Source organism: Schistocerca serialis, chromosome 4 (genome assembly GCF_023864345.2).
Source record: "Schistocerca serialis cubense isolate TAMUIC-IGC-003099 chromosome 4, iqSchSeri2.2, whole genome shotgun sequence".
In the NCBI taxonomy this organism is placed as follows: Eukaryota; Metazoa; Arthropoda; class Insecta; order Orthoptera; family Acrididae; genus Schistocerca; species Schistocerca serialis.
Window position 1 is genome coordinate 259,923,494 of NC_064641.1, and position 113,915 is coordinate 260,037,408.

The 113,915-nt window shown below is 40.7% G+C and overlaps 1 protein-coding gene across 4 annotated transcripts; it reads right to left on the reverse strand.

The window, feature by feature from the left end:
* Positions 1-6,374: 6,374 nt before the first annotated feature.
* Positions 6,375-75,159, reverse strand: LOC126473906 (tRNA wybutosine-synthesizing protein 4-like). Of its 4 annotated transcripts, none has more exons than XM_050101253.1 (9): positions 75,041-75,159; positions 72,440-72,649; positions 59,281-59,452; positions 56,534-56,702; positions 56,252-56,441; positions 47,147-47,857; positions 19,648-19,707; positions 12,155-12,325; positions 6,375-6,666 (listed from the first exon to the last, which is right to left on the reverse strand). In XM_050101253.1, exons 1-9 carry the CDS (start codon positions 75,050-75,052, stop codon positions 6,505-6,507), a joined length of 1,857 nt encoding a protein of 618 aa, XP_049957210.1. In that variant the 5' UTR covers positions 75,053-75,159; the 3' UTR covers positions 6,375-6,504. The 4 variants fall into 4 exon arrangements, with proteins under 4 accessions (XP_049957210.1, XP_049957207.1, XP_049957206.1 ...); XM_050101250.1 differs by lacking the exon at positions 75,041-75,159 and adding an exon at positions 73,818-74,980 and having other exon boundaries at positions 6,379-6,666; positions 19,498-19,707; XM_050101249.1 differs by having other exon boundaries at positions 6,380-6,666; positions 19,498-19,707.
* Positions 75,160-113,915: the final 38,756 nt, after the last annotated feature.

A 113,915-nucleotide genomic window follows, 5' to 3' on the forward strand; every position in this document is an offset into this window, starting at 1 on the left:
AGATACAGCAAACCTCATTCAGGAGAGTAGGCTTTGTTGAGTTTCTCCAACAGCCTGATCCACACTGGACATCAGGTATTGTCCGGGTTGCTGTTGAGCTCAGGTGAGGCTCACATTGTTTCTGTGCCAGGTGCTGGTATTGAGAGATGGGGATAAGTAAGACATGGCCTACATCTCCACAGGCGGGAGAAAGATACCTGAAATTTTAATGGGAGGCAGTACTGGCACTAACAGTAAAATTTCTGTGAGAAGAGATGTGAAACATAAGCTAATTTCTGACTGAATACCTCATTCAGATAGATTGCTTTAAAAAGGGTTCCCGATGAAGTTTCACAGGCAGAATAAACTTAGTCAGTGAGCACCATGCACACACAGAAGACCATATCAGCCTATTTCTGTAGGGAAAACATGGAGAAAGGAGGAGCTATTATGTAATGTTAAAAATAATGTCACGTACAGATCTGCTGAAACCAACAGTTTCTGCTTAGAACTACAACTGCAAGCCTGTTCTTGTGAATTACTTCTGCGCACGGAGGCTTTCAGACAGTCGTTCTTCCCGCGAACCATACGCGACTGGAACAGGAAAGGGAGGTAATGACAGTGGCATGTAAAGTGCCCTCCGCCACACACCGTTGTGTGGCTTGCGGAGTATCAATGTAGATGTAGATGTAGATGCTGGAAAATTCATTATTGTTACAGTATATAGATCACCACTAGATTTATTATGCCATCTTACAGACAAAAGGAAACTAATGCTAATCATCTGTGGAGACTTTAATATTAACTACATGAAGGATTATGATAAAAGTAACAACAAGGAAATTTACTGAGTTCTGTTGATAATTTTCCCACCAGAATTACACAGGAAAGCAGTCTACTAACAACAACTTAACAGTAGGCGAACATGTAATTAATGGTATAAATGTAAATCTAGCACTGAACAGGCTGTGTGATCATCTACATATACATCTATACTCTGCAAACCATTCTGAGGTGCATGGCAGAGGATGCGTCCCACTGTACCAGTTATTAGGGCTTTTTCCTGTTCCTTTCATACATGGAGCATGGGAAAAATGATTGATTGAATGCCTCTGTGCATGTAGCAATTATTCTAATCTTAGTCCTATGTGAGCAATACATAGGTGACTGTAGCATATTCCTAGAGTCACCATTTAAAGCTGGTTCTTGAAACTTTGTTAATAGACTTTCTTGGGATATTTTACATTCCTCTTCAAGAGTCTTCCAGTTCAGTTCCTTCAGTATCTCTGTGACACTCTTCTCCTATGGATTAAACAAAGCTGTGACCATTCGTGCTGTTCTTCTCTGTATATGTTCAATATCCCCAGTTACTCCTATCTGGTACGGGTCCCACACACTTGAGCGTTGTCCTAGGATGGGTCGCACAAGTGATTTGTAAGTAATCTCCTTTGTAGACTGACTGCACTTCCCCCGTATTCTACCAATAAACTGAAGTCTACCACCTGCTTTACCCACAACTGGGTCTATGTGATCATTCCACTTCATATCAGTACATAGTGTTACACACAGGTACTTGTCCGTAGCTTGTGGTCTAGGGTTCCGGGTTCGATTCCCAGCTGGGTTGGGGATTTTCTCTGCTTGGGGAATGGGTGTTTGTGTTGTCCTCATCATTCATGAAAAGTGGCAAGGTCGGACTCGGTAAATATTGGGAATTTGTACGGACACTGATAACCGCGCAGTTGAGTGCCCCACAAACCAAACGTCGTCATCATTGTCAACCCAGGTATTTGTATGAGTTTGCCGATTCCAGCAGTAACTCATTGATATTATAATTATAGGATGTTACATTTTTTCATTTTGTGAAGTAAAAAATTTTACGTTTCTGAACATTTAGACCAAGCTGCCAATCGCTGCGCCACGTTGAAATCTTATCAAGATATTTATGCAGATTTTTCAGATAGTACTTCATTATCAATAAGAGCAGCATCTGCAAAAGGCCTGATGTTACTATGAATATTGTCGGCAAGGCTATTAATATACAACACGAACAGCAACGGTCCCAACACACTTCCCTGGTGTACAACCGAAGTTACTTCTACATCTGATGATGACTCTCCATTCAAAATAAGGAACACATGATGCATAAAGTGTCATACTTGGTAACTTACCTCATTATGCATAGCTGGTCCAATCAAACACATAGTAACTAATGAACTGAAAACAAAGGGTTTAAGACAACAGCCATACAGAAAATTGATTAGAAATATGTGTATAATGCGAAAGGCATCAGTTCCAAATTAATGAGTATTGTCTGTTGGAGAAAATAGTTGTCAGATAAATACATTGAAGTATGGCACTAATATAACATCAAAAAATTGTTTGATTGCAAAAGGAATCAGTGTATGGGCAGGAGAAGGAAATAGTAAAAAATAAGGGCCAATACAAAAGTAACTAATTCAATACTACAAGAAATACTGTGCTTTCTTAAGGAAAGTGATTAAAAATCATACAGCCTCCAACTAATGTCTGAAATTCAGATAATAAAATAGGTTCTATATGGGCAAATCCACCTTTCAGCTATCTCTTCTTTGCTTAGTACTGGCTTGCCATCCGAGTTATTTATACACAGCTGCTTCTCTTTTCTCCAGAGGTCTCTCTATTTTTCCTCTACGTGGCATCAATCTTTCCCCAAGTTATGCATGCATCTGTCAGTTTCGTTATGTATGCATCTGTATTTCCTTTGGTCTTTTTCATTTTTATATTTTTATCAATTAGATTCAACATCTCAAGTGTTATCCATGATTTTCTACCAGGATTTGTCTTTTTGCCTATTCAGTCCTCTGCTGCCTTCACTATTTCACCTCTCCAGGCTACATTAGTTTCGTATCAAGTTCTTTTTCACTGTTTCAATAGATCATTGCCTAACCCTCTCTCTGAAAACCTCAAAAACTTTTGGTACTTTCAGTCTTTCAAGGTTCCATGTCCAACATTTTCCCTATTTCCAACATTTTAATCTGTAATTCACAACCAGTAACATATGATCAGAGACCACAACTGCCTCTGGAAATATTTTGCTGTTTAAAATCCGGTTTCAAAATCTGTCTTATCATTAAGTTATCTATTTGAAACCTTCCTGTGTTTCCAGATCTCATCCACTTATATGACCTCCTGTCATTATTTTTAAACTAAGAATCAGCAAAGAATAAATTATGCTTTGTGCAAAATTCTATTAGACAACTACTTCTTTCATTCCTTTTTCATCAAGCCATGGTCTCCTACTATTTTTCTCTCTCTTTCTTTTCCTTCTATTAAATTCCAGTCCCTGACACAAATTTTCATCTCCGTTAACTATTTGAATAATATCTTTTATATAATCATAAATTCTTTCTGTCTCTTCATGTGCTGACCTAGTTGGCATATAAACTTGCACTATACGGTGGCTGTTGACTTTGTGTCTGCCTTAACTACAATGATGTGTTCACTATGCTGTTCATAGTGGCTTACCTGCATTCCTACTTTCTTATTGATTATTAGCCCCTATCCTGCATTAAACCACATTTTGATTTTTGATTTTCAACTCTGTACTAACCAGACAAGGAGTCCTGTTCTTCCTGCCACCTCACTTAATAATTCCCTCTATATCAAACTTCAACCTATCCATTTCCCTTTTTAAATTCTCTAATCTATGTACCCGATTAAGGCATCTAATGCTCCATGCTCCAACCTGTAGAAAGCCAGTTTTGTTTTTCCTGATCACGACATCCTCCTAAGTAGCCCCAGTCCACAGATCTGAATGTGGGACTATTTTACCTCTGGAATATAACAGCTGTATTTTCCCTTACTTTCAGCAGTTCGCAATACCAGCATTGCAAGCCCTCATACCATTCGTTGGAGTATGGAGCTTGGTTTTCAGCCAACAGCAACATACTGTCTTCCCTGAAACAGCTCCAGAAATTAAAAAGGACTAAACAGACAAACAATTTGCTGCTTGCTGCCAAACTTAAGCATGTAAGAAAAAATAAGCTAAGAATAATGCACAAAGCTCAACTTCCTGCTGCTGCATGTGTTGCAGCCAACTAGTGCTAATGCTTTGAGATTTAAAACACATCATAGATGAAACCAGTGCTCAGTCCATACATGCAAATGTTACTATAGTGGAATATAAATCTTAAGGTATTTTAATGGACTTGGTAGTTTACATACTGAAGATGGAAATCATGTCAAAGGTAAAGTAGTCACTGGTAAGTATAGAGTCAATTAAGGTAAGCAGGAAGTATATCTTATGAAGTAAAGTACAATGGTGTCTAAAATTAAAGCAACAAACAGAAATTTTGCAAGGTTGCATTTATTTTGCCACAAAACAGCATAAACAGGTGACAGTAAAGTAGAAACAACTAAAGAATACAGAACGTAAACAACTGCAATGTGTATAATGATAGATAAAAGTGTTCTTCGTATTTCCCATCTTAATGGATTTGCACACAAATTCCAATACCTGGTTAAAGTGCTCAGTATGGGGTGCCACCACTTCTGGCACCAATTTCATGTTGAGGCAATAATGCCCATTCTTCCTGCAGAGCTGCTTGCAAGTCTAGAAGAGTGGTTGGTGGATGCTAACATGATGGAGCCTGTCTCCCTAGTGCATCCCAGACATGCTCTATGAAATTCAAATTGGGAGAGTGAGCAGGCCATGCCATGTGTACAATATTTTCTGTTTCCAAGAAAACATCAACAACCTGTTCTCTATGAGGTCAAGCATTATCGTCCTCAATAGGAAGACTGGTCCCACAGCACCTTGCAACAACTGTACACGAGTTCCCAAGATCTTGTCATGATACCTGACAGCAGTTAAACCTTGCCAATTCATCTGCAAAATTTCATGAATCGGTGTTTGAGTGGTCAACAAAATTCCTGCCCACACCTTTAGGGATCCTCCTTGGTATTGGTTCCTTTCCACAGTGTCTGAGTCCCGAAATCGTGTTCCACATTCCCTCAAGATACAAATCCATCAAGAATCACTCTACAGATCAAATCAGGACTTATCTGGGCAAAGAACATTCACCCATTGTTCAACCGTCCAGGTAGCATGTTGACGACTCCACTCTAGATGTTCCATGATCCTACTTCAACAAGGCTATTACTTTTTAAAACCATGCCCTAAAATGAGGTCCACTCTGTCCGATATTTTGCCCACCACAATTAGAACAGTCTTCTTATACACAGGAGTCACTTAGGACTTCATGTTGGGCATGAGATTCATCATAAATGCAAGCAAGGTAAGAGGCCAATGTCAAGCAGTACTCCCTGTAAAATCGAATTGGGATTCCAGCCAGACATGGTGATTTATTTGCTTTCAAATATTTCAGTTGTTTCTCTATGCCAGGGATGCTTATTACTATGCCATCCATATGGGAGTCTGTCCAATGGTCAAATGACACTGGGTTTGTATATTCTCCTATGTAAAGTATTTCTTGAACATGAAATTTAAAACTTCGGCTTTCATTTTGCTATCTTCAATTGCCACACCAGACTGGTCAGCAAGGGACTGAATGGAAGCCTTAGATCCACTTGGCGATGTTACATATGACCAGAATTTTCTAGGGTTCTCAGACAGATCTTTTGGTAAGGTGCGGCACTGACAGCTGTTGTATGTTTAGCACTCAGATCTTTTCAAAGACACATGGATTACTAATAACTTTCGCTTGTCGTCATTTGTGTATTCTCTTTTGAACAAACCAGAAAACATTCTCCACTCTCATGTCCTCACATCCTGCACTCCTTGAGGTAATCCATCTACCTATTGTGTGCTACCTGTAAGACAGACCAATAGAGGGCCTTTGATACTGATTTTGCCATTTAGTGGATCGGTGTTGCGAAATGGCGATAAATTTACTTATTCTTAGTAATTTGTATGGTTTACAACATTGTAGCTATAGCACGCGTGCGCGCACCACACACACACACACACACACACACACACACACACACACACACACACACACACTTATGTGTGTATTTTTCCATCATTCCTTAGTTGCTTCAAAATTCATGGAGTTAAGTTCTGTCTTTGCAACGAAAGGCAGTTTGTTTTTCGCCATGTACATTTCACTTCTTTTATTTATGAAGCATCATCAGTGTTGATTTCCAACAATGCTTGTCCATGTGTGTGGTCATGGGGACATGCTTACTCGGTACAATTACTCGAGATGACAAATTTTTGGTGTTTTTCACCCACATTTATTACAACATTCCACTTGCACTGTGCGTTGAATGTGTGTGTGTGTGTGTGTGGTGGGGGGGAGGGGGGGGGCGGAGAGGGGGGGGGGTGCAGTGCCCCATTACATATTCGTTATTTCTAAATAACATTACTTCTGGAGGGCATTGCACAGGCAAGCATACATAATTGTGAAGGTATACTTCTCATTAAAATAATATAAAAATATAAAGTATGTAAAAATATAAATCACACTGTTGTTAGTTCATTTGGCCATTTTAATTCCTGTCTGTATTTTATGTAAAATTATCTCAATGGAGCAAATGACATATCTCCATGTTAATGATACCAGGGTTAAAGCTTGTGCCAAATGAGAAACAATTATCGCCACCACCAAACACTAGAAATCTTGAATCCTCTATCAATTCTGATGTATGGTTGTGTAACATTATTGGCCTGTCTGGATCCTGGTTCTGTGGAGAAAATAAACAAAAATGAAATAAAATAATCACAGTAAACTTTCAGCTTTACTTATTAATCTACAACAGACATCAGCTTTACTTATTAATCTACAACAGACATCATAACATTCCAAAAGAATGCAAAAATAGAAAAAGAGTGATGAATGCACCATCTCTCCTGTACCAAAAGTGTAACTTATTCTGTTCAGGAGTATGAGAATTAAACACACAATCAGTGAGACTATAGCAAAGATATTTCTTCATTATTTATGCCTAATAGAACAATTATTGTAGAGAGAATTGTAGAAAGGAAGGTCAGAGTTAATGCCCTATCAATATGAGGTCATTACACAGGACAAGGTTGGATACGACCAAGAATGGGGAAGAAACAAAACAGTTCACTATAGGACTAGATTTCATAAGCTCTGTCCACAAAGACGTTTGTTACTTTGCAAAAACAATTTCCCATAAATGTCTAGTGGAACTGAAAACTGTTTTGAGATTGAGAACTACTTCATGTGAAATCTCATTAATTGGAGGGATTACATATATTTATAGCCACATTTCACAAGCCATTAAGCAAATAAGCTACATGCCACGAATGTAGAGACCCACGACTTCAAGAATTCCACTTGAGAGCTTCCAGAGAACTTAAATATTCCCAAGTACACTGTTGGTGATGTTATCATGTGTTGAAATTTGAAAATAGACTGCTATATGGTGAGTACCAATCTTTTTTATAATACTGCCGTTATTTCCTCCTGGATTTTCCATTTAAAAATTAGCTACTGATCCCTTTGAACTCTGAAGCTTGTTAAGCAATCCAGACATCAGACACAGCTGTTACCTATTACAGAGGACTTTCATCTGCAATCAAGTCATTGATAAAGCAATCTATCAAGATCAACAGGCCTCAGTTTTCAAAACCATGGTCCCTCAGGAGCCTCTAATCATAAATGTCTTTCTGATAGTATTTAGACTGCTACAGATAATATTGTCCTGGGTCTGAGCAGTGTTGTAACAAGGTTTTATGGGTGACCAGCCATGATACACAATGCAGGCAGAACTCAGCTGGACATGTGTGGACCTGACAGATGTGTGAAAAACAAGGAAGGAAGAAAGGATGATTAGGGTTTAAGATCATATTGTTGATAATGTCATATCCTGACAAATAGGATTTACTTGTATGGCAGTCGAAAGTCATTGGTGGAATATAAATAACTCAACAAGCAAAGGTAACAGCTCACATATAGTTGAGGCACCAAGACGTCAACAGGTACATAAATAAGACTGAGAACATCACTACCTTCTGGAAAAATCCTTATTGATGCCAAAAAAGTATGTGCGTCCACCCCCCCCCCCCACCCCCCTCCACACACACACACACACACACACACACACACACACACACACACACACATCTGTATGGCTACATTGCCCTATTATCTTGAGAATGTAGCCATACAGACGTATGCCTGTGGTTGTAAGTATGAGTGAGGACTTACTTGCGTGTACTTTGGTAATGCTGAAAGTCAGTCAGAATGAACAGACAGTACGTGCAGGTCTCACACAGAGTGTAAATGATTTGTATTGGCACAATAATGCTCCTGGACATTAAGCAAGGACTACTACAATGTGGTCTAATGAAAATTAGGTAGATTTGCTGCTATTGCCAGCTCAAACACCTGAATGAATCCCATAAAACATCCTTGAGATGATTTGAGCCTGTCTGTGTGCCACATCAATTCGCTTCAAAAATTAGACACCACCACACTGAAAAAAAAAACCATCTTCTTTGTATCAGTACTGAAGAGTAAAGCCCAACAGCAGTAGAAGGAGGCATACATGCTACTAGTTCCATGACTGGTACACACAGAATCGATGTCAGTTGTTGTCCATAAGCTTTTGGCCCCACAGTGCACGTACATACTGTATTAACATGTCCTCCACAATATATTGCTCAAAACAAAAATACTTTGGCAAATACTGTATCTAATTTAGTAGTCTTTTCTCTGTAATATAGTCCCCAAAACAAAAATACTAAAGATTTCCTGTAAAAAAAATAAAAAAAAAAAATATGTGGTAAATCCCTTATCTTCATCACATGAACTAGCCTTCTGTCACTTCATATGGTAGGGGTAAGTCTGTAGCAGAATATAAATAATTGAAGGAGTGAAGCTAACAATGCACTGTATAGTTGAGACACTGAGTGGTCAATTGGCAAATATATATAAGGAAAATTTTGCTAAGCTTTTGGACCAGTCCTTCCTCAGAGCTAACAAAATACTTATACAATATAATAGAGGGAAACATTCCACGTGGGAAAAATTATATATATAAAAAAAGATGAGGTGACTTACCGAACGAAAGCGCTGGCAGGTCGATAGACACACAAACAAACACAAACATACACACAAAATTCAAGCTTTCGCAACAAACTGTTGCCTCATCAGGAAAGAGGGAAGGAGAGGGGAAGACGAAAGGAAGTGGGTTTTAAGGGAGAGGGTAAGGAGTCATTCCAATCCCGGGAGCGGAAAGACTTACCTTAGGGGGGAAAAAAGGGCAGGTATACACTCGCACACACGCACATATCCATCCACACATCATTTTTCTTCGTGGCAAAGTGATACTTCCAGCAGAGAGTACGAGTGTAGGACAGTAAATCTTTGACGAGGGCTGTTTGGTTGAATCTGGGAGTGGGGCTGAAGGTGAGGCCTTTGGATACGACAGAGGTTTCGGATTGGGAGAGAGGTTTGGAGGAAAGGTTAACTACTGAATTAGGGTTTTGTGGTTCCAGATTGTGTTGATCGGAATTTTGAGGTTTTGGAGGGAGTGGAGCTGGAAGTGGGAGATTGAGTAGATGGGAGAGACTGGGTTTGTGTGCAATGAGAGGAGGTCGAGGTTTGCTGGAAAGGTTGTGAAGGGTGAGTGAGTTGCCTTTCCGGAGGTGGGAAACCAGGAGATTGGATAGTTTTTTGAGGTGGAGGGTGGCATGCTGTTCTAATTTACGGTTGGCCTGTAGGAGGATGGTCTGAACAGACGGTGTGGATGTGGGAGAGGAAAGATTAAGGACTTTTATTAAGGATAGGAGTTGACGGGTGTGTTCATTGGCTGAGTTGATGTGTAGGTGAAGGATTAGGTGGGTGAGGGCAATGGATTGTTCAGTTTGGAACTGGTATAAGGACTGATGGAAGGAAGGGTTGCAGCCAGAGATGGGAACTTTAAGTGTGAGGCCTTTGGGGGTGATGCCAAATGTCAGACAAGCCTGAGAAAATAGAATATGGGAGCGTAATCTGGCTAGGGCGAAGGCATGTTTGCGGAGGGAATGTATATAAAACTTAAAGGGGTCGTTGTGGGGCTGTTGTGAGGGAGACATGGTATTAGAAGGTGGAAAGTGTAACATGAGGTGAAATGAAAATGAAAATAAAAATATATGGGGAGAGATAAAGGTGAACCGGAAAGTAACTGGAGATCTGGAATGAAAAAAGGCGAAAAGGTGTTGGTTACAGCTGGGCTATGTTGGACTTGGGTTGGTAGACAACGATGTGCACAAAGGTTAGGTGGTTGTGTTGCCGCCAAATCACGTTAAAGGACGGAGAAATTCGGGAAAATTTCGAAAAAACTGCGTGTAGTATATTAAAAGGAGTGGTATTGTGGTGGCAGATTATGAAAATGAGGCTAACAATTGTCTGACGAAGAAATAATGACGTTAAAACCTGTGGGAAGCGGCTAAAAATTATAAGTGATGTGGGAAAAACGGAAATGGAAATAAAGCAAAAGTTATTAGAACTGGCCGAAATGGTTGCTTAAAAGGTGAAAGGAGCTGTTTGTGAACTAGAAACGGTGGATATTATAGCGGCGGTAGTGCTGAAAGCGGCAAAAAAATTTTTTTGGTTATGGTTTGGAAGTGGGTTACGTATTATTTAGTATATATAGGCGGGATAAAATAGTATAGCAGATTACGGTAAAAAGGAGAAGGTGAATACAAAGTGAAACTACTGGCAAAAACAGAAAGAGGAAAATAAGACGACAGAAAAGATTTCGAAATGCAACAGTGACAATAACAAACGTAATTGTTGGATTCAAATTAATGATATCAATATAATAGAGGGAAACATTCCACGTGGGAAAAATTATATATATAAAAAAAGATGAGGTGACTTACCGAACGAAAGCGCTGGCAGGTCGATAGACACACAAACAAACACAAACATACACACAAAATTCAAGCTTTCGCAACAAACTGTTGCCTCATCAGGAAAGAGGGAAGGAGAGGGGAAGACGAAAGGAAGTGGGTTTTAAGGGAGAGGGTAAGGAGTCATTCTAATCCCGGGAGCGGAAAGACTTACCTTAGGGGGAAAAAAGGACAGGTATACACTCGCACACACGCACATATCCATCCACACATCAATTGTGTGGATGGATATGTGCGTGTGTGCGAGTGTATACCTGTCCTTTTTTCCCCCTAAGGTAAGTCTTTCCGCTCCCGGGATTGGAATGACTCCTTACCCTCTCCCTTAAAACCCACTTCCTTTCGTCTTCCCCTCTCCTTCCCTCTTTCCTGATGAGGCAACAGTTTGTTGCGAAAGCTTGAATTTTGTGTGTATGTTTGTGTGTCTATCGACCTGCCAGCGCTTTCGTTCGGTAAGTCACCTCATCTTTTTTTATATATATAAAATACTTATACACATATTCATACACATACACAGCTATACTGTGCCAACTGGCTACAATATGCCAGCATTGGAGCCAGTGCCAGTACAAGTACCTGGATGGGAAAAACTCAGCAACATTCTCAAATTTCAATAAAATCACAGAAACATCAAAGTTGCACAGAAGTTTGTTTTTATTTAAATGGGGATTAGTTTTGGAATTTTGTCCATCATCTAGCCATCCATGTAAGTCCTATCGTAACACCATAATGTGCATATGCTGGCCATCTCATTTGTATGAGTGGCTAATTTCATGATACTATATGCATATGACAACCCAGTGCTGCATGCAGCAAAATAAAACATTCTCAAACCTGTTTATGTGCCTATTTCCAACTCAATACCTCAATTATATAGTGAGTTGGTATCTTTATTTACTTTTTCCCAACAAGATTTTTCCACTATCGTACTGGTGAAATACTGTAAATTCTGTGCTTTTAGTATGTTTGTAGCAATACAGACCATAGCATATTTTCCAGTAATGTTAAGGCAATGAGCTAAACATCTGAAACCTAGGTTTCAAAAATAAATAATTTGCAAAGAAAATGGTGAAAAGATGTTTTTTCTATTTATTTTTTCATTCTGTAATTTTACAAATAGTCTATTTAAGATGACTTGCAAACATTAGATATTTGACTACAACAATGGTACACCAAAGAGGTATACAGAGTAATATTCGCACCAAACATTAATCTTTCTTTTTCTCTTCCTCTTTCTCTCCTTATGAACTTTTGTATCAATAAATGCATCAATAATGAGCATAAAAACTCAGTAATAAATTTACTCACTGGTAAGGCATATTCGTAGCATTTTCTTTCCAGTAAATTGATAACACACACTCCAGGTTGATGGGTCGTATGTGTGTTAACCCCTCCAAGCAATATAAGAAACTTGTTATCACTAGTTACTGCTGATGTGTGACTGTATCGTGGTAACATTTGTGGTCCTTTTACATGTACCTATGAAAAGAAGAGTTTCCACTACATTAATGAGCACAGTTTTCTATATAATAACAATCCTGAACAACTGTCTGCTAAATTCCATGCAATGTAAAATTATTTTGAACACCATTTTTCTAAAATAAAAAAAGGAAATATATCTACTGATGCTTACATTTTATTCATTTCTATGTAGCAGAATTTTTTACACTTGTGATCACTGTCAACAAGTTACTAAAATATTATTTGGCAGTGGAATTAATTGTGATGAATATGGAGATGGACTCATGTTCTTCAAGTGTACAAAGGATAACAAATGAAAAATGATGCACAATGTTAACATGTAGAAATAAGGTTCATCAGAAGATTGGTATCTGCCACTTTATGTCTCTGTTTTATACTTCCAAATATTTACACAATTCTGCAATACCTTAGCATTGCCCAGTAGCCTTTTGAATGATTAAGTATATAGGAGTGTTAGCTACAGACTTAAACACTATGTTGGTTTCTATAAAAATGAAAGAGCTTCTGTTGGACATCAATGCCCATGAAAACAAGATATTCAGTTTGACTTTCTGGTCCAGATCTCAGAAGAGCTCACGGTGTCAATCTGTTGTAAAGGCCATTCCAGCAAAGTAGTTCTTTCCTACATTTAGGAAGTAATGTCAAGCTGAATGTAAACCATTTGCTGTCTTATTCTCTCCATAATTTCAAGCTATGGAAAAAGATACTGTCACTAGCAGTTTGACACCAGGCATCTTAGTTGTCTCATTTGCAACAGCACAGCGTATGAATATAAGAGATCTGAGTTCAAGCCCTAGTTCAATGCACAGTTTTTACTAGTCATTATCATTTATTTCATTGGGAACACTATAAAAGCTTCAGGTGATATTTCTCTTCCATGGAGTTAAGGGGACAGCAAAATAAAAAGAAATACCTCCAAATCAGAAAAAAAACAGATGGTCAAGTCACTCTAAATTCTTGGGTCATTCAACTGCAAATATAATTAGTTAATTAGTTAAGGAAGAGCAACTACAATGAAAGAGCACAATAGCTAAATTTACAATCCTCTAAATTTAACAAAATGTCAAAGAAGGGAATAAGAACTTCATATAATGTGACGAATAACAGAGACATCAGTTGAAAGTAACAGGCAAATGCAACAGTTAGAATGATATCAAAATTGTGTATAAAATTTACAAGGAAGCATGAAAACAGATAGTAATCAAAGCAACAGTAAGGAAGATAGAAGAGGAGGAGGAAGAGGAGGAGGAGAAGATGAGTGTTTAATGTCCCATCAACAACAAGTTTATTAGAGACAATGAGACCATTAGAGAAGGAGCAGAAATTCAGATTAGGAAAGGGTTGAGAAGGAAGGAGGCCATGTCCTTTCAAAGTTACCATCCTGGCACTTGCCTTTTGAGATTCATGAAAGTCAAGGAAAAGCTAAATCGGGATAGCCGGACGCGGATTTGAACCATGGTGCTGCCGGATGAGAGTCCAGTGTGCTAACTAATCACTGCACTACCCGGCTCAGTAAAGAGAGAACAAGAACAAGTAGAGGGAAAGCAAAACACAGACACTGAATACAGTACTAACAGAACAGTTGGAAACATAAGGAAGGATAGTGCAACAGTGGAAGTTGATGTACGATAAGAGGAAGAATGAAAACCAAATTTCATGACAGGCCATATGTTACCTTTTGTTATCATCATGTCACTTTTCTCTTCTTCAGTCATGTTTTGTTCAAATAATTTCCTGTGATAATAAACCTTTCTGCTGTTTGAAACATAAATAAACAAGCATTTATTCTTTTCTGATACATTTCCTACACTTAAGGCACATACCATGATTACATCAAATCTAAATTCTTATTCATGTTACATTTTGCTTAACTTCATTAATCAATGCATACTTTCCAGATCACTGGTGATAACAGAATAATTAGTTTCTGAGACAACATTTTACTTAAGAAATATTTACAGTTTATGAGTTGTGTAAATCATGCGTACAACAAAATTCAACCCCATTAATAATTGTCTGTTTTTTGGATTTACACACTTCATTTGAAAGCTTTCAGTCCCCTCTTTCATACAAATACTTTCCTTTTTCAAAAAATTTAGTATTTCAAAATTTATTTTCATTCAAATTATCATATTCCAGAATGTTTCAGTCTGAAAATGTAACCCTTTCAAAATTTCAGTGTTATTCTCTTACAGTACTGGTTTTTCTGATTTAAAAAAATGCGTTCCCAGAATCACATGTTAGTTTGTGAAATATTTCAACTATAATTCTTGGCTGGCTTTGGAAACCCTAGTGTACATAAAAACGTCCACCTCGTAAGATAGCACCTACATTTTTTCCCATTTTTAGATTTTACAGCTTACAGTTAAGCGATATTATTTCACTGTATAATGTGTGTACTTATGACCTATTTTTCCTGTCTATTTTATTAGTGAAATAATTACTGACTTTGCTACAATTTTGCAAAAACACTCCTATGCATATCCTTAAATATATGTCATGTATCAAGCCACAATAAGTTAGCAGTTAAAATTCATAGAGCAATGTTACTATGTTAGTATCTGTTACTCATTAAGCCACTTGTCATTTACGTAGCCTACCAATCCGTGTTGCTAAATCTATATAACACATTACAAACCAATCACTATGTGTTTAAGAACAATAAATGTGTGTGAAATGAAATGTAAACTTGACAATGTTATTTAAAGCACCTGATAATTATCAGGAAGATAGCTATTACAGAAGGCCTACAAGCATTATGGGGCATCTACACAATCTAAACAAAGGTTGGTATGCCATCATGATATACGTTTAAATTCTATTTAAGAACATGCAAGAGTTTCCTCTCATTTCTCTTCACACAATATTCTATTTCAATAATAACAGATTTTGGCCTATAATCAACCAAAATGAGGATAAATTTGTATAGCAAAAAGCAAGATCAGAACAGAACAGCAATAATTTAGGACCAAGAAAATCACAGGGGTCCTATGTAACATTTTTCAACCATAGGGAATGTTGGTGTAGGATAATAATGAATCAAACATGGGAGTGGTAACATTGCATCACAGGAAATAAGAACTCAAATCAGAAAAGGAAACATCAGTTATAATGACAGTTAATTAAAAAATATAGAACAGATATGTAGAATATGTACAAAAAAAAAAAAAAAGAAACACACTGTCTTGGAGATTATGTGATTGATTTATGTTCTTTCATTTTTTACATTTTTTCTTGATAAAAGCACATGAGTGTTTCACAATGCTGTAACCAGTTTCAACTGGCCATCAGTGATCTTCAGACTACAAGCACATACTAAACAACAGTACTGTCAACACTGTAGTGGAAACTACTTGTAGCTAGTCTGAATATGACCAATGGCTGGTTGAAAAAGGTTATGTCATTGTGAAATGGTCACATCAAAAAATATATAAACAATAAAAGATGTGTAGAATCACACCGAATAAGTTGTGCTCCACAGCCTTTTTAAATGACAGAACTATCTATAACTACCATAAAGAAGCTAGAATTGTTATTATGCTGCAGCTAGTTTCAGCAGTCTCTCATCATCTGACAGACTTAAGAATTGTAAAGTGGCGTGCACCACATGGCCACAATTTTAAAATATGCCACATATCCCAGCACTAAACACTGTAATAGAAAGAACTAGTACAATGTAAATAAATTAGAAGTAAGGTAACAACTCACTAAACAGCAGAGGTATTGTCTGAATTCAGCATGTAATCCAACTCGAAAAATATGAAGCAAAGTTTCTAGTCTTTTTTATGTTGTTACCCTTATCTTAAATTATCAATACTGAATACACCGAAGTGCCACAGAAACTGGTATAGGCATGCATATTCAAATACAGAGAAATGTAAACAGGCAGAATATGGCGTTGCTGTCGGCAACACCCATTTATGACAACAAGTGCCAGGTGCGATTGTTATATTGGTTACTGCTGCTACAATTGCAGTTTATCAAGATTTAATGAGTCTGAACATGGTGTTATACTCAGCGCACAAGCAATGGGGCTCAGCATCTCAGAGGTAGCAATGAAGTGGGGATTTTCCTGTATGACCATTCCACGGGAGTACTGTGAATATCAAGAATTTGGTAAAACATCAAATTCTGACATCACTGCAGCTGGAAAAAGATCCTGCAAGAATTGGACTGACAATGACTGAAGACATTGTTCAACTTAACAGAAGTGCAACCCTTCTGCAAATTGCTGCAGATTTCAATGCTGACCCATCAACATGTGTCAGCATATGAACCATTCAACGAAACATCATTGATATGGGTGGCTCCATAAGTGTGTGGGGTGTGTGCAGTTGGAGTGATATGGGACCCCTGATATGTCTAGATATGACTCTGACAGGTGACACTCACCTAAGTGTCCTGTTTGATCACCTGTATCCATTCATGTCCACTGTGCATTCCAACAGACTTGGGCAATTCCAGCAGGACAGTGCGACACCCCACACATCCAGAATTGCTATAAAGTGGCTCGAGGAACACTCTTCTGAGTTAAACATTTCTGCTGGCCACTCCCCAGACATGAACATTACTGAGCATATCTGGGATGCCTTGCAACATGCTGTTCAAAAAAGATCTCCACCCCCTCTCACTCTTACGGGTTTATAGACAGCCCTGAATGATTCATGGTATTAATTTCCTCCAGCACTACTCCAGACATTAGTCGAATCCATGCCACATCATGTTGCAGCACTTCTGTGTGCTCGCGGGGGCCCTACACGATATTAAGCATGTGTGCCAGTTTCTTTGGCTCTTCAGTGTATATACATACAAGGTGTACAACTTTGCTTCTGCTGATTTTCCCCTAACATTTGAGGCTTTAAAGAAACAAATTGGTTACACATGTATCATTCAAAGCATTTTCCATCACTGGCCACTACTTTCTCCTATCTTTTGGGCAGTGTATGAATCCCGCATCGAAAAAATTGTTCATCTTTTGAAGCAATTCATGAATCGATCCAATTTGCGACTTCTTCATCATGAGATCGGAAGTGTTGGTCAGCCAGGCCATGCGATATTGATCTAAACAGGTGATAGTCAGAGGGAGCAATGTCTGGAGAATACGGCGGGTGGGGTAGGACTTCCCATTTTAACATTTCCAAGTACGTTTTGACCTCTTTTTGCAATATGGGGTTGAGTGCTGTCATGCTTCAAAATCACTTTATCGTGCCTCTCGCTGTGTTGCGGCCATTTGTCTTTTAATGGTCTGCTCAAACACATTAATTACATTTGATAATGAGCACCTGTGATTGTTTCACTTGGTTTTAACACCTCATAGTACACAACGCCGAGCTGGTTCCACTTAATGCAGAGCGTGATCTTGGAGCCGTGAATATTCGGTTTGGCCATTGGCGTGGAAGCATGGCCAGGATATCCCAATGATTTTTGCATTTAGGGTTATCGCAATGAACCCATTTTTCGTCCCCGGTCACAATGTGATGCAGAAACCCCTTCCATTTTTGCCTCTAAACCAGCTGTTCACAAACAAACAAACGCCATTCAATGTCTCTTGGTTTCAGCTCACATGGGACCCAAGTTCCCTCTTTCTGCATCATGCCCATGGCCTTGAGATGTTTTGAAATGGCTTGCTGTGTCACACCCACTAATCGTGCCAATTCTTCTTGAGTTTGACGCGAGTCTTCACTCAGCAATGTCTCCAATTCTGCATCTTCGAAAACATTCTCTCTTCCACCACTATGGCCAGCCGTTCTACAACATTAAAATCACTGTTCTTAAAGTGTTGAAACCACTCACGACATGTTCTTTCACTAATAGCATCCTTACCATATGTACTTGAGAGCATTTGATGAGACTCAACCGCTGTTTTCTTCATACTGAAACAAAACAGTAACACCTTCCGCAAATGACAAGAATTAGGCTCGTAAACTGACATTTTCAATCAGGAACAGCTTTGTGATGCAGATGCAAATCGACTAATGTTTGAATGAGGATATGTTGACCGAGGTCCAACCTAACTGCCTGACGTCTGCGATCTGTTTCTTTCGACTGCTACTTACCGCTGTCGCCACCTAACGGCAAACGGTGAAAGGAAAGTTGTACACCTTATAATATAATTCAAAATTATGGATCTGTGATATACACCATTCTTGAGTCTGCCAGATGATGACACTGACATACTGCTGAACCTAGTTGCAGAACAACAAAGTTTTTAGCTACTTTATCGTGGTAATGCACGACACTCTCATGAGTAAGAATCACTGATTGACCGGTTCCACTTAACATCTCACTACAGAAAGATTGTGACAGCAAAGTTGCAAATGTGGAGATGCATGTGTTTCCTGTTAACATTTCCCATGGAATAGTTTTCCCTCATACAAACTCAGGGAGTTAGTACAATAAAAAGCTGCCACTAAGACTGAAACGAAAGAAATGAAATTTTAGTCAAAGAGAGGCAGCTTGTAAGTGATTAGAGAGACAGAAGACCAAAAAATGATAAATGTAAACTTATTAAGATGCTAGTGCACTGGAGCACAGACATGGTGGCACTTATTATTATGCAAATTTAAAGAAAAATTTTCAGAAGGTGAAAAAGAAGGGTGTGCTGAAATTGTTAACTGACAAAACATTAAGGTGAAGAATGACTTTATCAAAGCATCTGACCAAACATTAAGATCGCTGAGTTCTGTTACTTATATTGGTTGTCATGCCATATCACAAGATGATGATAAGACTTCTCAAAGTGTGCTAGGGGCTGATATCTAACACAGAATTCCCTCTTCATATGTAGGCATGTCACAATGAATTACATATTTATATTTATTGCACACATGAAAAGAAAACTGCACATAAAAATTGAAACAAAAAACATTAGTTTCTGCTAAGTATTAATACAATCACTGGCCTATAAGATTAAAATTAAGAACCAATACTGGTGGTTACTTTTGTAATCAAATAGCAACCAGATGCTAGAGGGAAGCAACTGAGGAAGTTCCACAGACTTCTTACATAGATATTAATACATAAATAAATAAAAATAAAAAATAACATTAATAAATAAAAATAAAAAGACTGGGTGCGGTGGTGGAATGACAGCTGTGTAGTGCTGGTAATATTGTTACATTCCATCCTGGATTTTCCACTGTTTGAAATAATAATAAAAATAAACAAACCTCTTTCCAGGAGCCCTCTTCAGTATCATATATCCACATGTCCCTTAGTGGCTGCAAGATCTCATTCAGACCCCCAGTGATTATCAATGAACATCTCATTAGAGCTACTGCACTATGAGAAAACCGGGCAAATGGCCAGTTTTTACTCACGTTGCTAATCTGGCTGAATATCCTTTGCTGAATACTTAGTTGCCACAAATCATTCAGGACCTACAAGAAATTGATAAATCAGCCTATTTTATTAGTGAACACCCTGAAAATAGTTCTAAAACAATGTATCCATTCATTGTCATAGTCTCTTACACACAAAAATAGCTTGAGGATTTGAATTAAACATTCAGATCTCTAAATACAAAATTCAGCTACTAAGCTAAAGCCTTAGTAACCTTGTAATGAAAAAGAGAATGGTTGTTGTACAAGGATACTAATCACTATCTTTAAATATGAAGAATTGTAAAGTTATTTTTATAAGCTGGAATACATAATATCGCTAATGCAAAGGATCAGACAGGTAATTTGTTCTTAATGAATAAATAACACATACACTCAAGACCAAACAACATGGAGTAAAATACTGAAGACTGAAATATAAATCACTTAAATTCTGGATGAACAAAAAAATAATTTCAGAAATGAAAACCACCCACTGCATTGAAGAAGTCTTGAGCAGGACATTAGCATGGAAACAAGATGATGATAATGAGGAAGAGGAGGAGGAGGAGGAGTGAATTGTGTTTTATTTATCTCATGATGTACATTTGCAATTCATTTGGTTTGCATACAGGAGACATGTCAAAAATTTATAATATAGTTACAATCATTTTTCACTAATAAATAACAGCACTACAATAAATAATAACACTGTAATGATATTTCTTGGAATATGTAACACATTGTATAAAGCTCAAATTTCCATTTTGTCCCCCATGAATTCATCCACTGGGTAATAACATTTCAGTGTCAGTATTTCATATAGTTTTCTTTTAAGTGGATCTAAAGTCATCTGCATCAACTTGTTCCATTTTAATTTATTACAAATTTTCATTCCATGTATTGAGGTCCTGGGGCATAAAGTCTGAGGCAGTGGGTGGGGAGCATAAAATTTTCTTTCTTTCTAGTATCATGCTAGTGGACAAAATGGTTTCCCTCAAATAATTCATGTCTGGTGTACAAAAAGATAATAATCTCCTATATGTATAGGGATGGCAGAGTTAATATTTTAAGTTTTCTAAATAATGGAGTTCATGAATAGTAGTTCACATACTGAACTTGCATTCGTCAGAACAGAAAACATGCACATGATCACTCATTCATTCTCTCCCCCTTTCTTCCTATACTGTCATGTAACTAAGTTCAAGTAGTCTCAGATACAGTATGTGAGTAAATGTAAAAATGGTAAATGGTAATGAGAAGTAAGCGCTAGGAATGGAAGGGGATAGGGAGTGAAAAGGTGAGAAGAGGGAAGGGTCAGAGACAGGTTAGGGTTCAGAGGCCAAAGGATATGTTGGAAGAACAGTTCTCAACTAAACAGTTCAGAAAAGATAGTGTTTCTAGAAAAAGCTCTAGATGGCAAGGGTTTTGAAGCAGAGGAAAAGGAAGACCAAAGTAATGTCTCATCAATGATGAGATCATGAAAGATAGAGCACAAGATCAGTTTGAGGAAGGAAATTGGCTCTATCCTTTTCAAAGGAACCATTCTGCCATTTGTGGTAAGCAGTTTAGGAAAACTACGGAAAACCTAAAACTATCAATAACTGGTTGGTCCACATCTGACGTTTATGCAACCTGTTATTCAACTTGGCATTGATTGACAGAGATGTTGGATGTCCTCCTGAGGGATATTGTGCCAAATTCTGTCCAATTGGTGCATCAGACCATCAGAAATGTGAGCTGGTTGGAGGGCCTTGCCCATAATGCTCCAAAATTTTCAGTTGGGGAGAGATCTGGCAACCTTGATGGCAAAGGTAGGGTTTGGAAAGCATGAAGACAAGCAGTAGAAACTCTCACCATGTGTGGGCAGGAATTATCTTGCTGAATTGTAAGCTCAGGATGACTTGCCATGAAGGGCAACAAAACAGGGTGTTCAAATGGCTCTGAGCACTATGGGACTTAACATCTGAGGTCATCAGTCCCCTAGAACTTAGAACTACTTAAACCTAACTGACCTAAGGACATCACACACATCCATGCCCAAGGCAGGATTCAAACCTGCGACCATAGCAGTCGCGCAGTTCCGGACTGAAGCGCCTAGAACTGCTCGGCCACCGTGGCCAGCTAAAACAGGGTGTAGAATATCATCAACATACCACTGCATTATAAGAATGCTGCAGATGACAACTGAATGAGTCTTGCTATGAAACAAAATAACATCCCAGACCATCACTCCTGGTTGTCAGGCCGTATGGCAAGCGACCGTCAGGTTTGTATCCCGTCACTGTCCGGGGCATCTCCAGACATGTCTTCGCTAGTCCTCGGGGCTCAGTTCAAGGCAGGACTCACCACTGAAGACAATTCCAGTCAATGAGATTCCTGGCCTAATGTGCCCAACACCACTGCAAACTGGCTTGGTGTTGTTCAGAGGTCAATAGTAGTCAGAGTAAGAGGTGCCATGAGCCCAGAGCCCTGTCTGTTAGCTATTACTAATAGTTTTTGGGTCATTGAAACACTAGTTGCACATTGGAGTGATGGTAAGGATGTATCTGGGGCACTGAGTGTCTCTCTTGATGACTGCTCAGTCCTCATGTTCTGTTGTCTCTCTAGGTCGACCACTTCCTTCTCGGTGCATGTTCAGCCATGGTTCAACCATTCCTGCCAACATCATTAAATAGTGGCAGTGCTGCTATTCAAATGTCAAGTTATTCACTGATTACTCCAACTGGCTTTTTTGATTTCAACTACATGTCCTTTCTCAAATGCTGACATCAGCATATATTTTTCACATGCCTGTCTGTGAGGCATAGTTACTGTCCAACTCAGTACACAGAATGAAATCCACAAAGACTTTATGTTCTGGCATTGACAAGTCCGCTGTTTACTATCCTTGCCAGCTGCACAGTGAAACTGTGCTGTGATGTCACACATTCATCCATCAGTCGTCAAAGATTACCATCTTGCATGTTCTGTTGACATCTGTATGTAACGTCAATTTGTGACCAATTTGTATAATTCCTTCATAGTACAGCCTTCTTTTAAGAGTGTATTTTGTTGCAAATTACACAACTGTAGAAAGCATTAACTTACTATCCAAGTTATTCTGAATTGCTTTCTGAAGACATACTTGAAGCAGATGTTTAGGATATCAGTTCATAGTGACATTGAATTCCTGCGTGGATCTCTGTTTGTGCACTGTTAAGAGTGAGTGAAGTGGTCTGGAGATTGCTTGGAAAACTTCCTGGACATGATGTAATATGCTTCACAATGAAATTATGGAACTGAACAATGTGAGATTTAAGATGTAGCTACTCAAACACTTTTGTTTGTTGCCTTTCTAAAAGTATTCAAAATTTTCGACATTGTGTGTAATTTCACAAATTCATGAATAATTTCAGACACTAAAAGTAACATGAACCGCATGTCTTCATCTTTCTTATGATTCAATGTTAGATGGCCTGTAAAATTTTGCTTTAAGAGTTTTAATAAGGTCATCTGTTTCTATAGGTTCCTTCATACATTTCTTATTTTTATTATGCTTAGGACCCACACACTCTTTGATCCCTTTGACTTGTGATGTGCTATGCTGAGGATCATCCTCAATCTCCAGTCCAATGCTGTCAACTGTACCTTTGAAGTATCAAGACATCATGAATTCTCTAACAAAACATTGTTCCCCCCCCCCCCCCCCAGAAGCTTCCAAACCAAACTGGTCTCTCTCTCTTTATCTCTTTTCTTTTTGCAATTCTTTGGTGTAAGAATCCCTTAATCTTTTCCACTTTCTTTGAAAAAAAAATTAAAAATATCTAGTAAATGTAAACTCTGTACAACAACAGACTTGGAAAAGCAACAGAAATGATTCTTGTGTGTCACTCATATTTCTTGTTTTCAGGTATTTTGGGGCTGCAAATACAATGATGGAACTTCAGCTACAATATCAAGCTGCCCTATCAATTCTTCAACAAAGTTAGCAAGTTTACTTTCTTTTGCTTGGATGTATCAACAAAATTCAATGATCTTGCTTTTCAGTGAGCTATCTCGTTTAATCCAAATGTATTTACGTTCTATAACAACTTACCTACATCATCATCATCATCATCATCATGAACTGGTTTACTCACTGCCAAGCGTCATGACCTCATTTCTTCACTCAGTTCTTAAGTAAATGAATCGACAACTAGATGTCTCCATCCACAGTGATCTTCAGTTCTTCTTAATATAATGTGAAGAGATAGGCCGATAATCTTTTTTGCTTGATCCAAGAATCTATTTACTGCTCTTCCTCACAGCCTTCTGTATTCAGTTTTGCCTTTTTTCTAAGTTGTATATTCTTCTCTTTTCAAAATGTGCCCAAAGAACGGGAAGTATCTTTGGCTGACATGGCATCATACACTTCTTGTGATGCTAGTTCTTCTATAACGGAAGCATCGGTTCTTCTTTCCGTCCACGGAATGCATAAAATCTTCCATTGAAACCACATCTTGAAGGCATCAATTCAGCTGTTGTCATTAGCTGTCATGGCCCAGGTCTCACTTTCATACAAGAATACAGGGAACACCCAATGATTCCACCTCATGCATCTTTGTCATTTTGAATATTGTCCAGTTCTGCTAGATTTTAGTGAGTTTAACCATTGCAACTTAGGCAGGGGCAATGTGTCATTTTGTTTCTTTATCACACATTCCTTTGTCTTTAGCAGAGATCCTAGATATTCATAATCAGTCAATACCTCCAGATCCTTCAAGAAACCTGTAATTAATTCTAGTATAGCTTGACAAGTGTGTCAGGCAATATGAAATTACTTTTGACCTGTCTGCTTCTCCATTCTGACAATAAACTGACTTCCGGAATCTGGCACATTTCTAAAACTGGTTGGCAGCTGTAGATGGTAAACATACGAATGTCATCAAGTCAGCTGGAGTTGGGCACATCTACATCTACATCTACATCTACATCTACATCTATGTAGATACTCTGCAAGCCACCATATGGCGCATAGCAGAGGGTACCCTGAACCACTACTTGTCATTTCCCGTTCTGTTCCACTCGCAAATACAGCAAGGGAAAAACAACTGTCTGTACACCTACTTATGAGCTTTAATTTCTTGTATCTTACCTTCTTTGTCCTTATGCACGGTGTACGTTGGTGGCTATAGAATTGTTCAGCAGTCAGTTTCAAATGCCAGTTCTCTAAATTTTTTCAATAGAGTTTCTTGAAAGGGATGTCACCTTCCCTCTGGGGATTCCCATTTGAGTTCCTGAGGCATCTCTGTAACACGTGCTGTTTGAACATACCGATAACAAACCAAGCAGCCCGCCTCTGAACTGATTTGATGTCTTCCTTTCTATGCAACTTGGTACGGATCCCAAACACTCAAGTAGTACTCAAGAACAGGTCGCACCAGCATCCTATATGTGGTCTTCTTTACAGGTGAAGCACTTTTTCCTAAAATTGTCCCAATAAATCAAAGACGACCATTTGCCTTCCCTAACACAGCTTTCAAATGCTCATTCCACCTCATATCGCTTTGCAACGTTACGCCAAAATATTTAAATGACTTGACTGTGACAAGCAGGACACTAGTAATACTGTATCCAAACATCACGTATCTGTGAACTCATTCCATATGCTCGTACCTTTGTTAACAGCCTGCAATGGGGCACCATGTCAAATGCTTTCTGGAAATCTAGAAATATACGATCTGCCTGTTGCCCTTCATCCATAGTTATCAGTAATCATGCGAGAAAGGGACAAGCTGAGTTTTTCATAAGCAATGTGTTCTAAAACCAAGCTAATTCGTGGACATAAGCTTCTTAGTCTCAAGAAAGTTTATTATATTCAAACTGAGAATATTTTCAAGGATTCTGCAGCAAATAGAATTTAAGGATATTGGTCGGAAATTTTGCTGGTTCATTCTTTTACCCTTCTTATATGCTGGAGTCACCTGCGCTTTTTTCCAGTCGCTTGGGAATTTGTGCTGGGCAAGAGATACATGATAAATGCAAGCTAGGTAAAGTGCCAAATGCTGTAGAGTACTTTGTAAAATCGAATTGGGATTCATTCCAGACCTAGTTATTTATTTGCTTTAAAATCTTTCAGTTGTCTCTCTACACCAGGGATGCTTATTAATATGTCCAATGGTCAAATGATGGTACGTTTGTATGATTCTCCTGTGTGAACAATTCTTGAACGTGAAATTTTAAACTTTGGCTTTTGTTTTGCTATCTTTAACTGCCAAACCAGACTGCATAGAAGCCTTAGGTCTGCTTAATGATTTTATATACAACCAGAATTTTCTAGGGTTCTCTGCCAGACCTTTTGCTAAGGTGTGGCAGTAGTGGTTGTTGTATGCTTCGTGCATAGATGTTTTCATAGACGCACGAATCTCTACTAACCTTCACTTGTCATCATTTGTGCATCCCCTTTTGAACCTAGAGTGCAAGAGCCTGTGCTGAATTACATTATTAAACCATGGTGGGTCTTTTCCATCCTTTATCCACTGACCAGGCACACAACTTGCCAGACCACTATTTACAATCTGCTTAAACTTTGCCCATAACTCCTTTACAACCATCTTACCGGAACTAAGTGATGCCAATTCACTGTCTAACTGAGATGATAATAACTGTTTATCTGCTCTATCTAGCAGAAACACTATCCTCACCTTCTTGACTGATTTGTTAACTTTTGTAAGCATAGTTGGAATAATGACATCATAATCACTAATCCCACTTCTATACTGACATTGTCGATAAGATCTGGCCTATTTGTAACTACAAGGTCTAAGATACTTCCATTGCATGTGTGCTGCCGAGCTAGTTGCTTAAGATAATTTTCAGAAAATGTGTTCAAAAGTATTTCCCACGACTGAGTGTCTGTACCAACCCCCCACAATAATCTACACATCCCAATCTATACTCGGCAAGTTAAAGTTGCCTCCAACTAGTATTGCTTGATCTGGGTATTAACGCACTACTGACCATAGACTTTCTTTGAATGACGCTAGAATTGTCACAGCAGAATCGGGTGGCCACCAAAAACATCCAAAAATTAACTTAGTTTCACCTACACCTGTTATACGTGACCAGATGACTTCACTTTAACACTCAACTTTGACCTCAATAGAGAGAATATTTTTGCCAACTGCAATGAACACTCCCCCTCCTACGGCCTCTAACCAACTATTACAACTACATACACTTTTTCACCATATTGTTGCCAACCATGTGTGATTCCCAATAGAAATTCATGTTCACAGACATTGATGCATATGGAATACCACCATATTCAACAGCATTTAAGAATTCATTGCATTATAAAAAGTTAATTGAGGAAGAAATTACATTTTCTCAAAGCAGGCTGTTATACCAAGGCCCTGATTACTTTCCTTTTGTAATCACTGGTGATGAAGGTTTCAGTATGCCATTGTTCTTACTGCATCCATGTGGAGGCAATTTCATTAATTGAAGAAAGAGTTTTCAACTACAATCTCTGGAGGGCTAGGTGAAATGTTGAATGTACTTTCGGTATTCTTGCTACCAAGTAGAGAATTTCTCATCGATTTTTGCATGTATCTGCAGAACTCAGTGATGATGATATAAAAACAAGCTGTGTGTTGTACAGATTTTATGACACTGAATACTTGTGGTATGCATGACATGTCAACAGGCTCTACAAAAATGAGTAGAAATGTCCAGTTTTTGTGACAAATCTGGAGACTACTTTATGATCTCAGAGGGGCAACTACAATGACAGTTTCAAAAAATATGAGATCACTTTGTTCAAAATCTTATTTAAATGATGTATATTTCGTATGCTTACTCATTTAGTAAAAATGAAAATATGGTATATGCCCAATTTATTAATCACTGTTGTTATGACATTCACCAACTGTATTCTTCTCAGACGTATTTTTGCCTCCAAAGTCTGGTGAAATTGTAGGAATGATTGTCTCCCACACTTCAATCTTCTCCAATTTATTTGAATATTCTTCATGTCCCACATTCCATATCAATGGATGTTTTCTTCTTCACAGATGACAGAAGTACTGTGGTGCTGCATGTCTGAAGGTGCCCATTTAAACCAAAGCTTCATCAGCCAAAGCACCACGAAGATGCACTTCTCAGTGGCTTTGTGTAAAGGGGTTCTAATTACAACAAAATTCTGCAGATGCGTTTGAAGATGTACAGTGAGCGTCAATGCTTGTTAAAACAAAGTTACAGCTACACTGTAAATACCCAGCTTCATATAAAAAATTAATGTATTGTGGCAATACAGAATCTGGAATAGGAAGTAAAGCAATTGTTCTTACGCACCACTAGTCACATGCCAACCAGCCAACACACTGACAATGAGACTGAAGAGTGCTACAGCCAAATTGAACCACTGGTGGGGAGAGAGAAGTAAAAGGCATGCATCATAGTGATGGGTGATCGGAATGTGGTGGTGGGCTGGCCAAGACAATGGGAGAGGTGCAAGAATGATCAGATTTTGCTAGAAAAACTCGTTTGTAGCTCAAAATATCCTTTTTGAAAATTTCAAAACAAGAGATACACATGGAGATCAAGTATGGACAAAATTGAATCTATACTCGTACAGAGCAGATTCATGACAAGTACGAAGAAAGCCACGGCTTATCCAGGAGCAGACATCAATTTTGAACACAACCTGATTGTAGCAGAAGTGCAGGTCACGTTGAAAAACATGCTAGTAGGTAAAGTGGCAGAGAAATTAAATTTGGATGTGCTAAAGGAAGAGGAAAAACTGAAAAACTGGAAGGAGGCTTCAGAGACAAGTGGGAAAGAAGAGAAGAGACAGAGAGCACAAAGGAACAGTGGATTCAGGGCAGGGACAATCTGGAAACAACCAATAAAGAAATCGTTGGACTAGTGAAGTGCAAGAGGAGAAGAAAACCATGGGTTATTGATTATGTAATCCAGAAGGTGGCAGAAAGGAGAAAATTGAAAAATGCATAAACTGAAGGAGGAAAGCAGCAATACTGGTGATTGAACAGTGAGTTGAAAAGAGTAAGTGATCAGGCCAGGGAACAATGGATGAGGAAAATCTGCTCAGAAACTGAGACACTCGAGAAAGACAGCAAGTACAAAAAGATGAATTGAGTAGCCTAGGACAGAACTTTATTAAGTGACCCATGGGAAGTTCAGGATAGGTGGTAAGAGTATCAGTGAGTGGCAGCTATGTGCAGAGAATAAACGGCAATATCAAAAACAGTGCAATAAACTAGGAGTCATTTTCATTGATCCCAACAAATTTGTAAGTGCAAAGTGTCTTGCCAGAGATGGTCTACATCTGAATAGGTTGGGCTCAAAAATATTCAGTAAGATGTTCATAGATGCTTGCCAGGCCATAAAAAATATGGGAAACTGATAAGTAGTGATGGGTGTGAAAAAACCTGTGTAGCATTAAGAAAGACAAAACCAAACCATTATCTGGCAAGAAATGTGCTAAAGCCTATAACTAATAGTCAAAGTAGGTATGTTATCCACTGGAATATAAATGGTTTAAACATTGATGCTTCTACAATAAAAGCTCCAAAATCATTCGTCAGAAGGTGTAAATACTAGAGTTGTTTGCTTAAATGAGCACTGGTTTACTGAGGACACAATTAAAATTCTAAACAAAATAAGGAACTTCAGATTAGCAAGTAGCTTTTGCAGAAGAAACATGTCACATGGAGGCTCATGTATACTTCTACATAGTGATATAAATTATGAGACCAGAAACAGTTTTAATTATTTAAATGAAGAATGTGTGTTTGAGAGCTGTTGTGTAGAAATAGTCAACTCACTAGCAAATGTTATAATAGTCTCAATATACAGAATTCCAGGACGTCAACAACAGAACTATTCTTATCTCAGCTTCAAATTATGCTAGAAGACCTTTGCAGAGAAAAAAAGAAAAAAATTTAAATAACTGCTGAGTTTAATAGTGATATCACATGTGATAGTAGCCTTGCTTTAAGATTCACTGACTTAGTAAAGAAATATGGTTTCAAATTGAATTTCTTTGAATATACCAGAGACAATGGGCAATCAGCAATGTGTACTGACAATGTTCTAATTATGTATATGAAGATGTGTATAAATTTTGTCTAGATCTAGGTATTTCAGATCATTGTGCATTGTTCATTGAGCTGCCACATACAGACAGGAACATTTCATGTATGAGAACCCATATGAGCAGGAACTTTAGCACAGAAAATTTGCTAACATTTAGTGAAAAGCTAAAAGAGAAAACATGGACTTTTGATCATTGTAACTCAAGTGAAGAAAACTTTGAGAAATTCCTAAATAGTTTTCTTGGTGTCTTTAATGAAACATTTCCACCTAGACTCTGCAACAATAAAATAATGAATAAAGTGGATTACCCAGGGCATAAAAATTTTGCAGTGCAAGGAAAAGGCAACTGCACAGAGAACTAAAATATAATAAAGACGTTGATTTCATTAAATATGTTAGACTCTATAAAACCATATTTAAAAGAGTTGTCAGGGCAGCAAAACAACTGGTAAACAACAGGCAAATTTAAATCATAAAAATAAGACAAAGGCTGTGTGGTCAGTCATTAAATCTGAGTTAGGTGTTAAAATCTGTAACCACGAAATTTCAAAAATTGATATTTAAGGAAATACTATTGTAAATCCAACTAAAATACCAGAGTCCTTTAATGAATTTTTTTATAAGTGTAGCAAAGTCCGATGTAGATGTAACACATTACCACAACAAAGTAAATCCCTTTGGCCTACACGAAAACTTTACAAAATTCTTAAACATTTCTGTGGAGGATGTAGAAAAATTAAGAAACAAAAAAATCTGCAGGTTGGGATGGAATACCCACCAAACTTATTAAAGTGGTACACAATTGAATTGCAAGCCCAGTAGCTCAAATAATAAATCAATGTTTTAAGAGGGCTGTTTCCCAGAGGTACTGAAATATGCTGAAGTCAAACCACTCTTCAAGAATGGATCAAGAGAGATCATGGGAAATTCCCATCTTGATTCTCCCAGTCCTATATAAAATATTTGAAAAATTTGCTGTTGCACAAATCCAAAACTTCACTGCAAAATATCCTGTTTTTCTAAACAATCAATTTTGTTTTCAACAGGGGAAAAACACCATAGATGCAGTAAACAGCTTCAATGAGAAAATAAGTACATCATTAGACAAGAGAAATAAGGTGGCAGGAATTTTCTGTGACCTCACAATTGCGTTTTGATTATGAAAACCTTGCATTTCTTGTTTACAAACTTGAAAAGTATGGCGTTAGCGGCAGTGCCACACAATGGCTTAAATCCAACAGAAAGCAAAGAGTTAGCATTTCTTCAAATGGCGCATATCATTTTTCTGACAAAATCTCAGTGTGTTCCACAAGGCTCCATATTAGGCCCAGTCCTATTTCTCTTTTATGTTAATGACTTACCATTAAATATCAGCTTCCCATCAGTTCTGTTCGCAGATGATACTTCTGTCTTAGTTGAAGATCAGGATTCAGAAAATATTCCCAAATCTGTGATCAGTACCCTCAGCACCTTGGAAACTTGGTTTCAACTAAATGGGTTGAATCTCAACATATGTAAGACTCATGTGATGCAGTTCAAAACCAAAGAGATTAAGATTGTACACAACAACCGAGGTACAGAAGAAGTTGAGTCAGTCAAATTTTTAGGTTAAATTATGGATAAAAATGTGAGCTGGCACACACACATTGAATACCTGGCAAACAAACCAAGCAGCTTTACATTTGCAATGCAAATATTGTTAACTGCAACTGACATGGACACATGAAAAGTAGCATATGCAAGCTACTTTGCATCCATTATTAGGTATGGTATTGTTTTTTAGGGTAACTTGACAAACATAGTACAGATACTAAAAATAGAGAAAAAAATCATACGAAATATGTGCGCTGCAAATCGCAAAGAACCATGTCGATCATTATTTAGAAAACTTAAAATGTTAACTCTGCCAATCTTATACATATATGAGATTTTTCTTTTTTTGTACACCAAACATGAATTATTTGAAGGAAACCATTGTGTCCATTTACATGATACTAGAAACAAAGAAAATTTTATGCTCCCCACCCAACGCCTGGGACTGTATGTCCAGGGACCTCAATACATGGGAATGAAATCTGTAAGGGAACAAGTTGATGCAGATGAATTTAGGTTCACTTAATAGAAAGCTGTATGAGGTACTGACACTGAAGTTTTATTACTCAGTGGATGAATTCATGTGGGAAAAACTGGAAATTAGAGCTGGATACAGTGTGTTACATGTTCCAACAAATATCCTAATAGTGTTGTTATTTATTATAGTGCTATTATTTATTAATGTAAAAATCATTGTAACTGTTTTATAAATTTTTGAAATGTCTCCTGTAGACAAACCAAATGGATTGCAAATGTACGTCATGAGAAGAATAAAACACAATTCACAATACAGGATGTACCATTTATCTAGACCACCCTAAATAACTGTTTGTCCAGATGCAAATTACAAAATATTTCAAGCAAATGTTCTTTAGCCGCCAGGGGGAAATCAATCAGCATATTCTTTTGTTGTAGCTTTGCTTTTTACAAAGATATAAACAGCAGTATGACTTTTTTTTAAATGGCACCCTGTATTTTTTATTCAGTAATTCATTTCCTCTCCTAAAGACCTATTCAAAACTGTATCACAGTGTACCATTCACTCAAACACAATGTTATTAATTACTATAAGACAACATTGACGTTGACGCTCCCAGTGCTTAGTGCCGGTACTCGGGGTAATGGAACACATCCACGTGCTGATGTTGACAGAGGACAAATGTAAACCTAAGTAGAATGCACACCCGTCATTCCGTCAACCCTCGTCAGTTGAAGAGTTGTGTGAGCAGAATGTACACCAGTGAAAAGAAGGTAGAAATTCTACTCATCTATGGGGAATGTAAGTTAGCACAACAGTAATTGCAGTACTGTTTTCTTATGTATGGGTACATTTAGTACAGTAGTTTAGTCCTTTTAAATACTGTTGTGTAGAGTAGGCATACAGTAAGAGCTGTCCTTCCTACAAACTGCATCAATATAACATTTCTTTTATTGTTGTTGTTATTGTTGCTGAAGGTAGGCGAAATGCTATGCAGGCAGTGGAACTGTGCAGAGAGCAACATCCTGACAAGAACCCATCTTCCCGATGGATGTTTTCTCGTCATGTTGCGACGCTTCAGGAAAAGTGAAGTTTCAACCCATGACCACGCAATCACCGTAGCACTCACCCAGACGAAGCTGCCAAGTTACTGTTCTCACTTCTGTTGATATGAATCCACATGTGAGCACATGACAGCTTGAACATGAGATTGGCATTCCTAAAACCAGTGTACATAGTATTCTTACAGGTCACCAGTTCCTTCCTTACCATGTACACCTACATCAAGAACTGCATGGGAATGATTTCCAGAATCATGTACAGTTCGTCAGTGGTCACAGCAGCAAATCCTCGCCAACCTGAACTTCTTCTCCAATGTTCTATTTACCAATGAATGTTCCTTCTCAAACAAAGGAGAGGTAAATACAAGGAACATGCATTATTGGTCCAGCGACAACCCATGATGACTAGACAGGTGGAACATCAGCGTCAATGGAGAATTAACGTCTGGTGTGGGATGCTTGGTACTACAATTATTGGCCCTAATTTCATCAATGGTAGTCTAAACGGCACAGCATATGCCAACTTCCTCAGACGAATTCTTCATCCTCTTCTGGATGAAGTGCCGCTAAGAACCGGGATACTTATGTGATATCAACACGATGGATGTCCAAGCACATAATGACTTGCGTGCACATCATGTTCTGAACCGAAGGTATCCTGCCAGATGGTGGTGGTGGTGGTTGTGGGGATGTTTAAGGGGGACTAAACAGCGAAGGTCATCAGTCCCCCATTTCAAAATCAGGCGAGCCGAAAATCGACGGAGCAGGTAAAAACCAAAGGGGGAGGAGACGTCCCCCCAGGCGCTAAAAGAACACAAATGCAGCAACAAACACTACAGACAAGAACAGGACAGAGGAACACCAGACAGAAAGAAACAGAAGAAAGGAAGATGGCCGGAGACTGGTTGACTGACCACGAGAACAAAAATGGGAAAGAGTCAACCATCTCACGGCACACCAGAACAGCAACAGACACAAGGACAAGAGACACAGAAAGGGAAAGGTGCAGGACCTCACTAAATCGAACCATAAAACGGACTACCACGGATAAAATTTAAAACGTCATCAGCCATGGAGGCATCATCGGATAAAACCAAAGCCAAAGTGCCCGGGAGATTAAAAGATTGCCGGAGTGTGCGCAGTCGAGGACACTCCAGCAAAATGTGGCCGACCGTCAGCCGGGACCCACACTGACACAAGGGGGGATCCTCCTGACGTAACAGATGGCCGTGCGTCAGGTATGTATGGCCGATGCGCAGCCGACACAGGACTACCGAGTCCCTGCGAGAAGCCCGCAGGGAGGAACGCCACACATCGGTCGTCCCCTTGACAGCCCGCAGTTTATTCGGGGCTGTCATGCCACGCCACTCAGCAGCCCACATCCCAATCAGCTTACGGCGCACCACCAGCTGCTGGTCGCGAGCTGTAAGGCCGATCTCCAAAGCCGGGGCGTCGATCGCCCCTTTGGCCAGCCTGTCTACACGTTCGTTCCCTGGGATGCCAACATGACCGGGCGTCCAAACCAAGACCACCGAACGACCAGAACGGGCAATGGCGGAAACAGACTCCTGAATGGAGGACACCAGAGGAGAGGAGGGATAGCAGCGGTCGATGGCCTGAAGGCTGCTCAGGGAGTCACTGCAGATCACGATGGACCTACCTGAGCAGAAACGCATATGCTCAAGAGCGCGCAAGATGGCCACCAGCTCTGCAGTAAAAATACTGCAGCCAGCCGGCAAGGAGCGCTGCTCAACATGAGCAGCATGAGCAAAAGAGTAGGCAGTGCGACCATCAACCAGGGAACCATCAGTGTAGACAGTCTCACAGTCCGATAATGAGGCGAGGAGCGTAAGAAAACGGCGACGGAGGGCCACAGGCGGAACCGAGTCCTTGGGTCCCTGTGCCAAGTCCAGACGGACGGACGGCCGGGACAAACACCAGGGAGGCGTAGGTGCACGGACCCGGAAGGGAGGCGGAAGAGGGAATGAACCCAATTCCGACAGCAGGGACTGAACGTGGACAGTGACGGAAAGCCCAGACCTAGGTCGCCGTTCGGGCAGATGGAGGGCCATGGCAGGGAAAAGCAGGCGATGATTGGGATGGCCTGGCGAGCAATGCACGTGGACAGCATAGTCGGCGAGCAGTCGATGGCGGCGAATCCGCAGCGGGGGAACCCCGGCCTCCACCAGTAGACTATCCACAGGGCTCGTACGAAAAGCGCCAGTTGCAAGCCGGACCCCACAGTGGTGTATGGGGTCTAACAACTTCAACACTGAGGGTGATGCAGACCCATAGGCCAGGCTCCCGTAATCAAGCCGAGACTGCACAAGGGCTCTGTACAATCGCAGCAGCGTGCAGCAATCCGCACCCCAAGACGTGTGGCTAAGGCAGCGGAGGGCGTTGAGGTGCCGCCAGCATTTTTGCTTCAGCTGAGTAACATGAGGAACCCATGTGAGCCGGGCATCAAACACGAGTCCCAAGAAGCGGCAAGTGTCCACCACTTCAAGCAGGTGGCCGTCGAGGTAAAGTTCAGGATGAGGGTGGACCGTCCGACGCCTGCAGAAGTGCATAACTCGAGTCTTGGCTGCAGAGAACTGAAAACCGTGAGTCAGAGCCCATGATGCTGCCTTCCGAACGGCTACCTGCAGCCTGCGTTCGGCGACTCCCGTAGTCGTGGAGCTAAAGGAGATGCAGAAGTCGTCGGCATACAAAGAAGGAGACACTGACGACCCCACGGCTGCAGCCAGACCATTAATGGCCACTATAAATAAGGACACACTCAACACCGAGCCCTGCGGGACCCCATTTTCCTGTGTATAAGAAGAACTAGAGGCGGCACCGACTTGCACCCGGAAAGAGCGGTGCAATAGAAAGGTTTGAAGAAAAGCCGGGAGCCGACCACGAAGACCCCACTCATACAACGTGGCGAGAATGTGATGCCTCCATGTGGTGTCATACGCCTTCCGCAGATCGAAAAATACAGCAACGAGATGCTGACGTCGGGCAAAGGCCGTACGAATAGCAGATTCCAGCTGCACCAAATTGTCCGTGGCAGACCGGCCCCGACGGAAGCCACCCTGGGATGGAGCGAGGAGACCGCGCGACTCAAGGACCCAACACAAACGCCGCCCCACCATACGTTCGAGCAATTTGCACAAAACGTTGGTGAGGGTAATGGGACGATAGCTGTCCACCGCCAGTGGGTCCGCACCGGGCTTCAAGATGGGGACAATTACACCCTCTCGCCATTGCGACGGGAACACGCCTTCGCTCCAAATGCGGTTAAATACCGCGAGAATGTGTCTCTGGCAGTCCCGGGAGAGATGCTTCAGCATCTGCGCGTGGATGCAGTCCGGTCCTGGTGCTGTATCAGGGCAATCGGCGAGGGCAGCGAGGAATTCCCTCTCGCTGAAAGGAGCATTGTATTTTTCAGAATGACGCGTGTGAAATGAGAACTGCGTCCGCTCGGCTCGCTCCTTTAGAGAGCGAAAGGCGGGGGGATAAGATGCAGTCGCAGAGCTCGTCGCAAAGTGCGCGGCAAGCTGTTCAGCAATGGCGGCAGCGTCCGTGCAGACAGCGCCGTCCAAGGAGAGCCCAGGTACGCCCATAGGGGTCTGGTATCCATAAATCCGCCGGATCCGGGACCACACGAGCGAGGGGGAGACACGGGAGCCCAAGGAGGAGACATACCGCTCCCAGCACTCCTGCTTACGCCGTGCAATAAGACGGCAGGCCAAGGCACGGAGCCTCTTAAAGGCGATGAGAGTCTCCAGAGACGGGTGCCGCCTATGACGCTGGAGAGCCCGCCGACGGTCGCGAATAGCCTCAGCAATCTCCGGCGACCACCAGGGTACAGCCTTCCTCCGAGGGAGTCCAGAAGAGCGGGGGATGGCAGCCTCGGCCGCCGAAATTATGGATGTGGTTAAGACACGGACCACCCCGTCAATGTCACCTTGGGGGGGAGACTCAATGGTTGCAGCAGAAGTAAAAGCCGGCCAGTCAGCCCTGTGGAGAGCCCAGCGGGGCAGGCGCCCAGAAGAATGACACTGGGGCAGTGACAAATAGATGGGAAAATGGTCACTACCACAGAGGTCAGGATGCACTCGCCAGTGGAGGGATGGGACAAGTCCGGGGCTGCAAAGAGAGAGATCGATGGCCGAGAAAGAGCCATGGGCCACACTGAAATGCGTGGGAGCAACGGTATTCAAGAGGCTAAGGTCGAGCTGAGCCAACACATGCTCCACGGCCCGACCGCGGTCATCGGAGACAGTCCCACCCCATAGAGGGTTGTGGGCATTGAAATCGCCTAGACGCAGCAAAGGTGGCGGAAGTTGAGCCAGCAGTGCAGCCAAGACATGTCGGGGGAGCTCCACATCCGGAGGAATGTAAACAGAGCAAACAGTAATAGCTGGCGAGAGCTCAACCCTGACAGCGACTGCCTCTAAAGGTGTCTGAAGGGGTACTGGCGAGCTACAGACAGAGTGGTGAACAAAAAGACAAACCCCACCTGACGCTCGTTAACAGGCAGCGCGGTTCTTATAGTATCCCCGATAACCGCGAAGGGCGGGGGTCCGCAGTGCCGGAAACCAAGTTTCCTGCAGAGCAATGCAGAGAACAGGGGAATCACTCAGAAGCATCCGGAGCTCAGGCAGGTGGCGGAAATAACCACCGCAGTTCCATTGGAGAATGGAAGCAGGAAGGGACTGGGAGGGCGTGAATGCGACTAAGAGGCAGACAGCGCTTCAGAGCCAACTGCCGCCACTGGGGGAGAGTCAGCTGAGTCCATAGGAGAGGCCCCCAAGGGTTCTGTGAGGGCGAGATCCACGGCAGAGGCGAGGATCTCCACCTCATCCCCGGAGCCAGGACTATGTACAGCAGGCGGTGCTGAAACCGCCGGAACGTCCTTCTTCTTGGACACATTCCGTTCCTTCTTCTCGCGTCTGCCCTTAGGGTGAGAGGGCTGGGAGAGCTTCTCTGAAGGAGCGTCGGAGGCTGACGACGACGCAGAAGCCCTACGACCAGCAGGTGGCGGAACCTTCAGCCACTGGCTGACATCTGGCTGGGAAGGAGAAGAAACGGAGGAAGGGAGAGCCCCGAGGGACCCCTTCCGCGAGAGAGGAACCGGCGGAGGCAACGCCGCTGGAGAAGGAGGGGGAGGAATCGAGCCTCCCGGTTGTGGAGCAGATGTCACTCCCGAAGTAAGCTTGGGGGGAGCGACAGAAGAGGGTTTGCCCCCAACTGCTAAGGGGGCAACAGAGGAAGGCTTGCCCCCAGGCACGAGGGGGGCAGACAGAGATACACGGCCCCGAGGGCCCACTGAAGGCGGCACAGATGAGGCGACAACCGTCGCTCGCGTGGGCGACGATAACGTGGCTGCAGCATAAGATGGTCAAAGGGAAGCAGGATACAACCTTTCATATTTCAGTTTTGCCTCTCGATAAGTAAGCCGGTCCAGGGTCTTAAATTCCATGATCTTCCGCTCCTTATGAAGAACGGGACAATCCGGCGAGCATGGAGAGTGGTGCTCCCCACAGTTGACACATACAGGCGGGGGCGCACATGGAGAATCGGGATGAGAGGGGCGTCCGCAATCTCGACATGTAGCGCTGGATGGGCAACGGGAGGACATATGCCCAAACTTCCAGCACTGGAAGCACCGCATCGGGGGAGGGACGTATGGCTTCACGTCGCAACGGTAAACCATTACCTTGACCTTCTCGGGCAAGACATCACCCTCGAAGGCCAAGATAAAGGCACCGGTGGCCACCCTGTTAGCCTTGGGCCCTCTATGCACACGACGGACAAAATGGACGCCACGTCGTTCCAAGTCGGCTCTCAGCTCGTCATCGGATTGTAACAAGAGGTCACGATGATAAATAATCCCCTGGACCATATTTAAGCTACTGTGGGGAGTGACGGTAACAGGGACGTCACCCAGCTTATCGCACAAGAGCAACGCTCGTGACTGGGCTGGGGAGGACGTCTTGAGGAGGATGGACCCATTCCTCATTTTAGACAACCCCGCCACTTCCCCAAACTTATCCTCCAGGTGTTCCACAAAAAACAGAGGCTTCGTCATAAGAAAGGAGTCACCATCAGTCCTGCTGCAGACAAGGTATTGCGGTACGTAAGGCTCCCGCTTGGCACTAGATCGGCGTCCCTAACATTGGGCAGCCAACGAGGGGAACGACTGAGGGTCATATTGTGCAGCATCAAAGTCGACTCTACCACGCTTAGAGACACTGGTGGCCGTGCGACCACCAGCTTGGTGTGATTTATTGCGCTTCATTGCGCCACATCCGCCCAGATGCCACCTACTCCGAACGAGGGCTCTCCCCAAGGGCGCCACCCAGCCAAAGCAACGGGTACCTGGCCGATATCCCGTTGCCTGGAGTCCCCGTGCCCCAGACAAGATGGGCACATACTCCTTGGCATGCATGGGGAGGAAACAGCTCTGGCATCTGTAGTGCGATCCCTGCGTGGTCAGGGGGCTACCACCAAGAGGGTACATGACGACCCCACCACAACGGACTGGCTACCGTGCTGGATTCTAGGTGTTGAAAGGGTCCACAGTTGTCATAGGCGCTAAGAAGAAGAGTGCGCACAAGGCGAGAAGGAGACAACCCAGAAGATGTTGGGCATAGTCCCCCCCCCCACACGACAATAGGTAACATGCAAGATGGTGGAGCATGATGGACCAATAGAAAAACACCACGTAAGGTGTCCTTCCCCAAATGGCACGCACTAACAACAGAAATTTGGAAATAAAAGGAGGTCAAACCCAAGAGGGGACCATCACAGAAGGCCGAAACGTTTGAGACTCCTTTTAGTCGCCTCTTATGACAGGCAGGAATACCGCGGGCCTATTCTAACCCCCGAACCCGCAGGGGGCCCTGCCAGATGGATTGGTCGAGGAGGAACAGTTACTTGGTCTGTTAGGTCTCCTGATTTAAATCCTCTGGACTTTTTTCTTTGGGGATGTATTAAAGATGTTGTCTATCACTCCAGAGGACATGCAGGAATGTATTATACTGGCTTGTAATTCTCTTCAGCAGGCAACACTGGAAGCAGTATGCAATTCTTTCATTCAACGAGAGCACCAGTGTATCACTGTCCAGGGTCACCACTTTGAGCACCTTTGAATGTCCTACTTCTGGGCAATGGTACAAGAAAGTCAAAGTCAATTTCGTGCTATGTTTTTACTTGGTTTTCATTTGTTTTCTGACAACTCCAAAAAGTCGATGAGTTTGTGATCCCAGGCTCTAAGTCAATGTTGCGTTATGTAATTAATAATGTTGTGTTTCAGTGAATGGTACACTGTCATACATTTTTGAATAGGTCTTTAGGACAGGAAATGAATTACCGAATAAAAAATACAGGATGCCATTTAAAAAAGTCATACTGCTGTTCATATCTTTGTAAAAAAAAACAAAGCTACAATGAAGGCAATCATGCTGATTGATGTTCCCCTGATGGCTAAAGAATATTTGCTTGAAACATTTTGTAATTTGCATCTGGACAAACAGTTATTTAGGGTGGTCAAGATAAATAGGACACCCTGTATATTGAATGTCTCTATGAAGCTGATCAAACACCTTCTGATCTGCAAACTGAGAAGGAAGAAGAAGAAGTAAATGAAGAGGGAAGCTGAAATTATCCTAACGTCAGAAGCGAGGAAGGCATTGGAGAAAATGGAAAACAAAAAAGTGTGTGGTGTAGATGATGTTCCTGCAGAAATCTTATGAGAAGCAAGTGGAAAGGAGTTGACCTCTCTTTGCAACTAAATCTATGGTGAAGGAGATTGGCCAGGACACTTCCTTCCATGTAACCGTAATAGTGCTAATACTACAGAGGACAAACTCTAAAAGGTGTGGAGAACAGAAGAATATCAGCCTAATATTGCACCCAGCAGAAGTTCTAAATAGAGGGCTACACAGAACATTGGAAAAAGCACTTGGAGAGAAGAAATATGATTTCAGAAGAGGAAAAGGTACTCAGGATACCACTGAACGTCTAGGGACTATTGGTGCAAGATACAGTATATAGCAAAGGGCAAAGGAGTATTTGCGAGCTCGAAAAGGCTTTTGAGAGAATGCAGTTGGATAAGCTGATGGATATCTTGATGAGAAAAGAAGTGGAAGGAGAAAAACTTGAATGCAATATGTAACTGAATCAGAAGGCATGGTTACAAAGAGAAACTGGGACATTGGAAGACAACATTACTAGGAGAGGGTGACTGAGTGAGAGTTCAGGTGAATAAAAATTTACAGTTTTATGCCAGATGTTTTTTCTTATCCCCAAATAACTATAACCACTCTACATTACAATTTTATTGCCAAATATTTCAAAATAGCTGTATGTCATTTGAACTGTTGTTTGAATTGTGAGCAGACGAAGGATGCCAATTTGTTGAAGCACTGCCGCACAAAAAATTTAATAAAAAGGGCCAGAACAGTGCTGTCAGTGTAAGTGTAAATTACACAAGAGATAATTTACATAAAGCCAGCTGCAAAAATTCTTAGGTTAAAAGAAAATACACAATACATCTGAGAAATGACAATGACTTAGTGCCCACAACTTATTGTGTAAACACCTAGGCTTTAGAGCATCATGTTAGACGATCTTTGAACTCAGAACTCTGAGGTAGATTGAGTGTATTAAAACTTAACTGTGAAGAATCCAATCTCATGTATACACGCAACAAAGGTTAAAGACATTAAAGATGTGTGACAGACACCCTTGATGATGTCTGAGGAGGTTATTCATTAAATAATGTAAGACAAAACTTGGGTACTACAGGCAACAGAGATGATATGATTCTCAGTGACAGTGCCACCCTAGTTGTTTGGCTTCACACAAGTAGTACCAAATATCCAAAGGGCATTTGGCAGTCATAATTCATGAGTGTACTGTACAGACCTCAAAAATGAATCCATTGTAGATTATTATTATTACTCTCATGTCATAAACATACAGGAACATGTACATACATTTTACACAATTATGACTAAATTACTTTTGACCAAAACTTGGCCACTTCCAGTACATTTTCTGTTGCTTGTTGAAGATCATCTTCTGTACAGGAGACTGGGCACAATCGACACCAAAGCATGTGTCGAACTGTCTGTTCTTCTCCACAGTCACACCGACTATCATTTGGATCAATGTATCCCCATCTTGCCAAGTTAACTTTTGATCTTCCAACTCCGGATCTCAGTCTATTCTGGTACTTCCAAGTTGTCCACTCCCCGTCGTGGCCTAGAGGTAAAGTTTCAACAACTTTTCCAACCAGGGCGAAGGTAGGTCATAGCCCTCCATAGTTGTAACCTAGCTTTTTCAGCAGTCGTTCAAAGTTCCTCTGATGTCCTAAGGAAGTTCCATGCGGCTTTTCGTGGATGATGCTGTAGTATACAGAGAAGTTGCAGCATTAGAAAATTGTAGCGAAATGCAGGAAGATCTGCAGCGGATAGGCACTTGGTGCAGGGAGTGGCAACTGACCTTTAACATAGACAAATGTAATGTATAGCAAATACTTAGAAAGAAGGATCCTTTATTGTATGATTATATGATAGCGGAACAAACACTGGTAGCAGTTACTTCTGTAAAATATCTGGGAGTATGCGTGCGGAACGACTTGAAGTGGAATGATCATATAAAATTAATTGTTGGTTAGGCGGGTACCAGGTTGAGATTCATTGGGAGAGTGCTTAGAAAATGTAGTCCATCAACAAAGGAGGTGGCTTACAAAACACTCGTTCGACCTATACTTGAGTATTGCTCATCAGTGTGGGATCCGCACCAGATCGGTTTGACGGAGGAGATAGAGAAGATCCAAAGAAGAGTGGCGCGTTTCGTCACAGGGTTATTTGGTAACCGTGATAGCGTTACGGAGATGTTTAATAAACTCAAGTGGCAGACTCTGCAAGAGAGGCGCTCTGCATCGCGGTGTAGCTTGCTCGCCAGGTTTCGAGAGGGTGCGTTTCTGGATGAGGTATCGAATATATTGCTTTCCCCCTACTTATACCTCCCGAGGAGATCACGAATGTAAAATTAGAGAGATTAGAGCGCGCACGGAGGCTTTCAGACAGTCGTTCTTCCCGCGAACCATACGTGACTGGAACAGGAAAGGGAGGTAATGACAGTGGCACGCAAAGTGCCCTCCGCCACACACCGTTGGGTGGCTTGCGGAGTATAAATGTAGAGGTAGATGTAGATGTAGATGTAAACTCTTCCTTGACTTCAGTTGTTGTGGATGCGGTTCATGCCCATACAGAGGATGGGCAATTTCCTGTTCCACTGCCTTTCTTTCCTTCTTCACAGCTATCGCTCTTCGAACATATGGTGGTGCTATTCGACTGGAGTGGATTTCAAGCAACCTGTTATAATTCTGCTGGTTTCGTTGAGAGCTACATCCACCTGTTTGGCATGAGTTGAATTATACCAAACAGGACAGGCATGCTCTGCTGCAGAATAGCATAGTGCCATTGCAGATGTTCGGATTGTTTCAGATTGACTACCCCACTGTGAACCGGCTAGTTTCTGTAGGAGATTGTTCCTGGTGGAAACTTTCGACTTGCATTTCATGCATTTCTTTTTTAAAGTGAGAGATCTGTCAAGTGTCACTCCTAGGTATTCTGTAGTCTCGTTGTGTTCCAGTTCGACCCCCGAGTGTACTATTTTCAACTTGCAAGTGACTTCATTGTTTCTCCAATTAAAAGCACGCACCTGGGTCTTTGATGGGCTTGGTTTAAGCTGGTTTGTGTTGTAGTATCTAAATAGATCTTCAAGGACATTCGTGAGGTTGTTCTCCACTGATTCAAAATCTGTGCTCTAGATGGCTAGAGCGAGGTCATTAGCATATAAGAATCAGTGGAGAACAACCTCACGAATGTCCTTGAAGATCTATTTAGATACTACAACACAAACCAGCTTAAACCAAGCCCATCAAAGACCCAGGTGCGTGCTTTTAATTGGAGAAACAATGAAGTCACTTGCAAGTTGATATATATATAGACAATTTATAGAAGATGGCTTCGAAGCTCAGAAGGTGACAGGAGTGATATATATATATATATATATATATATATATATATATATATATATATATATATATATATATATATATATATATATATATATATATATAAAGAAAGATGATGAAACTTACCAAACAAAAGCGCTGGCAGGTCGATAGACACACAAACAAACACAAACATACACACAAAATTCTAGCTTTCGCAACCAATGGTTGCCTCGTCAGGAAAGAGGGAAGGAGAAGGAAAGACAAAAGGATATGGGTTTTAAGGGAGAGGGTAAGGAGTCATTCCAATCCCGGGAGCGGAAAGACTTACCTTAGGGGGAAAAAAGGACAGGTATACACTCGCACACACACACATATCCATCCACACATACACAGACACAAGCAGACATTTGTAAAGGCAAAGGTATATCACTCCTGTCACCTTCTGAGCTTCGAAGCCATCTTCTATAAATTGTATAATTGTATAAATTGTATATATCGAAGCCATCTTCTATAAATTGTGTGAGATTTAGCAATGTCCAGTACAGCTTGTACCTGGACGAAATCCAGATTGCTGAGGTATAAGGGAGGGGTCAATTTCAGGTGATAGGCAATTTAAAATCAGTCTTTCCAGCATTTTGTAAAGACGTAAAAGAAGTGCAACTGGTCTAAAATTCTTTGGATCATTTCCTTCTTTGCCAGGTTTCCGCAAAGCAATCAGCCGACTCTTTCGCCATCTTTGGAATTTGGTTTCTGCTTACACAGTTGTCAAAAAGTTGGAGAATCCATTTCTTTGTATTTAAGCTAAAGTATTTAATTTGCTCTGTATATCATCTAAGCCAGCTAATATGCCATTTTCACTTTTTTTGATAGCCTTCTATAGTTCTTCCATGCTGAATGACGATGTAAGGTCATTACTTTCCTCTTGCTCTTCTCATTACAATTTCGGTTTTTGTGGTTTGTGTGCTGGTTTCCTGTTCATCAGTAACTGATGTACTATTTGATTGGCAGTGATATTATGATGTGTAGTGGTCTTAGTCGAATCATTGTTTAGGCGTCTCAGAAGTCTCCAAGCCTTAGGGCTGTCTCTTTTCAGATTCACGTTTTCTATAGTTTCAGTTCACTTATCCCTTTTTGCCTCCCTTATAGAGGAAATAAGATTGTTCCTTGCTTCCATAGTTGCTTCACTGAAAGGGTTTTCTTCAAATAAGTAGCTGCAGTCAGTTAATAGGGTGGCTTGGTCTGAAGTAAGCCCGGGGATATAACACGTTCGACAGCCACGACAGATAGACATACTTGAACATCTGTTTACAGCCGCTGTGAAGGTGTCATAGCATTTGGGTATTGGTTCTATACAAGATTCTTCTATGTCTAGCAATTTTGCAAATATTGACCTATCAGCCTTCTTAAAATTACACCTTCTCCAAAAAGATACCTCCTGTGGTCTTATAGCAGCAAATAATTGACACATTATTGGTCTATGCTGTGATTTGGGTATTGGGGAGCAGACAGATTTTACAAATTGTTAGCTGATACTGCTGCTACCAAAAATTAAGTCAGCATTGTAAGCTCGCCTCCACCTGCCGCTGTTAAAAGATCCAGGCAGTTTTGCATCATGGATTAAAGTCAGGTGACTTGCTTCTGCCCATACTTGTACTGCTGTCCCATTTTCATCTTCATGATCATAGCCCCAAATGGTACTATGGCTGTTGAAATCGCCGATCACTATCTGCACATGTTTATTTAGAAAATTGGGTGGTTTGTTAACAATGAATTCAGCGCTGGTTGGTTTATAAAGCGATGTAATGGTGCAATTAACTGTTTCTAGAGTGAGAATTTCAATGTTGTTTTCCTCCTTGAATGCTGTGGATAAGATCTGGATGAACAAAGATAGCACTTCCATATTTATCATGTGGTCTTTTGATAGTGAGACACATTCCGTCTATTTTTGGTCTGCACATGTCACAAATTCTGTGTGTCTCATGCATGCACAGTATAGGCACTGGTGCTGACTGCACAGTTCTCTTAACAGTTCTTCTTTGGCTGTTGTTATGCCTTCTGTGTTAATACACATTATCATTAACTGTGGCCCTGAAAAGGGCTCAGGTATATGTGTTTCTGGTGTGAAAGGATCAGCCGTCACATTATTTTGAATCATATTCTGGCACTGCCCAGGGTACGCCCGATTGCTTTTATCATCCTGATCACAGATCATCACAATCTTTCCGGAGGCTCCTTTCGTGTAGATTATCAGCTGTTTGTCTATCAAGGAAACCAAGTGGTTCAAGCATCAGGGATGGAATTTATCTCAAGCACTAGCATCCAACCTAGCTCTCAATGTGAGATGTCACTAATGCCTGTGGAACCTCTATGATCTGTGCAGTTTACGCAAACACAAATGTTTTTGTTGATACATACAGTTGTATGTACTTGTGAAGCATGGTAATCTGGCAGCTTGTAGCTCACTTCTACCCACTAGTGTGCATAAGTGAGGAGCAACACAACTACTTAAGATTACTTTCATTAGTAGAACAGACAGTTTTCTGCATGAAGTTCGATGCCATTATTTTCCATCATTTACAATGAGTCATCTATTTAACAACTGTGTCAAATATTTTTAAAGATAAAGTTTATGATTCTGCATTATTTACTGACTGGTTTCAGTGTTTTAAAACAAATGTATACTGCAATGTAGAGCTTTTCATATTTTAGAAATTAGAGACAGAAATTGGAGAAATAAGCAGAAAAATAACAAATCATTAAGATCATACACTCATTTCATTTCTTTTTTTTTTATGTTTCCAGTCTACTGACTGGTCTGATGCTGTCCATCTTTCTCTGTCTTATGCTAATCTTCCCAGCTGCTCACAATGTTGCATATAATTAACTTAAAAGGTGTGTTGAAACATTGCAGCCAAATATGGTTTGAGTGATGAGCTTCCTCTAAATGTCATTTCCGCAGCTGAACATAGCATTGCATCCTGTACGCATTAACGTTTTACAATCAGTGAAGAGCACGATAGGACATGTCTCACATTTTGTTTGCAAATGCTAATGTGTCCCACATGTGAAACATACATATAACAGAGAACAGACAGAAACATGCAAATCAAGAAGTTGATGGTTTAAGCATACACAAATTTGTTACTTGTGATGAACAAATTACAATTCCATTTTAAACTGGAGGTAGTATATATCACCTCTGCTGTATGTGTAAATAGAAGCAAACCATACATTACGTACATTTCAAAAAATGAAAGCACTTACAATCAGATTTGAAGTTCTTCCACCAAAGAGCAAAATCAACTGGGTGGTGGACTCACTGCCAATGAGTGTTGCTGTATGTCTCCAACGTGGACATGGTCCAATTAGATCAAGAACTTCCACATCCTTATTCCACACAGACAGGATTACTGGTTTTGTGTTCACTGGTCGTGTAGGTGAAGTGCGCCCACCAATTATTAAAAGCCTCCCATTATGAAGTGGTATGCAAGTTGAATGCATAGCAGCCAGTGACGAATCTCCTTTTGGAAGAGGAGAATGAAGAGTGACATGCTGAACTGTAAAATCCGTAGTATTAACAATACTAATTTCACTGAGCCTGCTGTGTTCTTGACTGTAACTCTTTCCGAAGCCACCCACTAGCGCTATGCGATGTTCGTCCAGTCTTCCACTAGCATGACCAAATCGTTCTGGTATCTGCCCCTGGACAGGTAACACAGACCAATGGAGGTCATTGTCTTCAGAATAACGGAGTAAATTTTGTGACATGTTAATGCTTTCTTTTTTCCTATCATCACTGAACCAATTCTCCAGCACCCCTTTGGATGCTATGGTCAAAGTATAATGGCAGCACATAAGATGCCAACTTTCAAATTCATCAAATGGTTCCAGTCTCACAACATTATTCACTTTGCCTTCCTCTGTGAGAAGCTTTAAGGCCTCATACGCAGACATGGATGCACATGCACTCCAACCCTACAAATAAGAAAAAGTATACAATTCATTGAGTCCAGTATTCATATTATGGTTTGCAGAAAATTTTACCCCCTAAAGCATGAAAAAAACCCAAAAATAAAACTACTGAACTAATACAAAAAAGTGTTTTTATGTATAATGAAACCGTTTGGTAGATATACAAACTAGTAATATACTATTTACATTAATAATCAAGAAATGACAGGACGGTAAGCTGTTATAACCTAAAAATATTATGGGACAGTCTTCAGGAAATAATGGTGCTGCACATTTTCTGGATTTTTACCGAGATAAACTCACACTGCAGAGTTTTTCTACAGCATGACAATGTAGGAGTTGGCACAGAAACAGCTAAGTAAAAACTCCAAACAATTCACACATTTATTTATACGTAACAGCCAACTTCAGAACTTTCCTTTGTGTAAGACTACCTGTACAAGATTTATGTGCCAAACTGAAATATAGATTCACATATTTTACTGTTTGTGCCACTTCTGCATAATCTTTCACTAACTGTATCGAAACCTATTTGTATTGTTATCATCAACTGCGGGCTTAACCTTACTTGTGCTCTTTTCAAATTTTTGAGAACAGTAGGCCTATCCTAACGCAAAACAATCATTCTCTAATTACACAGTACAATTATTTGAGAAATAGGTTATTTTTATAGAATTTCTGAACGTTTAAAATTATATTTTTGTAAGTTACTGATACAAGTGTTGTTGGATAATTTATTTCATAGCTAATCAGCATTTGTGATTCACAGTTACTCCCAAAGAATAAAGTACACTGAATTATTTCTGAGAATATTTGGAAGTTACCACTGTCCTGTGCATAATCTAATTTGTAGTAAATTGGTATTCATGATATTTCTATTGTTACATCTAGTTTTCCTTTAAAGATGGCTATCTATTATCAACATTTATCATAAATTACCTCTATTTATGAGTTTGCTAATGATTATAATTAACCTCAAAAGTTTTAGGAAATTAGCAATTTTATCACAGATTTTTCTGGTGCCTTAATATAAATCTAGTTTTGTTTCAATTCTTATAGGGAATTAGTAATCTTTTTAGCACAATAGATATAAAAGATGATCAGGCTTAGTTTAAAGTTATTTTTTCCCTGTCCTGTAACACACTGCACAAGCCAAAATGCTGCCCCACTGTAACTGCTGTTCTCAAACATGGGGTGACTTAGTTGCTTTTGTAATCAACTGGAAATCACCCTGGCAGCTGGTGTGAATAGGTGTGTTGGAAGAATCTTGACAGTCATGTACCTGTGGTACCAGTACCGAAGATATCTCATGTACTATCCACTCCTGTGGATCCTGTCCCCTATGTAGAAATTACATGATCTGTCATTACTTGTCGACTTGACTATGAGTGGTGTTTCACTAATAGATCTAGAGGCCCTGTACAGTATGGATGGGACCAGGGAGGAATCAGGTATTAGTTATACTGATCTCCCTAACCAACAAGTTCAAGGTGCTGTCTTTCAGTGGCACTGAAAGTAAGCAAGTGGAACTCACTTCACCTATTTTGGGGAAACCTGTTTTGTCCAGTGTCAAGAGGAGGCAAACACAAATGGGTAGGGTCTATTAATCGTTGACAGTTGAAACATATGGCGAATGATGGTAGCCCTTAAGGAAATGGCAGCAAGAGACAGGAAAGGACACCATGTGTACTTAGTATGTATGCCTGGGAGCCTCATTCAACATGTTGTAGAGACTACTCTGGGAACAGGGAGCAACCAGCTGCAGATTGTGGCACACAATGGAACAAATGATGCCTGCTGTCATGCTCGGAGGTAGTACTTGGACCATTCCAGCGTGTGGTAGAGAAGGTTGAGAAGACAAGTCTTGCACACGGAGTTTCAATTAAACTCACAACTTGCAGCATTGTCCTCTCATCTGATCGTGACCCCTTCATTCAGAGTCGAGAGGAAGGACTGAACCAGGGACTACAGAGGTTCTGTGATAAGCTAGGATGTAATTCCTGAGCTTGCACCATAGGCTTGAGAACTGCAGGGTTTCTCTAAATGGTTCAGGTGTGCACTACACATTAGAGGTTGCTACTCCAGTAGCTGAATGTGTGTGGGGCACATGCAATGTGTGTGGGGCACATGCAAGACCTTTCCTTTTTTTTTATATAGATTAGGCAATCCTCCATCCAATCTAGATAACAATATTTGTAGGAGACCCAGTATCAGTGTAAGACTGAAAGAAATGTCTAGGGATTAACTGCCAAAGCGTTCACAGCAAAGTTTCAAAGTTCCAAGAGCTCCTGGAAAGATACAGAAAGCTGGTCAAAACCTGAAATTGATGGCAATGAGATTCTTGGGGAAAGTTTAATTGTATATCGAAAGGATAGGCCAACAGGAAATGGAGGTGGTTTATTTGACACAGTACACAAGAAACTTAAATCCACTGAGATTGAAATTGAAGTTGCATGTGAGATTGTTTGGGCAAGACTCAGTAGCAGGGGTGGGCATACAATAGTAATTGGATCATTCTATTGCCCACGAGACTCATCCTACGATATAGCCAAAAACTTTCCAATCATACTGTCATCATCAGCGGAGAGTTTAAACTTCTAAGAAACAGAGACTACTGTGTAATAGATGTAAAACAAAGCATAGGACTATAGAGAGTGAGATGCTGAATGAAATGCATTTGGCTGTCAAGAGAGCAACCGTATGTGGTCTTCAATGGCTACCATAGCAGAATACTGCCAAATGATCTTCCACAAAAACCAAATAAATTCTGGTTATATGTAAAGGCTATCAGTGGCGCCAAAGTTAGTATCCATTCCCAGAAAATGTGACAGGAACTGAAACTGAGGGTAGAAAAGCAATAGCTGAAATGATTAAATCTGTTTCCAAATGTTCCTTCACAAAGGAAAACCAGCAGAATTGACCTAGTTTAATACTTCTACAACTGAAAAAATTAGTAAAATCAGTATTAGTGTAAGTGGCATTGAGAAACAGCTGAAATAATTAAAAGTTAAGAAAGCTCCAGGGCCCCATGGAATCCCTATCAGATAGTATACTAAATTTTTAGCTGAGTTAGACCTTCTTCTAACTACAATCTATTATAGATTCCTTGAATAAAAACCCGTTCCCAGTAATTGGAAGAGAACACAGGCCACACCTTCTACAAGAAGCATAGTAGAAGTGATCTACAAAATATCATCCAATATCCTTGACATGGATTTGTTGTAGAATCTTACTCTTGAGCTCAAACATAATGAGGTATCTTGGACAAAACAATCTCCACACAAACCAGCATGGATTCTAAAAACATTGATCATGTGAAACTCAACTTGCACTTTCCTCACATGACATACTGAAAGCTTTCTGATCAAGGCAGTCAGGAAGATGCAGTATTTCTTGATTTCCGAAAAGCATTTCACTCAGTACCACACCTATACTTACTGTCAAAAATTTGATCAATTGGGGTACCAAGCAAAATTTGTGACTGCACTGAGAACTTTTTGGTAGGGAGGACACAGCATGTTGGATGGAGAATCATCGTCAGACATAGAAGTAGCTTCAGCTGTGCCCACAGAAGTGTGTTGAGACCCTTGCTGTTCATGTCGTATATTAATGACTTCGTGGACGGTATTAACAGTAACCTCCGTCTCATCAAATTCCTGATTTGGAGTTTGAACAGGACTAGTGATCAACTTACTCTCATTTATCCCTCTATCAACAAGATGCAGTTACCTATAATGAAGTACGGTCAGAAAGAAACTGCACAAGTATTCAATCAGATCTTGACACGACTTCACAGTGGTGTTAAGATTGGCAATTTGCTTTAAATGCTAGAAATGTAAAATTGTGTACTTCACAAAACGAAAAAAAAAAACATAATATCCTTTGACTATAATGTCAGTGAGGCTCAGCTAGAATCAGCCTCACACAAATACCTGGGTGCAACACTTTGTAGGGATATGAAATTGAATGAGGAGATATGCCCTGTTGTGGGTAAAGCAGATGGTAGACTTCGGGTTATTCACAGAATACTGGCAAATACAATCAGTCTACAAAGGAGATTGCTTACAAATTACTCGTGCAACCCATTCTAGAATATTGCTCAAGTGTGAGGCCCATACGAAATATGACTAGCAGTGGATATTGAATGTATACAGAGAAGGGCAGCATGAATGGTCACAGGTTTGTTTGACCTGTGGGAGAGTGTCACAGAGACACTGAAGAAACTGAACTGGGGCAGTTTTGAAGACAGACGTAAATCATCCCAAGGAAGTCTACTAGCAGAGTTTCAAGAACTGGCTTTAAATGATGACTCTAGGAACATACTACAACCCTCTACATAGCTCTCATATAGGGATCATGAGGACAAGCTCAGAATAAATAAAGTGAATGGAACGGCAAGAAACCCAAATAACTGGTACAAAGGGATGTACCCTCTGCCATGCACTTGGCAGTGGTTTGCAGAGTATGGATATACTTGTAAATATAGATGTAGAATGTATATGTGGCATCTCTTACTCCTATCCTTTATGTATGTTCTGATTATGACACCAAAGAACTCCCATAATTACACATCAAAAGTCTCCAGAATAAGTGGAAGCCACTCTTAAATCACAAGGAACTCAACTGATGAAAGCCCCCACTACAAATAATCATGTTCAAAGGCAACTGTTGATCTGTTGTTGGTTGTCTGATATGGGCGAGGGGACCAACCATCGAGGAGGTCATCGGTCCCGTCGGATTAGGGAAGGAACTCGACTGTGGCCTTTCAAAGGAACCATCCTGGCGTTTGCCTAAGATGATTTAGGGAAATCACAGAAAACCTAAATCAGGATGGCCAGACGCAGGTTTGAAATGCGGTCCTCCCAGATGCGAATCCACTGCACTAACCACCGCACCACCTCGCTCGATGATCTGTTGTTCTGTGTCCACTTACATCATAACAGCCGTCTCAGCTACAGCTACATCTGTTGTTGTTGTTGTTGTTGTTGTTGTTGTGGTCTTAAGTCCTGAGACTGGTTTGATGCAGCTCTCCATGCTACTCTATCCTGTGCAAGCTTCTTCATCTCCCAGTACCTACTGCAGCCTACATCCTTCTGAATCTGCTTAGTGTATTCATCTCTTGGTCTCCCTCTATGATTTTTACCCTCCACGCTGCCCTCCAGTATAAATTGGTGATCCCTTGATGCCTCAGAACATGTCCTACCAACCGATCCCTTCTTCTAGTCAAGTTGTGCCACAAACTCCTCTTCTCTCCAATTCTGTTCAATACCTCCTCATTAGTTATGTGATCTACCCATCTAATCTTCAGCATTCTTCTGTAGCACCACATTTCGAAAGCTTCTATTCTCTTCTTGTCTAAACTATTTATCGTCCATGTTTCACTTCCATACATAGCTAAACTACATACAAATACTTTCAGAAACGACTTCCTGACACTTAAATATATACTCAATGTCAACAAATTTCTCTTCTTCAGAAACGCTTTCCTTGCCATTGCCAGTATACATTTTATATCCTCTCTACTTCAAACATCGTCAGTTATTTTGCTCCCCAAATAGCGAAACTCCTTTAATACTTTAAGTGTCTCATTTTCTAATCTAATTCCCTCAGCATCACCTGACTTAATTCGACTACATTCCATTATCCTCGTTTTGCTTTTGTTGATGTTCATCTTATACCCTCCTTTCAAGACACTGTCCATTCCGTACAACTGCTTTTCCAAGCCCTTTGCTGTCTCTCATAGAATTACAATGTCACTGGCGAACCTCAAAGTTTTTATTTCTTCTCCATGGATTTTAATACCTACTCCGAACTTTTCTTTTGTTTCCTTTACTGCTTGCTCAATATACAGATTGAATAGCATCGGGGATAGGCTACAACCCTGTCTCACTCCCTTCCCAACCACTGCTTCCCTTTCATGTCCCTCGACTCTTATAACTGCCATCTGCTTTCTGTACAAATTGTAAATAGCCTTTCGCTCCCTGTATTTTACCCCCGCCACCTTTAGAATTTGAAAGAGAGCATTCCACTCAACATTGTCAAAAGCTTTCTCTAGGTCTAAAAATGCTAGAAACGTAAGTGTGCCTTTCCTTAATCTTTCTTCTAAGATAAGTCGTAGGGTCAGTATTGCCTCACGTGTTCCAATATTTCTACGGAATCCAAACTGATCTTCCCCAAGGTCAGATTCTACCAGTTTTTCCATTCGTATGTAAAGAATCGCGTTAGTATTTTACAGCTCTGACTTATTAAACTGATAGTTCAGTAATTTTCACATCTGTCAACACCCGCTTTCTTTGGGATTGGAATTATTATGTTCTTCTTGAAGTCTGACAGAATTTTGCCTGTCTCATACATCTTGCTCACCAGATGGTAGAGTTTTGTCAGGACTGGCTCTCCCAAAGCTATAAGTAGTTCTAATGGAATGTTGTCTACTCCCGGGGCCTTTTTTCGACCTAGGTCTTTCAGTGCTCTGTCAAACTCTTCACGCAGTATCATATCTCCCATTTCATCTTCATCTACATCCTCTTCCATTTCCATAATATTGTCCTCAAGAACATCGCCCCTGTATAGACCCTCTATATACTCCTTCCACCTTTCTGCTTTCCCTTCTTTGCTTAGAACTGGGTTTCCATCTGAGCTCTTGATATTCATGCAAATGGTTCTCTTTTCTCCAAAGATCTCTTTAATTTTCCTGTAAGCAGTATCTATCTTACCCCTCGTGAGATAAGCCTCTACATCCTTACATTTGTCCTCTAGCCATCTCTGCTTAGCCATTTTGCACTTCCTGTCGATCTCATTTTTGAGACGTTTGTATTCCTTTTTGCCTGCTTCACTTACTTCATTTTTGTATTTTCTCCTTTCATCAATTAAATTCAGTATCTCTTCTGCTACCCAGGGATTTCTACTAGCCCTCATCTTTTTACCTACTTGATCCTCTGCTGCCTTCACTACTTCATCCCTCAGAGCTACCCATTCTTCTTCTACTGTATTTCTTTCCACCATTCCTGTCAATTGTTCACTTATGCTCTCCCTGAAACTCTGTACAACCTCTGGTTCTTTCAGTTTATCCAGGTCCCATCTCCTTAAATTCCCACCTTTTTGCAGTTTCTTCAGTTTTAATCTACAGTTCATAACCAATAGATTGTGGTCAGAGTCACATCTGCCCCTGGAAATGTCTTACAATTTAAAATCTGGTTCCTAAATCTCTGTCTTACCATTATATGATCTATCTGAAACCTTCTAGTATCTCCAGGGTTCTTCCATGTATACAACCTTCTTTCATGATTCTTGAACCAAGTGTTAGCTATGATTAAGTTATGCTCTGTGCAAAATTCTACCAGGCGGCTTCCTCTTTCATTTCTTAGCCCCAATCCATATTCACCTACTATGTTTCCTTCTCTTCCTTTTCCTACTCTCGAATTCCAGTCACCCATGACTTAAATTTTGGTCTCTCTTCACTACTTGAATAATTTTTTATCTCATCATACATTTCATCAATTTCTTCATCGTCTGCAGAGCTAGTTGGCATATAAACTTGTACTACTGTAGTAGGCATGGGCTTCGTGTCTATCTTGGCCACAATAATGCGTTCACTATGCTGTTTGTAGTAGCTTACCCACACTCCTATTTTTTTATTCATTATTAAACATAATCCTGCATTATCCCTATTTGATTTTGTATTTATAATCCTGTATTTACCTGACCAAAAGTCTTGTTTCTCCTGCCACCGAACTTCACTAATTCCCACTATATCTAACTTTAACCTATCCATTTCCCTTTTTAAATTTTCTAACCTAACTGTCCGATTAAGGGATCTGACATTCCATGCTCCGATCCGTAGAACATCAGTTTTCTTTCTCCTGATAACGACGTCCTCTTAAGTAGTCCCCGCCCGGAGATCCAAATGGGGGACTATTTTACCTCCGGAATATTTTACCCAAGAGGACGCCATCATCATTTAATCATACAGTAAAGCTGCATGCCCTCGGGAAAAATTACGGCTATAGTTTCCCCTTGCTTTCAGCCATTCGCAGTACCACAACAGCAAGGCCGTTTTGGTTAGTGTTACATGGCCACATCAGTCAATCATCCAGACTGTTGCCCCTGCAACTACTGAAAATGCTGCTGCCCCTCTTCAGGAACCACACGTTTGTCTGGCCTCTCAACAGATACCCCTCCATTGAGGTTGCACCTACAGTACGGATATCTGTATCATTGAGGCACGCAAGCCTCACCACCAACGGCAAGGTCCATGGTTCACTACATCTACACTCTGGAAACTTACAGTTGTGAGATACTAAGACTTACAGGTTCTTTCACTGGCAATACAATAATAAATAATATTATAAAACAGATAGATGGGTAACAACATTTGATTTAATAATGTGATATACTTACGTGTTCTTTATATCGTCTGATTTGCAAGTCAAAATCTGGATATTTATCCAGTGACAATAATGGACTGCCCAGAGATTCAAAATGATGTTTCATCACATGCCCAAATCCATCATCTGGACATATTTGTTCAAAGGTGACAAATGTTGCATGAGGAAACTTGGTAGATGCCCATTCTATAAATTTAGTTGAGCTGTGAAACAAAATATAAAAGTATGTTTTAGGATCAACTACACCACCAGTATTTTAAACAACTAGACGTGCATGCAATTAGTAGGTTCACACCTTGATTCATCCATGTAAGTTATGGAGCATTCTGCCAAAAGCAATGTAGGTGCAGCCCATGATATGCCAGCGCTTGACAGAACACTTTCAATATCATTCTGGCAGCGCAGGTCACCTCCAACCAAATGGTATCCTTGTGAATGAATACCAGTTGTACAAGAGTTTACATCTGTTGAAAAAAAAGTCATCTGTGAAAACAGAAATTAACTATAGCAACTCTCACCAAAAACACAAGCAATAGGAAAAGAGCTGTACGAGGGTCTTCAAATAAGCATAGCGAGAGATACTTCTTAACATGCAACATTTACTTTTTTGGTTAGAATATGTGTGTGTTGACTCCATTTTAGCTTGTTATCTACTTAAACAGTTTGCTGTGAAGTATTATCTTATGAGCTGCATAAGATATTGCTGAATGAGGATTGTTGAGTACTTAAGCTTGTTTCTTCAGAAAACATAGTTTTTGAACAATCTTTTAAAGTTACTGAAAGGTCATTTACTAAAGTTAGAAATAGGAATGGACCCAATGCCAAACCTTGTGAGACTTTATATTGTCCCTTTATGATTTTAGATTTATTCCTTCAATGCATTTTGTCAATATTATCCTCTTCTTCCTGTTATGAAGATAGAAAGCCAACCACGTGCAAGGGATGATGTTAATGTGATAACATTTTAGTTTTCCATGTAAGAAGTTCACAGCCCTCACAATAATAAGCATTGGCTAGATCACAGAGTACAACAACATTACAGTTTTTGTTGTTTAGGTCTCATAATTCTTCATTTGTACATCATAATTATACGGACTTCTCTTTCTTTTACAAAAGCCAAACTGAGAGACAGCTGGGAAGTTACATAGTGAAAAATGGATCAATGTTCTATTCTATGTCTATTTTTTAAAAAATAAAAACACTGTAAATAGTGGAATGCGTCTACAATTGAGGTAATATTCTTTTTTTCCATTTTTAATTAAGTATTTCACTTATGCTTATTTAAGTCAATCAGTAAATATACTTTATGAGTCATCAAGTAATTACAAAGATAGCTAAAGGGTGGTCCTCTCAAATATCTGATCAGAGTACTGTCATCACCAGAAGAAGTATGATTCATTGGTGAGATAATGATTTTTGTATCTCCTAAGGTGATGAGTTTTTAATATTTATGGCAGTGAGTGATGAAAATAGTGTCTGCTGGAGTAAATCTGTCATGCCTGTATTTCGTTGCTTATTATCAGGTGCAATATTTGCCGCCACTGTATGGAAATAATCATTGACATCGGGGGACAATGATTTAAATGTGTCACATTTCTGCCACAATTGCTATCTGAGAACTAAATTTGATTCCTCTTACTATTTTTATTCTCTTCTTACTTATTATTATTATTTACATTTTATGGCCTTCATTGGACCACTCTAGCCAATGTTTATACAAAGAATTTTCCAATTTCCTGTCAGCCCAGTACCTCTTCATTCTCTCGGATCTCATCCTTCTTCATTCATAGGAAATCACCCTTCCTATTGTCTGTTTGTTGATTCTCGTTTGCTATCTGGTTTGTTTTTTGATTTTGTCATTTTTGTTTCTTAGGTCTTCCAATGTAATCTGTAGCTCAGCCATATCTTCCTTGATTTCTGTAATCCACTTAATGTTGCACTTACTATTCTGCAATTTTTCTATTATTCTCCTGATGATCCTGTTCTCTGGTGTTCTGATTAGATGTCCAAAGAATGAAATGCGTTTCGTCCTGATTGTACTCGTTACCAGTTCTATTTCCTTGTAGACTGTTTCATTTGTAGCTACTCTCCAGTGTCCATCTTTCTGGTACGATTTGTTGATGCACGTAATATTATGAGTTGCAATGTAGTTGATCTGATTTTGTTTGATCCTGTTCTTATGAACTGGCATAAGAATGGTTGACTGCCAATGCTCCGAGTCATTGATGCCTTCTAGGTGGGTACCCATCGAATCCAATGTAGGCTTCTCCTGCATTCTTGGACAGGACGGTGGAAATTTTTTCCTAAAAGACCTTTCCATGGTTGACTTTTGAAGGTAGTTAACCTCGAGTGGAGCAAGCTCTGATTTAAAGCTATGGTTGTTAACTGCAGAGGCACAACCCTAGATGTTCAGGGTTTTGCGTTGGCATTTCCTCCTAACCCACTAAGGTATGGTTTTCCTACCAATACTCGGGTGGCTGATTGCAGTGGTTTCCCACTGGGCGATAGGGTCACCGTGTCCCTACGCCATTTCTTCTTACTTAAAAAAGTTCCAGACTTTTTCTTTCTTCAAGGAGGGTGTTTATTTTTGTGTGTGATCAAACAGCTGTTATTGTTCCCAAATATAGCCCTTGGCCATCCAGGTTGACCTGATTGAGAAACATGTATAAACAATTTACAAACTCTATTAACAACAAAAGGTTAAAAAACTGACCATCTGGCAACCTCTGTTTTGCGTATGAGGAGATAACAATTCATCAATGGGACTCCATTACGTTTTTTACCTCCTACATGATGCCAATGTTATTCCACCAAATTAGCAATCACAGCTGTCTTGTCTTTTATACAGGTGCAAACTATTGTCCTACCCACAAAAACGCAGAAATCTGTTGTACATATGAATGAAGCAAACTGGTTGCAGCACCAATGTTTTGCATGCCATAGTTTTCTGCAGCACAACAGTGGTTGCAGTACACTGAAACTTAGGTTATTGATGTTTTGGGATCTTTCCCTAATATATGGAAACAAGTGTACATTGCTTACCGTTAGATAATCCAAGAATACTGCTGAGGATTTTTGATCTTCTAATACACTCAGTTTTGCGAGAAATAACTTCAACGAAGTCAACTTCATAATAGGTAAGACTGAACTCTTCTTGCAAGTTCTTCTTAAGCCTAAAGTATGTTGTATCATAACCAGCTCCACAGGAGATGATCTGTGAAGCAATAAAACTTCATAAATTAACAAAATACGGAAACAGGGTTCCTGCAGTTGATGACTGAAATAATATAAAACCAAATGTTAACAAGTCTCATCATATGAAATATACTTCCGTGTCATTTATTTGTTTCGGATTTAGAACTGACAACAGCACCTTGGAATATAAAAGATATGTGATTCATGTCAATATAAATTTCTCGATGACACGATACACCATCTTACCACAATGGGTTGCTTTGCATGCCTCACCAATACAGACAGCCATACCATAGTTGCAATTATATCAGAGGGGAGAGGCCAGGCTAACATATGGGTCCAGAAGACTAGCAGGAGGCTTTTCAGTAAATGAAAGGGAAACAGTATGAAGGACTGACTGGCCTTGCAACATTAGTGAACAAAGCCTTGCTAAGTTGGTACTGTGAACATCTGAAAGTGGGGGTAGGGGGGAACTACAATCATTATATTTCCAAAGTGCATGCAAATTGACTGTATGGTTTAATGACAGCATCCGCTTGGGTAAAATATTCAGGAAGTAAAATAGTCCTCCTTTCAGATCATTGAGCTGGGACGAATCACAAGGATCTTGTCATCAGAAAAAAAACATACCTGTCATTCTATGGGTCAGAGCATAGAATGTTTCCTCCCTTAAAATGTAGGTAGACTAAAGACTTTGAAAAGAAGACTGGATGGGTTGAAGTTGGATATAGATGGAATTAGTGAAGTGCAAAATGCAGTGGTGGGAAGAATAGGAATGCTAGTGAAGTGAGCACAGGGGAATCAACACAAAACCAGAGTGAGGTAATGCCGGAGTAGGACTAATAATGAATAAGATAACAGAAATGTTATTTAACTACTATGAACAGCAGAATGAACACAGTATCCTAGCCAAGACAAGATACAAAACCAAGACCCACCACAGTAGTACAAGTGTATGAGTACATGTCTGTTAGCTTCACAGATGTTGGAGAGACTGAAAAAGGTATGATAAAAGAAGTTATAGTTTTTTAAGGGAAGCAACAATTTAATTTTGATGTGGGACTGGAATTTGATAGTATGAAAAGGAGATGGAAAATTAGAAGAATGTGGGCTGAGGAAAATAATCAATTGCTCCAGAAAATTATGCCACAAGACGGAACTGAGCTTCAGTTTGCAAAGTATGACAGTAATCTCAGCTGCAGCTCTAGGTACAAAGCAGGCAGAACTGATCAATGTGCTGGTGTCACTTCGGTTTATTATCCATCTGCATGGCTGAAAAGTTCGCATGCGGAGTTAGTCTAACATATGCACTGATCTCTTCATCAGTTACCTACAAGTTATTTTTATTTGTTTTAAATTGTGTAATACAAGTCTTTGGAATATTAAGAGTTAAACTGTTTGCTGTGAACCAGTTATCCCCCATGCAGTGTCTGGTATGTATGTTTTAGGGTCCTTTATAAATTTACAGGCATTGTCAACAAAAAAACAAAACCTAGCCTCTACCTTCACTCATCACAGAGTAAAAAAGCTGTATTTACTATATCAGCCATGCAGATCATATAGAAAAGGTCTCCAATGAAGTGGGGAAAAAAGGTAGAAACTTTTAAGTTACCAATTATTAATGCTACAAGACTTTATTTATATCACCAAATGATTTTATATGTGGCTTTTTTGATGTGACTTATTTATTTTCAAATTTTCTTTTCTAAAGTGTTTTTGTAAGTTAATGACTGGCGACTTATGGTAATGGAAAAGTCTTTCCCCCCCCCCCCCCCCCCCACTTCAATAGACGTCTTTCCTTTATGACCTGTGAGTACTGTATAACAAACACAGCTTTTCTTCTCTCTGATGAGTGGAGGTAGTGAATAGCTTTTTTGTGTGTGTGTTGTTGATAATGTTTGTAAATTGGTAGAGGACCCCAAAACAACCATATTTATTTATTTATTTTTATTTATTTATTTATTTATTATCATCCCAATGATCACATTTGTGATATAGGATTTGTCAGGGTACATTTTAACAACTATATAATATCTTTACAAAATTTGTATCTGTGCTGAATTCATACTAATCTATCTTATGTTTAATACAATATACAACTAATAAGTGTTTTTATAACATAATACTAAAACATAATACTAAAAGGTATCAGATAGATTATATAATGGTAAGACAGAGATTTAGGAACCAGGTTTTAAATTGTAAGACATTTCCAGGGGCAGAGGTGGACTCTGACCACAATCTATTGGTTATGACCTGTAGATTAAAACTGAAGAAACTGCAAAAAGGTGGGAATTTAAGGAGATGGGACCTGGATAAACTAAAAGAACCAGAGGTTGTACAGAGATTCAGGGAGAGCATAAGGGAGCAATTGACAGGAATGAGGGAAATAAATACAGTAGAAGAAGAATGGGTAGCTTTGAGGGATGAAGTAGTGAAGGCAGCAGAGGATCAAGTAGGTAAAAAGACGACGGCTAGTAGAAATCCTTGGGTAACAGAAGAAATATTGAATTTAATTGATGAAAGGAGAAAATATAAAAATGCAGTAAGTGAAACAGGCAAAAAGGAATACAAACGTCTCAAAAATGAGATCGACAGGAAGTGCAAAATGGCTAAGCAGGGATGGCTAGAGGACAAATGTAAGGATGTAGAGGCCTATCTCACTAGGGGTAAGATAGATACCGCCTACAGGAAAATTAAAGAGACCTTTGGAGATAAGAGAACGACTTGTATGAATATCAAGAGCTCAGATGGAAACCCAGTTCTAAGCAAAGAAGGGAAAGCAGAAAGGTGGAAGGAGTATATAGAGGGTCTATACAAGGGCGATGTACTTGAGGACAATATTATGGAAATGGAAGAGGATGTAGATGAAGATGAAATGGGAGATATGATACTGCGTGAAGAGTTTGACAGAGCACTGAAAGACCTGAGTCGAAACAAGGCCCCCGGAGTAGACAATATTCCATTGGAACTACTGACGGCCGTGGGAGAGCCAGTCCTGACAAAACTCTACCATCTGGTGAGCAAGATGTATGAAACAGGCGAAATACCCTCAGACTTCAAGAAGAATATAATAATTCCAATCCCAAAGAAAGCAGGTGTTGACAGATGTGAAAATTACCGAACTATCAGCTTAATAAGTCACAGCTGCAAAATACTAACACGAATTCTTTACAGACGAATGGAAAAACTAGTAGAAGCCAACCTCGGGGAAGATCAGTTTGGATTCCGTAGAAACACTGGAACACGTGAGGCAATACTGACCTTACGACTTATCTTAGAAGAAAGATTAAGGAAAGGCAAACCTACGTTTCTAGCATTTGTAGACTTAGAGAAAGCTTTTGACAATGTTGACTGGAATACTCTCTTTCAAATTCTAAAGGTGGCAGGGGTAAAATACAGGGAGCGAAAGGCTATTTACAATTTGTACAGAAACCAGATGGCAGTTATAAGAGTTGAGGGACATGAAAGGGAAGCAGTGGTTGGGAAGGGAGTAAGACAGGGTTGTAGCCTCTCCCCGATGTTGTTCAATCTGTATATTGAGCAAGCAGTAAAGGAAACAAAAGAAAAATTCGGAGTAGGTATTAAAATTCATGGAGAAGAAATAAAAACTTTGAGGTTCGCCGATGACATTGTAATTCTGTCAGAGACAGCAAAGGACTTGGAAGAGCAGTTGAATGGAATGGACAGTGTCTTGAAAGGAGGATATAAGATGAACATCAACAAAAGCAAAACAAGGATAATGGAATGTAGTCGAATTAAGTTGGGTGATGCTGAGGGAATTAGATTAGGAAATGAGGCACTTAAAGTAGTAAAGGAGTTTTGCTATTTGGGGAGCAAAATAACTGATGATGGTCGAAGTAGAGAGGATATAAAATGTAGGCTGGCAATGGCAAGGAAAGCGTTTCTGAAGAAGAGAAATTTGTTAACATCCAGTATAGATTTAAGTGTCAGGAAGTCATTTCTGAAAGTATTCGTATGGAGTGTTGCCATGTATGGAAGTGAAACATGGACGATAAATAGTTTGGACAAGAAGAGAATAGAAGCTTTCGAAATGTGGTGCTACAGAAGAATGCTGAAGATTAGATGGGTAGATCACATAACTAATGAGGAAGTATTGAATAGGATTGGGGAGAAGAGAAGTTTGTGGCACAACTTGACCAGAAGAAGGGATCGGTTGGTAGGACATGTTGTGAGGCATCAAGGGATCACCAATTTAGTATTGGAGGGCAGCGTGGAGGGTAAAAATCGTAGAGGGAGACCAAGAGATGAATACACTAAGCAGATTCAGAAGGATGTAGGTTGCAGTAGGTACTGGGAGATGAAGAAGCTTGCACAGGATAGAGTAGCATGGAGAGCTGCATCAAACCAGTCTCACGACTGAAGACCACAACAACAACATAACATAATTTATTATGCACTGATGTAATTTCATTTGTCACATTAACTTAAACATATATTTTATACAGTTGCGCAGAGATATTCACTTATGCTGTAATAGCATTTGTCAAGCATGTGGTTCTTCAGAACAGTTTTAAATTTATCCTCATTTTCCAGCTCTTTGATATGTTTTGGTAGTGCATTAAAAAGTTTGATGCCTTGGTTACATACATGTTTCTGGCTTCGGGTCCTTGTTACAGCTTGTATGTGGAGATCTTTACATTGCCGTGTATCGTAATTATGGAAGTCTGTATTGGTTTTCATTTTGTCCTGATTTCTTTTGATCACCAACAGACATTTCAGAATGTATAATGATGGAATTGTTAAAATTTTCAATGCTTTAAAAAGGGGCCTACAATGTGTTTGAGGTGGGCTGTGGGTCATTATCCGAATAGCACGTTTTTGCAATTTGAAAATCTCATTTAGACGACAATTTGTTTTTCCCCAGAATACTATCCCATAGGATGCAATGGACTGAAAATAGCCAAAATATACTAATCTGGTACAGTCATTACTACAAACTCTTGAAATTATTCTAAGCACAAAACATGCTGAATTTAGTTTTAGTGCTAAGTTCACCACATGGTCCTTCCAATTAATCTTCTCATCAATGTGCATACCCAGGAATTTTGCACACTGTACTCTTTCAAGTTGTTTGCCCTCCATGGTGGGATTTAGGTCGTCCTGTTCACTTATTTTTCCATATTGCACATAATTAGTTTTTTTTTGCATTCAGTGTTAGCTTGTTAGCACTAAACCATTTTTGTATATCTTGTAGGACATGGTCCACAGTACTGTGCAATGACTGCTTCATATCACTAACTATTAAACTAGTATCATCAGCAAATAACATGATTCTAGCTTTTCTCTCTGACACCTGAATATCATTAATGTAAATGAGGAACAGCAAGGGGCCTAATACACTTCCTTGAGGTACTCCTACTGTGACCTCCCTTGGATCTGATCTTAGTTTAATTTTTTGATTAATATTTGGTGCTGTAATTTCAACCACCTGCATCCTCTTTTCCAGATAAGACTCAAACCACTTTTTTACCGGTCCTCTGATACCTATAGCTTCAAGCTTTTTCAAAAGTATGCTGTGGTCAACAGTGTCAAAGGCTTTTGACAAATCTAGATTTATCCCAACTACACTATTTCCCTCTTCCAATTTAGTGATTATTTCTTTTGTGTATTCTAGTACAGCTGTTTCGGTACTTCTCCCAGCTTGAAATCCATGCTGATTACTGTTTATCAGATTGTGCATCTTAAGATAATGTGTGACTCTATATTTCATTAGTATCTCTAAAACTTTAGAGAAAGTTGGGAGGAGTGAGACAGGTCTGTAGTTTTCTATTTTAATTTTATCACCCTTTTTCAACAGGGGAATGACTTTAGAAATTTTCAGTTTTTGTGGAAACACGCCCTCAGCCATTGACAAGTTTGCTATGTGCGTCAATGGTTTCGCTATCTGATTAGCTGTTTTCTTTACTAATATTATTGGCACCTCATCTACTCCAGCTGACATCTTGGACTTCAGACTTTTAATCACTTTTAAAACTTCTTTTTCGTTTGTTGGAACTGCCATCATACTGCTGGCTGCCTTGGGTGCTTCCATCTTAATCTGCTCCCCAAGATTCCTGCTTAATGTCTGGGGTACATTTAAAAAGTAATTATTTATATAATTAGGCATGGCATATTTATCTACCATTTTATTCTCCTCATCTTTTAGAATAATTTCCTTGTCTTTGGTAGGTACCCCGGTTTCTTTTCTCACAATTTCCCATGCTATTTTAGTTTTATTTCTGGACTGTTTATTTCCATATTATTACTTAATAACTTTGCATTTGCAATTCCTCTGCGGTATATTTTCCTATACCTCTTTACATATTCTATAAAATCAATATTTGTACACTCCCTCAATTCTGAATTCAGTTTTTTCATGTTTTCACATGATTTCTTAATTCCAAGAGTCATCCAAGAACTTGACTTTATGTATCCAGTAGACTTGACTCTGGTCAGTTTCTTTGGAAAACACATCTCAAAGTTCATCATATAAATTGATGCAAATACACTATATGCCTCATCTGTACTTGACTGTTTCAAAACATCTAACCAATTTTCATTTTCTAAGATACTTATGAACTGATGACAGCTGTCCACAGAGAAGTTTCTTTTGTAAATATTATTTACACCTTTATCTTCCTTTGACCTTAAAGGGATTTCAATGGTGAGAGCATTGTGGTCAGACAATCCTAAATCTATGTTTGTTACCTCTATGTCAGTTTCTGACACATTTGAGAAAATGTTATCTATGAGGCTATTGGAGGTGTTTGTTATTCTAGTTGAATTGTTTATGTGTGGTGACATGTTGAAACTCTTTAAAATGTCCAAAAATTGCCTTTTTTGTTGACTTTCAACTAGAAGATTAATATTGAAATCACCACAAAGAATAATCACAGTTTCTTTTTTGTAAATAGTATTTAGCAACAATTCTAATTTATCAAAAAAGACTTCTATGTTTCCACATGGTGACCTATATACTGTTATGACTATGACTTTTTTCATCAGGCCATATAGCTGGACAGCACCTGCTTCAAAAAACTTTTCAATACTTAAGTTCTCTGCTTCACATCTCTTTTTAAATTCTAACTCTTGTCTAAGGTAAATACCGACTCCACCACCTTTTGCAATTTTCCTACTATAATTATTTGCCAGTTTAAATGGATTAATATGAATACTATTAATTTCTTGGTCCTTACACCAATGTTCTGTAATACACAAGACATCAGGTTGGGTGTTACTTACTGCTATTTCAAGTTCACAATATTTGTTCTTGAGGCACTGCACATTTAGAGTCATAATCTTCAGAACAGGGGAGTGAGCACTGGTGGTATTTCTCCTTTCGTTTAACACTGTTATCTTGGAGTTTTCATTATGGCTGGATACCAAAAATCCTGTTGTACCACAGGTTTCTTGTTTCTGTTGCTTTTCCTACTTGAAGTTGATGATGCTGATTGATTGTTTATACTAGCTGTGGAAGCTGATGACATTTTAATATTTACAATAGCAGATGATGATGTTTTTAGTGCTTCAGCAAATGTTGCTCTTGTTAAGGTTTTCTTTTCTTCTGCTTCTGTCCTCATTTGGAGTGGGATTTTAGGGAACTTTTCTACTGTTATGCGGCTTATTTCTTTTAGTATCTTTTCACCCATCATCTTTTTTCCATAATAGTTCCTGTGCTGTCCATGCCTCGTGAAATGATATCAGACACTGCCAGTGGGATAACTGGTTCACAGTAGACAGTTTAACTCTTAATCTTGCAAAAGCCTGTATTATATAATTTTGAACAAATCAAAATAACTTACAAGTACCAGATGCACAAATCAGTGGGCATACATTAGACTAAACTCCACATGCAAATTTTCCAGACATGCAGATGGACCATGGTTGCACAGCACATTGATCAGTTCTTCCTACTTTGCACTTAGAGATCTGTTTCACTGCATTGACCTGCAGATGGGATTGCTCACAAACTTTGCTAACTTTAGCTCAATACTGTCTTGTGGCATAATTTTATGGGGGCAATTAATTCCTCTCCCCGAGTCTACATTCTACTAATTTTACTCCTCCTCCTTATCTTACTATCGAATTCCAGTCCCACATCAAAACTGAATTGTTGCCTCCTTTAACAAACCACATTTTTTTATCTTGACATACTTTTTTCAGTTTATCCATCCCCTGTGAAGGAAGTAGATACATACACTTGTTAATGAAATGTATTCGCAAACCGCAAATATGGTTATAAACCAGCTGCACAAATTATTAGTGACAGAAGAAAATTTGTGCCAGACTGGGACTCGAAGCCAAATTTCCCACTTATCTCGAGGTTGCCTTAAGCACATTCCCTCCTGTACTGACCCAAACTTCCACACATCACAGACATTGCCAAACAATTAGCATTACTTGTACTACTGTGGCTGGTCTTGGCTTTGTATCTTGCACTGGCTAGGATGCTGTGTTCACTCATAGTAGTTTACCCATGTTCCTGTTATCTTATTCATTACTAGTCCTACTGCTGCATTACCTATATTTGGTTCTGTATTGATTACCCTGTACTCACCCACCCTACATATCTCAAGCAGCTCCTCAAGGGTTAGCTCCTAACCAAAACCTGACCTCTGAATCCATCTCCAGCTCCTTACTTCAATAACTTCTCCACACTACTATCTTTTACCTATTCCAAAACGGCATAAACCAAACCCACAGGTCTGCCCACTGGTTGTCCCATTTTGGCTGGATTCAATGCTCCCATGGAATGAACCTCTGCGTTTGTTGACCGACACCAATCTATTGTCCACAACTTCCCATCCTACACTGAAGACAGTGCTCACTTCCTTCACCACCTCACCACAATTCCTGTCCCGTTACCACCAGAGTCCTTGTTGGTTACTGTGGGTGTAACATCCTTGCACACCAACATCTCCCAGTCCCATGACCTTGTGGCCATAGAACACTACCTTTCCCAACATCCTCTGACAGCAAACGAATCACTGCTTCCCTAATCCTGCTAGACAACCATATCCTGACCCACAATTATTTCTTTTTCAAAGGCCAAATCTACAAACAACTCCATGATACTGCCATGGGTACTCACATAGCTCCACCCAACATTAAGTTATTTATGAGCCATATGGAGGAGTTCTTCCTATCCAGTCAACACCTAAAATCTCTTGTCTGGTTCAGATTTACTGAAGACATTTTCAAAATCTGGATACATGGCAAGGACAATCTTTCCTCTTTCCTCTACAACCTCAATGTATATTCCCAAATTTGCTTCACCTGGTCCTTCTCAACTCAGTGAGCCACCTTTCTTTACATCAATCTCCACCTCTCAAATGGCTCCATAAATACATCTGTCCATATTGAGTGTACCAACCACCAACGGTACCTCCACTTTGAGAGCTATCACCCGTTCCATTTCAAAAAGTCTCTTCCTAACGGCCTTGCCATCCATGACATTGCATTTGCAGTGGAAAGCGGAAGCTGTCACAATATACTGATAATCTTACTAGATCCTTTACTGACAGACAACATCCCATCCAGCTTGTCCATAAACAAATCTTCCATGCCATCTTCTCCTCTGACTCCAAAGAACCTGTTAACCAGCAATTGACTAGCACTCTTCTGATCACTCAGTATCACAATGGCCTTCAAAAGCTCAACCACATCCTTTACCAAGTCTTCAGCTATCTCTTGTCACGCCCCGAGATGAGGGATATGCTACCCAAAATCCTACCCACATTCCCGAAAATTGTGTTCTGCTGTCCACCCAACCAACAGCATATCCTTGTCCATCTCTATTCCCAATCCTGTGCCCCGTTGGTCATTCCCTCGTGGTCAGCCCAGGTAAAAGACCTGTCCCATACACCAACCCATCATCTTCTACCACAGTCCAAACACAAAACTGTGAAAAGGACAGACCAGACAGTCACCCATTCAAGTGCTAGCCAAGCCCAACAACATTTAACTTTGGTAATCTGATGGGAACCTGTTACCACTATGACAAGACCAATGGAAATTATAAATTTATTAAGCAGAAATATAGGTTTGTTTTCCAAAGCACCATGTATCAGCTGGTCCTGCAGAGTAGTGCCTTGTGAGCAGCGGAATGCCGGCATGCAGTCAACTTACAGTACCCTCAGCACAACGAAGCATCAAGTGACAGCTGTTACATCATGGGGAAGCCGTTGACCTGTGAACTTCAGCTTCCAGCTCAACAAATCGATTTCCAAAATGTACTGAATGATGTTGAAGCTCTGCACTCAGCAGATGTGACCCAACGTCACCTGAAGTATTCAGTGGCGCACAGGGGTTGGCTCTCAGCTCCGTTTAGGAGACAGGAGCCAGCAAGATCAGTGTATGCCACAGGAACAGGATGAGCAAAAGCAGTGCTCACCCACTCGAAGGTGGACGACAGACAGCATCCAGGTCATGCAGGTCAAGTCTCCAGCAGGTCTGCAGGGTGACGGCAGCCTCCCTGCCCCATCAGTGTTGCTTCGGAAGTTGGCGGTGAAGCTGGCAGCAACAGCATCCTTCCAGCCACACTTGTGGTTCTGTAGACAATCGGAGGCAGCTATGCATGCCAAAGGTCGACCTCCACAGCCTTCCCTCTCACTGGATAGCTGCAATTGACACAAGGGCTGAGACTAAGCACCGGGCAGTCGGCAAACAGCACTCATCAATCAGCAATGAGACACTTGTTAGGAAGAGTGGGCTATTTAACTTGGCACTTCCTGTGCACTCTGTGGCAGTGGGGATGGTTATGACATTATGTTGTTGTGGTCTTCAGTCCTGAGACTGGTTTGATGCAGCTCTCCATGCTACCCTATCCTGTGCAAGCTGCTTCATCTCCCTGAGACTGGTTTGATGCAGCTCTCCATGCTACCCTATCCTGTGCAAGCTGCTTCATCTCCCAGTACTTACTGCAACCTACATCCTTCTGGATCTGCTTAGTGTATTCAGCTCTTGTTCTCCCTCTACGATTTTTACCCTCCACGCTGCCTCCAATGTTAAATTTGTGATCCCTTGGTGCCTCAGAACATGTCCTATTAACCAGTCCCTACTTTTTGTCAAGTTGTGCCACGAACTCCTCTTCTCCTCAATTCTATTCAATACTTCATCATTAGTTATGTTATGACATCATGTGACCTGGTTTTTCCTTCGCTTTCAGCACTCCCAGTGACTCAACTTTCACAACTCCACCTTCAAGAGGCTGTTTTCTGTTGGCTCGGTACCTGAATACTTAAAAGTTTCTTTGTACCTAGCCTTCCTTACAAAAATCTGCTTTGTCACTAGAACGATGGTATCTCTTGGCTTCCATGATGTCATTATGCTTTGCTTGCAGACTTGGGTGCTCAGTCGTTGTCCCCCCCCCCCCCCCCCCATCCCCCTCGCACTGCAACAGCTTCCGTGTTTGCTACAACCCTCTCAGCATTTCCCTCCTAGCTGGCAGTACAACGGTCATTGACACTGGCAGTCTGGCTTCCGGGAGATGCCAAGGTAGAACTTGGACGAATTTTTAGTGTCCACCAGGGATACTACTCTGGGGCATAACATTCTTTTTCTTAAGGTGATAAGTAAAACTTTATGACTGCTCCTTGTACAAACAAAGATTGAAAGATGGATGTTTGATTATTTTATGTTGTTGCTGGAGCAGGTTCATTTATAACAGTTTCTATTATTTAAAGACCTCTATCTCGACTGTGCTATTCATATTTCAAAAGCAGAGGCACAGAGACAATTCTGACGCAGGCCACAATAATGAAACCTTAACTGCCTAACATTATGACTAGTACCTATCACAAGACTGAATGACAACTGGTGGTGTAGCAGGCAAATGGCAGAGTAAGGAAAGTATATTAGTGGAACACAGAAAATTGGGGAGTCATTCTAGCAACAACACGGGCCGCAAATGAGGAAATCCACTAACATAAGCAATTTCGAAAAAGGACATGTTATTATGACTCAGCACCTGGGAACAAGCAACTCAGAAACAGTGAAGCTAGTTGGTTGTTCATGTGGTACTGTCTTGAGCATCTATGGAAAGTGGATGAAGGACGGGGAAAGCACATGTAGATGGTAGGAGAAAAAGTGTTTAACATTCACACCTCATCACAAAACAATGCAGAATCTGGAGGTTTGCCCACTCTGTAACAGAGGATAGGTGGCGATCTGACAACAGAGTACAATGCTGGTGCCAGAGCAAGTGGTTTGGAGCACACAGTTCAGTGCAAATAGTTGAACATGGGGATCCACAGTGGACAAACCTGTGTAATCCTAACAATATTATCAGTTACAGTTGCAGTGGGGACAGGATCATGGAGACTGGACCATGCATCAATGAGAATGTATTACCTGGTTAGATGATTATGTTTCTCATTACACCAGGTCAATGTCACCCGGGCAAACAGCTGCCATACATCAGGATAGTGGAGGCAGTTTTATGCCACGGGGAGATTCACTCAGGCCTCCATGGCAGTTATGGCAACAACTGAAGGCACCATGATAATTGCTGACTATATGAACATTATTGTGGACTATCTGCTTCCCTTCATGCTTGATGTCTTACTCAACAGCAATGGCACCTTCTAGCAGGATAACTGTCTATGCCACATGGCCAGAATCATGTTATAGTGCTAGATATCTGGTACTACACACCTCCAGAAACCTATCAAGGAATTGTGGAATCTTCACCATACAGAATCACTGCAGTACTGTAGTCCAAAGGTGGACCAACATTCTATTAAGCAAGTGATCATAATGTTTTGGCTCATCAGTGTAGCAAACCCTGATATTTCAAATAATGAAGTCACTCTTGCAAAGTGAAGGAGATGAAACAAACTGCTAAATGTGGAATGAGTCCAACACAGAGAGAAGGCAAACGGAATAATGCAGTCAAAGAAACAAGAGGAAAACTTCTCAGCATAAGTGAAACAGAGAGCACAATATGACTGATTCAGTATTTTCTCTCAAGACAATACTTCAGCATTAAAAACACATAACTTACTTGTATATGAGAGTTCCCCACATGTCTCATAAACTGTGTCAAAATGGCTTCAATTATTTCAGCTCTTGCGTAATAGCCCATGTGAATGATTGGAGCTCTTCTGCTGTATTTTGAATTCGATACAAATTCTGATATGAATTCATCATTAAAGTAGCCTTGTTTAACCATTGAGTACTTGGAGACAGTGCTGTAGTCATTGGTACCTTGAACCTGGAAAAAATGTCTTTATTATTAAATTTATATTTAGAATAACCTTGTCTTGCCATTTCAATAACTATTCCTTCTACTGAGGGAGATGAAGAAAAATATCTGTATAAACTATCACATCTCCAGTATGCCCAAGTGTTATTTGGAGGTAAGAGTGTCTCCTTGTTTTCAAAGAGAAATTGACAATTTTCAAAATTAGCTGTACGCTTTACTCAATTAACATAAATTAATTAAGCTGCACTAAGTTCTTCAGTTAGAACAGATCATACCATTATATGTTAAAAGATACAACTTGCACTGAGATTTAGATTTTTTCCTTTCACAAAAGAAACAGAGGAAAGAAAGAAAATTAGGGTTTAATTCCCTGTCAAGAGTGAGGTCATTACAGATTTAATACAACTTTGCATTGGAGAAGAAAACTGCACATGCCTTTTCAATGGAAGAATCTAGGATTTGCCTTAAGCAGTTTAGGGAAATCTCAGAAAATCTAAATCTGGATGGACAGGCGAGGATTTGAAACACCGACCTCCTGGAGATGAGTTCAGTGTCTTACCACTACAACACACTGCTTGACGCAGAAGAAAAGTAGGCATATAAACGCATTATTGCTGTAATACCAAACAAAATGTAGCTTCATTGCTGAGTTTTATACAAAGCAAGGGACTAGTGCAGCAGGGGATACAACCCGTCGGCTTTGGACAATGACGTCACAAGTGGCCAATCGAGAAGCGGTTCTTCTTAGTGTTGTAGCTCCCTTCAGTGGCTGATAAGTGTTTTTTGGCTTTTTAAAAAAAAAATCTCACGAGATAGAATAAACAGATCCACTTTATCAAACAATCAGTAAAAAAACGAAACTGAAACATAACAGCAAAAGCGAAAATGGTAAACTGCTCTCTGGCGACTTGTGACGTCATTGTCCAAAGCCACGGGTTGTATCCCCTGCTACACTAGACCCCAAAGCAAAAATGAAGTCAGTGTGTGAAACTACAGTTTTGCTTTTTCATTTATAAAGACTCAGTATACAAACAATAATAAAATGGATATGATGTCGAAAGACTCTGAAATTAATTTTATAGCAGAGGAATACAGTTCCCCTATAAGGTTTATCAAGTGTACTCCTATTCAGAAATGTATACAGATTTTTATATATATGGTGTACATGTGGTTTTACCATTCACTTCTTTCTTGTTTGAATCCTCCCAACAGTGCAGGGTATAAAAAAAATTACTTATGACTTGTTATTTCAGTCTGTACTCCTTTTGTATTTCCTTCCAGTACATTTTGATTACATAGTCGTTTGAGCCTCAGTCAAGGTTACACTGTTTTGATAATGTCCGTTTTGTAGTTCACAAATGGCAGCATTCAGTTTTGCTGCTCTTGTACACAGTGCCTAATGCACTTGACACTTTGGAACAAAAATATATTGCTATCATTTTAGTGACTGTAATCCTTTTAATACAAACAAGGATTAACTGCTTCTTGAAGCCTGGCTACAAACTGATATCAAGATCATTACAGATGAAGCACTTGCCAACAAGACAAGAACAGGGGGCGAAATTGCTGGAAAAACCAACTCAGCAATGGGGTTAATTTTATTTTTAAAAGGATTGGTTGATAACATACACACTGATGCATCAAGGAAAAATTAAATTGGTAATTGTGGGGTCGTGGAGACGATGTGAAGGGTTAAAAAATTGTAGGAGCCCAAGTCTCCGTTACATTAAGCAGACTCATGTTGATGTGGGCTGCAGTAATTAAACCGACATAAAGAGAATTCTACAGGCCAGTTTAGCCAAGACTGCTGTACTACTTCAGTCTTTGGACTGAACATAACAATAGCGTACAGAACTGTGAATATTAAATATTTCCTATCAATACCCTACTGATTTCGCAAAAGCAAATTATGTAACTGTACAAGTACGGCAAATAAATGTGTCTATGTCTGTACCTAACCTAGTTATAAACAGACTGATATGCCCCCACGTAAGTACTGACTACGGGCACTTTTACAATAAAATTATGCAACGTCAGGAATTATTGCAAATATATTTTTGTACAGCTGTAATTATTGAGATGGGCAACACCCGTACCAAAGATGTAGAGAAGGGTGGTATGTTAGCTTTGCCGTGTTAGTATTAAAAGTTATAGCCATCACACAATACGGAATATTCTGCTGCGACGGACAAGCGACGAAAATGAAACAATTACGCTCTAAACGTTTTTTATTGACATTTCTGAAACAATCCAGAATTCATTTCTGAAAGATAATGAGGTGAGCGAAACATGTGGATCGTGATGCGTGGAAAGTAAAAGAATTTGATAATCATCACATGTATTGCCAAAAAGACTGCAACATGGTACTAAGGCACTTTGAGCTAGAATAATACAACGAACATTTTTATCCATTATGCAGCAACAGCCTTTCACGATCCAAAATTACAATACTCCAAACTTAACATCATCATTCTAACCTCCCGCTACGAATCTTTCTCATATGTCAAAGTCATCTGTACTTCATATTCCGCCAGAGGATGTAGTTAGCAACATCGGTTTTGCATCGGCATTGAAAACTGGCACATGTGTCCCCCTCAGTGTCCAAAAGTTCGTTCGAGCAGCTACCAGCAGATTCATGAGCATGTGCAGAGCTGAATTCGCGTATAAGCAGTGCCTTCTCCCGCTACCGGCTACTTGAAGTGCGGCTGTTTGCCGTGTGAGCAGTAGCAGCAAGTAGCTAGATGCTACTCGGAAAAGTTTTTCTGGCGCGGCAAGGCTGCAAGATTCGCGTATGCGCAGAGCAATCTGAGTTATAATGGGGATCATTCTCCACTTGATCCTTCTGTATGTTTCATGATATTTCTGTTCACTCTTCGTTTACAGCTCACAGGTCAAATGAAAACAAATCAGACTCTGTGGCCGGTAGCCATCAAATGAATTAATATACATTCCCATAATCATGGAGGACTAAATAAAAAAGTTAGTAGTTTCAGTTTTCTGATTTTATATTATTTCCATTTTATTAGCAACGGACCATTAATCACCTTAATGAAGTTATTTTTGTCGGTTTGCTAGAGAAATTTGCTTCTATTAATCTCTTTCACCGAGGCAGTCAATTTATTTGAAACGAAGTGTTTCGTTCCACACTACTGGCTAATTTCAACTTCGTTCAATTTCAAGTGCACATTTTCATTTTCTGGCACGAATGGCATTATGCCATAATAAAGAACCAAACATTAGTTAAATGAGTACTTATACTCCAAGAAAATTGGTATCCCAAAAACCACATAGAAAAGCTGAATGTCCAGTACTTCAGTGTGCATCTGGACATACAAATGTGCACTTTAAGCCGAAATAAGCAGTTTAGTGTGGTTTACGAAATTCCGATGCCCTCTGAGGAGTCTCTGATGTCCTACTTCTTTTAAGACACTGTAAGGTCTCTTAATGCTATATACATACGAACATACATAAATATTCACTTGAAGCTAACTAAGCAGGCAAATTTGATCAGTAGTTTTGAATTAAATATTTTGTTTCAAATATATTGACAGCTTTAGCAGAATTTTATTCACCTGCCTTTCGTGAAACACCATGTTTTTCGACCACAAGACACTTGTTTAGCACTTCCTCTAGGAGTGATGTTACTACTTAACTTTTCTTGTTTACATCTTAAATTTATGGAATGCCATTCTAGGCTAAATTGTAGACTGACAACATAACGTGTTTTATTATTTTAACTCCCCACATTGCTTTACATTTATTCCTAGAATGTAATATAAACTGTCAGTTGCATAGTTTCTTTGCCTCACAGACGACCTTATTAATTTTTACACATTTTGAAATAGTCACGAAATAATTTATTGTCCTTTATTCTGGTGTAAGAAACACAAGAAACTGTTTCTTTTATTTTTGCAAGAAATTAGTATTCCTTCTCACTAGTTATTTGCAGTGCAATGTAGATGTTAACCTGATTGGAAATGCTACAACAATAATGCAGAGTACAAGTTTTTAAAAAAAAATTGTGTTGAAGTCACCACATAGCAAAAAGTTAGGGTACTTTGAGCTATGGAGTCTAGGTTTGAAATGAAAATTACTCCAAGAACTGCTTCCTTATTTGCATTGCTTATCTGTTTAGGACATGATAAAACAATTGCTCCAAGCTTGGTGCCTATGTTCTCTCAAGAACATGTCGCAGGGCTGCACATGGCCACTTGATGTCCCACCATGCACGGAATTCCAAACAGAAATGCGACGAAATGTGTATGAGCAGTGCAAATACCAAGCACGGGCTGCCTACGTCACTGTAGCTGTCCATTCACAGTACGGACTGTTTTGGAAATTTGTGGTAAGGGCTATGGGATCAAACTGCTGAGGTCATTGGTCCCTAGGTTTACACACTACTTAATCTAACTTAAACTCACTTACGCTAAGGTCGACACATACACCCATACCTGAGGGAAGACTCGAACCTCCAGCGGGGGGAGCCACTCGAACCGTGACAAGACACCTTAGACCGCACGGCTACCCTGTGCTGCTAGGCCTGTTTCCTGGCGCTCTCCGGAAACTGCTCAAACGAACCTCAACACACAGATTGCATGACAGAGAAGTTAAAAACTGCTAAAAGGTGCGTTTGCACAGAAAACATTTCACATGCATAACTCTCCCTCCTATCACTTACAGAGGCCTGCACGTGTTTCCAGACACGCGCGATGTGCGTGGCAACTACAATGGCAATAACACTGAATTTTGGAAATAGCAAAGTCGAGCAGGATCGGTTTATCGACAGGCAGACTTCCCGCATAAATGGACTGAGATGTGGAACTTGTCTGTGGTCTCTCGCTGTAGCTATCTCTGGGCTTGTTAATGTTGATGTTACCTGTGCTAATTTGCTTGTTCAGATTTATAAGTAATATAGCAGTAACTGTGTGTTGAAATTGTGTTGATCGTACCCTGTTCCTTCTGCCTACGCTAGGGACTACAGTGGTTGCACTGACTTCGCAGATTCTTCAAAACTTAAGTTTTTCGACTTTAGGTCAGCACGAGACATTTGTCCACAATGGCACATTTATATCATCAGCAAGAGAAAGGTTTATTCTTCAGAAGGAAGAATCAAACAGTGAACTTCACACCATCATTATTCCATCGACACAAGAAAATTCAAATCAGAGAGGAAAAGAGTCAGTACTATTAATTTCATGGATCATAGTGATAATGATGGGCCAACATGTGAACAAAGCAACTGACAGCAACTGTACCATGTATCAGGGCTCCATGTACAGTGAGCCCTACAGATATGCACAGGTGGGGCAATTTTACAATTATCCAGTGTTATTGCTAGAGACAACTGTGTCTGATTCTACCATGCCGGTATATTATCTGATGTTTCCGCATGCTTCGCATTATTCTCCACCCTCAGACTTGGTTTCACATAATTGAATTCATTTTACAAAGTTATGGAGTGGTGGACGAGGCATACAAATCTGTCCCTGTGCTGAACAATTTAGCTGAATATTCTTATATCGTTAGTGATATTATTGCCTCTTCACCAACATCAAACAAAACGGATGTGCTAACAAAAGGTTATTATAATGTCTGTTGCAGATACCTGAACAATGCGTAAGATTACAGACAACAAATTACACTTGCCTGACAGACTCCATGCTGTATTGCAATAGCATAAAGAAGCGGATTCACGCGTGAGAAGTGTTAGTAATACTACACAGAGAGCCATGTTGCCACAGCATAAAAGGAATGGTTCTGGAGAAGTACTGACTCTTACAAACTCACATGAGGCTGGCAATTTGTGACATGCGGGATCGTGGTATCCTCAGAGATGACATGGAATGCCAGTTAACTGACTTTAGTGTAAGCAACCAGCTGCTCCATTGACTTGGGGTTTTTTGTCTTACATGGAGAGCTTATCAACACATTATGTAATGGTGGCTCATCGCTGAAGGACATATGTTGGTTTCACGAGAAATTCAGAACAACAGTACACAAATGTGTTTCCCCTTGCAATTTAATGTATCTGCAATGACAGACTATTATCAGTATGAGAGGCGACAGGACTAAAGAGGAGTGCACCCTACTAGGTATAAAGGACCAGGATAACATTTCAGTTTAAGGACAGGAAGATTTATGTGCAGGATAGGGTCTCTGCTTTCTGCTTCCTGGTAGACTATGGTTTGGCAGTAAGTACCGTACCAATTGGAATATTCCCACTCAAGCTGCAAACCAATCAGGATTTTCCTACATGCCATTAATGACACACTAGTGTGTTATTGTGGGATACATCACCTCAGAGTGGATTTTGTATTGCATCATACTTTCAACTAGAATTTCGTGATAGCAGATGTATCTGTGCGAATTACAGGGACACTTTTTCTTCATCATCACAAACTTTCGCTAGACATTTTGGTGCAACAGCATGGGGTGATAAAAGAAGATGTATGACGGAAATCATAGTCGGTACAAAAGAGATCACCAGGACTCACACCAGATTCATCAAATTACAGAAGGTGGCACAGCAGAAAGCGTTATTACATCAAGAAAGTTCAGAGTTCCACAAAGCAATAAGGAGAAGTCTAGGATAGTTGGACAGCATACACAAAGAGACTAGCAGCCTGGTAGCATCAGAAGCAGCAGCCTCAGCCTAAGGTGGAGCAGCATATCGACGCACTATGTTGGAAGAGGCTAAATTCACATGTCAGGGGTGTGCAGGCCACAAAGTTTTGGTCGTGTTGTGTCGGCAAAAGGAACTATGCTGTCAATACAAAACTCAGACAAAAAACATTCAGAGGTATTGTTCAAGAGACAAAGCATTACAGGCATACATTGCAAAGTCCCCCAGTCCACGACAAGGCAAGTAGACTTGAAACAGATAGATGTCAGGCAGGTAAAAAATTGTAGACGAACTTTTGCACTCAGGCAGAGTTCGGCCTTTGCTAGTAACTGAGCATTGATGATGCATTTAGTAGTTAAAAAAGACAGTTCTTGTAGACTGAAGGAATTAAGGATCACTTAACTTTCATACTAGACCAGATAGGTATCAGATTACCAACTTCCAGGATTTTTCACACACTCTGGCAGGTGCAAATATGTTTAGCATGATAGATTGCAAGAAGGCGTACCATGAAATTGCAATGGCGCCAAAAGAGATTCTAAAAACGGCAGTTATTACGACCTTTGGCCTTTTCGATTACGTACAAATGCCTTATGGGTTAACAAATGCAGCATTTTATCGACGCAGTATTAGGAGAGTTTTTATTCTGTTTTTACTTGGATGATATATTGGTTTCTTCAAAATCAGCAGAAGACCATAGAACACATTTAAAAATTGTTTTTGATACTCAGAAGATACATGGTGTTGTGATCAATGAAGAGAAGTGTCAACTTTGGAAAAATGTGGTAACAGTTCTGCCTCATTTAGTAATTACATCTGGTATTAGACCCACAGCTGATAGGATTGAAACTTTCTGCTCTGTGCCTAGACCTATAAAATTCAAAGAACTGCAACGATTTCTTGGAACAGTCAACTTTTACAGGAGACTTTTGCCTCAAGCAGTATAGTTGCAGGCAACTTTGACAGACGCATTGAAGGGGAAAGTTAATCATGAGAAGTGTGTGCTGTAGTGGACAGATGATATGCAACATGCTTTCGAGAAGAGCAAATGCAGCTTAGAACAGACATTTACATTAGCACATCCAATAAAGGGTGCCCTTTTAACTATAACATCGCAATTGGTGAGGAAGATGTATGAGAAGTGTGTGCTGTAGTGGACAGATGATATGCAACATGCTTTCGAGAAGAGCAAATGCAGCTTAGAACAGACATATACATTAGCACATCCAATAAAGGGTGCCCTTTTAACTATAACATCGCAATTGGTGAGGAAGATGTATGAGACAGGCGAAATACCCTCAGACTTCAAGAAGAATATAATAATTCCAATCCCAAAGAAAGCAGGTGTTGACAGATGTGAAAATTACCGAACTATCAGCTTAATAAGTCACAGCTGCAAAATACTAACACGAATTCTTTACAGACGAATGGAAAAACTAGTAGAAGCCAACCTCGGGGAAGATCAGTTTGGATTCCGTAGAAACACTGGAACACGTGAGGCAATACTGACCTTACGACTTATCTTAGAAGAAAGATTAAGGAAAGGCAAACCTACGTTTCTAGCATTTGTAGACTTAGAGAAAGCTTTTGACAATGTTGACTGGAATACTCTCTTTCTAATTCTGAAGGTGGCAGGGGTAAAATACAGGGAGCGAAAGGCTATTTACAATTTGTACAGAAAGCAGATGGCAGTTATAAGAGTCGAGGGACATGAAAGGGAAGCAGTGATTGGGAAGGGAGTAAGACAGGGTTGTAGCCTCTCCCCGATGTTGTTCAATCTGTATACTGAGCAAGCAGTAAAGGAAACAAAAGAAAAATTCGGAGTAGGTATTAAAATTCATGGAGAAGAAATAAAAACTTTGAGGTTTGCCGATGACATTGTAATTCTGTCAGAGACAGCAAAGGACTTGGAAGAGCAGTTGAATGGAATGGACAGTGTCTTGAAAGGAGGATATAAGATGAACATCAACAAAAGCAAAACAAGGATAATGGAATGTAGTCTAATTAAATCGGGTGATGCTGAGGGAATTAGATTAGGAAATGAGGCACTTAAAGTAGTAAAGGAGTTTTGCTATTTGGGGAGCAAAATAACTGATGATGGTCGAAGTAGAGAGGATATAAAATGTAGGCTGGCAATGGCAAGGAAAGCGTTTCTGAAGAAGAGAAATTTGTTAACATCCAGTATTGATTTAAGTGTCAGGAAGTCATTTCTGAAAGTATTTGTATGGAGTGTAGCCATGTATGGAAGTGAAACATGGACGATAAATAGTTTGGACAAGAAGAGAATAGAAGCTTTCGAAATGTGGTGCTACAGAAGAATGCTGAAGATTAGATGGGTAGATCACATAACTAATGAGGAAGTATTGAATAGGATTGGGGAGAAGAGAAGTTTGTGGCGCAACTTGACCAGAAGAAGGGATCGGTTGGTAGGACATGTTCTGAGGCATCAAGGGATCACCAATTTAGTATTGGAGGGCAGCGTGGAGGGTAAAAATCGTAGAGGGAGACCAAGAGATGAATACACTAAGCAGATTCAGAAGGATGTAGGTTGCAGTAGGTACTGGGAGATGAAAAAGCTTGCACAGGATAGAGTAGCATGGAGAGCTGCATCAAACCAGTCTCAGGACTGAAGACCACAACAACAACAACATCGCAATTGGAGCAGTTTTTCAGATAATCAATGGAAAATCTTACCCACTGAGATTCTGTTAAAAAAAACTAACTGCAGCTCAACGCAAGTGGTCAGCATTTGATAGGGAATTGCTCCTAGTTTATGAGGCAGCCAGGTAGTTTAAGGAGGACATTGAAGAACGACAATTCACAATACTGATAGGCCACCATCCCGTAGTGAATGTGGGAACAAAACCATTGCAAAAATTGAGGAACGACAACTAATGTGGAAGGTAATACTGCAACAAGAAAGAATTAACTGAAAATTGTAAAACCGATATCTTTGATATTTTTGGAGTGATATCTATGACCTTCACTAAAATGATAGGTACAAGGCAAGGACAACATTATCTATTCTCCTTTGCTCATGAATAATGTGTTAACTGGCTATCAAATTAATGACTGTTGACCCGTTTCTTGTCAGGAATTAATTATTTTAAGTTTTGCAGTTATGTTTAATAATCTGAAACTGGATTGTGCAAGATGGCTGACGTCACATTGCAAGAAAGTGGAATGTAGCAGTGCTACTTTATTGTTACAACAAACTTATGTCGTCTTTTTAGAAAGCTCTTTTCACTGACTTTAATATTTGTGTGCTGGTATTAAATTAAAATATGTGATTTTACATGTGTAGAGTCAGTCACCTTTTATGTTATGGTAAAAACAGGGAATCCTGCAAAAATGGACTTAGAAACACTGAATGAGGTAGAATTGAATGCTGATGACAGCTAATTCGCTGATGCTTCAGCTCACAAAATTGAATCGAATACTGAGAGGGAGGAAATTAATGTAACCGCCAGCCTCACACCAGGTATATTTACAGCATAGCAGCGTAAGATGAAAGCTATGATAAAAACAAATTTTTGAAAAACTGAAAATTATGTGGACTGATGAAGAATTGGCCAAGAAAGGAATATATGAAAAACAGTGACAAGAAGAAGAGACATGGTTTTAAGGCATCTGTTAACACACCATGGAATAACTTTTGTGGTACTAGAGGGAGTTGTAGCAGGTAAAAACTATAGAGGTAGCTGGAAATTGGAATAAATCCAGGAAATAAATGACGATTTAGGATGAAAGTGCTACTCTTAGTTGAAAAGGTTGGGGCAGTAAAGGAGTTCATGGTGTGCCACATCAAACCAGTCAGAAGATGACTTGAAAAATATTAAAAAATGAAATGTTAACTATGCAAAACGAAATGTCCATTAAGCATAATGAACTCCAAATTAAGTGACATGTCATCTAAACAAAATGTTTTGTCATCAAAACCGACAGGTTTGTCAATTGATATGAGAAATTTATCATTGCCACAAGATGCAGTGTTATCCAAGGAGACAGATTTGTTAATGCAACAAGATGCATTAACGACTAAGATCACAGAACTAAAAACTGTGTACCATGTCTTCCTGATGCAATGCAGCGATTATCTGATCAACAAGCCCAACTAAAAGCATCTGTTCGTAAGCTGAACAGGAAGTTAAAATGAGAGAACAGTTTTTCCCATGATTTTTCACAATGGATTTTCAGTAAAGTTAAATTCAGAATTAAATTAAGGGTTATTATACAACAATCTGCCACTAAAGTGATATCTCAGAAAGCCACTTTGGAGGAAAAATTTAGAACTGATTTACCATCAAATTACAACTGTGTTGAGTGAAGATTTACTAGAGTGGCGAGATCGTATTACATCTCAAATTAGCAGCGCACAATAGGACCCATCCATTATTAAACAGAGAGTACATGACCTGCTTTATGGTCAGTGGTGAAAATATTAGTTCTGCACCATATGAGAGAATGTATAGAAATGATATAAGACATACAGGCATGCCACCTAACCACACTTCCTATAGGTTGGGAGCCATAACTTCTTTATTACCTGTTCTATTAGATGAGAGCTTATTCAGACGTAGACAGTTTCAGGTTTTTACACCTAACACGAAAAAATACTCACCCTATCGGGTGAATCAGGCCATTTAGAGCCATGTTACCAAGTTTGTGGACAGATAAGCAAAATGATACACTTCACTGCAGGCTTCATTCAGGCAGAAACCACCCTATGGGAAACAAAGACTGCCGAAAATTATCAGAGGGCAGTTCTGTCGAAATACTGGTGTGGTTTAGAGCAAAAAAGAATCCATAAGAAGGTATTCCATCCTGAACCATTTAACAGTAGGCAATGAATGCTATGAAAGTCTTACGAGAAGTATTGGGATTATGTGTATATCACGCAGGAACGTTTCCAGAACATTAAAAGCGAAATTGTCACTGGACCTAATGGGCATATTAGTCTATGTGCCCAAAACAAATCTTGAGCACTTCATGATTATATATTAGATTCACTCAGTCGCCTACATAAAAATTCGAAATCGACCAATAACAATGACAACAGTGGCGCAACTCAGACCTTTCACTGTATGAGCAATCTTACAACCACAGCAGGATCAGAGACTGTCGTGTCTGCTTTGTGAGATGACCAGCGTCGTCTCTGCTGCATAATGCCTGGCCTGATGATCATGGTCCATCACATTTTAATAGGAGAAGGAGGAATGATAACAGCTATCACGCTGTTTACTGTGGTAATGGAAAGGGCATTGGCAGAATACTAACAATTACAATCGATGGAATCCCCTAACCGGAAACCACAGACAGTAAAACGCAACCAGTACTATCCTATGCATAACTCTATAATTCATAGAATTTGACAAACACAAAATCCAGGATTACTGAAATATGGGATACAACTCATCAGCTTTGACCAATTATGTCAGAAGTTACCAAAGATTATGTATTGCACAGATTTAATAGCAAAGACGAATGTTGAGAAAGTAAGGAATGCAGGACAAAGAAAACACATGGTATACATATATCGTGTATTCATATTTTGAACATAATGTTAAGGACATCGCTTATTTGAATCATAGTATCCTATTCTTCAGTTTATCTATGTAGCTAAACTGAAGAATGGGATGCTAGTGTAAAAAATAAAAAAAAGGAACAAATTTGACATATGTCGACTTTCTCGCCTTCACCAGCACTAGAATCCTATTCTTCAGTTGACCTATGTAGTAATGCGAAAAAACCTAGAAGAGTAAAATTTGTATCCCATACTTCAGTGACCTATGTAGCTCAACTGAAGAATAGGATACCAGTGCAATCGAAGGCGAAAATAGCGACATACCTAAGATTTGTTTCCCATACTTCAGATGACCTATATAGGTCAACTGAGGAACAGGATACTGCCTTCATAGTTCAACTGATATACAGGATGCCAGTGTTATGTATGTCTCTTTTTACGTTTTTGCTAGCACTATTATTCTATTCAGTTGACCTATATAGGTCAACTGAGTACTGCATACAAATTTTTTGTATGTCGGTCTTTTCGACTTCTATAGTGCCACTATCGACCAAAAAACATCGTAGTAATACTAGTGCTAGCGAAGGCGAAAAAAAGCGACAAATGTAAAATTTGTATTCCGCACTGCAGTTGACAAACCCTGCATCAAATCTTCCATATTCATAGGAATAGATAAATCCTACCCAAAAATGAAAATCAGAAGGTAAAAATTGTCCAGAACGAAAGGCAATTCTTCTAAAACATCTGAAACACTAAGAATGAAAATAAGACTGAATGAATTGGAACGAACAAACGATTTAAATTAATGCAAGCGACAAAAATCGTACACAATTTCTCTTAAAAACACATTCATTTATTTCTATTAACAATGATGAAGCCTCACCACAGAAGATAATCGGTTCATTATCCGTGGCTTGAAAATAAAGATATTAATATCTGTGAGTAAACTATGATGCCACTGGTCAAAGCCAAGAGGTATGTATCCCATTCTTTAGGTGACTTCAAAATCCTGCCATAAATATTATTAAGGTGGCATAAGAGTCCCGCCCAACAACGACAAGTTCAACAAATTAATTCAGTCATATTACGCCCTCAGTGACGATTGTGGGATGGAGTGGGGGTATAGAAAGCAATTCAGTAAATCAATTGTGATATAACAATGTGCCAAACTGACCACCACAAACGCTGTGATCATAGGTCCAAGGTACTGAATAAGCAATTCTCGGGAAAGTGACTACTGCAGTTCTTATGGATACAGATGCCATGGTGAATTGTCAGCCAATTTACTTACTTAAATTCGCGAGTTTGTGATAGGAAATTGAGCCATATTCTGTCTGTTTCTATTTGTAAGTAGGTTACTCGTAGATTGCGTGAAATTCCTAAGGGGGGAGCATGCAGTGATTGATTTTTCCTTATGTAAATGCTTTCTGAACATCAATTGAAAAAATATTGTTGTTCATTTAGTAAAAACAAGAAACGTGGTTCTCTCCACTACACCAGGACGAAGAAGGAGGGAGGAGAGGGTATAGCACATCATGGGACAGTACCAACAACAACAAATACTTTTGCAAGACAGAGTCAACTGCGATGTATTGAGAAGCACTACACACGACACACACTTAAACCGCTTTCCAAACCATCGTAATAAGTTGCCATGGCTAGATGTCAGAGTTCGGTATTAATCGGGAATTTGAAGTCACGATTGCGTTTTTAAAGCACTATAGAATTCCTAAATTGGTTCATTCCACTACACTACGGAAGGAGGAAGAGGAGGAAGGCCTACTCCATGATAGGATAGATATAACAGCAATACCAATGCAAGACAGAGTCCACTGCGATGTGCTGAGAAGCACTGAACATGACACACTTAAACCATGATCCAGTCCACACTAGTTGCAGTTGTTGTTGTCGTGGCTAGATATCAGAGAACGCTATCAGACGGGACTCTACTACAAACGGATCGAGGCGTAAGGACCTTCTGTGTATAGGATAAACACAACAGCAAAAAATGGTTCAAATGGCTCTGAGCACTATGGGACTTAACTTCTGAGGTCATCAGTCCCCTAGAACTTAGAACTACTTAAACCTAACTAACCTAAGGACGTCACACACATCCATGCCCGAGGCAGGATTGCAACCTGCGACCAGACTGCGGTTCCAGACTGCAGCGTCTAGAACTGCTCGGCCACTTCGGCTGGCAAACACAACAGCAAATACAACTGCAAATAGAGTCCACTACAATGTATTGAGAAACACTAAACACGACACACTTATACCACGATCCAGGCCGTAGCAGTAGCTGTGATGGTTATTTGTTGGAGAGCGCTGAAACACCCGCACATCCCAGGCGTTTTGTATTATAAAGCATTAATGTTTTCTTTGATATGCAATGTAGTAGTTTTATCACTTTAGAGTTTGTCATCATAGTTTATCGTAGAGAAACTTGCAGAGGGAATGTATGTCATGCACTTGGAAAATATTTCTTAGACTGGAATACTGACAGCATTGTATTCTGCACGACTAATAGGTCGGAAGGCTCACCACTCTAGCGCTATAGCGTGTTTTAAGAACAAAACCGTGTGCCCTTAGGAATATATGTGTTTATGTTCCACGATCATTTCTCTCTTACCAATACCTTCTTCGTACCGACCCCTGACACTAGAACAAAACTTTGGAATTGATAGCGCAGTTGATTTACGTAAACTGCTTCAAACTATGTCCGTCTGGAGCTTCTTCTTCATAACCGTCTGTTAGATCACCACAACACTCTCATATCTACTATAAACCGATAAGGGGTGTTAACCTCCTCGGCATGCGCGCATCTGGAGAAATCTTGCGCACTTGGATGGGTGTCGTGAGTAAGATTGGTGCAGACCAGTACTTAAGGAATCAGCTTGCTCTGTTCCTTCACGAGACATGGAACCTAACCTCCTACTTCTATTCAGCTGCAAATTAAATGGGTTACAGTGTTGCAGGAAGGCCTGGTCATAGACAATATGGGGAGATCTTTCAATCTCTAACTTTATCCTAAGAAAGCGAGAATGCTCTGTGACTCCAATCCGAACAGGGAAAGATGGGAAATCGTAATCGTAAACTACCCACTATGATCGAGGTGCTAGAAAATGTAGATCGGTATAAGACACTGTCTGGTATACTTTGGTACATATATGTTGAGAATTAACAATGAATGGACGTACTGCACAGTCATCTATCTACAATCGCAATATATACACGGTGCTTTTAAGCCAGTGGAGAGGTGGTTTAGCAATGATACAGAAATTGGGAAGCATGCTGCCATGTCATTGTTTGGCGTAGAAACTATGGAAAAAAACTGGTAAAATTGCTACAAATGATCGCACTATCAATTGTGGTGCTTATTACAGCGAGTAGATGGTGTCCTTTCCATCCCATCCGTCCACTGGTAATGACTGACAGTCATCACTTGTTTCAGATGGAGAGAGACTGTTATTGGGAGCAACTCCCTTCGGAAATAGTCTTCACTGAGACAATGATTGCGTATATTACTGTAATATCGCGGATCAATCGAAACTGGACACCTAGACATCTGCTACCACATCACTGAAAGATAACTTTAAATGTGGAGCTCGGCCATCTGTTTGGAAATGCCCCACGATGCAGCCAAACTCTACCAATTTCCACATGTCGTGATGTCTTCCTCACTTTTTTTTGTCAATAAGAAACACCGTCCATGTCTCTGATTTCAATCATAATGGGTGTATTGTGGAAGCAGTAGCAGCATAATTTACACTGTGCAATATCCAGTTTTCTGTGAGAGCCAATGGATCGAAACATGTTAATGATGTTTTAGCTCCTCACACAGACCTCGACATCGTGGTGGAAAAACAATATGATGGCGGTGTACCAGGTGAAGAAGTACGAAACCGGAATTTCCCAACAGATGACCTAGCCGTCAGTATAGGGCCCGTGAGACCGCGCCTGCAGCGCCATCTGCTTCCTCTAATGGCTGACGACGAATGTCAACACATAGTAACCCAAGTTCCATACATCGGTGTCTGTTTCAAACACGTAAACATGTGAAGTTTTGTGCCTACGAACAACGATTTGCAGACAGCATTGGTTTTCTGTTATCATTTGAAGAAAACTGCTGCAGAATCGCATCGAATGCTTGTCGAAGCTTTCGGTGAACATGCTCTTGGGAAAACACAGTGTTTCGAGTGGTTTAAAAAATTCAAAAGTGATGATTTTGACGTGAGAAATGACGAGCGCGGGAAACGACCGCAAAAGTTTGAAGACAACGAATTGCAGGCCTTATTGGATGAAGACGATACTCGAACTCAGCAAGAACTCGCGCAACAATTGAATGTTATGCAGAAAACCATTTCGCTTCGGTTGAAAGCTATGGGAAAGGATCAGTGGAAAAATGGGTTCCGCATGAACTGAATGAAGGACAACAAGCAAATCGAAAGACCACTTGTGAAATACTGCTCGCCAGATACAAAAGAAAGTCGTTTCTCCATCTAATAGTGACAGGCGATGAAAAATTCATATATATTGAGAATACTAAGCGTCGTAAATCATGGGTGAATTCAGGCAAACCATCGACATCCACTACAAGAGCAAATCGCTTTGGAAAGAAGCATTTGGTGGGATCAGAAGAGTGTCATCTATAATGAGCTGCTAAAACTTGGTGAAACAGTTAACACTGATCACTGTCAACAGAAAATGATAGATTTAAATCGAGGATTAAGTGAAAAACGACCGGAATATGGAAAAACACAACACAAAGTCATGTTGCTCCATGATAGTGCCCCATCACACAGAGCAAAACAGGTCAGGGAAACAATCGAGGCGTTCAGTTGGTAAATACTATGGCACACGGCTTATTCTCCAGATTTGGCTCCATCCATTTATCATCTATTTTCATCACTGGGACATGCTCTCGCTGAACAAAGATTCAGTTCGTATGAGAATGTACGAAAATGGGTCGTTGACTAGTTCGCTTCGAAAGAAAAACTGTTTTTTTGGCGTGGCGTCTATAGCCTGCCAGAGAGGTGGGACAAATGTATACATACCAATGGAGATAATTTTGAATAAAATATTATTTATCAGTTACAAACAAAAGGCGTGTATTTGTTGTTGTTGTTGTGGTCTTCAATCCTGAGACTGGTTTGATGCAGCTCTCCATGCTACTCTATCCTGTGCAAGCTTCTTCATCTCCCAGTACCTACTGCAACCTACATCCTTCTGAATCTGCTTAGTGTATTCATCTCTTGGTCTCCCTCTACGATTTTTACCCTCCACGGTGCCCTCCAATGCTAAATTTGTGATCCCTCGATGCCTCAAAACATGTCCTACCAACCGATCCCTTCTTCTAGTCAAGTTGTGCCACAAACTTCTCTTCTCCCCAATCCTATTCAATACCTCCTCATTAGTTACGTAATCTACCCACCTTGTCTTCAGCATTCTTCTGTAGCACCACATTTCGAAAGCTTAATTATTGCAACCAACTTCCAGTTTCATACTTCTACACCTGATATGTAGCTGCAGTCTTACACTCCTTGGATGTGTTACAGCAGAAAAAACAGTGTATCAAACAACAACAAAGGACCCTCTCTTGTGACTGATACTCTGTGGGGTATGGTCCTCACTTTACACTGGTCTGTGGAAGCGACTTCGATCACCGACCACCTGCTGCTATGAACCAATATTTTTATATTTGATACGATCGCTACATATGCTTGAAGGCAGCATGCTTACGGTATTTCTTTTCGATATACCTAAAGAAAGGGATGCACCAATATCTTATTATGTTTTCTATCGAATGACGTTAGCGGAGTATCTGTAGTTCGTAGTTTACCATTCTTGGATACTATAAAATAACGATGATAGAAAGTTTGGGTGACAGACATGAATGCACCCTGAGGGACACAGATCTTCTTCACACTGCGGTACCTGTACATGGTTTGGAGATGCATCACAATGCAGTAGCAAAATCCTCGTCCATCTTCCAGTTCCTGTATGATGTGGTGTCTTCCTAATTTTCCCAATAAGAAACACTCCCATAACTGTTCGTACTGTCTTTTCTACTGCCTCGCTTTGCAGGAGAAAGATTCATTTGGCCCTGACCTTTCACATTGTACACAGTTGGCGGAGCTACAGCAACGTTTCCATTTCCACTGACTGGTCAAAACACGGTCCTGTCGCATTATCTCAGATCACCCTGTTTCTCCAGGGTTGCAGATTGTACTAGATAAAGAGCTCTCCAACTTCTGCTAAGTTCCGACTTAAACTGGAATTGTCACATTCACAAAGCTGCAAGGAGGGCCGGACAGAGACTGAGGAAGGCAACTTCACTTATCACCAATGCTGTGGACTTACAGATCCGTGTCATGTGTGTTCCCTATGTGCCTATGCTATTAGCACCACTTTTGTGTAGTGCCACGTTGTGTGGCACCACATTCTGCAATTATTCCTAATTTATGAGCATCAGTCTATATAAGCATGTGAGTGTGTATTAACAGAATTCTAAGCCATATGAATAATTAAATTACTGTGTATGGGCAGACTTTGGGTGATTATCTTTGGTTTGGTGCTTCATGAATTCTAATCCAGTTGGTCTGCTCTGCTTTGAGCGTATTTTCTGGTTTTGTCTTTTGACGAGTTTTTGCATTTTGGATTCGACTTAATGCAAATACCCACTGGCCATTTTTATCCCATGAATAGATAGGTAACGGTTTCCTGGTCTCCACAACTGATGAAAAGCTGAAGAACATTGAGATTGCACTAGTTCAGGCGAGAATCATGAATGAAGATTCATTTGTGGCATGCTATGTTAAAGTGAATTATGGGATTAGTACCAATAAAATGTATGCATATTTATCTTATAAATATTTTATTTATTTTCCACCTCAACAGAATATTGAGATCTGTGGGGCTGACACAAAAAGTACATATTACTAGAAATATTTTGCAATGATTAATAATGTCTTTCATTTGTACAGTGTTAATGTCTGAAGACCCCATCACAGTTTTCTCAGGTTTCCTTTTGACTACACCCCAAATGGGTTGGGGGGGAGGGGAGGTAAATTTCACCTACATAGCCCTAGGTTTAAAGATAATCCCAGACTTTAACACTAAGTCATGAGACTCAACATTCTACAACAAAACTTTGAGCAATGTGTCATAAACAAATCGCTTTCAGGAATGTCATGACAAGGAAATCAGGTCTCTCATATTAATTAACTGAAACTGTTCGCCAGAAACCATTGCTTACCTGCCACAAAACAATTGTTTAGCAACGTCATTTTACTGTTAGTTGATTATAACTATGTGATTACTAACAGTCCATGAGTCATGTAATATTGAATGGCGTTTCCAAAACCTGTAAAAGATATTGACTCCATCATTCAAGGAAAGAGTGTAGCAAACTGCTATATTTTGCTTATGTCAGCGATCTAATTTTTTGCCAAATGCAAAGCTTACATTTATGTTATAATTAATATATCTTTGTAAATTTTGACTGTCCATCGTTTTTTAAACGGTGAAGTAAGCTATGTTGTCTTCTACCTTCTTCTTAATCTGACTGTCATACTGAAAGGTCCTTTACCTTACATAATTCTAACTTAATTGGGGTAATAATGGATTCATTGAGATATTTGTTCTTATTGGTTGGTATTAAATCTGTCCAGACTTGTCATTGGTGCATTATCGTTTACAAATTTCAATATCTACTAGTTGAACCTGCAATCTAATATCTTTAACAAAGTGGGATTGTTATTGTTATCATCATGCAATCATTTCATTGCACTGAACCTTAACATTAACATTGTTTTGTATCATAAAGCTCTCCACTTAACAACGACAATTTCTGGCCTTGAACTATCCCTCGGCAAGTAAGAAAAGTACTCCACGCAGAAAAATCAGACAGGCAATAGAGGAAATATTTCATTAAAGATAAAGTACACCGTTTTGAATTATATACTTTTTGCACAGCCATTCATCATCCTCTTGCTACAGATTATGTAATGTTGACTCTCTTCATTTTACTTTACTTTTACACTTCAAAGTCTAACACCAAATAGCCAACCAAACAGAGAGGCAGAATAATGAGTTGCAGTGAGTTACATTATAGTAGACGGTGTTCTTCAACTGCAGTGATAGATGGATAGATGTGGTTTTTTGTAGACTGTGCATTTGAAAATGACAGTATTTTTTTCAACAGTGACTGTGAATGACTGTGACAAGAGATACTTTGCTTGTGTGAGGTATTAGTTGCTATTGTTTCACAGACTAGGCAAGGACCAGAGGAATGTTTTGTATTCTTACAAGCTTTAGCATATAGGTTAGCTACTGCATAAATATTCTGACACACACATGTTGATTTTTTTCATGCTAAATCGGAGTTTGAAGCTGAGTGCTAGCTGTGACATGTACCTGCTACATTCTTCATACCTGATGCCACCAAAGTGGAAAAGAAAGCTTTGTGAGTGCTGAAGGACAACAAAGCACCATGAACAAGGTCAGCAGAGTCATAGTGCCCTTCAGTATCCAATTCCAGCGGGCTGCCACCGTGTCCCTGTCATCGAAAAATGTACATGTAACTGATAATTAATTACGAGAAAGAATAAAAACTAGAGAAATCTTTTTGATTTTAACTTTTAAGTGTTACAGATTTCAGTATGTCACAAAAAACAAACTGGGTGTAATGCTGTTCAGTGTGTGTTATATATCTATCTCTTTCAATATATTTCTTTTACCTTGACAGTAGCTTTTGTCAGTTACTGACACTCAATTAATTTGTAGTCATTGAGTGTATTCTTTTGGTTTGGTGTACTATGTACATTGTAGAAATCATATGGTTGACATTAAGTATGAGTGTAATGAACAGTAGAGATATTTCTTACATATTCGTGACAGGGACTAAAGGCAAATAAAATGAATTTTCTTTCATTCTGTAAGTTTGAACAGTAACTTAAAATTGGTAGTAACGTTTCAGGGAAATGGTGTTTGTGTTTGGACACTGAAAGAATACTATGTTCAAGTGTGGATTATATAAACATAATTACTGTATTTTGGTTAGGAGTATGCAGAAGGTGAAAGCAGCATTTTTCATTTGAAACCATTAATAGAGATACAAATATTCAATTAGTTGATTGCATTTATATGTATAGAAGAAATGAAGGCATCCTGGACACATGAACACTTTACCTAAATTACTGAACTACCTGTGATTATTTCAGTAACTTGACTAACATCATATGAAATTCATACAGATAAAGCAATGTTTAATAACCTCCTTTATTTGTGGAATTATTTACAGAATTAGGACTTTGTACGATTCGCTCTGAAGGATGGATAGAAGATTACAGTTTAATGCTCTATCAATGAGGAGGTCATTACAAACACAAGCTCGATTTGTTTCAAGTATGGGAAACGAAATTGATCGTGCCTTTCAAACCAACAATTCTAGCTTTGCCTAAGGTGATTTAGGGGAAATACTTAAATGTGGACGGTTGGATGTTGATCTGAATCATTGTCCACCTGAATGCAAGTCCAGAAAGCCACTGTGCCACCTCACCTAGTACTCTTAGCTTTGTTTTTTGACTATGGATAAAATTCTCTCCCAAGATTCTGGAAAAAATCAGGAATATTTACAAATAATTTGGTTAACTGCTCTACAATTTAAGAAGAGTTCCTTAATTTTACATTTTTAAAATATTTTTAAAGCAAAGCAAAAACTACCTCAAGAAATGAAATATTCTGCTGTGGTTAGATGTAAGACATGTACAGGAGAGAATATTCATTCAAACCAACAATTTAAGAATTAACTTACTATGGGAACTAATTACATGTGGGGTCCCACAAGGTTCCATTTTGGGGCCCTTACTTTTTCTTGTGTATATCAATGACCTTTCATCAGTAACATTACCAGATGCCAAGTTTGTTTTGTTTGCTGATGATACAAACATTGCAATAAATAGCAAATCAAGTGTAGTCTTAGAAAGATCAGCCAATAAAATATTTGTAGACATTAATCACTGGTTCCTAGCCAATTCTTTGTCACTAAACTTTGAAAAAACACACTACATGCAGTTCAGAACTTGTAAGAGTATATGTCTAACATATGATGACAAGAAGATAGAAGAAGTGGACGGTGTTAAATTCTTGGGATTACAGCTTGATAATAAATTCAACTGGGAGGAGCACACCACAGAACTGCTGAAGCGTCTTAACAAATCTCTGTTTGCAATGCGAATTTTGTCAGACATAGGGGATATAAAAATGAAAAAGCTGGCATACTATGCTTACTTTCATTCCATAATGTCATATGGGATTATTTTCTGGGGTAATTCATCAAGCCAAGCTAAAGTTTTCCGGGCACAAAAACGTGCAGTAAGAATTATATGTGGTGTGAACTCAAGAACATCCTGCAGAAGCCTGTTTAGGGAACTAGGGATACTAACTACAGCTTCCCAATATATTTATTCCTTAATGAAATTTGTCATTAAAAATATATCACTTTTTCAAACCAACAGCTCAATTCATGGAATCAATACTAGAAATAAGAATAATCTTCACAAGGATTTAAAGTCACTTAGTCTTGTACAAAAAGGTGTGCATTATTCAGGAACACACATTTTCAATAACTTGCCAGCAGCCATAAAAAGCTTAACAACCAATGAAATTCAGTTTAAGAGAAGCCTAAAGGATTTATTGGTGGCCAACTCCTTCTACTCCATTGATGAGTTTCTGAGGAAAACCAACTGATTTGTATATAAGTACAACATAACTTCTGCACAATTTCAGTGCAGTAATGTGTTCACTGAAAATTTGTGTGTGTGTGTGTGTGTGTGTGTGTGTGTGTGTGTGTGTGTGTGTGTGTGTGTGTGTAAGTATAATCTAACTTCTGCACCATCTCAGTGCAGTAATGTGTTCATTGTAAATAAGTATTACAGTAGTTGTATTACATGCTTCTTACCTTATAAATAAATATAAAACTTTTTTATTTTAAATTCAGTGCAATAGTATTTGTAAAATGACTCTTAGTGTTCATTAAAAAATGACGATCATTCCACTTGGGACCTGTGGAATGGTACATTAGCTTATTTGTTTTAGTTTAAATATTTGTCATGTATTGTTGTTTTTCTGACATGTTCCACATCCTGGAGGACCTCCTCACTACGGATCAATTGGAATGAAAGTAAATCTAATCTAATCTAATGTCAACAGTTCAGGAAAATATGTATGGTAAGTGGCACTGATGCCAGCAGCATTTGCATTCAAATGCTCTTCTGGTAACTATTGCTGATCGTTGTCTTGACCTGGTTTAATGCTAGAATCACTCTCAGTAGTGTGTTCTTTGTATAAGGGGCAATCAAAAAGTTTCTGTCTGAGAGTGTTACTGCAGCTTAAACACAACGTAGCATGACTCGGATGCGAGTATACAAGCAACGGTATGTGGGCAAGGGATTAGTGTGGCATTTGTGTTCGCACGGGCTCTTCCAGAATACAACATATGGTATAAATGTTCATTCTAATAACCTTTACAATGTGCACAGGCAGTGTGGCAACTGTGGCTCCTGGCTTAGCTGAGAGACATACATGCCCGTTTGCTACAGGGTCTCGAAGCTACATGCTCGGCCGTTACAAAGGCGCTAATCTTACCTGCACACACAAAGGACCTGGGAGATACCCTTCTGCAAGTCGGTTACAAGGTCTCCCGACAGGGAGCAGATTGTACTTGACAGTCTGACCTGCCCAGTTTGGAAGCTACCGCTAGATGACAGTTGGAAAGAGTTGCAGAGTCCAAACATACTCCCACTCTAAAATGAGTCTTCTCATTTTACAAACAACCATAAATTTAACAAACAACAAATAGAAAACAAGGAAAATAATAAAAATATAATTAGACACAATATCAATGCACATAAAACATAAATACACTAACATTTGGGATGCCCACGCCACCGAAACGCCACTGTCACACTGCATGTGAAACACGATGGATACTAACAAATAGGACAAAAAACACTAAAGTATTAATATCATATAGCACAAAGATCGGCAGTAACAGCAGTCAGAAAAGAAAACATCCACAGCTTCTCAGGCCGATCTTATGAATTAAGAGGTTATTCCTGTAAATGCCAATTTGGCAGTCAGCCTGTATCATGTACCACAGATCTGAAGGTACACTTAACTGATTCACTGCTTAGGCAGGGGACACAATTTTGCTATAGGCCTCTTAATCTGCCCATTAGCAGTTTTCGCCATCACCACACACACACACACACACACACACACACACACACACACACACACACACTTATCAGGACTGGGAAACAGTTGGTCAATGACACTCAGCCTCCACACCAAGGGAGTCAACTTATTTTCCTTGACCAGCACATGATCGCCCATCTGGGGTTGCCATGGTGCTTACAGTGTCCATTTCCTTCACTGATGCAGATCGTGTATGTATTCTGTCGACCACCTCTTCCAAAAGGACTGATGCAACTGCTGTAGAAGTTGCCATCTGTGCAAGTTCTTGGCGGGAACCTCAAGGACAGAGGGTTCAGGATGACCACTAAAGGGCTGTCCGATTAAGAAATGACCAGGACTGAGAGCTGCAGGAGAATCTAGGTCATCAGAGAGAAGACACAATGGCTTTGAATTCAAGCATGCTTCTATCTGAATTAACACAGTAATCAGTTCTACAAATGTCAGTACCGCATTGCCAATGACGCGTTTGAGATGTGACTTCATACATTTGATTCTTGCCTCCCAGAGTCCACCAAAGTGAGGGGCATGAGGTGGAGTGAACCTCCAACTGATTGCCTCTGAGGTCGAAAAATTCACCACACCTTCAATAGTAGCATCATTAGAGGAAAAACGCTTAAGTTCATTGTGTGCACCTACAAATGTGGGCCATTGTCACTGTACACGTGAGACAGTTTCCCTCTTCTTGCAATGAATCTCTTGAGGGCCGCCAAAAGTGAACTTGTTACCAAGTCACTAATTAATTCTATGTGGACGGCCTTGGTTGCCATGAAAATGAATAAAGCAATATAAACATTGCTAGTAACCTTATTCTTGCTTCCACCATGCTTTACAGAAGTAGGGCCTGCATGATCTTCTCCACAGTGTTGGAACGGATGAGACTGGTTTGCTCTAGCTGCAGGTATCTGACCCATGAGTTGAACTGCTGTCTTGGACTTAAACCTTAAGCATTTTAAACATTTCCTGATAACTCCTTTGACTGTGTTACATCCGTTGGGTATCCAAAACCTCCTAAGCCACATAGCCAACAAAAGTTGTGACCCGGCATGCAAAAGGGTTTCATGCTCATATATTACGAAAATTTTTGTCAAATGATGCTTAGGCAGTACAATAATAAGATGGCGCTGACCATATGGCACATCAGCATTCATTAATCTCCCTCCCCCTCGCAAAATACCTTCAGCATTAACAAATGGGAGAAAATCCCTTATTTTGCTATTATGTGGACTAGAGGAGCTGGCCTTCAACAAAGCGATCTCATTACCATATTCACTATGTTGAGCTGTGCCAAAGGCCCTTTTGATAGCGTTTTGGCATTCCTGTGGAGTGAGTGGCCCAGTTTCCTGTCTGATTGCTGAAGCCTAGTATTATTAGCAAACCTCAGTGCATACGCCAAAACTTTGTAAGTTTTCTTGAATGATGAATATTTACACAGCAGTTCATCGTTAAGTTTAATGACCGACACCAAGGATACTTGTATACACCTTCTGTCAGACGCATCTTATACACTAAGTGAAGTACAGTTGTTGCAGTTGAGGTCGCAAGTGGATAGCCGTGATGGACCAGACCACTACTGAGCAAGTGAACTCAAAGCAGCTGGATTAACACCACATGATACGTGGTCTGCAGGATTATCCTCTGATTTAACGTGTCTCCAGTTGGCAACTGAACTCAATTCCTGAATTTCAGAGACTCTGTTGGGAACAAAATTTTTCCAGTGACCAGGACTATGCTGCGGCCAACAGAGAACTATTGTGGAGTCCATCCAGAAATGAATGTCGCCACTATTTATGATGTCTAAGGCATTGGCCACCTTGTAAATGAGTCGAGCAAGAAGCAGAGCACCACATAATTCCAGTCGTGGAAGAGACTGCTGTTTTACAGGGGCAACGTGAGATTTGGCTGCAGCTAGTAAGAATTCTGTGGTATAGATACATTCCTATTGGGAAGAACACATCTGACGTATACAATCGCACCATATGCAACTGTGACGTATCACAAAACCATGAATTTCTAAATTATCATACTGGGGTCAAGGAATGATCTTTTTGCTAGTCATAATACCATTTAGGGAAGGCAGTTGCATTCAGATGGTATACCATTCATCAGCCAGGTTGGATGGAAGAATATCATCCCAATCAAGGTTTAGTTACCACAAGTGCTGTAAGAGCAATTTACATCTTATGACTGATGGACCTAGAAGCCCGAGTGGGTCATAGATTGATGCTACTGTATACTGGACATTGCTCTTGGTAATTTTTGAGAGCCGATGACTCTTCAGCTGCACATGGCACTGGAAGGTATCACAGCCAGGGTGCCATGATATTCATAACGTTTTTATGGCTTGATCACCAGTAAGATAACAAAGCAAAGACTTTTATCTGTCCTGCACAGGAATATTTTCCATGACCTTGTGACTATCGGGGCACCATTTCCTCAGTGGAAAACCCCCGGAAGCAAGTAGTTGAGTCAGCTGGGTTTGAAGATCCTGAGCTTCAGCTTCAGTAGCTGATCCACCTAAGAAGTCGTCCACATAAAAGCTAGACATCAACATTTGCGATGTCATTCAAAACCTGTTTTGATTTTCCAAAGCCAACTCTTAAAGAAATATAGCAGCAGGAAAGGCAGCAGGAGCGGTTCCATAAGTGGGTGTACACATTCTGTATTCTTGCATCAGTCCAGACGGTGATTCCCACCACAGAATTCTCTGGGATTTCATACATCAGGATGGAGAAGCACTTTTGCTATGTCAGCTGACAGAGCTAAATTAAAGGAGTAAAATTTTATAATAATGAAAAATATATTGGGTTGGAGAGTGGGACCAACCATCACTATATCATTGAGAGACACTCCATTAGAAGTGGCAGCAGACCCATCAAATACTACCATCAACTTTGTAGTGGAGCTGCATTCCTTGAAGACAGCATGATGTGGAAGGCAACGCCTTGGACAAACAGTACCTTGAGAATTAGAGACCTCCATATATTCCAGTTCAACATATTCATGCATGAATGTAGCATATTCCAACTGCAAATTCGGTGCCTTTTAAATCTCCTCTCAAGATGTGCCAGTGTTTGAGAGGCTTGTTGTCGTATTTCACCTAAGGGTTTACAGTCAGGTGTCACTGGCTGCTGGCAGTCGAACCACATCTCCCTTCTTCATCTTGTGCCGTGTGGCGCTGAAAGTGAGCCTCACATGTTTTATCCTGCTTACTCATTGTTTCCATAGACAGTTCCTCTAGCTCCCAAAACTTTTGCAGTTTGGCATCTTATTTGTCACATCTAACAAAGCATTAGGTCACTGCTGAACGAGGCATGTTGCATGCAGCTGAAGGAATCCTATCAGACAAAATCCAGCCAAATTTTATTTCGATCAGTAAAGTATGACCTGGTTTCACCAACCCTTCCTTACATACAACATCTAAAAAATCCTCAGCACCACGAATTAAATCTACTGCGGCAGGCTTGTTGAATTTTGAATCAGCGAGCAGAAGATTACATGGGACACTCCAGGACCTTGTGTCTATATAGCTCGCTGGTAGGTCACTGGTGACATTGTCTACGATAGCACAAGTGGTTCTAACATGAAAATCGTTGAGCCTAGACGACACTTCAACATTACATGTGTAAGAAACTGAGGCTGCAAAGGCATTGTTTACGTCGTTTCAGTTTTAATTTCTCTGCCATGCCCTTAGATATAAAGGGTAGCTGTTGCGCACTATCTAGCAGACTCCTCCATGCTGTCCTTAAAATTGACAACAACTGTTGCCAACAAAACATTACAATGGATGTTTGATATCCTCTTCGTAACTTGATGGGCCAAGGAATGGCCCAAAGACTGCTAAAGCTGGGTGTACCTCTTCATTGAACCCTTGGTAGAGGATTCAACGAAGTCCCACGAATCCTTGAATTCTGCCCTGTCCTTACTATGATCTATTGATTCGTCTGCAGTTCCCAGCCATGTTTGAAACGACTCAAAATCAATCTGAATCCGAGTCAATCGACTTAATTTTGATTCTCGCATTTCGATGTTCGCACTGTCCACAGACTGCACAAAGCTCACTGAGTGCACAAGAGCGGCCATTGCTACACCTCTCTGCTTGACTAATTTCGTTTTCTCTGAGGGCTCCATTTTAGGACTGTGAAGATGATAGAAGGAAGCCAATAGTTGTACTTACCAGAGTAGAGGGGTGTTGGATGAGGATGGAAACTCTCAGGATGCACTGTATTAAAACTTGTCCGAGTTTCCCAAGTGATTTATTATTTCCAGCTACAGTGCCCCCATTCCTCTCGGTCTGCATTACTGGGTCCCACAATGCTGAAAACACCACTTCGCTGTCTGCGAAATGGCTTGGTGCCGAATGGCTGCCTCAGTGAGACGAGCAACAGCCTGCAGTGTGTCGGCCTTGTACGGCCATGGAGTTGTGACGGCATCAGGACCTGACGGCAATCGACTCAGAGGTCTTCGCCCCTGCCGCCTTAGCACAGCCCGCTGAGAGCTGCAAGGTGCCCACAGTGTACTTCCTCGCCGGCGTAGCTAATATTGCAGTGACGACAAGCGCCCACAATCCGGTGTGCGAATCTGTGGCCCCCACCTCAGGATGCCTCCAGCTTGTCTTGGGAGCCAACAAGTAGTGAGCCGTGGTGTGGGCCGCCACTGGCTGGCTGTGGACCCCATGTTGGCCTCAGAGGGTCGAATCAGCGACCTGCTGTGGACTGGAACGCTGGCGCCCCATCTGCTGCTGCGTGTAGCTGGTGGTGTGACATGCCCCACCCTCCAGGAGAGCTGTCACACTTGAATGCCTTGTTAGTGAACTAGCGCCTATTTATACGTGGCTGAGCATTTCTGTTTTGCTAATGCGTCGCTCCGAGTCATGTACTCATAACACCTTGGTTGGGTCAGTGGGTCCCTTCTGTCTCTAACTTGCGCCATGCAAACTGCTGTGTTTACTCTTTTCAGTGGGTCTATGGCCCTGTGGCCTCCATTCTACATTGCAACTGCTGGTAGCCTAACTTACTGTCAACAGGCCCGCACCTGGCTGTAACTTGTGCACTACAAAATATTGCACCAAAGCTTACCTTTTCCCATCTTAAACGGTGGTGCCGCTACATCATTCCCCCCATTGGAAAGACCCAGTTCCCAGGTCGACCTCTAACTACTCTTAAAGTTGTTTTGATCGGCATGTACTTATGACGTATTTATCAGTACATAGATGTGGTCTAGTCGTCTTAAAACACATGACATGAGACAAAACTTAAAAATTCCTTACGTCATGACCACTCCACTTAATGCTTGATCAACCGCTTACCTACCTGTCTTTTTCCCTCGGTATCCAATCCGCTGAGATTTGGACTACTGTAGGTTCTCTCTTGGAATTGGCTCTCCACCTCATCAGAATGAAAACAGCACACAACAAAGTTAAGGCTGCGATGGCATTTGGCGCAGAGGTGCTCAAAATGATCGTTACTTGTCGTTGCCTTTCGCTATATTGAGCGACATGCTGCGCAAGCTGTTCGGCTGATATGCACCCCTCTTGCTCTGAAATGAACTGGTTTATGGATCTCAACAGACCTGACTCCATGGTTTGATTTAACAAGGTCATATTTTCCCTTTCAAAAACTCTAAAGTTACTTCTGGCCAGTACAGCTGTGTCTGTGTAACATTCAGTTGCGTGACTCCTGAAATTGACGCTGGCAGATGGAAGGTTGGTCTTATTATGTTACACGCAGTTCCGTTGATTAAAATCCGCTCCCCTCGAGCATTATACGTTTCGCTTCTGGAAATACTCCCTGCTCAAAACAACTTGCTACTATTATCAAATTTCTGTAGGTGGAGAAGATCCAATGCATCCTGACCTGTTGCTAGCTCAATTTTGGCTCCATGATGTCCCTTGGACAGTCTACTTCTTCCCTCTATGGCAGCTCCATAATTCCTCCATTGTCATCTCGGTGTACCGGCTGTTAACTGCGGAGATCAGCAATACCTACTCAGTTCTTATACCAACTTGCTCAACACTTCCCTTTTCAGTGACCTGAGGACAGTGATCACCATCACCTTTCCTCCCTCTTCAAAAAGACTGTCCCTAGCAGGCTCACAATACACCATATAAAAATAAAATACCTAATTAATCTATGCAAACCCAATGACATGTAACAAGAAAACAAAAAAACTACAAATACCTCACTACTTTCTGGATTGGAGAACACACAGTACATCATGCTGTACTCTATCTTCCTGGTTTTCTCTGCGCTGGACCCCTTTCTTCACTCTCTCTTTCCTCCTCTTTCCTTCCTGTGACGGGCCTGGAATCACATCCGGACAACCCTTAAATGGCTTCAACCGCCCAATGTGTACTATCGCTGTTCTAGTTGACAGTTGAAGCTTAACATTAACGAGGGATGTGGTTTCAACTACTTGGTATGGCCCTTGATACCTCGTGACAAACTTCTTCATTTTCCCTTTTGTCGTATAGGGGCTGGATAGCATTACCCATTGCCCTACTCTATACTGCGGTAAACTTCCTTTCCACTTCACTGCGTCTTCCTGCCGTTCCAAAGCCTTCGTATTCGCCTTTTGTGCCCGTTTCCAAACGTCCCGAATTGTTCTCGTGAATTGACGTACTGATTCACCAGTCCTTCCTTTCTGTAGCTTCACTAAATCAAACGGTGGCGGCATTTTTCGCCTGTACACTACCTCATACGGAGACAAACCAGTATTGGTATGGACTTTTGCATTGTATGCACATACAATATACTTCAAATACTCGTCCCACTAACGGTGATGAGAATCCACATAAAAACTCAGCATCTTCCCGATTGTTCTGTGTACGCGTTCTGTCCTTCCGTTCGCCTGTGGCTGCAACACACTCGTCCTCAACTTCCTTATGTTCAACAATCTATACAGTTCCTTCATTAAATCCGACATGAAGTTGGTCCCTTGGTCAGTAATTATTTTCTCCGCTACACCAAACTTCAAAATCCAGTTATTTACTAACGCTTGCGCGACAATTGCTGCCTGTTGCTTTGGCATAGTCACCATCTCCATATACCTCGAAAAATGGTCTGTTATTGTCAGAAAGAGTCTGTTCCCCGATGGTGTTCGACGGAAAGGTCCTATGACATCAATTCCCAACATAGAAAATGAGAATGTCGCTTCTGGAAATCGTTTTAGCTGTATCTGTTTCCAACTTAAATCTGCTCTCTGCGCACATGGTATACAATTCTTGACATACTGATCCACATCCACTTTCCTACCTCTCCACCAATAACTCTCCGCCTCTCTCCTATTCATCGCTCTACACCTGCCATGACCAGATATCACATGATCATGTGCTTCCTTTAAAACCTCATCTCTCAGATTCGCATGCACTACTACCCTCGGCCCTAACTTCGTTTCCCTGCACAGAAGACCGTCGTACATGTTAAATTGTGGCTGTGTCCGATACAATTTACAATCATTGTCAGCGTCCTGTAATTCTTGCTATACTGCTAGGTCATAATCTATGACTTCTACTTTTGCCACCATTCTACTCAGTGGATCTGCATTACCGTGCTTCTTCCCAGGCTTGTGTACCACCTCGTAGTCGAATTCACTAAGCCTCACAGCCCACCTAGTGAGCTAGTGGACGGATCCTTCAACCCCAACAACCACTTCAATGCAGCATGATCTGTCACTACCCGAAATCTTCTGCCATATAAATAACATTTTAAATATGTGATTCCATAGATTATGCTAAGCATCTCCCTGTCGGTTGTTGAGTAATTCCTCTCTGCTGGATTCAACTGCCTAGATGCATAGGCTACAGGATGTTCTTTCCCATCAATTTCCTGACTAAGAACACACCCTAATGCTTGATTCGATGCATCGTATGCTAGAATAAATTCCTTTTCACACCTGGAAACACAAGAACCGGACTTGAAGTTAACACTTCTTTCAGTTTCTCAAACGCTTTCTGACACTGTTCTGTCCACTCAAATTTCACACCCTTTCCCTAACAATCGCGTCAATGGCTGTGTTAAATACAGTCAGAGAGAGTCCCTTTAGTCAGCCATAGTGCCAGTAGAGTCAGTGTCGTCGTAACTGCAGTCTGCTTCATGTCTGCTGTGCAGCGAGCTACCTTAATTTAAGAATTAACTGTATTTTTCTTACTTGTCACTTCTTCTCCCGTGTGTATTTGCTTTTAGGAAGCTTTAATTGTCAGGTGCTATTAATAGTGTTCCATAGATTTCGTGTTTGTTTTGAATACAGTCAGAATCCCTTTAGTCAGCCATAGTGCCAGTAGAGTCAGTGTCGTCGTAACTGCCGTCTGCTTCACGTCTGCTGTGCAGCGAGCTACCTTAATTTAAGTATTAACTGTATTTTTCTTACTTGTCACTTCTTCTTCCATGTGCATTAGCTTTTAGGAAGCTTTAATTGTCGAGTGCTATTAATAGTTCCATAGATTTCGTGTTTGTTTTGAATACAGTCAGAGAGAGTCCCTTTAGTCAAGTGCTAGTCAGTAGTGCTAGTGTTTGTTTGCAATACAGTCCAGAGACAGGTAGTGCTATTTTCATTGTTTTCTACAAGAAGTGCCTAGCAACCACAGTTTAGTGAATAAACAGCCGCCTTTAGTGAATTAGCAGTCTAGTTAAAGGTTGATTAACTCTCTTCAGTAAATTGATTCCTTAGGATGGATAGGATGTGTGACTGCTGTGTACAGACGCAGGAGGAGCTGGCCACTGTTCGAGAACAGCTGAGCGTGTTGATGGCCGCGGTCAGCCGTCTTCAGGCTGCTGCCTCGGAGTGTAGCGACAGTGGGGAGTCTGGTGCGTTGCAAGGTACACCCCAGGTGTTACATGTTTCACCCACTGTCCCTGCTGTCGAGACATCTTCGCGTGTACTGGGCGCAGTTGGGCCACCCTCTCCCCAAGAGGAGTGGCGGGTTCAGCGGCGTTCGCGGCGCACGAGGCGGAGGGTCAATGTGGAGGCTGGCCATGTGGCATCGCCCGCTCTACCTGTGAGTGGACATGTGGCTGCTCCTTCAGCAAGGTCAGAGCAGGCACACGGGGGGAGGGGTTTATTAGTTATTGGGAGCTCCAACGTTAGGCGGGTGATGGAGCCCCTTAGGGAAATAGCGGGAAGGTCGGGGAAGAAGGCCAGTGTTCACTCTGTCTGCTTGCCGGGGGGTCTCATCCGAGATGTGGAGGAGGCCCTACCGGCGGCGATAGAGAGCACTGGGTGCACCCGACTGCAAATTGTTGCTCATGTCGGCACAAATGACTCCTGCCGTCTGGGTTCAGAGGTCATCCTCAGTTCGTACAGGCGGTTGGCGGAATTGGTGAAGGCGGAAAGCCTCGCTCGCGGGGTGAAATCAGAGCTAACTATTTGTAGTATCGTTCCCAGAACCGATCGCGGTCCTCTGGTTTGGAGCCGAGTGGAAGGCTTAAACTAGAGGCTCAGACGATTCTGCGGAGATCTGGGGTGCAAATTTCTCGACCTCCACTATCGGGTGGAGAAATGTAGGGTCCCCCTGAATAGGTCAAGCGTGCACTACACGCCGGAAGCGGCTACAAGGGTAGCGGAGTACGTGTGGAGTGCACATGGGGGTTTTTTAGGTTAGAGAATCCCCTCCCTAGGCCCGACAAGATGCCTCCTGTGACGCAGCAAGGTAGGAGTAGGCAAAATGCAACAGGGAATAACAATATTAATGTGATAATAGTACACTGCAGGAGCGTCTACAGAAAGGTCCCAGAACTGCTCTCATTAATAAACGGTCACAACGCTCATATAGTACTAGGGACAGATAGTTGGCTGAAACCAGACGTAAATAGTAATGAAATCCTAAACTCAGATTGGAATGTATACCGCAGAGACAGGCTGGACAGTGAAGGGGGAGGCGTGTTTATAGCGATAAGAAGTACAATAGTATCGAAGGAAATTGACGGAGATCCGAAATGTGAAATGATTTGGGTGAAGGTCACGGTTAAAGCAGGCTCAGACATGGTAATTGGATGTCTCTATAGGCCCCCTGGCTCAGCAGCTGTTGTGGCTGAGCACCTGAAGGATAATTTGGAAAATATTTCGAGTTGATTTCCCCACCATGTTATAGTTCTGGGTGGAGATTTTAATTTGCCGGATATAGACTGGGAGACTCAGACGTTCATAACGGGTGGCAGGGACAAAGAATCCAGTGAAATTTTTTTAAGTGCTTTATCTGAAAACTACCTTGAGCAGTTAAACAGAGAACCGACTCGTGGCGATAACATATTAGACCTTCTGGTGACAAACAGACCCGAACTATTTGAAAAAGTTAACGCAGAACAGGGAATCAGCGATCATAAAGCGGTTACGGCATCGATGATTTCAGCCGTAAATAGGAATATTAAAAAGGGTAGGAAGATTTTTCTGTTTAGAAAAAGTGACAAAAAGCAGATTTCAGAGTACCTGTTGGCTCAACACAAAAGTTTTGTCTCAAGTACAGATAGTGTTGAGGATCAGTGGACAAAGTTCAAAACCATCGTACATAATGCGTTAGATGAGTATGTGCCAAGCAAGATCGTAAGAGATGGAAAAGAGCCACCGTGGTACAACAACCGAGTTAGAAAACTGCTGCGGAAGCAAAGGGAACTTCACAGCAAACATAGACATAGCCAAAGCCTTGCAGACGAACAAAAATTACGCGAAGCGAAATGTAGTGTGAGGAGGGCTATGCGAGAGGCGTTCAATGAATTCGAAAGTAAAGTTCTATGTACTGACTTGTCAGAAAATCCTAAGAAATTTTGGTCTTATGTCAAAGCGGTAGGTGGATCAAAACAAAATGTCCAGACACTCTGTGACCAAAATGGTACTGAAACAGAGGATGACAGACTAAAGGCCGAAATACTAAATGTCTTTTTCCAAAGTTGTTTCACAGAGGAAGACTGCACTGTAGTTCCTTCTCTAGATTGTCGCACAGATGACAAAATGGTAGATATCGAAATAGACGACAGAGGGATAGAGAAACAATTAAAATCGTTCAAAAGAGGAAAGGCCTCTGGACCTGATGGGATACCAGTTCAATTTTATACAGAGTACGCGAAGGAACTTGCCCCCCTTCTTGCAGCAGTGTACCGTAGGTCTCTAGAAGATCGTAGCGTTCCAAAGGAAGGGACGTCGAGCAGATGTGCAGAACTATAGACCTATATCTCTAACATCGATCAGTTGTAGAATTTTGGAACACGTATTGTGTTCGAGTATAATGACTTTTCTGGAGACTAGAAATCTACTCTGTAGGAATCAGCATGGGTTTCGAAAAAGACGGTCATGTGAAACCCAGCTCGCGCTATTCGTCCACGAGACTCAGAGGGCCATAGACACGGGTTCACAGGAAGATGCCGTGTTTCTTGACTTCTGCAAGGCGTTCGATACAGTTCCCCACAGTCGTTTAATGAACAAAGTAAGAGCATATGGACTATCAGACCAATTGTGTGATTGGATTGAGGAGTTCCTAGATAACAGGGCGCAGCATGTCATTCTCAATGGAGAGAAGTCTTCCGAAGTAAGAGTGATTTCAGGTGTACCGCAGGGGAGTGTCATAGGACCGTTGCTATTCACAATATACATAAATGACCTTGTGGATGACATCGGAAGTTCACTGAGGCTTTTTGCAGATGATGCTGTGGTGTATCGAGAGGTTGTAACAATGGAAAATTGTACTGAAATGCAGGAGGATCTACAGCGAATTGACGCATGGTGCAGGGAATGGCAATTGAATCTCAATGTAGACAAGTGTAATGTGCTGCGAATACACAGAAAGATAGATCCTTTATCATTTAGCTACAAAATAGCAGGTCAGCAACTGGAAGCAGTTAATACCATAAATTATCTGGGAGTACGCATTAGGAGTGATTTAAAATGGAATGATCATATAAATTTGATCGTCGGTAAAGCAGATGCCAGACTGAGATTCATTGGAAGAATCCTAAGGAAATGCCATCCGAAAACAAAGGAAGTAGGTTACAGTACGCTTGTTCGCCCACTGCTTGAATACTGCTCAGCAGTGTGGGATCCGTACCAGATAGGGTTGATAGAAGATATAGAGAAGATCCAACGGAGAGCAGCGCGCTTCGTTACAGGATCATTTAGTAATCGCGAAAGCGTTACGGAGATGATAGATAAACTCCAGTGGAAGACTCTGCAGGAGAGACGCTCAGTAGCTCGGTACGGGCTTTTGTCAAAGTTTCGAGAACATACCTTCACCGAAGAGTCAAGCAGTATATTGCTCCCTCCTACGTATATCTCGCGAAGATACCATGAGGATAAAATCAGAGAGATTAGAGCCCACACAGAGGCATACCGACAATCCTTCTTTCCACGAACAATACAAGACTGGAATAGAAGGGAGAACCGATAGAGGTACTCAAGGTACCCTCCGCCACACACCGTCAGGTGGTTTGCGGAGTATGGATGTAGATGTAGAAATCTGCAAAACCGTTCACGAACTTTCGATAGAAATTGCAAATTCCAACGAATGATTGCACTTCCTTAACTGTTTTCGGCTCCCAAAAATCCATTACAGCCTGTACCAACCGCGTATCTGTTCGCACTCCGTCTTTACTGATGATATGACCTAAATATTTCACTTCTTCCCATGGAAAATGACACTTCTCCAGGCTCAACGTCAAACGAGCTGCTCTTAACCTCATAAAGACTTCCCTTAACCGCTGTCTATGCTGCTCCATACCACTGGAAAACACTATAATGTCATCCAAATGGACAAGACACTGATGTGGTTTCAAACCCCTCAACACACTTTCTAGCAACCTCTGATACGTTGCTGGAGCGTTTTTCAAACCGAATGACGTTCTGATGTACTGGTAATGGCCTCCCATAGTAGAGAAAGCAGTTTTTGGACGATCTTCTGGAGCCACCTGTAACTGATGATAACCACTTGTCAAATCCATCATAGAAAATTACTGGCATTGACCTAAGTGATCCAAAGTCTTCGATATGTTTGGAATGAGGTTGAGTCCGTTACTGCCTTATTATTGACTTATCGGTAGCCACAACAGAACCTGCATTTCTTAGTTCCATCCATAGATTTCTTAGGCACAACAACAATGCCCTCTCCCCAGCAACTATTACTATACTCTATTATACTGTCCGCAACCTGTTGATCAATCGGCTGCAAATTCCTCGGTATTCTGTAAGGTTTACGGTAAACAGGTGTTTCGTTACCTGTTGGTATCCTATGTTGAACTAATGGAGTTGCTGGTAACGGCCCTCGTGGAAAAAACTAATCCTTAAATTCCCACAAAAATTCTTCCATGTGCTCTTTTTCTTCTTCTTTCAAATGCTTAACTTTGTAACGGAATGCAGTTCTATCGGCAGTTAGTGGTTGATCGTTACGCCTACCCCTCGAACACCAGTCTTCGTCCTCTGGTAAATTTGACTCTACACTTACCCAAAGAGACTTCCTGTTACCACTAGTCACACACTCATGCGAATTAAGCCTTAATGCTAATGTACACGGTTCTATTGGTATGTTCATTACGTTGAACGTCCCTCGCTACAGCTCTGCATCGACAACAATTTCCCCTAGCTGAAATGACATTCCACCAAGTTCCACAGTTCAATATCCAAGGTCAATTTTGGCATGATGTTGATGCAAGAAATCAACTCCTAAGATCATGTCGTAGCCCTCGCTTACCCATAGTACCACCCATAGTACTACCTCCATGCATGCATCAAATCGGACTTTCCCTAAGCGAAAGTCAACTGTCACTGACCTCAAAGGTGTGACTTCCTTATCCCCCACTCCACGCAACCTACGATGTCGTGGGTCAAACTTCCTCAGTCCCATTACACTCTTAGTATCCACTGACACTTGCGCCCCTGTGTCCAACAAAATCTTAAACTTTTTAGTTCCTACAGATCCTACCACTGAACGTTCCACCTCTGCATACGTATTTGTAGCATTGAAATTAAACAGGAGCTTCCTTAGAGAGTTCTTGGGCCCCCTATGCCGTTTAACGATTGTCCACCTCTACTAACTCCACTTCTCAATCCTCTACGCTGCTGATTTACACCTCTTCCTCTATTCCTCAGTGACTGGGTACATTGCCTCTGCACGTGTCTCGTACGACCACACTTACAACATTTTGTACCTGCTGTAAACACTGCTTGTCTATCACGTACCTCCATTGCCACATCTATTTTCCCACGTTGAATTGCCAGCTGAATGGCCGAATAGAAATCTTTCGGACTCCCTTCACGCACTTTCCGCGACATATGAGCCGGTAACCCCCTCAAAAAATACATCAAGTGCCCTTTGCTCGGCCTCCTGCAACAGAACACCATTCGCTTCATCTCTCGTAGGTATATTCGTTAATTTCTCTTATTCTGTTCGCAAATTTATCTACCGTCTCCCCCTGTGTCTTCGTCATTGTTCTCAACCTCTCCCTGGAGCACCGAGCGCTATTTTGTTTTTTGTACGTCTGTAAAAGCCCCTCCTTCAACTGCTTAAACTGTCTTGCCTTCCATAAGGCCTCAGAACACCTTACATCTGTCTTTGCTACACCCGTTTATCTAATCTTGGCTATATGTAACAACTGTTCATCAGACCAACCATTCATCACAGCTGAAGTTTCCAAGTCCTCCACAAACGAACACACATCCTCAGATGCCTTGAGAGAAAACAGAATAATCAAACTCTGGACAGCTGGATCCATCTCTTGCTGCGGCACCCTAGGCAAAAACAATTGATCCGATGTGGTTTCCCTCTCACTTCTAGATGTTAATTCACTTCTCAACTGTGTATTATCTGCTGTCAATTGTGCTACCTTTTCCAACAAAATCCGTCAACTGTGTATTGTCCGCTGTCAATTGTGCTACCTTTCCCAACAAAATCTTCACCACTTCTGGTTCCAACACAGCTTGTGTCCCTGACTCTCCCATTGCGTTGCTTATCCCCAAAACAAAACATTTAAGTACAAGAATAACCTGACTTTCTACAGCTCCGTATCATCATACTCAGTATCATCACACACCAATACAAAAGTAATCAAATGCCACGAAAAACAACATCTTACTGCCCCAAACACACTAACACTTATTCTGACAAAAAAATAATATGCCCCTGCAAAACATCTAAAATGGCCTGCAAGGAGCAATACTCAAAACACAAACAAAAAAAGAATGAAAACTTCCAACACTCAAAAAGAAAAATTGGTCAATACTCACCACATTTTGTGAGTGTAGTACAAGCAGTAGGCTCGAACATTGTTCTGTACAAACAACGCCTGCTACTCTGACACCAAATGTCGAGGGGTATTGGACGAGAAAGGGAACTGTCAGGATGCGCTGTATTAAAACTCGTCCGAGTTTCCCAAGTGATTTGTTATATCCAGCTACAGTGCCCCCATTCCTCTCGGTCAGCGTCACCGGGTACCACAATGCTGAGAACACCACTTCGCTGTCTGCGAAACGGCCTGCCGCAGAATTGCTGCCTCAGTGACCCATGCAACACCCTGCTGTGTGTCGGCCTTGTATGGCAGTGGAGTTGTGACGACATCAGGATGTGCTGGCAGTCGACACAGCGGTCTTCACCCCTGATGCCTCAGCGCCACCAGCTGAGAGCTGCAAGGCGCCCGCAGCGTGCTTCCTCGCTGGCGTGGCTAAGATTACAGCGACAATAAGCGCTCGCAATCCGGTGTGTGAATCTGCGACCCTTGCCTCGGGATGCCTCCGGCATGTGTTGGGAGCCAACAACACTGCCTGCAGTAGCGAGCCGTGGCGTGGCCCGCCACTGGCTGGCTGCAGATCCCACGTTGGCCTCAGAGGGTCGAATCAGCGACCTGCCGTGGACTGGAACGCTGGCGCCCCATCTGCTGATGCCCCGCCATCCAGGAGAACTGTCACACTTGAATGCCTTGTTAGTGTACCGGCGCCTATTTATACATGGCTGTGCACCTCTGTTTTGCTAACGCGCCACTATGAGTCATGTATTCATAACATCTAGGTTGGGCCAGTTGGCCCCTTCTGCCTGTAACTTGCACCATGCAAACTGCTGCATTTAGCCTTTTCAGCGGGTTTACGGCCCTGTGGCCTCCATTCTACTTTACAACCGCTGGTAGCATAACTTACTGTCAACAAGCCCACACCTGGCTGTAACTTGTGCACTCTGAAATATTGCACCAAAGCTAACCTTTTCCCGTCTTAAACGGTGGTGCCGCTACAACAGGTTGCAGCGGCAGTACTAGGTAGTACGGACTGGAACGACAGAGGCATCACGGGCACTGACAGCTGGTGTGATAGACGTTACAGTCTTCGACGGCGCAAAGCTTCGGCAGGAGCAGGAGGTGACCTCACACATGATGCTGCCACCGAAACGTATCTCTGTTTCTCGCGTTTTAGTTCGACACACATTAAACGTTCACAAATATCTCCCCGGCCACTTGTGTTAACGCTGCTATTGTCAAAGTCCCAAACAGGCCGTGGGACACACGATAACGGTCACCTACAAAGCTTATAACGTGTGCAACTCAGACTTGGTTTTTTAAAAGTTCAAAAATACCAGAAAATAAACCCGCGCGAACGTGAATTCCGCGTAGTCTCTGTATCTGGCCCAGAGGACCATAAAATATATGCACAGGTTCTTCCTCCCATGTTGGTACATTATTGAGTTTGAGCATACAGTGCGAGGACACTCACTGTCTTCCCCTTATTTCCGCTCACAAATTAGACAGAACACAATATCTGGTATAAATGTTTATACTAATAACCTCTACAGTGTGCACAGGCAGCGCCACAACTGTGGCTCCTGGCTTAGCTGAGAGACATACACATCCGTCTGCTACAGGATCTCGAAACTACCTGCTCGGCCTTTACAACGGTCCCAATCTTACCTGCGCGCACAG

Coding starts and splice junctions, on each gene's coding strand:
- LOC126473906 (XM_050101249.1), bottom strand. Junction 56,442..56,533: donor ACTTACATGGATGAATCAAG/GTGTGAACCTAC, acceptor TTTGTTTCACAG/CTCAACTAAATTTATAGAAT. Junction 19,708..47,146: donor GAAGAACTTCAAATCTGATT/GTAAGTGCTTTC, acceptor AATTTCTTGTAG/GTCCTGAATGATTTGTGGCA.